The 143,143-nt window shown below is 44.4% G+C and overlaps 9 protein-coding genes and 2 long non-coding RNA genes across 15 annotated transcripts; 4 read left to right on the forward strand and 7 right to left on the reverse strand.

The window, feature by feature from the left end:
• Positions 1-13,893: 13,893 nt before the first annotated feature.
• LOC307237179 (butyrophilin subfamily 1 member A1) lies at positions 13,894-19,131 on the forward strand. The gene is made up of 10 exons (XM_080009843.1): positions 13,894-14,095; positions 15,587-15,669; positions 16,086-16,184; positions 16,581-16,682; positions 16,863-16,997; positions 17,526-17,663; positions 17,790-17,841; positions 17,955-17,981; positions 18,078-18,104; positions 18,213-19,131. Exons 2-10 carry the CDS (start codon positions 15,610-15,612, stop codon positions 18,770-18,772), a joined length of 1,200 nt encoding a protein of 399 aa, XP_079865969.1. The 5' UTR covers positions 13,894-14,095; positions 15,587-15,609; the 3' UTR covers positions 18,773-19,131.
• Positions 19,132-20,240: 1,109 nt separating this feature from the next.
• recql5 (RecQ helicase-like 5) lies at positions 20,241-38,981 on the forward strand. 2 transcript variants are annotated; one of them, XM_080009703.1, is made up of 19 exons: positions 20,241-20,367; positions 20,601-20,722; positions 21,306-21,827; positions 22,384-22,480; positions 22,563-22,674; positions 23,190-23,352; positions 23,615-23,697; positions 30,248-30,469; positions 31,161-31,263; positions 32,126-32,162; positions 32,289-32,347; positions 32,879-32,958; positions 33,360-33,453; positions 34,591-34,806; positions 34,911-35,497; positions 36,083-36,122; positions 36,218-36,448; positions 37,048-37,120; positions 37,229-38,981. In XM_080009703.1, the coding sequence occupies exons 1-19, from the start codon at positions 20,274-20,276 to the stop codon at positions 37,348-37,350; spliced, it is 3,057 nt and encodes a 1,018-aa protein (XP_079865829.1). In that variant the 5' UTR covers positions 20,241-20,273; the 3' UTR covers positions 37,351-38,981. The 2 variants fall into 2 exon arrangements, with proteins under 2 accessions (XP_079865829.1, XP_079865830.1); XM_080009704.1 differs by having other exon boundaries at positions 37,051-37,120.
• Positions 23,725-29,291, reverse strand: LOC307237084. Its single transcript, XR_013844402.1, has 4 exons — positions 29,194-29,291; positions 28,570-28,738; positions 25,038-25,156; positions 23,725-24,927 (listed from the first exon to the last, which is right to left on the reverse strand). It is a non-coding gene; the product is annotated as an uncharacterized lncRNA (long non-coding RNA).
• A 2,707-nt stretch (positions 38,982-41,688) lies between the features above and the next one.
• cdr2l (cerebellar degeneration-related protein 2-like) lies at positions 41,689-51,210 on the forward strand (the record flags this gene model as incomplete). The annotated part of the gene is made up of 5 exons (XM_080009887.1): positions 41,689-41,749; positions 46,681-46,793; positions 48,507-48,655; positions 48,905-49,069; positions 49,528-51,210. The coding sequence occupies 5 exons, from the start codon at positions 41,689-41,691 to the stop codon at positions 50,462-50,464; spliced, it is 1,425 nt and encodes a 474-aa protein (XP_079866013.1). The 3' UTR covers positions 50,465-51,210.
• Positions 51,211-51,551: 341 nt separating this feature from the next.
• arhgdia (Rho GDP dissociation inhibitor (GDI) alpha) lies at positions 51,552-64,820 on the reverse strand. Of its 2 annotated transcripts, none has more exons than XM_080008838.1 (6): positions 64,748-64,820; positions 57,150-57,345; positions 55,302-55,385; positions 54,080-54,156; positions 53,903-53,966; positions 51,552-53,086 (listed from the first exon to the last, which is right to left on the reverse strand). In XM_080008838.1, the coding sequence occupies exons 2-6, from the start codon at positions 57,337-57,339 to the stop codon at positions 52,884-52,886; spliced, it is 618 nt and encodes a 205-aa protein (XP_079864964.1). In that variant the 5' UTR covers positions 57,340-57,345; positions 64,748-64,820; the 3' UTR covers positions 51,552-52,883. The 2 variants fall into 2 exon arrangements, with proteins under 2 accessions (XP_079864964.1, XP_079864963.1); XM_080008837.1 differs by having other exon boundaries at positions 55,302-55,388.
• A 950-nt stretch (positions 64,821-65,770) lies between these two features.
• alyref (Aly/REF export factor) lies at positions 65,771-68,715 on the reverse strand. The gene is made up of 6 exons (XM_080009707.1): positions 68,369-68,715; positions 66,955-67,104; positions 66,658-66,805; positions 66,492-66,558; positions 66,219-66,399; positions 65,771-66,092 (listed from the first exon to the last, which is right to left on the reverse strand). The coding sequence occupies exons 1-6, from the start codon at positions 68,606-68,608 to the stop codon at positions 66,078-66,080; spliced, it is 801 nt and encodes a 266-aa protein (XP_079865833.1). The 5' UTR covers positions 68,609-68,715; the 3' UTR covers positions 65,771-66,077.
• A 1,529-nt stretch (positions 68,716-70,244) lies between these two features.
• LOC307237333 (alpha-tubulin N-acetyltransferase 1-like) lies at positions 70,245-70,835 on the forward strand (the record flags this gene model as incomplete). The annotated part of the gene is made up of 1 exon (XM_080010046.1): positions 70,245-70,835. The coding sequence occupies one exon, from the start codon at positions 70,245-70,247 to the stop codon at positions 70,833-70,835; it is 591 nt and encodes a 196-aa protein (XP_079866172.1).
• A 424-nt stretch (positions 70,836-71,259) lies between these two features.
• mcrip1 (MAPK regulated corepressor interacting protein 1) lies at positions 71,260-76,394 on the reverse strand. The gene is made up of 5 exons (XM_080009281.1): positions 76,333-76,394; positions 75,146-75,244; positions 72,856-72,974; positions 72,309-72,413; positions 71,260-72,189 (listed from the first exon to the last, which is right to left on the reverse strand). The coding sequence occupies exons 2-5, from the start codon at positions 75,151-75,153 to the stop codon at positions 72,125-72,127; spliced, it is 297 nt and encodes a 98-aa protein (XP_079865407.1). The 5' UTR covers positions 75,154-75,244; positions 76,333-76,394; the 3' UTR covers positions 71,260-72,124.
• A 2,961-nt stretch (positions 76,395-79,355) lies between these two features.
• ppp1r27a (protein phosphatase 1, regulatory subunit 27a) lies at positions 79,356-82,648 on the reverse strand. 3 transcript variants are annotated; one of them, XM_080008890.1, is made up of 4 exons: positions 81,763-82,648; positions 81,249-81,399; positions 80,943-81,034; positions 79,356-80,376 (listed from the first exon to the last, which is right to left on the reverse strand). In XM_080008890.1, the coding sequence occupies exons 1-4, from the start codon at positions 82,229-82,231 to the stop codon at positions 80,342-80,344; spliced, it is 747 nt and encodes a 248-aa protein (XP_079865016.1). In that variant the 5' UTR covers positions 82,232-82,648; the 3' UTR covers positions 79,356-80,341. The 3 variants fall into 3 exon arrangements, with proteins under 3 accessions (XP_079865016.1, XP_079865015.1, XP_079865017.1); XM_080008889.1 differs by having other exon boundaries at positions 80,924-81,034; XM_080008891.1 differs by lacking the exon at positions 80,943-81,034.
• A 26,574-nt stretch (positions 82,649-109,222) lies between these two features.
• On the reverse strand, positions 109,223-109,563 carry LOC307236462. The gene is made up of 3 exons (XR_013844377.1): positions 109,517-109,563; positions 109,381-109,416; positions 109,223-109,309 (listed from the first exon to the last, which is right to left on the reverse strand). It is a non-coding gene; the product is annotated as an uncharacterized lncRNA (long non-coding RNA).
• Positions 109,564-116,666: 7,103 nt separating this feature from the next.
• Positions 116,667-120,257, reverse strand: LOC307237334 (platelet endothelial cell adhesion molecule-like; the record flags this gene model as incomplete). The annotated part of the gene is made up of 7 exons (XM_080010047.1): positions 120,211-120,257; positions 119,947-120,055; positions 119,216-119,491; positions 118,538-118,834; positions 117,951-118,244; positions 117,468-117,755; positions 116,667-116,941 (listed from the first exon to the last, which is right to left on the reverse strand). The coding sequence occupies exons 2-7, from the start codon at positions 119,999-120,001 to the stop codon at positions 116,667-116,669; spliced, it is 1,485 nt and encodes a 494-aa protein (XP_079866173.1). The 5' UTR covers positions 120,002-120,055; positions 120,211-120,257.
• Between the last annotated feature and the right edge of the window lie 22,886 nt (positions 120,258-143,143).

Below are 143,143 nucleotides of genomic sequence, written 5' to 3' on the forward strand. Positions count from 1 at the left end.
AGATTTAAATGCTATAAATATTACCAATTACTACAGACAATTAAGTGTTCTACCACAGGTGCGACTACAAAATAGAAAATTCAGATGAAACCTTGAAGTAAAAAAAAAAAAGCAAGATTTTCAGAAACTCATATTCACATTAACCAGTCACAATCTGACAGTCGGGAGGCGATTACTATGACAGATAAGTGCGGTTGAATGTAATCTAATCAAAAATGTTCTCCTCCCCCTCCTCCTCCTCCTCCTCCTCCTCATCTTCTTCTTCTTCTTCTTCTTGTTCACCATCATCGGCATCATCATAATCCTAATTGTATCATTGTGTCTCCAAACCCTTTTTCTGCAACGGCACACTTTTTGACACTGAAATAATCCCATTCCGTGAGCCACTAAAAACATCAAAACACCTTACAAACATGTTGAACTGTTCTTGCGCGCCGAAATAAAGACCGAAACCTACACACACAGTGTACAACCTGAGCTTTTTATGATGGACACAAAGCTGCTGATTCATTAGTACAACATCATCATCATTATGTCAATACAACAATTTAACACTAGTCAACATCATCATCAACTCATATGTTGTTAGTGCATTATGTCAATACCACAACTTGTTGATGATGTATTGACATAATGCAACATATGAGCTAATGATGTTGACTAGTGTTAAATTATTGTATTGATATAATGCACTAACAACATGAGTTAATGAGGATGTTGACTAATATTTAGTTGTTGTATTGACATAACGCACTAACAACATATGAGTTGATGATGTTGACTAGTGTTAAGTTGTTGTATTGACATAATGCACTAACAACATATGAGTTGATGATGATGTTGACTAGTGTGAAATTGTTGTATTGACATAATGCACTAACAACATATGAGTTGATGATGTTGACTAGTGTTAAGTTGTTGTATTGACATAATGCACTAACAACATATGAGTTGATGATGATGTTGACTAGTGTGAAATTGTTGTATTGACATAATGCACTAACAACATATGAGTTGATGATTTGGACTAGTCCACAGACCACAACTTAACACTAGTCAACAGCCTCATCAACTCTTGTGTTGTTAGTGCATTATGTCAATACCACAACTTTACACTCGTCAACATCCTCATCAACTCATATGTTGTTAGTGTATTATGTCAACACAACAACTTAACACAAGAGTTCATTTCCTTTTTTTAAATGTGAATAGAAATACACGTTGCACTTGCTGAGCTCTAACGTGGTTGAAAAACATTGTCAGACTAGACATTGGTAATAGTCTGGTTTGAATGATCTTATCCAATTACATTTTTAGTAAATTGTGGAAGTTGTGAACAAATGAACACAATCTGCTGCAACTATCATTTAAATGAACACCATTTGGAGGAAATTATGTTGTTGATGCTAGAAATAGTGTTCATTTCCTCGACAAACACGAGAGAAGTTAACACAGCAGTTCTTCATATTTGAAGTCCTTTGTTTCGGGCTTCAGAGAGAGCAGCATCTCCATGGCGACGTGGCTCCAACCCAGGAATGCTGTGGTCTAACCTATGAAATCTCATTAACGTCAGACAAAAAAAAACAAAACTACAAACATTTTTTGTCTCTAGGGAAAAGTATTAACGTGTATATATTATCATATCACATATATCATATTTACTGTTTTGTGTATTTTTAATTTCAGTAATTGCTATTTGTGGTGAGTTACACTGTCTGTGTTTGAGAGCATTTCCAAATCCAATCTGGTTGCAATCTGTGTAGATTTTTCCTGAGGCAGTGTATTTATGCCAATAAACCCAAGTAACAAAGTCAGGGGGCTGACTTTTGCTTTTTTTTTTTTTGCTGCTGAAGCCACTTTATAAACAGCTTTTTTTTTTAAATAGAATAAATCATACAATCAAAAAAATCTGCGAATGGAGCTGCAAACAAATCATCTTCCATTTACAATCACAACAAATAAAGGGTTGTGATGATAACAACTTCCAAACTTTTTTAGAATAGTAATTGAATCAAACATAAACTAAATAGAAATGAAAAATAATACATATATAAACAAATAGCTAGCAATATAGATGGCGAGCTAGATAGATAGATAGATAGATAGATAGATGATAGATGACAGATAGATGAGAGGAAAGACATTATCTTAAGAGTCTTTTCCTAGTCATAGTATTTTAATAATGTTTATTCTCTGTTTAAAATCAATTTCTTTTAATTATTTGTTAGATTGATAGGTTTGAGGAGTGAATTCAAAGACTTAGCTTTTTTTTTTTTTTTTTTCCCATTGATTATTATCTTTTTATTTTATTATTATATATATATTTTTTAGTTCCTTGACACGCCGCTGTCCAGCGAGTGTGGTCCAGATACGGGTATGACGTCACCGATGAGCGCGTCTTCAGCTGCAAACGCGCACTTGGGGGGGGCAGGTGGCCCGGCCCCGGTCTCCCTGCGGTGGCGGGGCTGGCCCGCTCTCTCCTCGCAGTTTGGGATGGTCCGGACCTCAAACGAGGAGCGATGTGGTCTTCCGCTGTGAATCGACGGATAACGTGGGACAAGCCTTTTCCCGGAGACGGGTGACTTCGGAGGGCTCCGAGGGAAGAGCGATTGTTCCTAAAAGAAGAAGAAGAAAAAAAAAAAAAAAGAACATGTCCACAACCGCCAGTCCAGCACTGCATTCTGCACAGCTGACGCCGGACCAACTCACCGTGATCGCCGCGTCTTGTAAGTCAAAACTTTGAAACTCTGGGGAACGGATGACGGACAGCGCTGTTTTAATCCGAGTTTCACAACTTTAAGTCAGCGAATAACACTTTACGTGAGTGCGGACGATGTGGGGGGGTGTCTTCAGAAACAATCCATTTATAATTATTGGACTTTTTCCTTGGCTTGGACGGATGAGTTTCAGGATATTTTAAGGCTGAATCATTTGTTTGTTTGTTCAGCCTGATTATTTATTGATTTGTTATATTCACCCTTGACATTCCCTTGACTTGTTCCCATCTTCATCATCATCATCGACATCATCAGTGGCACAAACGTGGTCTATGTGTGATCTTAAAGCTTCAGTTGCTGTGGATAGAAAAGGGAAAAATAATTGCGAGCCATAGTCTTACTTTTTCTGTGATTGCAACACAAGATAGAACTCTACATGACTCCCGATTTTGCATATATTATTAACCTGTCTCCAATAGAAAAATACTTGACTAGGAGCCATATCAAACATGCCAGATGTTAACAAAATCCCTTTCTTTCTTTCTTTCAGAAGCGTGTTAAACACACCAATAAAATAGATATAAAATCAAACATGTTCTTTCACCATATTGGAATGGGATTCAGTCGGCCTGCGTTAAAGTAAATGGCGAATAACTGTCAACTGTGACTGATAAACTTTCCGTTCTATCTCCCCTCTCTGTTCACAAACAGTTTCTTCTCTCATCCTGTTTGTGGTGATCGTGGCGCTGGTGTCAGTTATCTACCGTAAGGATGCTCAGTGCTGCAAAATCCGGCCCTATCGGGAGTCACGCAGAGATCTGGTAAGAAAAGCAACCCGAGAAGCACAAGTTGGCGCCTGACAAAGTCTTTTCTGTGTTCAGGTTTGGTACACCAACTGTGTGTCTGTCGTCTTGATCCGTTTTGCATATCCATATCAGATGATCTGAACACACAGGTACAATGCAAATATAATACAGCGCCAATAGGAAGTGTCAAACTCTATTTGCACGGCTCTGTGCAATTCCTAACACAAACGTGAGCATTGTGGATTAGCCTCCATGGAATCAGCTGTTTATACGCCCTCCAGAAATACCCTACCAGCACCGACAGTAGCAAAAATAAGCCATTTGTGAACTCACAGATGTTACTTTGGAACTAATCTGTTTAAATTGCCGCAAATCAAACTTTGCGCTTAGACCTTGGCGTCCTTGACGACCTCCACGAAACTCTTGAGAACCTCCCGCCTGAACTCCTGCCGACACGGAGGCGGCGGCGGCCGTAACGACTTTACCAACACTCGGGGCTCGGCGAGCCTCTGCCGTAAATCGGTCGACGCTCGGCGCCGCAGGAAAGAGTTGAAGAGGAAGTTGCGAAGTCCCCGCGGCGGTTCCACTCCAGCGGGGCCGCCCATCGTCTGGGCTTCCTCTTCCTGCCCCCCGCGTGACACCCCCAGGGATCCCCGGGGGGTGAAGTTTGGGGTGTTATCTTTGGACTGCAGGGGACCTTTCCCCCTCCCTCGTGCACAGGATGTCTTTCTTTCACTCAAGGGGCACTCTCAACGGTCGTGTTCTCCTGGTCCGTGTCGGGAACTGGCAGACTGTTCCACTGATACACTTTGTTGACCCTTTCGCCTCGGCTGGCACAGGCTGTGCCGCAGATAAGCCGACGCCGACTCGCTGCGGGGGGACTTATCAGGTTGAGATTCTGGACGGGACGGTGGACGCAGATACGTGTGAGAGTGGGTATACGCACCCGGTGGAGGCTTGACAAATGAGAAGGAAACCAGAGGGAGGAGAGTGTTTTTGAAGGGCTAGATCGTTCCTTCCTCAAAACGACTGTTGTCGTTGACGTGGGTATGTTGCTGGGAAACTAAAGGGGGAGACTTTTGTTTGTGTCACTGAAAGGAAGGGAGAAGGCAAAGGCCTGCGCAATGTGAGGGAGGCCAGGGCCGGGCGACATTGACTAAATTAAATATCACAATATTTGTTTCGTGAATACTTCGATATCGATCATTTGACGATATTGTGGGGATGGCTATGGGTGCTCTCATAAGATGTTTACGCTCACAGAAATATTTGAGAAGCAATAATTAGCAATGTGGACTTAATTACCAAGCAGGTAGCAGTAGTCTCATATCACAATATCGGTATTTCACCGATATATCGCCCAGCCTTTAAAAAGGAGACGCACATGAAAAAAAAAAAAATGTTGTGTCCACTCGGGACATTTCTCACCTCTCCAATCATCTTCATAGTCGCATACCTCTCCCCGCTGCAGCCTGAAGCTTGAATAGCGTCCAGACACTGCTGTGGGTGTTGGGGACCCAAGTGGACAAAGGCTCTCCTTTAGGTTTGGGTGCTGAAAAAAGGCACACCGCCGATGGGGTCCTCCCCCGACTTAAACTCTGATTTTACACGGTGGCGTTTTTTTTTTTTTTTCCACACTGGGTGAATCAGTTTCACGAGACAAAAGGACAACTCTCCCCCTTTTCTCCTTCCTGAGGACTTTTTTTTTTTCTTCCCCCTACCCTTTTTAAAGTACAAACCAGTGAAGGGAAAGTGACCTTTGACCTTACTATTTTCTGCCGCTGTCTCTCTCGGTCAAACGCGGCGAGGGTTGTGCCAAAGGTCGGATAAGTGCGTCACGCTGATTTTGAGTGATGTCATTGTTTGAGCGGCCCTCTGAAAGAATAAGCCAAATATTTTCGAGGCTCTCCAACGCATGATCCACTACGTCTCCTGGAGGTGACAACGCTTTTTTTTCCATCCCGTATCCCTCATGATGGATCCGGCCCCCAGCTCTCAGCCAGGCGACAAATTGACTCTGTTTTAACTGCCGGCTCAAATGACGTAGGAGGCCATAATGTGTATTGGAGCGCGCTCGTTAGGAGGTACCTGCTGCACTTACAAGGGGGAAGAAAAGACCACACTGCACGCTTTGTTGCCTAGGGACACTGATGACACAGCGGGACACTGCATTGTTCTTCACACAAAGAAGACTCATTTAGAACCGAGGCAATCACCTAGTTTTCCGGCAGCCTTTTTTTTTACCTCCTTCTTCTTCAGGATTCCGGCACCTCATACAGTGAGACACTTGTGAGTCTTGTTTAAGGGGCGGCGCTGGGAGGAGGCACGGAAATTGGAGGGTGGTCGTCTCATTGGTCGGATAATTTATGGTATCGCTGAACCAGTCTGCGTCCTCAGTGACTTAATAAGGCGTGACAATTGTCCAAACAGGCTTAAGTGAGTGGATTTTTGACTAATTAGAGCAGTAGGCAGAGCACCAAAGGAGTCGGGGTGCGGAGGATCTCGTAAAGGCGGAGGATCGCAAGTTCTCCGAGCATGAATAGGTTCACCACTGTGATCGTCCAGCGTCTGAACTCTCCCAGAGGGATTCTTTACTGTTCCTTTTGTGTGTTGTGTTTGTTTTTCCTACCAGGATGCCCCACCTCAGTACTACAGCAGCAGACAGACCCTGGTGGGGTCCGTGTGTCTGGAGCAGAGTCAGATCATAAACGACAGCACCACTCAGGTGGCAACAGCTTTGAATGATCTTTTTTTTTTTTTTTTTTTTTTTTTTTTTTTTTTGGCAAAGGGGAGGGAGTAAGGGAGTACGTAAATGAGCGCGGTCACGTGACAGTGACAACGACCCTCGTCGTTTGCCTTGCACCGATCGCCGGTGTTCGGTAGTAGTAATGTGAAAATACATGATCATAATATCATAAATGCTCCAATAGATCAAATATAGCAGCGAAGCCTCTGTATTAGCCATAGTCAAGGGGCTTTGACCAGTGGTTCCCTACAAAGGGTGCCCGGCCCCCATAGCGGATCACTAGAGATAGCAGGGTAGGGCCGCAAGTCCTCAGACAATTTAAGGCATACGTATGATTCCTAATAGTCAAATATTGGTTCCAAAATCCGCATGAGTGTTTAAACATCAATTGTAAAAAATCTATGATTATGTTGTAATGTATTTTATGTCCTAAAAACCTTGCTCTCAGAGAGAGCATCACCAGAAAAAAACATCCGACGACTGCCAATATACACATGAAAAGAAAAAAAGTATTTTAAGAGGATGGGGGTCTCGGATTGAATGAGGTTATATTTAGGTCGGGATTCCCTGGCTTTGACAGAGGCCTTCTGTTTACCGCCGAGCCGCACCGGCGACGACGTTTTATTTGGACACGTTTCTAACGGAACAACAGATCCATTGTGCAACCGACCTTTGATGTGCCACCTCTCTCACCGCCCTGCTGTGTTTGGCCCCTGCGTGCGCTCCTCTCCAGCAGGAAGGCCAGCTGTTTTATGTTGGCGTGCCCTCCAGCTACCGCCTGCCCTCGCTGGACACCCCCCTGCCCCGGCTCCCCTCCTACGAGAGCGTACGGAAGAAGGACCGCCAGAGGCAGATCCACATGATGATCGCACACCGCTTTGGCCTCAATGAGCCCGCTTTGACCGAGGTGAGGTTGAATTAAGGCTTTTGGGAAGCCGGCTCGGCCGGTGAGGCACGTAATCTTCAGTCGTAAACGGTGGGACGCGGGGGCGGTGGGGGGGATGGGGGGGGGGGGGGGGGGTCGCGCCGCGTGGTGCCTTTTATTTTGGAAAGCAATAAGAGAGATGTTTCACTCCCCGATGTACTCCCAAAGGAGCTCATATCCTGAAATTCATATAGCCTCGGGTTATTAAGCGGCCCGACTCCTCTGCAGCCCAACAAAAGGAGTGAGATAATAAGAAGGAGGTTGTCTTCATTATGACCCGGCCGTCATGCAATATTGTAACAGGAGCTTGTTCAGAGATAAGAGAGCTGTGAGCCGCACGCTCTATCAGCTCATCTAACGCCCGGCCGTCCGCTTGTGCAGGCGGACACTTTTTATTTTTTTTTTCCCCCTAAAGTTTCACTGTGTTGATCTTCTGCTGAGCTTTTGACTTGTGCAACGCTCGAGCAAACAAGGTAATGAGAAAAAGGCACATCAAACATAATTAAAGCCCGAGTGCAAACAGAGCCCGAGAACGCAGCTTTGTGTTCTTGTCTTCTGTTGTGTGTTTTTTTTTGGGGGTTTTTTTCTCCCCTCCCCCCTCTGACCTCCCGTCCTCCTGACGCTCCTTAATTAAATAGCACAGAGCGGGGCGGGCCGCGCACACGTTCATGGCCTGGAAATACACACACATTAACAAATACACACATGCACACACAAACACACTGAAATACGAACACACACAAAATGCAAGAGCACGCTCACAAACCCATCATACACATGAGGGCATACACTCGCATAGACGAATGCATGTACACTCACACAAAATACAAGCGCACAATCACATATGCACATCAACACACACACACAAGGACATACACACACTTACACGTGCACTAACACAAACAGACTTATACATGCACACACACATTTACACACACACAAAAAAACAAAATACAAAAGGACATGACCACACACACCAAACAACACGCACAAGGACAGACAGACAGACGGACAGAAACACACAAACACACACACACACACACACACACACACACACACACACACAGAAAATATAAGAGAACACTCACATTTGCACATCCCCACACACACACACACACGCCATGGAAGTCAGACATAAACACACTTGTACATGCAGACTTGTACATGCATTCGCACATCAACACACACACACACACACACACACACACACACACACACGCACGCACACACACACTAAGGAAACCAGACAAATATACTTGTACTTGCACAGACTTGTACATGCATTCGCACATGAACACACACACACACACAGACACACACACACACACACACACACACTAAGGAAACCAGACATAAATATACTTGTACATGCACAGACTTGTATATGCATTCGCACATCAACACACACACACACACACACACACACACACACACACACACACACACACACACACACATGCACACACACTCTCATCCTGTCACTGGACTCTTAAAGGGCTCTACTACACATGGCCCTTAATTCCTCCAGTCGATGCTATGGCCTGAGGCGGGATAATGGCCGTACTCTGTTGCTGAGGAATGCGTGTGGTGTGTTTATACGGCCTGGGTCATGTTGGAGGGCTGCTCCTGATGCTCCAGGGGCCCTCAAGCAATTAAAAGATAAGGGAAGAGACTAGGGCAGCGTGGATTTGCCTGATGCGATCAGATAGATAGAGCTTTAATACGTTAGAGAACCACACGTTCCAGGGAGCCGGTGTCAAGACAGATTAATCTGTAATGTCAATAGGGACATGTTTCAATTTGGCTTTGTGTTGGATATCAGGTATTAGCCAGAACAATATCTAAGTAACCTTTCCCCAGGCAACAGAGAGTTGGTGATATAGCGGGGGACACTGCGTGTATATAAGGCTGTTTCTTTTGTTTAGTAGTAGTGATTGTCCTGAATGTGTTTGAGATTACAATTTGAAAGTTTTATTTGTTTACTTTTGAAGTGACTCAAAGTGACTCAGTGTGTCCGTTGTGGACTATAAAATTGTATCCTAGAGTCATTTAATCTTCGAGAAACTTCCTTTTGTGAAGGGACAACGATCACAAACAAGATAATGACTACCATTAAAACTCTACTCCTCCATGTAGAAAACATTTAAAGGGAATCATTTCTTCTAAGTGTCTCTTGTTTTATTTGCTTCTCTTGCAGCCACCGCCAACTTATGAAGAGAGTATGCGGCATTCACTGGACCTGCCGTACGACATCGTCTTTTCGTCCAACCTGGACCTGGGACCTCCAGCAGACTCGGCTGTAGGGCCCAACACTCCATCTGAAAGGCTCTCTCAGAGTTCCAGCATCAATAACATCCACAACGGCCCTCTCCCTGTGTGATGCTATGGGGAACGTAGACCATGACTTTTAAACAAGCTGCTACAACTATCATCACACCAAGCCTGTGTGGAAGCCATTTTAAAGGTCCCATATTGTGCTTCTTTTCAACCAGTTCATATAGGTCGCCGAGGTCCCCAAAACATGTCTTTGAAGGGTTTTGCTGAAAATACCTCTCAGGTTATGAATTTTAGCCCTTCTAGAATGCCTCTATACCCCTCCTGTTCTCCACGGGCTGTTTCTGCGTCTGCAGCTTTGAATGCAAATGAGCTGCCTCTCCCCACACCTCACTCTGGAACTGTTTGTGGCTCTGGCCGTGGCTGGTGGAAACCATGGTTACGTTGAACGTTTACCTACTGTGCCCCCCCGTGAAAACAACCGATATGGGATACGCAGGAATTCAACCGCACATGTTTGATCCAGAATCTGATCCGGAACAAGGAGAGGCGCCTGCAGAAGTTCAAACAGTGTGAATGCAGCAAGGTGTTTCTGAATGGTTAGTTGACAATTGTTTTTCACCTCTTTTTTCACATGGCCTGGGACCTCCGCAGACTTTGATTGGTTGCAGCGGCCTGGTGCCGGGGAGTAGAGTCTCCAAAGTCGGGGCCAGTGGTGGCCGGGATCCCTGCACAGTGTAGGGCTGGCCGGCCCAGCGGTTCTGGCGGCACGGCCCGGTACACAAAGTGGTTAGCACATGTAAAGGTTTTTTGCAAACTGTAGCTGGGGCGTTGATCAAAAATAAATCAGTCAGTCCTCTCAGCTCCTCTGTCCCCTGAGGCTGGGGGTCAATGTAGAGATTTGTGCTGGTCTGTGCAGTCAACAACAGAGCAGTTCCCATGCTTAGTTCTTTGCTTCGACATAATGCTAGCGGCTAGGTCAGGCGCCCGTGAGGAAAAAATGCTGCACCTTCGCAAAGGCAGTTCTCAAGCCGTGGGTGGGGATACTCAGATGGGGGGCAGTCTCATTTTAACGAGGCCCCAAACTACGTACTGTAGGAGCGGGACGCAAATCCAACAGCTTGTTGAATCACATGTTTTCTGAAATAGGTAGCCCACAAAAACCTGGGTTGTCTTATTTCAGTTTGTGTATTAGTGGGAACATCAGAGACCAAAATATATGTGCACAAGCACTGAAAAAGTGAGTTTTTCATAATAGGTCCCCTTTAAGACTAACCAAGCACTGAAGACTGAGGCAGAATAGTGCTGTGCACCTCCTTCAGTACTCGATGCATCACTGTCAACAACCGTTTGCAGCACTTGGAGATCGAAAGACCTATTGACTTCCTACTCTGTTGTACCATGCTGAGCTGGGGAGTAACTGGATGCAGATCGTTTATCACGGTTTGAAAAGGGAAACCCATGACACCTGAGTTGGCTGTTCCAAACACGGGCCTCTGTCACACTTTTTGAAAAAAAACAAACAAAAAAAACAACAGACGCTGTGATACAACATCATGGACGACACATTGCTGAAAGTAGTGAAATAACCAAAGGGGCAAAGTGCTTTTTGGTCACTTTGTGGATCATATTGTCTGTTAAATCATTGTAAATTGTGCTTTCGTTGTTTGATGTCCTCTTTCTTTGCTGAATCTGGGCTACAGTCCTGAGGGTTTCACACGGCAACTGGCTTATTGGTCCGACTGGTGATGTTTTACTGACTCACTCTGCAGATCAGTTCCGAATGGCTCCACTGAATAACAGTTGGGAAAAAATGATCAGGCCAATCAGCGTCATATGGGGAAATATGGGAGTGTTACAGGCCATCGGAGTATGAATTCAGGCAATGTTCAACATAACTATGGGACATGTGGTTGAATGAGCATGAGCTTGAAGAAGTGCCTTGAAAGTGCCAATTATTTTGACAAAGATGGTAAGAATTATGTGTTGACCGAGAATGTGCTAATGCAGATACGGTACTGCATCGCCTATCAGTCCAATACTAGGCTATAAAGGATATTGTATCACATAACTCACTTCAATTCAAAAATCTGATACCAACAACCATTGTCAAATATCTTAAGTATGTAAAGTAAATCTGTATTATCATTGGGAAAGTGGTATCAATTCTGTCCTAGCATATTTTCTGATCGCTTCTATATAAGAACGATCCAAACACCTGCTAAATAGCAAAACATTTCAAATTGACCCATTTCAGACTGTGAGTGACTTGACCGGGTTTTAGATTTTAGACTTTGTAGGGCAGGCACATTTAAGACTTTACTTTCTTCGGTACTTTACAACAATTTATCACGAGGTGTCAACAACATCTTTAACTACTTCAACTTTTCCTCAGGTGAAGGGCCTTTGTAGATTTGTCAACCCCTGCAAAATGTTTTGGTATGGTGTACTGGCCTGGGTCTGTCCTGCTAAAAAAAATAATAATAATAATGAGTGTGAGTTCCTTAAAATGTTAAAAGGCCTATCATGATTAACAAAATGCCCTTTTTTAATATTTATATTTCACAATCGGCATTTGAAAGTGTATTTCTCTGCCGTTGAAGAGCCGGACGCCCCTCTAGAGCAAGGCTGAACACTGACATCTGGGGGACTTTTGCAGAAATACAGGCACAGAAATGGTCATGGTCTGCATCACCCCTGGTGCCTCTTCTTTCACACTTGATTAAGACGGCGACGAAGTTGATTGCGTCCTATGAGGACGATGCTTGTTGAAGTTGCTCCGAATCAACGACAGAGAACGAGAAAATGGGAGACTGACAGCGCTAGAGAGCCAAAGAGATAGATATTGAAAAATAGAGACAGGAAAACAGAGCGAGAGAGAGAGACAGAGAGGGAGAGAGGGAGGGTAAGAAGTTGGAGATGCTCTCATCTGGCAGCACAGCTGGAGGTTGTGACCCTGCTAGTGCAGTACATTCACTGACTGAAAAGACACAAACAACCCTCAGTTCTCTAATCCCTGGGGCCGTGATCCTGGGATGATCCCCATGTGCCGAGTTGATTAGCACACGGGACGTCCGATCTCTTGAATTACCGACTGTGAAAATTGGGGGAAATTACGTGTTCCTGTCATGCTCTTTGACAATGCCATTGATTTAGGGTCATTTGTTTTTCACGGGCTTGGTCGACGTGACAGAAAGACTCCTTACTAGTAATGCACTATATGAAAAGGGCTCTTTGGAATCTTTGTGTAACGTGTCTTTAATTCTTCTTTGTTTTAAGCTTCATTTCCTTTGCCCGTTAAAGTCTGTATTATTTCCTTTGGATTATGCTGGTTCTGAGACAAGCGTTGAACCAAACAAGATAAAGGATCTACATCCACACACGCCTATTGCCCCCATTCGTGATTATTGTGATGGCTATTCAACAGCCAAGGAAAAGGGATAAGACATTGGGTTTAACTAGAGGTCTTGTCTAGACCAGGCATTCTCAACCCCTTTTTCACATAAAGGACCCTTCATTTGATATGCATTATGTCACGGCCCCCATTTGATTAGGTTTTGTCCCTGGAGCCCAAATATGAGAAGGTTTTAATTGTTAGATATGATTTAGACCAGACTTTCATAGCGGTCTATGCTATAGTTAGGGAGATAGCAGTGAAACTAGGACCAAAGCTTTCTTGTACATTATTGTAACAATTTAAAATTGTGCTAAGCACTGATAAATTAAATTAAATCCAATTAAATGGTGGAGTGTTAAATGGTCATGTTGCTGCACTTCCGGTTCCCTCAGCCCCAAAGTGAATGGGTTTTTCGAAAGGGTGAAAGGCCTGAAATAAGGTGTGTGACTCCCACAAAGTCTAAGAGATTTGCAGGTTCTGTCCTGCGACGTAAAACACGCCGGTAAATACCCCACTCATTTGTTTTGATGCTTCTAATGCGTCCTAAGGCGGTGAACAACAAGCGGCTGAACGACACTACAGAGGCCGTCGGGGACGTTAAACGCCACCGCGCCCAACACGGAAAGTCATCTACTCGCCGTCTTTACTGGCTCAAGTCGCGTTTCTACTCGCGCTCTTGAAAACTATTGCAGCCCAAACTCCAGGCTTTTGTAGAAGAGGTGGGCGTGTGGATCTAATCCCAAATTGGAAGCTTAGTGGCGGTGACGTCGACGTCGTGCGACAGTGGCGTAGCTTTTTACTTCTGGCCATTGCATTTACTCTTCAAAAGTTATAGAAGTGGCGTTCATTTGATATTTAATTTGATATCTAGCTCATTTCATATTCCCTTCAATTATCACATTTTCATATTTTCCGCAATAATCCACGATCCAATGGAAACGTCCCGTCGTCTTTCGGAGGCGGGAACCGGAAGTGCAGAAACGCGAACTCATTCGGTCAGCGACTGCGGGGGGCGGGGACGTTACCGCAATCACCTCACCAACATGGCGGAACGGGGCCGTCCTTTAAAACGAGCCGCGCCGAGTGGTGACGGAAACGGCCGAGCCGACGGGAGCCCGCAGCCTCGCGTGTAAACGAGGTCACTGCAGCGCGGCGATCCACTTCCCACGAACCCGGCAGGCGAGACGTCGAGACCCGCGTCCCCCCCCCCGCAAGACTCTCCCGCCCCAGGTAGGCTGTGCGTCGCGGCCCCACGCCATCAAACCCTATCGCTCGCACTCGCCGTTTTGGCGAAAGCGGCATCGCGCGGGGACGCGGGAGAACCTCGGGTGTGATTGTGTGTCGCATGCGTCACACGCGTGCACGTAACGTGTGTTTCTTTGTTTTTGTTTTTGTTTTTTGTTTTGTTTTGTTTTGTTTTTTTGTTTTTTTTTTACGGTGAGTTGCTTCGTCGTCCTTCGTCGCGCTGCCGGAGGTTTTTCCACTGCCGCAAAGTCACACGCACCCGCCCGAGTGCGCCTCGGTGTGCGCAGTAGGAACCTGCACTGTCACGCTTTCCACTGATGCGCGTCAATAAAGAAGATTTAAGGGGCAAAACAAATCTGTTTACTCAAATGAAGAGCAGTGGCAGTTGTACAACACCTTTTATCCACGCGTGTAGTACTATGAATAACAACATTATTCTAAATTATTATGATTAATGATAATAGATTTAAGATGCAAGAGGTTTATTTTTCACATACATATACATACGTTCATACAATAATAATAACAACAATAATAATTGCTGTTGTTATTATTATTAATAATATTGTATAAATAATATTTATCACGATTTAATTTATTTAATTACTATATTTGATTTAATTAACAACAGCTTAACAAAATAACACACATTCTTATTAATTCTTATTATAAACAATAAGAATACAAATATAATTATCATTATGTCTTATTTTTCATGACTGATCATTACTGATTATTTTGTCACCGTGCTGCAACTTTTTTTTTTTCCCTTCCCATTTACCACCGGGGATTTCTCTTTTTTTTAATTTTTATTTTTTACTTCTTTGTATTTATTTCTTACTTTTTTATATTTATAGCGGACAGTTATTTCTACACCGAGCTGGGAAAACCTTAATCAGTGCAGTCTGTTTTTCCGCACAAATAAATGATCTATTAAAACCGTGATAACTGAACCAACAGAGCACTGTCTGAACTCACATGTCGTATTTTCTTTGCTGTTAATTGCAGAGGACTGGACAAACACCTATAAGGAGGAAGGAGGGAAGTAGGAGGGTAGAGGTTGTACAGGGTTGGAGTGGTGGGTGGATGGAGGACATGGGCTCCTCCTCCCTGGCTCACTCTGTACTAAGTGCAAAATGATTGTTCTTTGTGAGTTAAGCAACGATTGCTGAAACTGGCGCTGGCGCGTCTTTCTCTGTTGCGACCGCACACCTTTGTTTTGATTTAACACATAGGTGCTAAGGTGGGTGAAGACATTTTGCTTTATGGTTCTGGTATAATAATTAATAAATATAGTGCAGACACCTCAGTCCAGCAGGAACTAAATAAATAAATAAAGCTTGGATAACTTGTTTGAATAAAATGTGTTATTCCACAGTTGACAATGCTGCTCTGGAGAGATTACAGTTGGGTTTTTTTAGGGTTGTCTTTGAATGCATGCATTACACACATGCATCTCTGTGTTATCACTTCTAGGATCCCAGCAAAGAGTTGCCAAAATGATGCAATGCTTCCACTTCATGGTTGAACCGGCCAAGAGCATTACCGCCAAGCTCAAGGTGACAAAGTCCTGTCATTCAGAAGAAAAAAACAAACTAGAAAACACCCTGATGTGCATTTACATATGTAACTTGTTTTTGCTCCTTTACATTCAATTGGGGGGTCATGTTGTTCTTTCTAAGTAATAATTTCCTGTTCGTTTTTTTTTTTCTTTTAATATTCATCAAATAATCTCCAATCCTGGTTTTAATGCAGAGGGTGTTGTCAGTGCAGATGACTAGGTGTTACAGGAGCCAGAGAAACCTTTAGTTTCGGCTCAGAAAGAAGCCTGATGTTCATTTTGATCCGACTAAACAAATCCCCCCCTTTACTGGCTTACACATGCATGTTATATACACTTGCTTTTATCCACTGCTATCCTACCTCATCTGAATCACAAATTCAAAAATGATGATTATAACATATTATCTCACAGGAGTCGCACAAAAGAGCCAAGGCTGAAAAACAAGAACCTCTGGATGAGAACCAGCTGTTTGTGGTGGAGCTGGCTCGAGACCTCAACCGTGTGTGTCAGGTACGCTGCGGCTTTAATACGTTTGAAGGGGTTTGTGTATTATCTTGTCCCCACCAACGGGATGAGTTTACGCTTTTATTTTAACATCACAGAAGTAAAGGGAAAAATTACATATTAGTTTAATTTCATTTGAATGCCACTGCTTGATAACTTTTTCACCCATATAACGTTTTTTTCACTCAAATGCTTAACAAAGAAGCTCCTTGCTGCTTCTCGTTTGAATGCAGCTATTACCTGAGCTTAAGATTCTTAGCGTTTTAAAAGTAACTATAAATGTTTGCCCATTTATACTCACACACCATCTCTACTTGTGAACAGAATAGAATAGTAGAATTTGTTTATGCCTCTGCTTAGAATAGAAGCCTTCTTACCTTAATCTCTGCCCCGGCGATACAGAAATCGGAGGTCCTGGAGTACATCTGGAACCTTGAAGACACATGGCCGACTCCTCTCTGCCAGGCCTTCATCCTGGAATGGGCCTGCATGCTGGAGAGCAAGGTAGTCACGCACATATGGACTCAACTTTTCCCTGAAATGTATTTATCGTCGGTCGACCCCATGAAGGAAAGGCGTGACATCAAATTCTTCGCTAAGACCACGGGGGGGCACAGTGCTTGAGTCTAATTTCCATAAAATTATAACTGAGTGTGAATTGTGAAAGTTTTTTGTTTTGTGCAGAAAAGGCCCATGCAGACAGACGGCTGGCCAGAGAGCACCGAGCGCAGCAGCCAGGACCTGGTCTCTGAGCAGGACTTACAGGAGGCCAAGACAGTGATCCTCAACTGGACCAAGGACCTGAGGGCCCAGCCTGAGGTACCGCAACGCAGGCAGACGTGATATGATTGTTGTTGTTATTTTATTTAAAACAATTGTTGTTATGTCACAGCAACAACACCAGCGTCAATCTGCAAGGAATATAACAGATATGTTGCCCTGTAAATATTCAGTTTTACAGTAGTGGTATCACTACTGTGTATCCACAAAACTGTCTTTTACCATATAAACATTATAAAAAATAAAAAAAAAAGAATGGCCCGTTGACTTTTACCAACAACACAATGGTGGTTGATTAATTAAAAATGAGGAATTAACCATTTCAACTTTCTATCACATAAACCAATTCAGAATCCTAAATCTTTGAGAGCTGACTGAATCTCAAATGTGTTTTTTTCCCAACAATGATCGTGCAAAAGACAAAATATGACGCTGAAAGTCACTGCAAAAGGACCACAATACCCTGGACGAGGCAATTCTGTTTGTTCTTGTTCAGACGGACTCCTGGACTCAGGATGTTCAAACTTGATCTTATCTTTATTTTTTTGCTGATCATCCTCTTTGCAGCAAAGTGTGTGGCCTGGGAACAATGTGGCCAAGTCCCTGGATGACCTGCAGTCCGCCTGGCGATGGGGCCGCGTGCCCAGTCTGGTCACTGCTATGGAGCTGGTTATGTGGACCCTGATATCACAGAGCCTGGACAAGGTAAGGCACCAGTTTTATACCATCACATTTCCAAAGCCAAAATTCTTAATATGTAGTGTTGCTGTTTATTACATTTCAAACTGAGGAATACTTGCCAAGGTTTGTAAATCTTGGTTCGCTTCATAGGAGACCATCCCTCAACAATGGCTTATCTGGAAACAAAAGTCCAAGAAAATTGGTGTGTAAAGGGTTTTGATTAGTTCATGTCTGAACCACGTCATTCCTGCATAACATGCCACTGTGGAAACTTGCTATGGTTAACACATTCACCCTTTTTAAATATCATTCCAGGCGCCGTTCGCTACATTCCTCAGTCTGGTAAGATCTGAGCATGAATACAGAGATACCAAAATGTGGAAACCATAGTTGCATTGATTCATCTGCGTCATTCTTCTTATATTGTTCTTTTCACAGTGTGGAAATGGATCTCAGATGCTGCAGGTAGATCGTTGTTTTTCTTTGTCATTACTTTGCAACACGCAAGCAGTAATGTAATGTCCATACCGCTCCTCTCACACAGTTCAAGCCTCTTCTCTGTTTCCCTCTCAGTGGAGGTGACCCTGGACCTGGACACAGCCAACCCGGACCTTCTGATCTCCAACGACGAGAAGAGAATGCGTTGTGGCTTTGAGAGGAAGGAGGTGCCCAACTTTCACCAGCGCTTTGATGGTTGGTGGTGTGCCGTCGGCATGGAGGGCTTCGATTCCGGACGCCACTACTGGGAGGTGGAAGTGGGCGAAAGGGACTGGAGGCTGGGCGTGGCCAAGGAGTCGGCGCTGAGGAAGGGCTTCAAGTCCCTGAATACCAACACCGGCTATCTCACCCTGCGCCTGGAGAGGGGCACCGAGCTGAAGGCCCTGACGGTCCCCTTCACCGCGCTGCCTCCGGGCCTCATTCCCAACAAGGTCGGCGTCTACCTGGACTACGACCAGGGCCAGCTGTCCTTCTACGACGTGGACAGTCGCTCCCACATCTACACCTACAACGAGAGCTTTGACGAGAAGCTGTTCCCCCTGTTCGGCACGGTGGAGATCATCAAGGATCTGGTCATCAGTTCCCCGGCAGCCAAGACCCACCGCCTCTGCCCCGTGCCCTGCCTTTGGGGCTGAATTAGCGTTTCCCTGCTTTAAACCTTCCTCCCCATTCCCCTCTTCAGCACTCCAGTAACCATAGCCATATGCAAAAGAGAGTCCATCTCACCACTCAGTGTAATCAAAAGATCGGTTTCCTTAAAACACCAATGCTGTGCTATAAAAAGCAACTCTGTGTGACCGCTATCAGTTGTGCCGCTTTCAACGTAATCGCTGCTGCTTCAGCCTCGCCACCTAGTGCAGCTCTCCATCACATGCATACTGTATTTTCATACATTGCAAAGAATACTTTAGTATTGATGTCATGTATTGTGCAATATTAATCCTGCAGTAACAATGCACTTTCTGTGAATAAGAAATAAAGAAAACTTGTGTATTCCTTTTTTGTTAAATTCTTAATACAACGGATACTATTCTCACTGCAGGTTGTGTATGATGCAATGATCGGGCTGCACTGAACATGGATAAAAGGAGGATGTTCTTCAGTCACTCAGAACACAAGCCCTGCTTTGGCCATGATATTAAGTGTTTACTTGCTAATCAAGACATTAATGAGAAATCATTAGCTACACCCATATCCTGTGATCTTAAACATAGATTATTTTGAGGACTCTCAAACTCTCCAGCGTACAGAACAGCATGGGTACAAACACATTCCATCTCTATTCTCCATAGCTCCATAAAAGTGGAAAACAAACTAAGATTGGTTTTGACACGTTGATCTGCAAATCGACAGATTAGTTGAGTGCTGCGTGTGAAGCAGATCTACAGTAGTTAGAGTACGACGTGTCATTCATGCACCTACTAGAGGTGGTGCGCATTACAGTGTATAAACTGGAGAGTGTATAAATTGGACTTTGTGAAGTTCCCTTGGGTGATAAGATGCACTTTCACAAACAGCGGTACCAAGTATCCTTTGTAAACATGATCCTGCACTGGCATGTATTGGCATGTCGTCTCATCTGTTGGAATAACACACAGGTTTACGACAATCATTTTTGAAGAACCTTAACCATTGATCTTTTTCTCAAGTCAAGGGGAATTCTACTGAGGCTTTGGAGTTTCAGCTGGATGATGTAATAATAATAATAATAATAATAATAACAACAACAACAACAACAACAGTAATAATAATAATAATAACAACAACAACAACAACAGTAATAATAATAATAATAATAACAACAACAGTAATAATAATAATAATAATAATAATAATAAAAAACCCAGACAGAGTTATCCAATCACAGTCGCTACGTCGAGGACAACATGAACACGTGGCTCCTCTTTTGTCGTCAGCATGGTTATGATAAAATATGAAAAGATAAAATAGGAGGATGAACGTAATATTGAACAAAATTTGACCCTTCTTTAATAAAACAGTGAATCAAAGTCCCCGAATGAAACGTTCCCGATGCGTTTATTTTTAATAGTGAGGTTCAGTGACGTCATCAACACGCGACCCAGTGACAGAAGTTAAGTTGTGAAGACCTTCTGCTGTGGGCTCCACTGGGTCTCAATGGCATCTTTGCAACAGTCTCTAAAGAAACACTTCGGCTTCGACACTTTCAGGTCCAAGCTGCAGGAAGATGTCGTCAAAGCAGTCGTCAAAGGTAAAAGCGACCCACTTTGAGTTTTGAGTTGAATTCTGAGAATTAGCCAAAAGCTAATCCCTTATTAGCAAATGTCCACTTGCCAGGAAACCAAAAGGAGAGCCTCAGACATCACATAGAGCTCTATTAGCTCTTGTTAATGTATTTCCTGAGCTGTTTTTAGTGTATCATCTCCATTAATGTATTTTGTGGCATTGTCCAATGTTTTATTCCCAATAACTGTGTTGTTACAGGTGACAGGGATGTGTTTGTTTGTATGCCCACTGGAGCTGGGAAGTCTCTCTGTTATCAGCTGCCAGCCATGTTGGCGAAGGGCATCACCTTGGTTATATCTCCTCTTATTGCTCTCATTCAGGTCAGTCTCTGTCTCTGGTGTTCCCGACTCATTCATTATTGCAGTACATTCAAGATTCGACGTTCTTTATTTGTCCCCCAGTAATACAAGTACGGTACAGTGAAATAAGAAAGCACCAGCTTGGAAGGCTGTGAAAAACACGAAGGAAGAGAAAGAAGAAAAATAAAATCGAAATCAGAAAAAATATACACAAGGAAAGCAATATAAGCAAAGAAACTATAATACAAAATATATGTACAGTATGTGACAGAATATGTACAGGGCGAATAATAATAATGTACATTGTGTAGCATATTGTGCAAAGGGTGCAATGATGAAAAATAAATATGTTGTGCAAAATAATACAGATAAATATATATATTGATTATTATATTGCAGGTGAATACAAATATACAGTCTATATTAAATAGGCATTTACAAATGAAGTCTGTATTGAATAAGTTTGTACAGATTCATTAATTGGAGTCTCTCTGTGTCGGCCTTGTTTGCCTGACCGCAGCAATTGGAACCGACCATGACTCAAACTGTAGCCAACGTTAAGTGTCATTCATTTTCCCACCATTTTCCCCATGCGTCTCCTAAGGACCAAGTAGAGCATCTCAGAGAGCTGAACATTCCCGCCTGCTCCATTAACTCTAAGCTCGCAGCGGGGGAGCGGCGTATGATCCTGGCTGACCTGGAGAGTGAAAATCCCAAACTGAAGCTGCTCTACATCACCCCGGAGATGGTGGCCTCTCCCTCCTTCCAGCCCTGCCTGACGGGCCTGTGCTCCCGGCACCTTCTGGCCTATCTGGCCGTGGACGAGGCTCACTGCGTCTCGCAGTGGGGGCATGACTTCAGGCCCGACTACCTCAAACTGGGCAACCTGCGTGCACGCCTGCCAGGGATTCCCTGCGTGGCCCTGACGGCCACGGCGCCAAAGAAAGTGCGAGAGGATATCGCTCTCTCCCTGAACCTGCACTCGCCGCTGTCCTTCACTACGTCTGTGTTCCGTAGTAACCTGCACTATGATGTGATCTACCGGGAGCTGTTGGAGAACCCTTACGCTCACCTTCATGCCTTCGTTAAAGAGGCCTTAACAATGAGCAGTGGGGCCAAAGCACAGGTGTGTAAACTGCACATCTACAACATCTATAAATGATATATTACCTCACGTTACCTCATCTCTGCTGTTTCAAATATATTTGAGAGAATGACAAACCTTTTCGCCCCAGTCAGTGGGGTCTATAGGGGTCAACCTTGTGATCTCACTTACTTTGTCGTACTCTTCATAAAGTGATACATTTTTATTGCACTTTTATTGACCGAAGTAACTTTCAGACGGTAACACTGTCTGACATTTCTAGACTCTTAATCCACAAAACTCCCAACATGAACTATGTTTGTTTTTTTTGTAATTTAAAGTTGATTTAAATTGTGCATAATTTGCAACGACATGTGTCCTGAATTATAATTGATTCGGTCCCAGAAACAAGCGTCATGTAATTGACCCATATCAATAATGTAAAGTTGGTAGAATAGTCACATCCCTCTGATGGGTTTGAGATGATTTAATACTACACGTTTAATATAGAACAGGCTACTCAAAAAATGTGTAAGCAGTCGCAGAAAAAACATCACATTATATGTCAATCTCTTCAAGTTTTTTGTTTTCTTTGCAGGGCTGTGGGATTGTGTATTGCCGAACAAGGGAAAACTGTGAAACCGTGGCATACCAGCTGACCAGGCTGGGGGTCTCGGCCAAGCCTTATCATGCAGGTAACCTTTCTTCTCTCTTTATTATTCAGTGGCACCGAAGATGGGATGATGTGAATCTCATGTGACTTTTTTTCGGTTGCAGGCCTGAAAGCAGGGGATCGCACGGAAGCCCAAACCGACTGGATGCAGGGCAAGGTGCTGGTTATTGTAGCCACAATAAGCTTTGGAATGGGTGTGGACAAGGCCAACGTCAGGTAAGGCCAGTGTTACATTTACATTACGTCATTTATAAGACGCTTTGGTCCAAATTGACAATAAGTACATTTGTCATTCGTAAAAACTCTGCGGCAGTCTTCAATAGGTACAATTAACACGTAACGTTGGTTGTGTCAAAGTTTTCAAATTAATTTAACATTTTTACAGCATCATTGTTTTTGTAAACTGTGATGTTTACATGATGTCAGTGTGTGTAGAAATACTAGAAACAAATGAAACAGCCCTTAAATGGCCTATGCCTTATCTTTAAACACAAACCAGATATCATATTTTGGGACCTATCCGTTTGCTGCATTGACAATTTTATGCCGTTTCCTATATATGTCATTGCAAAATGCAACATATCTAGCACATGTTTTTTGTTTTCTCCATATTTTGCAAACCTTCTCATTAATGTGGTGAAGACTAGATTAACCGGTTTCACCCTTTGGGGCTTTTTTCTTTGTAGATGTGATGCTTTGTTACTGTTAATGTGTTTTCTGAAACCCCACAGATTTGTTGCCCATTGGAACCTTGCCAAATCACTGGCCAGCTACTACCAGGAGTCTGGAAGAGCTGGCAGAGACGGTTTGCCTTCCTCTTGTCGAACCTACTACTCCCCTAGAGACAAGGAGCAGATGAATTTCCTCATCCGAAAAGAAGTCGCCAGCAAGCAGGTGAGCATCCCATCAGCAGGCGAGGGACCTCTCTACTCTCTTAGTCACAGTCAACGACCGGCTTAGGTTTGATCACCTCTCACATTATATGCTGTATAAAGTGCCTACCTATAAAAGTGACCGTCTTAGAAGACGAAGGTAAACCTGGGAGGTTCTAGGGATGTTCCCGAATTCTGGGGCTTTTAGTGTAATCCACCCAACACAGCGGATCGTATGGATTTCCACTTTAATGATTCCATGAATACTCTGCATTTGCCTGCAGAACAAGCGTGGGTCTGCTAAGGAGACGGACAAAGCAGCGATCACAGAGTTTCAGGCGATGGTGTTGTTCTGTGAACAAGAATGGTAAGCAATTGGCACATAAAACTTCAAGTCACTTTTTATTTAACCGCATACCAATGCAGGCTTAAACAAATAACTATTTACAGAAGTACAGAGCAAAAACCCACATGCAGTACAGTCAATCCTTTCATATTATGTTTGTACAGCAGAGGGCAGACTTGTTCTGTTTTTACTCAATTTTGTTGCACATCAAGAAACGTTCATGGCTTGGCAGTGGCAAGCAGTGCCCGGTCAGGAAGCTCTCAAACAATCGAACCACAACATCCTCGTCACCACCCGAGAATGCGACCCTGCGGTGGTTGAGAAAAAAAACAATTCAAAACAACCACTTTGACTTTTTCTCATATTGTTCCTGTGTTCCTAATGCGGTCGCCATGCCACACTTTGCACATTTGTTGATTAATATTATCGATAAGTCTTTATGCCTGCATTATTGAAATAAAGTGTTTACAGCAGGAGCGAGCACCACAATTAGTAACGCATACAATTAGCAATTGAGGTCGATAAGCAACAGATTGAGGCTAAATAAGAATCTTTCTTACTTTAGGTTAAAGATATTACTGGTCAAAGTGCAGATATTCCACGTTGCAAATCAGGAAACTTGAGCATCGCATCGGCTACTTTTATTTTATCATGTGAGCATGGCGGGAGCTCCAAATGGATTACATAGAAATTATGATATATTTTAAACCAATTTAACTATAATCTTCTTGAAATATCAATATATCAGCCTGTCACAGGGACCCGCGTCTGGTCAAAGGCAGGATTGTTGGCGTGCTGAGCTCAGAGACGCTCCCTGGAATGTTGATACTCCTGAAGGCGTGAGAGTTTTAGCGTCCGTGTTTGGCAGTTTGCCATAACATCCTTCTCCCTGTTTGCCAGGGACCTTGTTGTTCGAAGGCCGGGCCCCTCCATTGCCACATTACACACCCTGTAATAGGCCTGTTAGCTCCGTACGGCGCCTGTTTACAGAACACCTGCCTGTTTTGAGTAGACGATAACTGGTTTTTGCATCGCGTATTGAGATCCCGACTGTTTTATTTTATTTTTTTTGTTCAGGCATCTTAAGTATTTATCTCTGGTGTCTGGGGCTTCGTGTGTGATATCCATAGGTTGTTCGTCTTAATGTCCTTGTGCAGACTGGTGCATTTGCTCAGATTTTGGGCCCTTGAGCGCCGGTCTTGCGGCAGCAGCAAGTCACGCAGGTCAGCACCATCATCATCACAACAACCACTGCGGGAGGGCAGACAAACAAACAGCATCAATTTCATTATATTTGACAGACCAGAGATGGAATGGATCGATTATTAGTGGAACCAGCCATATGGGTTCTATCCACTCACAGATATAGATCAGGAGGATAAAGAAAGCCCCCAGCTCCACAGGGTCGGCACTGGACAGACCCTGCAGTTTGGCCCAGAACCTGTTGAGAAAATTCAGTGTCTCTTCTCTTGAATCCATCCTGAGGGGGAACACATTACGGCCATACATCAATATTTCTAATAATTTTGGAAATTTCATCAAGATGAACATGTTAAAAACACATGTTTTCAAGCTTCATAATTGTATTGCCCCAACAGAGCTGCAGAGAGTTCAGAAATAGGTGTTATGTTACCTGTACACATATGCAAAGAAATTCCCAGTAGACAAGAGTGAGACTAGAGTGTCAACAAACATTTTAGATGATAAATATTTACCCTTTTCTGCTTCTCTCTGATTGATCATCTAACATTTTTGTAAGGTCACAACACCTCTTTGTGAACCAATAATCATATCGAACAATGTAATTTGCCTACATTCATAACATTTTAAATTGACCCTCATTAGGACCAGCTCACCCGGCATTAAAACAAAGTGCCTTCCGCTGCGTCCATTACCTGTCTCATCCTGCCTTTCTAGAATTTGGATGTTACAATGGGCTTTTAAACACAAATATGACACAAACCATCTCCTACTTATAATATGCACTGATGGTGATTCAGTGTACTCCTTTATCGTAAACAGAGTTATGAAACCTTAAATAAACAATATTGTTGCATTGTTATTGGTTATTCCAGGTGTGTACTTCTACAAAACGGTTTTGTTAGAATTTTAGCTTTGTGTGGCATAGTTTATTAACTAATTAATAAAATAAATACAACTATTGTTATTGTTCGGCAGCCCCTTATTTTTATTGTTTGAGAAAAAATATCTGGAACACTAACTTCGGGATAACACACGAACACGGTTTGTTTGAGCCGCGCTGGACCAAAGAACACGTGGTTGAAGTTTTGCACAAATCGATCCAATACGGAGGAGATACTGGCCAAAAATCGACCTAATTTTGAGAGGTTTTAAAACAGTCGATCCAGTACTTCTGATACCAAAATATGTCAAAACTGGCTAGAAGACATATTCGGCATATGCTACAAACACGGTTGAGGTGTCATTTCAACCGCTATCTTTGGGTTTAAATTTAATCCAAATCGATCAGATATTAGTGAAAAACCGAACAAATTTGACCCAAAATATTCAGTTGGTCCTGGTTTGTCACACGTCTCATTCTAAAATGAACAAGATAACATTTTCAGTAAAACGCTTTATGACATCATCATATAATTTACTATAAATGTGCAAGTTCTGATTAAGAATGGGTCCAATGTGCCGTCTAGACTTGGTCACACTGTAGTCTTTCGAGGTTACCAAACTATTGATTTAAGTGTATACTTAAGCTTCTTACTTGGTAGATGTCAGTAGATCTGTTTGATTTATATTTTTAAAGCCGTGCTGCAGGGTACTTTGCCAGATTTAGAAAACAAATAATTAAAAATAGTCCTTAAAATGTTGTCAGCACGTCCCTCAAACTCTGAAATGTGCGACTGAGTGATGGGTTCAAGATCCAGCAAGGTGTTGGAAAAATCGAAGCCATGCAATGATAATAATGCACAGGAATACCACAACGTTTATCATATTTCATGGAAATGTAACTTACTGAAAATGTAATCCCAACCTAAAACAGTTGTTTCAAAGACAGGAGTGTGGCGATGTGCAGACCGCATAGTTGTTGCTCTGCAAGACGAGCAACCAGGAGACGACAGGGAGCCCATGATTTAAGTTAACTCGGAAAATGGTGCTGCGTTTCAGAGAACCCGGGAAACTGTAAAACGCACCCATCACGTCTAAACTGGACCCTATGAATTGTTGCCAGCAGCCATGTTGTTGTTGTTGTTGTTGTTGTTGTTGCTGCTGGAAGATTATAAATGAACACAGAAAGACTTCAACCCTTTTCAGATTTCATGGAATCGTAACCCAATGGAAAACTTGGACACGAAAAAAATATAATCCACAGAAATTCATCACCATGTCGAGTCCACCCCAACTGTGGGAGTCCATGATGCGTTACATGTACTCGGAGCGTATCAGAAAACTTGTACCCGGAAATGTATGAATAATCACGGAAAAATCTCAACCCCTTTCAGGTTTCATGGAATTGTAACTTGGGTCAGAATCAGGCTGAATTCGTATAATTTGATCCCGGATTACGGAAAATACGTACCTCACACAACTAAAATCGACCCTGTGTATTGCTGCCTGCAGCTAAATGTGTTGTTGTTGTTGTTGTTGTTGTTGTTGTTGTTGTTATTATAACAGTTAGGTTGACACAAGGCAATCCACTTGCTGTGTTTCAGTCGGCCGATAAATGTGTTGTGACTTTTAAAGAGGAAGAATATGAGACTGAGACGGGATTATATAGTTTGGGAGGGTTCACGTCTGTAGCATGTGGTTTTTCTTGCTGAGTGTGTTTGTGAGGGTCATTGATGCAGAGGAAGGTTCTTAAAATAACTAAAATACTTACTTTTATCACGACTATCTATCCGAGATGATTCAGCAAAAGTAAAAAAGAGGAACCACTGTTTCCGTTTGACCTCTTTATGTTTGCGGTCAGCTTGGGATTCATATCGACTTTAGTGAGATTTGCATGTTGGAATATGCTGTTTGGGCTGTTTAGTGTTCTCAGGTTTGCTAGCACAAACAGGTGTGCTCCACGGTAACTGTCAGTGCCGCTGGGTGTGGCGTTTATTTGCTGGTAGGACCAGATCCGTCTGTCATTTTTACCAATGATCCGTCATCCCTCCCAGCCTCCCCTCCCATCGATAACTCCCAATAGTTTCCTCTGGCGTTTTAGATCCAGTCGCACCAGATTGCATGTATAGACAGTGTTCCAGGCCTTTCTTTTTTGATGTTTCACAGCATACCATTGATTGCATGTTTCTTTAAAATCACCACAAACCACTTTGAAGGTTCCTGGCAATAAAAAAAAGTTCTAAGCATTTGACGAAAGAAGGGTTGTACTAGTTCACGTGTTGTGTAAACAGACTATTGGTCCAGTAAACTGTTCCATCCAGCTTTCATTCGATTCCATTTTTTGTGGAATCGAATGGGCAGATTGGTCGTCTATCTCGTTGTTCTCATATTTCCCCTCTTCCTCTCCCTCACTTTCATATGAATAATACATTGACTCATAGATGGTTTGTGACTATAAAGTGGGGGAAAAACGACCCAAATCACCATAGAGTGGGATCGTTTGAACTTCTAACAGTTGTGTATGAGGTTCCAGTCAGACTATTGAATTCATTCTTCACATTCTCCTCTGCCATACGTTGAGTTCAGCCCCCGTCACTGTGTGACTCTTTATAATTCACACTCATTTATTTCTTCCAACTGTTTGTTTCTGTGCTTGAAGAGTTTGTGAACCAAAGTCCTTCACCTGTAAAATTCTATGTCGGGTTTAATACGGGCAGCCTCCTCAAAGAGAGCTCCAACGCACCTATGTGGACCACTGTACCAAACACTGAAGAAGAGCGATTAGAGAAAAGGGAAAAAGTCCACTCTTACCTGAAGGACCGGGTGCGATCCGTCTCATGTCAGAAAGCTTCTGAGTGGGTTTTGTTGTCGGAGTCTGCAGTGCGTCAGGTGGGAGGAGCCATGCCAGACCCTGTGCCAGATTAGGGTTAACAGGACAATTCCACAGAGGCCGACGCCGCTTTAGCACCTGATTCAAGGACTAGAGGCGGAGCGGGATGAAGATGATCAAAAAAGCCATTATTGTCATCATTCCTCGTCATCTAGGACCCGCAGTAGGGGGAAAACAAAAATGTCGGTTCAGATTTGAAATGAGAAGCCTGTCGGACATTCTAGGGTTGTGGGTTCTACTTTCTACTCTAAATTTTTGAGAGCTCGGATGACCTTGGACCGGATGGACAATAACTTTCAAAATCGACTAATGAGCAATGAAATGAATGTTACAAAAAAAACAAACTTGACACTCGTCAGATCTTCTTTTTTTGTTCTATTGAGAAGAGCTTCAACAATTTAGACAATGAAACAAACCAATCGAAATAAATAAGCCTAAGTTTCAAATGTCTGGTATGCCGTTGTTGTTTATGACTTAGTGCCATGAATAATAATGCAAAATACTGATTTAAAATGTTCATGTTTAGATTCAGGCCTACCACGTACAACTATCTTGGCAATATGCGGACGCTCTGCCCTCCTTCCTTCCTTTCTCCTTCGCCTCCTCTGTGAGTCTGTTCACCTCCCTCTTGAACCGGTCGTTCTCCTCTGCCGGTGCCAGTGATACTGGTTCACTGTGGAGCCTCCGCTGTGGTTTTTATGCCGTCTGACTGATGTCAGTTTGTTTATTTCCTCTGCGACTCGGAGCTGCTCCCTCCTCCTCCTCCTCCTCCTTCTCCCTTTCCTTTCCATCCAACTGCTCCCTTTACTGCCATGATTGTGCTTCAACTTTCCCTGAATGAAATTTTTGTTTCGGTGTACTATTGACGTGGCTTGATCAATAGGCTGCTCTCCAACAGCACGGTTTCTGTGCACACTTTGAAAACGGGGCGTTGCATAATGTACACGATGTCGGCCGATTTTGGGAGGGGGGAAAAAAACAAACATCCCTGAAATATTTATGCTGTTCAAATGAAACGTTGTTATTTGGAAAGTAAACACGCTTGATGCGACAAATCATTTGAATATGTTTAAATTCCTGAGGGTTCTGTATCCCCCCTACTTTCAACCTCAATGTGGAACTATATGTTATATTATATAGGGGGAGTTGAGAATCATCTGCCTTGTTTGATAACAGAGGTATTGATCGTCCTAACGATGGATTGTTACACAACAGCTCACAGATCAATAAAGTCGTGCGTGGCGTGTCCAAATAACGTCACGTGTGCATCAAAAACACTTCAGAGTTTGATCCTTTAGCGATCAAGTCTGTCTGAGATTTTCCTTCTCTGGAATTGAAAATCGTCATTTCTTTTGGCGTATTTTCTGTTTGTGCGAGTTTCCAAACAATTATCAATTTAGCTTTGGTGTGTACACACTAACTGAACCCCTTTGCCTCAATTTTCCACATTTACCGTTGACTAGAACTATAAAACTGTACATACTGTAAACATATTTATTTTGTTATTAACTATTTAATCAACCAAATGAACCAAATTCCTAAATTATTATTGTTGAATTTATATTCCATAGCCTTTGTCTCTTGTTTTTCCCCCATCAGCTGTCGCCATGCCACCATCTCCAAGTTCTTCGGGGACAAGGAACCAAACTGCTCCGGGGCGTGCGACTACTGCCGAAACCCCAAGGCTGTGCGGGCGCAGCTGGAGAAGGCGGCGACGCTCAGCACCACGACGGCGGCGGCGCAGAGCAAAGAGCCGCGGGGGGCGTTCGGGTTCGACCCGCACCTCTACGAAGGAGGAAGGAAAGGCTACGGCTTTGAGAGGTGAAGGGGGGGCCCGGGGGTGGGAAGGGTGGGGTTTTTTTTGAATGAAGTTTATAAAAGTTAAATTTTTATAAAAAGGAAGTTTGCTTCATTGTAATCTACAGAAATGCAAAGTGCCACGGTTCACATGGACTCTTATCTAAACGCACTGAGATGTATGTGTACAGTACAAACGTAATGAGCCCAAATATCTAGGTTTAAAAGTTAAACTCCCTCACATATTCAGGCTGTAATTGGTTTTGGTTCACCTCTGCCGCGCTTCATTCATTCAGACCGTACCTGCTCGGCAATGAGAAACGAATACTTTCAAATGGTTTCCCAGCCCTAAACTGTCGCCTGGAGCTCGGGTTTTTCCGCAGTTGATTTTAGAGCGACTTGCTCCACAACCCGTTGTTTTAAACGGGAGGTTCTGCATTTTTTCAACATGGGCCTTGTTAAAATTTCATCATCATTTGTACTGCTTTGCTGCTGGGAAAATTCCCGCTCTGCTGCAGCTTCACATCGGCGCTTCAATGCAGTCCAAAGAGAGCAAACCTTTAACAATACCCTAGTCACCATATACTGTATGTCTTATAGACAGTTTTGTTTGGGGGGCGAGGGGGAGGGCATCTTGTTGCGGTGTATATTTTATTCAAAAAACAATAATGAGGGGAAACATGGTGGAGTGTGATGGTGGAGCACTTGTGTTTAGGTACGACGAGTGGGACGGTGAAGGTGGCAGCGGTGAAGATGAATCCGTCAATAGGAGGAAGGAGTTTGGCGACCTCTTCAAGAAGCAGATGACCATGCGAAAGGTGTGTGTGTGTGTGTGTGTGTGTGTGTGTGTGTGTGTGTGTGTGTGTGTGTGTGTGTGTGTGTGTGTGTGTGTGTGTGTGTGTGTCTGTGTGTGTGTGTGTGTGGGACTAACAATTTAATATCATTGTGTATCGTCTTCTAGTTGTGTCGTCAACATTGTCATATTATGATATGGTTTCGGTATCTACATGAGAGCCCTGTATTTAAGTTACAACTTCATTTTCTCATTATATGATGTCTGAAATACTGTTATTCGCCTGACAAAATGATTTAATTTACCTTCTCGTTCAGTGTAATGAACTTGAGTTGAGTGTTAACACTGGATTTAATTTCCTAAACAGATATCGCATCATACAGCCATCGATATAGTATTATATTCTCTAATTCTTTTGCATCGCCCAGCAGATAACAGCACACGAAATTCAGTCACCCACATCCTGTTTTTCAACAACCATTTTCTCCGCAAGTCTAAATATCTCCTCTTCGACCAACCCGCTTATTGTGTTTTGTGTTTTTCTCTCCACATCTGTCTGCCGGCTGTGAGGCCCCCATCGGGAAAGTTTCGGGGCAAATCGCTCCCACATGTTCAGCTAAATTGTATTGTACAGGACACAACTGTGGGTTAAAATCCCCTGTTAGCCCAAGTGGATTATGTTCAAAATGTCCATTTGAGCGGGTGCAACTCAGCAACAGAGGTCAGAGGTCAGAGGTAAAGCTGGAAAGAGAGAAAGATAATGCGTTCCAATGCATCGCTGTCCTTAAATAGCTTAAATAGCTGCACCTGGCCAACGACCACAAGGCGCTGGCCGGTTCAGGGTTGTCTCAGGTCTGTTCTTAATCATCCCAAAATGTATTTTCTAGGCGTCCAGTGACTGTAAAGAAGACTTTGTTCTGCCAGGTAGGCCTTAGGATCTTTGAACGATGGTTTAAAAATATTGTACCAAACAGTTGTTGAAGTTAAATGACTAGGTTTTAGGATCTGTGTTCGGTCTCATTTGGCTGTAACAAATCCTCTGCTGTGCAGATCCCGACTGTCCCCTGAGAGAGGCGAGCAGTCGGAAGATTCCCAGGCTCACTGTGAAGGTGCGTAACTCACTGCGCAGCAAACCCCCACGCGGGGAGCACATTCCTCATGCTGTCGGCACCAGTAACACTCCCATAGCAAGACAGAGTCAGGCCTCAGCGCAGCTAAAGGAGATTACACGGACAGTCGCTAGATTATTTGAACTGGGCAATAAATAATTATGTTGCATTTCAAATAAGTATTTCTGCGTTAATGGAATTAATCCGTTTTGCTGCCCCCGTGTGGTGTATCTGTGTAATGCAGTGCTTTTGCATTTATATTATATTTTGAAGACATGTAAATAAAACAATGTTTTGTACATTGTCAAATACACAATCAAATACAATTGTACACATTGGTCAAATAGTTGGGATCTTTCTAAACGATACATGCAACAGACGTTTCAAAATCCAGGTGCATACACCTCGTATTCATATTTCACTTTGTCTGAAATGTTAGAGTTCCATTGAACATGGTTCAGCACTTCCTTTCAAATTAACATTTTTTTTTTTTTTTTTTTTTGTCTTCAATCTGTATACATTTCATTTCAGGCGAGGGAGCACTGTCTCTCTCTCCTGCAAGAGGTGCTTAATGGCCACCAGGGGGCAGAGGACACGGAGGACGCGTTCAAGTAATGGTTTACTTCTATATGTAGAGTTTACTGTATACACTGTAGTTATTATACATATACAGTGAATTTACTGTCATGTCTATCAACTGATATCTGGGTAGATTGTTGAAATGACTACTTCTACCAGCTTGCTCTATACTGTATTTAATTTCTATTTACTTTGACACGAACAGTTCATATGAATAAGCATTACAATAAACATGGGAGAGCTAGCCAAGAAGGTTCATTTTCATCTTTAGTCCATTGTCAGACGTTACACAAACTCCCTGAAAAGAATTTAAAAAAAGTGAGACACACTTCTAGACTTGTATAGTCAACCATTCTTAGACTTAAGGTCTCATTCAGCGTGTGAGTACTTTTTCCTCACCGTATCCTTCTGCTTTTACCTTCATCCCTGGCAGCGGTGACGCTCTCTCCTCGGCGGTGGATTTAGAGTACGAGGTCTTCAAGGCCACCAAGTCGGCCAACCTTTACAAAGCAGCCGTCCTCAAGAAAGTAAGCACCAGTAGCGATGCAGAACGAAAACTGACTTTATTGTTGTAGGCGTGGGCGACATGCACGTGGCAAATTCCAATCGGCGAACGCCGCCCCCCCAGATCCACTGACGATTCTATCAGGAATGGGGGGTGGTCCGCACGCATAGAACGTAATGTAATTCGGCAAATTTGCTCTCCCCGTTAGAGAAGTGCAGGATTTATTATTTACACAAAAAAAAAATCTAGTTTTTACTGAATGAAGTACCATAGCGACGGAAACGTGCATGACGGGGCACGGGTCAGCGGGGACACACAGGGTTTTCTTGGGGACGGAACGGGACAGTCCCTTAACTCAGTTGTGTTTTAAAAAAAATAAAAATAAAGAAATTGTTTCGTACGAGTGGGACGACTCCACTCCAGTTCTCTGAGTCGGGTTCACATTTTTCATTTTCCATACGAGTAACAAACGAAGGAAAAGGAAAAAAAAAATAAAAAATCTAAATCTTTCTCTAGGAGATTATATTATGTGTTGCTATATTATAATCACAATATATTATATTTGCATATAGAGCTGGGAAGTGAGATCCGAGTGGTTACTCGAGACGAATTCTAATGCCGGCTCTAAACAGACGTACTTGTTTACAACGACTGAAGTCGCCCCGTTCCGTTTCTGTGGCGCTCGTTGATTCGGACGATCCTCTTCACAATGAGGGTGAGAAGAACACAGTCACGACAACGAGAGGGAAAACATGACATTATTTTATTATTTATTTGTTTATACACGCAATACAAGAGCGCTTTTAGATGACGAACATTACAAATAATCAATAATAAATCCAAAAGAGCTCTGAGCGGAGAGGGAGAGCGTGGAGAGCCTCTGCGCTCTCTCCCTCCTCCTCCCCTTCCCAGAACTCAGTAAACTGCACTTATGCCGTTTCAATGCCGGGCTTTTTTTCTTCCCGGTAATAAAACAAAACAAAAAAAAAATCGTCTGCCATTAATGTCAATCGGCGATCGAATTTGACCGTCAATCTGCCCAAGCCTACATTATTGCTGCATCCCTTTTTTTTTTTTTTGTTTTCGCAGCACTATTCATTTCATGTACAACAGTGTGAGGTTTTGAGTTGGCGCCCTTAACACCTCCCCCGTCCCGAAGGTCTCCGAGATGAAGAAAGCGGCGCCGACGGCGGCAAGTAGAGGACGCCTGGAAGAAGAGGGCGGCGGCGTTGGTGGAGGAGTTGACGGTGGCACCGGCAGCGATTCCGGTCGCAGCAGAGCGATGAGCTCCAGCCCCAAGCAGGAAGCGGCCTCGTCGTCCCTCCACGGCGCCGAGGAACTGCAGGGCTTCACGTCGGCTTCCCAGATCTACTCCGTGAGAATTGAGCGATGTGGAATCTGTGGGAAACTGTGTTTTTAATTGATGATGATGAACGTTAAAGCAGGCGCGTCTGCGTCTTTTTTTTTTTTCACCCCCAGATGAAGAGGAAGCGGATCGGAGCCGGGCTGAGAGGCTCCTCCAACCCCTTCCAGATGGCCGGGGAGCTCCTGAAGGCCCCCAGCGGGGACGTCGGGCCCCGCGGCGTCGCTGCAGGAGGCGGCGGCTTCCTCCCCGGAGTCGGAACTGCAGCGAGAGGCGAGGACGCCAAGACGGAGGCGTCGCTCGCCGCAATGTCGTCCATCAGAGCCAAAGCGGCCGCCGTCGCCGCCTCCCTGACCAAGGCCGGCCCCGCCCCGAGCAGGAGGCAGCAGAAGATGGCCGAAGCCGCCAAGAACACGCGCAACATTTCCTTGTACTTCGGGAAGAAGGAAACGACGGAGAAAAGCCGGGAGCCGGGGCCGGGCGCCCTGCCTGCGGCCGCCGGGGTCGTCCCCGTGGCGACCAACGGCCCGCAGGAACAGCCGCTTTGTACCGGAACAAATTTCGAGGAAACCAGCCCCGTCAAGTTTGTCACTGAGGATACAGCCGAAGCAGAGCCGAGAACAGATGTCATAGTTATCGATGACGAAGATGAAGAGAAGGCTTTTGAGGAGGGTTCTCATTGTGACGTGGAGTCCAGCGCGGTGTAAGACGTTCTTATGAAAATACTTTTAATCGTCCACATCTTCCCTTCTCAAAGGATACATTTGCTGTTTTTCGACCCGGGCCTTTGAGAAATGTTGGTTCCCATCATTGAGAACTGTTCACGGCACAACCTGGCTGAGGGCGTTACTGTTGAGAAACTTACCACTCTGCCGCAGCCTCTCCCTGTGCTTCCATGCGGTGCCACGGGGCAAACATTTAAGCCTAAAAAGCCTTTTTCCAAAAAGAGCAAACTGTCTCAGCAAATATTTTATTTATGTTTTGAACAACAGTACCACATTATATTTATAATTGCTGCTGGTTGCCAGTAGGAAGCGGCACGACTCCCTGTTTCTAGTCTTTTGTGCGGGTGTAGCCAAAGAGCTTATTTGGGGAAGTGCAATGTACAATAAACCACGATTTAATATTTTTTGAATAAAGCTTAAATTGGACTGCATTGAAGCACAGTGAGAAGCTGCATTAGGGCGGGAAGGTTCTAAGTAGTAACGGGAAAGTGAAATGAATGAAACAAACATGTTAGTGCTGATATTATCCCTTGACGTTAACATTGTCGTTGTCCCTTGCACAGACAAAACCCACCTGAAAGTGAAGCGGCTCCGGCTGAAACTGTAAGTGATTCACACCCGTAAATAAAAAAATATATATATGTTCTCGTTCCTGCACAGCTGACACGCTGACGCTCACTTGAGGTCTGCTTCCCCAGCCGCCGGCCGACAAGGAAGGCGGGAGGGGTTCGTCGCCCCCGGCGAAGCGCAGCCGGCCCTCGAAGGACCCGGCGACGTCCAGGAGGAGGGTGACCTTTAACCCCAACGTGCAGGAGAGCATACTGGACACCGCCAACGAGCCCCCGAAACCCGTGGCCTTAAAGGAGGTGGCCGATATCGTGGTGCGCTGCCTGGATCCCTTCTACTCTCAGGGCAAGTTTGCCACCAAGGTGAGGGAGGAGCGCGTCGGAGTGGAGGGGTGTGGTGGGGCGTGGCGCTGGGCGGGAGGCCTTTTTAAAGAGCCTCTGAGCCAGGAAGTTTCAGTTTCTGTTGCCTCGTCTTGTTTTTTTGATTGTAGAACGCACCCCTCTTGGATTGAACTGACATTAACTCTAAATGTATGCAAATTCCCTTTTTCTTTTTTTCCCAGTTTAAAAAAAAAAAGCCCAAAATTATTTATTATTTTTCTTTTAGTGGCTGAGCGGTGAGGGCGGGACTCAAGAAATGCTACTAATCAGGCTTTGTTGTCATTATGAATTTTATGGATCCATGCTACATCGCATTGCTCCGTTCTCAGACCTGTTGCGGTTACTACTTCTAGTTTTTGTTGTTTGGTTTGATGATATTGATCAATAATCGACAATGAGGAGCCGTAAACTGTTAGAAAAACATGATTGATGAGGACGAGGCCATTTTGAATCTTGAGCTCGAAGAGGGGACCACTGAACAGTTTGTGGTAACATCCAACATTTTAGAACAAGCTGGTTATTCTTTGACCTGACCCATTTCCGCCGGTTCTTTTTTTTTTTTCCTTGTTATTTGGTTGAAGGAGCTGTTCAAGTCTTTCGCACGCTACCTGTCTCACCTCCTGGCGGCGGGACGGAGCCGAGGCAGAGCCCAAGGTTGAGTATCGGATCAGTAATGACCCAGTGGGGTGTGTGTGTGTGTGTGTGTGTGTGTGTGTGTGTGGGGGTGACGCACTCTAACGTTGGTTCTTCCCGTCACCCCAGTGAAGGCGGAGGCCAAGGCGCTCATCAAGAAGCTGTTCGTCACGGTGAAGCGCTGCGAGAAGGAGGCCGACTGGGGCCACCTGAAAGCGCCCGCCGCCTCCAATGCCACCGTGAAGGAGTGACGGGGAAAGGGGGAAACTAGACAATTTTTTTTTTTTTTCTCTTTTTTTTTTTTAAGGGTCCAAAACGCTTGCTCCCTCGTCAGTGCCTCCCCGCGGCTCCTACTTCAGGTTTTTCTCTCCCTAGAGGACGCTTCTGGACGCCGAGCCTGGATCCAAGCTGCATGCTACGCCCAGCGCCGCCTAGTAGAGACTGGTGTTATGAACCTAGCAATAAAACATGTCTACTGTATACCGTGTGAGTGTCGAGCAGGCTGGACACTGTGCACACTCGCCGCTGGAGGCTTTACGGTTGACTTATTTACGAAGGAAGCCAAAACCCCAAGACGGGGGATGCTGCACTATCCCGTACGGCTGCCACACGTTTGGAGCCAAGCTTAACTTACCACCGCGCCCATGTTTGGGAAATAGTCTTTTGCTTTATTTTTCTATTCTGTTCATTGTGAATGTTGTTTTGTCTTGATATCAGTTCGGAGATTGTCAGTAGTAACAAAACTTTAATTTGTGTGGACTCATTTATTATAATTTTTTTTTTTTTTTTTTTTAAGATGATCAATAATCTGGAGGGGAAACGCTCCATCCTCATGTCGCGCTGCTGGCGGGCCATCGCGGTTCACTGAGTGCCTGTTTGGGGAGCGGCTGCCAGGCGTCTCCGCTGGGTCGTAACGGAATACAGAGCTTTGAAGCACTAATGGACACAAAGCAACAGTAGCACTGTCCCCCCCCCCGCTGGTTGTTTACAATAAAGTCTCGCTGCTGGAAAATGTGCAGACTCCACGACGTGGGACGTCACTTATTGTTTGCTTTGTTGTTCTGGTGTCTTAAGAACACAGACGATTCAAGTCCCAGTTTGGGGATGACAGCAGGGCTACAAAAGGAAGTGACGTCGCTGCGAAGCCCGAGGCGGGTGCGGTGGGGTGTTTGACCAAACGGCTGGATGTCGACCTACTGTATGCTGCATTCCAAGGAGCTCGGAAAACCTGCGCCGGTGGTCCCCGCCTCCGACTTGATTGCCTCTGCCCGGGAAAACGTGGGCGCCCGCAGTCAATTTGTCTGTCTGGCAATCTTGTGAATCCTACAAGCATCTGCAGAGGAGATAAAACTACAGAGTGGTTGAGATTGAAGTTAGACGTTTCTTCAAATAAAAAAAAAAACAATGCAAAATGTGTCACCATGTTGCTATGAGGTCTGTTATCTATATTATACTATTATTTATTATGCTTGGGCCGCTCAGAGTTGACTTATTCCAAACAAAGTTTTCCTGCAAGAGGGATGACCTAATGTTTATCTCATACAGTACATCTTCGTGCGATGATTCAGACCTCAATGTTAAAGGCGTCCTGTAATGAAGGACGCACATTTGCAGTGCTCGTTGAGTTGTGCACGTAAACTGGGCGATAAGACAACTCTGTCCGTTTTTTTTTGAGCCGTCTAATTCAGAAAACGTGTAGAAACAAGGCGTTCAGATTTGCAGCCCCCTTTCTACATCACTTAATACCTCAATAGAATTAGAGCCGCCCTCCATCTGAGTAACTCCGCCCACGGCTGGGGAATAACAAACAGCGCTGGGATATGCTCTGTTGGCTGCACGGACCAGCACAAATCTTTTAAAAAGAAGAGGGATTAGAACCAACTGCCCGCGAAGGAACTGCAGATGACAAATATTTAGAAATAATTCTGCTGTGTTTCTTTCAAATAGAAAAGTATGTGGTACATAAACTGTAGGCTGCGGCACGCGATCCACTGTGCGTTTCGCCAAACAAAACCAATAAAAACATGTTTTTATTGTAGATGTATTTTATTTTATTTTCCAACGTTTACATGAAACAGATGTCCACGTGCATTGTCGGCAACGAAATTTCTTATTTCTTGCCTAAAAAATTGTTCAGAAACAGATTTTGGTCGACCGTTAAGGTGAAATAAGTTAAAGTTTATGTACTTCATAAAACGGAACATGACTACACATGCTCAAACCTCATTAGCTCACAGAACTAGACGTCTCAGGAGGGTTGCGCCCCCCAGAAAAACAGTGTCCTACAGGATGGTTTAAAGGCACGTTATAATGACTAAAATGCATTTGGTATTTTCAGCAAAAAACTTTCAAAGACATATTTTAGGGACCTCAGAGACCATATATTAACTTGTTGAAAATAAGTACAACAGGTCCCCTTCAATGTCAAGACAGGTTTGTAGACTTCAGTCACACCTTAATGGTAGTAGATGTTTTCTTCTTGTGGACACCTCAACACTCAACTCTGAGGTGTCAAAGTTTCAGCCTCACGCAGCTTTCTCTCAGAAAGGCGCCTACCATTACCCTTCCCGGAGGCCGTAGGGGCACACTAGAGGGCACTTAAGACAGTTTTATTTTCCGTAGGTGCCACCAAGAGGGCACTTTACACTGTTTTCTTTACCGTAGAGGCACACTAGAGGGCACTTTAGGCTGTTTTCTTTACTATAGGGGCGCTCCGAGGGAACTAAAGACTTTTCTTTACCGTATGTGCAACCAAGAGGGCACTTACACTGTTTTCTTTACCGTAGGGGTGCTCTAGAGGGCACTAAAGACTTTTCTTTACCATAGGTGCGACCTAGAGGGCACTTTACACTGTTTTTTTTCCCATAGGGGCACGCTAGAGGGCACTTTAGGCTGTTTTCTTTACTATAGGGGCGCTCTAGAGGGCACTAAAGACTTTTCTTTACCATAGGTGCGACCTAGAGGGCACTTTACACTGTTTTCTTTGCCATAGGGGCACACTAGAGGGCACTTTAGGCTGTTTTCTTTACTATAGGGGCGCTCCGAGGGAACTAAAGACTTTTCTTTACCGTATGTGCAACCAAGAGGGCACTTACACTGTTTTCTTTACCGTAGGGGTGCTCTAGAGGGCACTAAAGACTTTTCTTTACCATAGGTGCGACCTAGAGGGCACTTTACACTGTTTTTTTTCCCATAGGGGCACGCTAGAGGGCACTTTAGGCTGTTTTCTTTACTATAGGGGCGCTCTAGAGGGCACTAAAGACTTTTCTTTACCATAGGTGCGACCTAGAGGGCACTTTACACTGTTTTCTTTGCCATAGGGGCACACTAGAGGGCACTTTAGGCTGTTTTCTTTACTATAGGGGCGCTCCGAGGGAACTAAAGACTTTTCTTTACCGTATGTGCAACCAAGAGGGCACTTACACTGTTTTCTTTACCGTAGGGGTGCTCTAGAGGGCACTAAAGACTTTTCTTTACCATAGGTGCGACCTAGAGGGCACTTTACACTGTTTTTTTTCCCATAGGGGCACGCTAGAGGGCACTTTAGGCTGTTTTCTTTACTATAGGGGCGCTCTAGAGGGCACTAAAGACTTTTCTTTACCATAGGTGCGACCTAGAGGGCACTTTACACTGTTTTCTTTACTGTAGAGGCACACTAGAGGGCACTTAAGACTGTTTTATTTTCCGTAGGTGCCACCAAGAGGGCACTTTACACTGTTTTCTTTACTGTAGAGGCACACTAGAGGGTACTTAAGGCTGTTTTCTTTACCATAGGGGCGCTCTGAGGGAACTAAAGACTTTTCTTTACCGTATGTGCGACCAAGCAGGCACTTACACTGTTTTCTTTACCGTAGGGGGCGCGCTAGAGGGCACTAAAGACTTTTCTTTACCGTAGGTGCGACCTAGAGGGCACTTTACACTGTTTTCTTTGGGTTAGGGTCGCACTTGAGAGTACTTAAGACTGTTTTCTTTACCGTAGGGGGCGCTCCAGAGGGCACTTTATACTGTTTTCTTTACCATGGGGCGACCTGTAGGGAACCCCCTGCTCACCACCGCGTGCAAGAATGGAGCGGCAAAAACAATGACAACAACGACAACGACAACAACGACAACAACAACAACAACAACAGGGGTGGGTGTAAATATATTATTTCGGAAATACTTGGAGGAATTAGGAAATATATTCAGCTGTGTTTTCAGACCTAATTCCAGCCGTGATTTCGGAAGGCCGGGGGATACAATGGGCGGTGTTTTTTCCCAGACCCACTTCCCCTTTAAGAGGCTGTCTCCGCTCTCCACCTCCATCCGAACCGTGTGGGAGCAGGTGCAGCCTCACGCCAAACCGGGGCGGATTTTCGACCGAACCCCGGGAGGGTTAAACACCGTTTCCGTTTTCCTTTTTTATTTGCATTTTATTTTTATTTTTTTTAATTTCACATTTTTTAAATTATTTTTATTTTTATTATTATTATTGTTATTATTATTATTATTTATTTTTTGTTAAGGTCGCGCAGAGGCGTGAGTCCGCTTCCGGGGGAGCGCGAGCCCACAAGCAGCGGCGGCGCGCACCGGTGCCGCCTCCGCCCAGGATGGAGGAGTTCGAGACGGAGGAAGAGGAGCCGTGGTACGACCAGCGGGACCTGGAGCAAGGTGCGGAGGCTGACGCGACATCGCTTTCGGGTTTCGCCGGTGCGGGGCGCGGGGCGCGGGGCGCGGGTCGCGGGGCTGGCGGGGTGCGTCGGTGCCCCGGAGCCAAGCGTTACGTTGACGGGCGCTTCTGCGAGGAGCGTCCGGTTCTTATTAAAGTGGGAATCCATGAGATTTATTTGTAAAGGGGGGGGGAGGAAAGAAGAAAAAAAATCCCGTATTTGATACTTGATTTAGTATAGTATTTATACTTGACTCGAAACGACCCCTCTGTGTATTTGCGTTGTGTATGTGCCCCCCCCCCCCCACACAGTGTGTGCTGTTGGGTGGCGGGGTCCGCCTTTCTCCGGGAATGATGCACAGATCAGGCGGCACGGAGCGACAAGCGACGGTGAATTTTTGATGAAGCGGCGTAGCCGGTCGCGGTCACTGGTCAGTCGGTATGGATAAACAACAACAACAACAACAACAACAACAAAAGAAAAGGACAACAAAAGAACGCCACGCCGGGATGGTTCGAAAACATCCACGCGACAAAAACGACAACAAATCAATTGAACGGAAGAAGGCAAACTGAAATACTCTGCGTGGAATTCTGGACCTTGCGGTGTAGTCCACCTGACGCGGACAACGTTATGGATTTCCACTTGAAGTCTGAATTTGCGTTTTAGGTTTCCGGTAAATGGGTTGATTCAGTCAGCGCGGCCCCGGACCCCGGAGGGCGTGCAGGGCGTCAGAGGGAGAAACCAACGTGCACCATGACACGGTCTCTCTCTCTCTCTCTCTCGCTCTCTCTCGCTATCTCCCCCTTCCACACTAGACCTATTCATCGCCGCTTCTTTGCCCTCGATCTGCTCTCTCCCTCTGCCAATTATTGCGGTTTTCCCAAAATAGTCTCTCTGTCTGTCTGTCTGTATGAGTGAGTGAGGGAGGGATGGATGGATGGAGGGGGGGAGGGATATTCTAATGGTGGACGCAGGGTCACATCCCAGTCTTTTGCCTTTTCAGGATTTATACACTTTCAGATGCCCCCCCCCCCTCTGCCTGCCAGTTTGGAAGACTTTTCCCAGAGAGAGCGAGACACACAGGGAGACAGAGAGACAGGCAGACAGGCAGACATTGTTGGGATTCTCTAGATGAGGGAGTTTTTCCTGAAACAAAGAGCCACAGATTCCAAGCCCAGTTGCATCACTGGGTTGGATTGGCAAAAAAAAAAGATCTGTTATTGTCCTCATACTTGTGGGGGGAGATGGATGGATGGATGGATGGATGAATGATGGATGGATGAGTGGATGAGTGGATAGGTGGATGGATGGATGGATGGATGGATGGCTAGATGGATGGATAGATAGATGGGTGGATGAATGGATAGATGGATGGATGGATGGATGGATGGATAGATTAATGATAGATGGATGAATTAATTGATGAATGGATAGATGGATGGATGCATGGACAGATGGACCTATTACACGCAGGCTTCAGGAGTGAACCGATCGGATTCCCCGCCGAACATCAGGCTTTCATCCGCGTCGTGATAATTGTGTTTGTGTTGCTCTGCTCCCACGGCCCGAGACGCTCGTTCGGGTTCGTGGCAAACGCGGATCCAAGACGGGCGTTAACCCGACACGAAGCCGAACGTCTCCCGACACCCTCACCACGAGGGGCAGGGCCCCGGTCGCCGCGGCGACCTTCCGACCCCCCCCCGTCACAGCGAAGCGGCCCCGGGCCCCTCGTTGGCGTGCGGGACGCGGCCTTGGCTCGCAGGGAGGGGCGGGTGCCGGCGGCCGCCTCCCGTCCCGCCGTTCTCATTCAATACGGGGTCTGGAGGTTTCTACGCTCGCGGCTGATCCGATTACGGAGCCCGGGGGCCGGACCCGCTCCTTTGGCCCCAAAGCATAAACAAATCCCATTCAGATGACCTCGTACCACACGGTGCTCGTGTTCAGGGATATGCTCTCCCTGGAAATAATACTATTGGAAATAATACTGTGGAGTTTGCTGCTTTGTGACCCGAGAAGCCTGTGGGGGACGTTTGGCTTATTCTGAATTTGAGGAGCAGGTCGTAAGACGCCTGTTACCAGGAAAAGATGAATGACAGCCCCAGCTGAGCTTTAATTCCCTGTTTGACACGTTTGTTGTGTGTGTATGATTAAAGGACGGATGGAGCTTCTTTTTCAAATGGAATTAACGAATAGAAAATACGTCAATATGAAGAATATGTCAGTGTGGTTGTCAGCGGGACCAGGACATCGGTGTAAGGTCCGTTATCGCCGATTGGCATTTCGTTTCCGGTTTTCCAAAACTCCAAAAAATTAGAGGATGAGTTTATTTCGGGCAATGGGTACATTTGACACGTACAAGAAATTTGTTTTGGTGCCGACCAGGAGCGGTAATAAAAAAATAAAAAATAAAATAAAAGCTTTAAACAGTATGAAAAAATGGAGAATACAAATAGTATAAAATATAAAAGTGAGGTAAAAAAATCAAATGAAATTGTCATATATAGACAAATTAAAAATACAGAAGAGAAATATTCAGATATATAAAGAAATGTGATACTATGTACAGTATAAATTATTGTTATGGGTTTATAGGGTATATATTATAAATATGAATTGTGACTTATATGCTAACTAACATATTAATAGATACAATATTAAAAATATAAACATTTTAAAAATGTGATCCATCATGAGGAACATGCTCAGGGGTGATGTGTAGAGTGTCCTTCTGTATTCTCACACGTTGGATTTTGGAACCCGCCCGAACCGTCTCCTTTTGAAGAACGGGGGAAAGAATTGCTGTGACGGATGAGAGGGAAAAAAAAAATAGAAAATAGAAAGCATCCAGGCACAGAATTACGTAACCAATGTTCATCTTTATGTCAGAGCGTTTAAAAAAAATAATAAATCTGCACGTGTGGTTTAGTCACACACACACACACACACAATACAAGAGAACACTCACATTTGCACATCAACACACACACACACACACACACACACACGCCATGGAAGCCAGACATAAATATACTTGGACATGCACAGACTTGTACATGCATTCACACATCAACACACACACACACACACACACACACACACACACACTTGTACAGGCACAGACTTGTTTATCTACACACACACACACACACACACACACACACACACACACACGGTCGGCTCGTCATCGCCCAGCGCCCCAGACCTGTGTTCTCTTATCAGCTCTGCATGGAGGAGGAGGAGGAGGAGGAGGAGGAGGAGCATCCACAGTGGAGGAAGAACATGAGGCAGGAAGTCTAATCCGGGTCTCTTTTAAAAATTTAGCACATCCCATCATTTAGTGTCCACTGCCTCTCCCATTGCTATTTTTGGCTGAAATTATACTGTGTGTATACGATGCTACTGAGACTTTAAATGATGATATCAAATCACCGTCATGGGTCTCATGACCTTCGCTCGGGCCAGGTTCACCAAATCCATCCTGGATTCTTAATAATTCATCTTTAATTATTCATCAGAATTCACTTGTTTTCAATTCATGAATCAATTTGAAAATGGTAATATTGATACTAGTGTGTTTGTGTGTGTGTGTGTGTGTGTGTGTGTGTGTATGTATATATTTATATATATATATTTATTACTATTTCTTAAATGCTCAAATATGGTATATATGGTATGATCTGGTATGAATCTGTACATTTTCACGTACGGCAACGTTGGCAAAAGAGCTGGTGCAAAAATAATAAAAGCAGTCTGAAAAAATAGAACAAGAATAGCAAAATGTACAAAAAAGTCACATTTCCAAAGATAATAGTCCCCAAAAAAAAACCCAAATATACAAAAATATACTGAATGAATATACAAAAAGGGATTCTAGGCACAGGAAACCCCATCAATATCTGGGGAGGAGATGGCAGTATGGCTGCTCGTATGGTTATGAATATAAATACAAATAAATGTAAATATAGCTGGACGTACGGTACAGGATGATAAATATTAATGTCAACATCGTATCATATTGTGTGATCCAGCTCATCAAGAAAGGGTCCTGAGCGGTGGTCATGGGTAATCACAGAACAGGATACAGTTTATGATTCACTGGGGTTCTGTGATTTAAAACCTATGACCAACACTCGCCATCCAGCTGTGTGTGTGTGTGTGTGTGTGTGTGTGTGTGTGTTCCTATGCCGTCCTGATAGAGTGCTGCATTTATTGCGATGGGGCTGCGTCTCTACTCGTGTTGCAGACTCTAAATCCCTTTGGAGGAGAAGAAATCTCTTTCCACCAGAGCAGATGAATAATAGATACAAGTGGGGGGAGGGGCCCGGGGCCAAATCAGGCTGAATCCTACCCCGGTGTTCGGCAGTAGTTGATATCTAATTAAACCTTGACGCCCAAAATAAAATCCCCATTTTGTGTTGAACAAAGCGACGGAAAGAAACTTTATCAGACGATTTAACATCAACGCCCGACAAATAGTGATCACTTAAAAAAATCTCTCTGAGCATTTCTAATTGCTAACTGTATGTTCTCTCTCTCTCTCCTCCCCCCCTACAGCAGCTCCACTTGATTAGTAGAGACTTCGTCGTTTCAAATTTTCAAAACAAAAAAAAAAAACCCGATCAGCGCGTTGAGACTTTTCTTTTACCCTGGACAGATTGTTATTTAAAAAAAAAAAAAAAAAATTAACTTTTTTTTTTTCCTTCCAAACTGTCGGGGCCCAATTATAAAGATAAACTTTTTTCGACTTTGAAATGCAAAAAAAACCCCGACCGGGAACGACCAATTATAGGTACCCAGGTGGAAACTACGGAGGAAACTGCTGAGTGTGAACCCAGCGTCGGTATCTAAGTAAATAAAAGGGGAGGAAGGTGAAGACGGCACGTTTATTAAAACTGATGGCCTCGTCTCCTGCTTTTGTGGCGTCCGCAGACCTGCACCTGGCGGCGGAGCTGGGCAAGACTCTCCTGGAACGCAACAAGGAGCTGGAGGACTCGCTGCAGCAGATGTACGTCAACAATGAGGAGCAAGTGCAGGAGATCGAGGTACGTGCTGCGCGTTCGCACGTTCGAGGCGTCCGCGGGATGCGCTTTGCGACGTGCGCGGGAAAAAGAACGGCGGCTTCTCTGAGCGCCCGAACAGGAAACTCATTCCGCGCCGCAGGCCTGGTTCTACGGACGACTGTGGTAGTCGCACTAAAGCAATGAATGTTGGGTATTTCGATGACGCTGCAATTGCTGACAAACTCCAATCGTCTCCAATCTCCAAACACTTTATTTATAAAGCGCATTTCATACCAGGGCAACACAATGCGCTTCACAAAGAAATACAAAAAAGGAAGAGAGAACATAGTTGTCAACTGGTCATTACAAAAGAATGCCCCTGAAACAACAGCAACAACAAAAGCAGCAGCAGCAGCAGCAACAACAAAAACAGCATGGTCTGTGGTCTAGGTAATTGGGCACGGGATCAGGGTGGCTGTACACCTGTTGCTTGTCAGAGCAATCAAGCAGCAACAGGTAAATCACCCATCCCCCCACACACACACACACACACGGGGAGAGCCTCCGTCATGACGTGACCCTCTGCTCCCCGCTTGTTACATCCAGCCCTCTCTGCTCTCTCTACAATAAACTGGTGTGTTTGCAACATCTCCGCCTCTGTCTCCGTGTGGGAGGGCCCTGAAAACGCCCAATCGGGTGGCATGTTGCAAGCGGAACTGCCACAGAGTGGACCGGTGCTAATGCCCGGTAAACCATTTTAGACAAGCTGCGCCCTCAAACCACTTGAGGATGGAACTCCGCTATCGATCGGCAACTGACTGCTTCTCAGGCACATTTTCTCTCCGGGCTGTTGCATCAAGACCATTAGTGAGATGTTTAGTGCATTAGGGACAGTCTCGCTCCACTAAACAGCCCAACCTCCCACCTCGTAAGAGCCCAGACTCTGTATCGACCCAGCGTCCGCCTGGCGTCTCCCCACCCGCTGTGAGGAGGGAATCTAAATTAATGAAATGGCTCCGATTGCTTTAATCCAGCGGTTCCCAACCTCTTCGGACTCACTGCCCGCTCGAAGATGTGCGGAATGTCTGCAGCCCCCGATGTGACCGCGAGCAACACCGGAGACAGAAGCCGTCTTGGGGAACGGGCAGAGTCCGAGGCGATGAATGTGATGTTCCGTCAGCTGTGATCCATTTTCAAAGTTTTAAAGCAAAATACCATGCTGTCGCTTTTTATTTTCCGTTTTGATAATTATATGTATCGTAGCCTCCCGGCCTAAGAATTTCGCATGGGCGCACCGGTACAACCCGAGTGACCAACATCGTGAATGCATTCTTAATAAATAAATATCTTAAATAGATATATACAGTATACACACATTAAAATCTTTGTTTTGCCGGTGATGAGGTGGCCAACCTGCAGTACCCTTGCAGGCCGCTAGGGGGTTAGCCCAGAAGTTGCCGCTTTTATTTCCTCTTTTCTCTTCACTTTGTTGCTGCACAAACCTTCCCACTCCAACCAGGGAGACGAATTCCCGCCAAATTTCTCTGACCCGGCCATCGTCGTGCATTGTTTGTGCCATTATTGTCTGAAAGCTTTTCAGACGACGACGGCGGAATACGTCCTGGTCCGCCGCCGCCGCCGCCGCCGACGGACCGGTTGAGATTCGGCTTCGGGGTAAAAGGGTCTGCAAATGACGCTTTGGATGCAAATGACGTTTGAATGCAATTCCCGGCCCCGTTCGTCTTTTCCTCGCAGTACCTGTCCAAGCAGCTGGAGATGCTGCGGGAGATGAACGAGCAGCACGCCAAGGTGTACGAGCAGCTGGACGTGACGGCCCGGGAGCTGGAGATCACCAACGAGAAGCTGGTCCTGGAGAGCAAGGCCTCGCAGCAGAAGATAGACAGGTGGATAGCCGGGGGCGGTCATTTCACAATCAATCGAGTAAGGATTTCGAAGTGTTTGAGGTCCCGGGCGGTGACTCAGCGCGATTACCTCCTTGAGCGGGTCCCTCTGTTTCGATCTGAACGTGGTCCTGGTTGTTCACAGGATCACCGTGTTAAGTGGATTGATTTGCTGTTGCTCCATCACTAAGCCGATTCAATAATATAAGGAGTGGTGTGTGTGTGTGCGTGCGTGCGTGTGTGTGTGTGCAGGCTGACGGGCACCATGGAGATGCTGCACGCCCAGGTGGACGGTCTGACGGCCCGGGTGGAGGAGCTCCGCACCCTGGAGGAGCTGAGGGTCCGCAGGGAGAAAAAGGAGCGGCGCAAAACCGTCCACTCGTTCCCCTGCCTCAAGGAGCTGTGCACGGCGCCCAGGTCAGCGCCGCCGGGAGCGGCTTGGCCGACCGGGAGGGGGGCCGCGGGGGGGGCCCAAGTCACTCCCCTGGTCTTTCGTAAATCATGCTCGGATTTGGGTTTTCCTGGTTAGATGAGACGGTGTGAGTGGTAGTTCCTGTTCAAAACCGCAGTGGTCGCCGTTCAGTGAGTTGCCTCGGCTGTCAAAGCAGGCCGTCGTCTCCTGGAAGCGAAGGTGGAGACAACGCCTTTGAATGTCCATGTTGGTGCAGTGTTAAGAAATGTTGTTTTTAAACTGAATATAATTTGGCTGGAGGGGACGATGTGGAAAATTAGTGGCACCTTCCAGAAGGCTGTTCTCAGTATCCTCCTCCGAGGAAAGGCCGCTGAAACTCACCACGGCTTTGGTTGCGAGGGGACCGCATCGAGTTCGCTGTTGGTGTGAATATGTGAAAACGATTCTGCAATTCTCTTTTCAGGTATGAAGACGGTTTCCTGTTGGCGAACCCGGGCAGCGTGGACCTGGCCGAGCGACGCCCGGCGGACGAGGAGAACGAGCGGCTGCGGGACATCGTCGGCTCTCTGCGCACGGCGATGGCGTCGGAGCGCGGCCGGAGGGAGGGCGCCGAGCGGGAGTGCGCCGCCGTGCTGCAGGAGTTCGAGTGCCTGGAACAGCGCCTCCTGGGGGCGGAGGGCTGCCAGCTGCGCGTCCAGGAGCTGGAGGCGGAGCTGCACGAGATGCAGCAGCTCCGGAAGTCCAGGGCGTGTCTGCTCGGCGGGATGGAGGACGGCCTGGAGCAAACGCTGCTCAGCAACGCCCCGGAGACGGACACGCCCGAGGACGCCGGGGGGCCGCAGGAGGGCGGCGGGGCGGCGGGCGGGGAGCCGGGCGCGGCGGGGCAGCAGAGCGTCCCCGTCAGGAAGAGCTGCAGCGACACGGCGCTCAACGCCATCTCGGCCCGCGACGTTTCGGGCCGGCGGCAGGGCAGCTACGCGCTGCACGCCAACGGCGTGCGCAAGCGCGGCATGTCCATCCTGCGCGAGGTGGACGAGCAGTACCACGCCCTGCTGGAGAAATACGAAGAGCTGCTGGGGAAGTGCCGGCGCCACGAGGAGAGCCTGTGCCACGCTGAGGTGCAGACCTCCCGGCCCGTCTCCAGGGACCCCTCCATGAAGGAGTATAGCTTGGTGTCTCCTGGGCCCTCGGCGCTGGGGGCCGCCCGCCCCCCAACGCCTCCCCAGACCCCCTCGACGCCGGAGGCCATCGAGGGCCTCAGCCGGCAGGTGGAGCAGGTGGACAAACGCCTGGGCCAGAACACGCCCGAGTACAAGGCCCTGTTCAAGGAGATCTTCTCCCGGCTGCAGAAGACCAAGACGGACATGAACTCCACCAAGGGAAGGAAGATGAAAAAATAAGCGGCACGGCTTGTGATGGCGACTAACACTTTCCGATTCTACTTGATTAATCTCACTGGTTTGGTGGCTGCTTAATAAAAGCTAGGTCGACTCGAGGTAGTTTAATGAAACCCCTCTCTGCACTAGTTCCGATTCATTTGAGATCAAGGGGTTCCCATTTCACTGCCTGGATAAGAGTTTGAAATAGTAACTTACCACTGTGGAGGATGAACTACTGTAATACACTAATCAGCAAAACAAAGTCTTGATTTGGGATGTAGCTTGTGCAACTGACTTGAGTGACATTTACAATTTTTGTGTAGTAATTTATTTCAGTGGATAATGTTTGTTTTAAAGGCATTAGGGGGCACGGGTGCATGTCTGTGTTTGGAAAAAAACGACCTCAAATTTGGTAAAATAAAAGCTTGAAACTAAGTGAAGAGCCGCTTTTAGGAAAGAAATTTTGAAAAAAAAAAAAAAATTGTGTTGCGGAATGTGTGCGTTCAGTTTTGTGAAAGCAGCCTCCCGCGACTGTCCCTTTAAAGCTAAAATAAACGAGGAGTTTTACCGCTGTGTTTTGTTTGATTTATCTAACAGCTCTTCCTTCCTTGGCTGTTAAGGAACAACTCACAGGAGAGGTGACCCGTTAGATAAATCAAACAGTAAATACCTCCATGACCAGTTCTGCATAGTGTAGAGAAAAAAATTAAAAAATGCAGAAGTATTATTGCAATGTATTTTTTTTGGGCGACTGCATCGTTGCATAAGGGAGGCTTTCACTTCAACCTCTGTTGAATTATTCCCTTCACCATAACTGTAATTTACATTTTAACAGGTGGCAGTTCTATTTGTAACGGGGGCATTTCAATTTATTGTTTAATTAAAAATCGATCAATGTACAGGTGGTCTTAACTTTTTGCTTTTCCAAAGGCACTCGTTTCAACACAAGCTCTGCAAACAAGCCCACTGACTTTATTCATAATGATCCAAACCGGCATTACTGTCGTTGTTGAAATCTCATCCTGTACAGTCGATACAATATCCTGACATACATGATATATCGCTCAGCTCTGATGAGGGAGGGAAAATGAGGGAGTCCACCAAGGTATGCAAGCACAGTCTGAACACTTTATTGTGGACGTGGGTGAGCAGTCATCTCCAGGTAGCACAGAGAAACCATACACACCAAGTTAAACCCAACCAAGAGGAAAACAAAGAAGACAGGAAGTCCATGATATAGGATGAAGAGGACAAAAGGCGTCCCCACCTCATGATTACACGTTCGAGATTATGTTCGACGAAGAAAGGTCACAAAATTGTGTTAGGCGTTTCCTCATTTCATGATCTGCGTTTGCTTCTATTGGGACACATATTTTTAAAATGTGCATATTTCTTTCATGACCTATTCTGAGTTGCCTCCCCTTCCTGAAAACAGCATTGGATGCTTGAGGTGAGCGGCTTAAAAGTCCCGAGAGAGAGAGAGAGAGAGAGAGAGAGAGAGAGAGAGAGAGAGAGAGAGAGAGAGAGAGAGCAACAGCAGAGAGAGAGAGAGAGAGAGAGAGAGAGAGAGAGAGAGAGAGAGAGAGAGAGAGAGAGAGAGAGAGAGAGAGAGAGAGAGAGAGAGAGAGAGAGAGAGAGAGAGAGAGAGAGAGAGAGAGAGAGAGAGAGAGAGAGAGAGAGAGAGAGAGAGAGAGAGAGAGAGAGATTAAAAGGTGGTGGCCACGATATTAAAAACCACCTGGCTTCTTCCACTTCTCACCCGGCGTGGGAGGGCACAGAAGGCGTGACCAGTAGCACCTGCACCGCGACCCGGATCCCACCGTGCTTGACACGATACACTCTGAAGGCAAACGGCTCGACTACATCGACTCTACTTCTTTAACATTTTACACTTTAAGGCCACGTGGCTGCTGGGGAGGCTGGTCGGGCGGCGCTAAACCGTTTAAACGCGGAGCTGGTGTCAACTCCACGCAGAATAACCAGCCTGAAGGCCTCAGGGGCGCGGAGCGTCCCCAAAACAGTCAAACAGCAGCAGACAGCAAAGTGTCCCAACTCGACTACGATGCTTTTCAAGGCAGATTGAAGCGTTGAAGGGAAAGACAAACTGAATACATTGGGAAATATAACTCGAAAAGATGTTTTAAGAACTCATTTAGCTGATCACTGATTACACAAATATATCAAGTTAACATTACCTTTTTTTTTTTCCCCCCTTCCGAGGTTCGTTTTCTGTTTTACATACAAACAACGAATTGTCGACAGTGCACATCGCGTTCTCACCGCTTGCACGGTCGAGGAAAGGAAAGGAAGGTATGCATGGAATGATGGAGTGATTGAAATGACGGTGGAAGATTGACTGGATATAAGGACCCAAAACAAAGAATAGAAATAGAACAGGAGGAGCGAGGGGAAAGGAGGGGGTGGGGGCTAAGGGAGTGAATCAGTCCTTCCACTCCTTCTTGATGTTGAGGTTCCACTCCCAGGAGAGGTGGTTGTGCTTGTCGTCGTCGGTGAACTTGGACTTGATGGTGTAGGTGCCGCGGGCCAGCATGCCCTTGGGCGCCTCCTCGGGCGTGGTGAGGAACTCGTACTCCTGCTGCGGCCGGGGCCCGTAGCTGCCCACCATGTAGTCCGACTTGTCGACTGAGACGAGGAGAAAGGGCGGTTATTAGGGAGGCCGCGTAAAGACCCTATTCTGGGAGAAATAACTGAAAATTAACGCCGGGGGAAAGAGGATCAACTCCATTTGACCCTACCTGCCAAAAGCCAAGCACCATCGATAAATTATACATATTTCTTAACGTGAATTTTAATGTAAAAAAAAACTTTCCTTAAAAATGACAATGACCTCCCTTTTGAGAACACAATCTGTTCAAAGTGGAAATTCTTAACTTTCTTTTGTTAAAAGTCCCATATTTCATACTTCGCTTCTTTGGAACTTTATAAGACACAGCGAGTCAGTGCATTTGTGTTACGCATGGGCTGCTCTATAACGTCCCACTGTTGGCGGCAGGATCTGCCTTTCCTGTGGAAACAAGGTGGAACAGCATAGCTAGATGTGGTCGCTGATTAAAAGTGGGCCGTCACCTCAAACGATGAAGAACAAAACAAAACAAAAACACAAACCAATTCATCAGAAGGACTTTCGAGAAAAGGAAGCAACCGTCTTAGAACGAGGTTAGAAGGTTTGAATGGAACGCAATCCACCCAAAGCAGACTTTGTACTTGCATTGTACGTGTTGAGCTCAGAGTTAGGTCATGGTCGTCATTAGGGAGGCGCTGGAATGCGAGGCCAATCTCTACGGGGGAATAAAAACTCCCGTGTTGAGGAAACCAGGCCATCAGAGTCGGAGGCATGATAAATATTTGAGCCGGGGGGAGAAGCACGGAGTGGATGTTCACCGGGCGCAGATAAACAGCTTTAAAAACAACAGGAAAAAAAAAAAAAGTCATACTTACTCCTCACTCCTTTCCTGAAGGTCTGCTGGATGTACTTCAGGCCCGACACGATCTCAGAGTTGACCTGCAAGAGACGGCAGACGTCAGGTGCGGCTCCGAACAGCCTCGCGGATAAGGAGAGACTGATGGTGCGGGCGGGGGCGACGCTGGAACCACAGGGGGTGTTGCGGGCCTCACCTTGAAGCTGATCTTGATCTTGTACTCCACTCCTTCCTTCAGCACAAACGACTGCTTCTTAAAGGACTCCAGATCCCCTGGAAGGTTAAAAAAAAAAAAAAATAAAAAAAGAGACTGGATGTATACAGGCAAAATGATGCCGACTGAAACAGGAGTTGTCAGTATTTTGACAAAACACATTAAAATGAAAGGGTGTAGGATCGTGTAAAACACATCTTTATAACACTACAAGTGTCAGCTCAACAACATCTTTTCAAATTACTTATAAAAAAACATTATATATAAATATAATAATTAAAAAAAAAAGATAATATTTAGCACATGTCGAGGATCCTCATGGTTTCCCATTTCACACATTTTAAGCCAATAAAAAAGAAAAAAAGAATAATACCATAGCCTGAGATTTTTTTCTCTTCTTGAAATGTGTTATTTTAAATGTGATCGTTTCATACATTAGTGGTGATTAGGAGAACGTCGGCCCCCATGCGGTGCACTGCTCTGAGGGAGCGCTGGCCTGTAGGTCCCCATGATGACCATGTGAGGGCAGCAGCAGCGCGTCAGGAGGAAAGCCCTCATTAAACCCACTTACAAAGGAATCCTGTCATTCCTAATTAGCCATAAAATGACCCAGTGGCCCTGGCTGGTCTGCATTCACGACCATAGATGGGAGTATTTACTGGTCATAATGAATCTTTCTATGATGTAGGCCCGTTACTATGTCTTTCTACAGAACCCCCACCCCCCGCCTTCGCATACCCAACCGTACCATCCACAGAACACCGGCTTTCACTCCCGTGCATTCAAGTGGAAAATATTACAGGTGCAAGAATTCAAAGGTCTCTTTTCAGACTAAAATAGGCCCTGGTGTTCCAGTTGTGTCATGTTCAGGACCCCACAGATCCCGAAGCTGGCAGCTGGAAAACTGCCTGCGACGCACCGTGAACAAGCGGGACAGTTAAACTCGGGCACTAATGCCCGCTAAGATTGGACTGGGATCCTGAAAGCAATAATAACGTATTTGGTGACATCACAAAAGCTGTTATACAAGATGATTAATACAGTGGCCTCCGATAAGCGTGTGGACATGGAAGGAGCATTGCGCATAAATGAATAATCCTGTTATGGTACAATTTGGACAAAAACGTAGAAAAAAAAAAAGAATTACAATTAGTCTCGCTTACAATAACAGGTTCATGGTGGATCCTTATGAGCAGCTACTCACCCAGGAGGTCGAGGGTCAGAGGGCTCGGAGCAGAGTCGCACATCAGGGTCAGCCGCGTCACCACGATGTTGGGAAGTGTCGGATCTGCTGAGACGCAGGGGAAAAAACCAGAAAGGGGCAATTTGTAAAATTCATTTCCAAAAACAAGCAGTACGCATTCCATTATGTGGGAAAATAGCTTGAAAGGTTCAGTTTCGTTGGTTTTTTTTGTTCGCTTTCCCAGACATGGATAAAGTCGTATGGAAGCTGCTACACCGGGTTATCGTGATCATTACCTTCATTATCTTTATAAATGTGTTTGTTGTTTGTAATTGCGGTGCGCTCACCCTGCTGAGTCAATGTGCAAATGTACGTCGCAAACTAAATCAGGTTCTGGTGATTGTGAGGAAGTTTGAAGTGAGGTGCTGACTGTGGGTGTGCCGGGTTAATGTGCGTAGAGGGAAATCAGAAAACACTCCCTTGATTCTAAAGCTTCTCATACCAGTGAGAGAGTTGATGAGGAAGGGGGGGGCCCCCCCCCCCCAAAAAAAACGACATGTCTCCTCTAAAACCACAAGATTATTTCCGTTATCAGTGAAATGTGGTAGCGGATGCAGACAGGAAGAACAAGTTTGGCATTCTGAAGAGTGGCGGGATGAACATTACACACACACACACACACACACACACACACACACACACACACACACACACACACACACACACACACACACACACACACACACACACACACACACACACACACACACACACACACAGTTTGTATATAGTATACTAGTATATACTCTCTCTCTATAGTGCACGGCTGAGCAATAGGTCCAAAATCATAGTACAGTACTAGGATTTTCAAACAAAATGACACTTTAATAACATGTCTTTTCGAGGTTTTCCCCTCTGGAAAACATCTATTCCCGTTCCGTTTTCGTAGTCAGTCCTTTGTGGTATTGGATTACTTAAGATGTGTTTATAAAATAAAGAGAAAACAATAATGGTATCGGTTTCACAGAAACAATATTATATATTAGAATATTTTAATAACTTTTAAAAACATGATACATTGCCCAGCCCTGATATAATTACATTATGAGCATCAAGACCTGTTTCAAATTCAGCGCATACTGAAGGGTTTAAAGCCCACGGATCTGTTCTTAGAACGCTGTTTTCACCGAAGCCATGCCTGGGTGGTGGGGGTGGGTGGTGACCTGGCCTTAACTCAAAATAAAAAACAGATCTCACTTATTTTAACTGCAGCTACTTCCAGTATCTTGGGCGCAAAATCATTCATTCATTTGTGATGATCAGATGTCAAGCCGCCCGAGTTTCGTCACGCTGAATTATGGGGTGGTTTTTAAGTATAAAATCAGACACCAGATATCATTAGTCTGCCGGTGCAACAGCCGGTTCGTCCATTGGTGGAACAGCCGCTCTATCCTCTGGTGCAACAGACAGTAGATCTTGTGCTAATCGGCTCAGTGGTGCAGGTAGACTACACCTTCAGGCAGAAGGCCCTTGTGGTAATAGGCCCTGTGGTGCAGGTAGACTAAGACTTCAGGCAGAAGGCCCTAGTGGTAATAGGCCCAGTGGTGGAGGTAGACTACGCATTCAGGAAGAATGCCCTTGTGGTAGCCTCCATCCCAAGAAGGTAAGTTTCATTTAGAATGAGTTCAGTGTATATTTAACACAACACAGACAATTAATACTATTATATAATTACAGAACCCAGAATTGCGGTTGCAATGACATTTCACTGCATATATATATGAACGTATGTATATGTAGGTGACAAATAAACCTTTACACGTTTCCATGTGGTTTCAGTTCAGTTCCAAGAAGCCGCAGTTCACCAACCTGTGACCCCGCCACTGTTTCCCAGCAAGGCCTCCTTGTACTTGCGCAGGCTCTCGTCATCCTTGTCCAGTTCCTGGATCTCCTGTAAGGTCTTCTGGGCCGGAGGTTTGTAGTTGATCTTGGCATCACCCTCGTCGTTGGCCACAGCGAGCTCTGCCAGCTGCTCTTGGGTCAATTCCTGCTCTGCCATGGTTCACTGCCCGCACGGGGGAGAAAGAGAAACCATCACCTATATCAGTCACATTTAAGTGGGCAACATACTACAAATGAAGAGAGAACCATGGCACAAAGCATTCTCGTTTGAATGGAAACAAATGACTAGGAGTCCATCAGTGGGGGTGGTCTCAGTGAAGATCATTATCGCCGAGCGAGATACCCCTCCCCAGTCACCACCCACCCAGCCAGCCTCCCGTCCAACATGTCTTCCTATTCCCCTACCGAAGGACTGCATCGCTGCTTTAGCAGAGAAGTAACAGACTTTCAGGTATACACCGGAACTAGTGGGTGTATATCTGCTACCAACCGTACCATGTCACCAGTCACCTGTGATTAGGGGAGCTCGGGGGCTGACTCTGTGCAGCCGTGTTGTAGAGAACTACAACAAAAAATGCAGCACTCATAAAATAAAAGAAAACACCCTGTGAAAAATAAGCATTTATAAATTACATCTGGTACACATGTGTGAAAGGGAAATGCCTGAGATAATGCTGACAAATACCTGCAAAAAACAAAAAAAACAAAAAAATGAAGCGCAGTGCTCTGTCTTTCAGCCATGCTAACGCTTCGAGAGATTGTTTTCTGCTTTCTGCTTGAGTCAACGTGATTATACGATTATAAAATAGAGAACTAGCAAACACCCAGTGTCTCCAGAACGTATCTAACCCATAGTCACACTCAACCGGATACAGTATACTTTTTTGTGCCAGCTTGTTTACTTTAAGTATTGAATTGTACTAATACTACAAAGCATTACTCCAAACAATTCCTCCGCATTTGCATTAAGACGCAAATCCTGAGCGTATGTGGTGGAAACGCCTGAAAAATGGAACTTAAAAAAAACCAGACCTTGAGAGCTGGGCAGGACAATGCCTCAATGTGGATGACGTGACCGAATCCGTGCACAGGAAACAGTTTACCCGCCAATGAGGCAGGAAGCTGACGGAGAAAGGGCCGACACGGCCGGGCACGGGCTGCCTCACACACACTATGTATAGCTCTGAACACAGGAAGAGGCTACACTTATATTATATGCAGTGGCAGATATGATGCTCGCCAAATGTGCTATTTGGTGGTAGTATAACATATTATGGCAAGACTTGGCAAAGAAACCACAACTGGAGGAAAGATAAGAGACTTGCTTGGGCCAATAAACATGAGCAATGGACATTAGGAAATCTGTCCTTTGTTCTGCGTCAAATGACAAGCTGTAAGCAGGACGCACAGCACCATAATACCCGTCCTCCGCCCGGTTGTGAATCTCCAGCTGCACTTAATCTGCAGGTGCTCTGCCTCAGGTTTTAATGAGCTCTGGGTCCTCACTCCTCACTGTTTGTACTTTGTGTCTGGTACACACAGCTGACTATTAGCAAATAGAAATTAAGAACAGGCATTTTTCGCCCGCATTTGGGCCTCAGCGTAAAAATCGGAATGATGTATTTACGCAGGTCGGCTGCATTTGACTGTCATTAAGGATAAGCCAGAATGAGTGAAAAGCTCCCAGTTAAGGTTTGTGTGTGGGGGGTAGTTAACCCAACAATACCAGTTGATCTGCATATTTCAGTCCTCTGGGTGCAAGCCCTTCCAAAATACCAATGAGAAGCTGATTGCTACTAGGCTTACAGGTACTAAAAACCAGTAAACGGTATGATACCAGCAATTTGCAAAAGTTGATACTTTGTTTTTAAAAAGGGGCTTACGTTGCTTTCTATTGCAGCACAACAATGGTTTGCATCATTGAGATATAATTAATCTCATGCAGCCACGCCTCCGTGCCAAACTGTCGTTAGCGCAGCCTAACCAAAAAAGGAAAGTCTTTTCTACCTGAACAGAAAATCAAACCAGAGGTGCCATTTCCGGAGCGAGTGCTTTCAAACTTAGAGGCAATCGAGCGCTGCCTCTGGCTCATTATGCAGCTCTAGGAGACAGAGGGAAATAAATACTGTGGTGTTGACAAAGTGGCTGTGCTTAGTGGCTTTTGAGCCTGTGTTTCTGTTTACGACTAGATGAGGGGAAGCTGGCTGCGTAGCTCAACATAATGGCAGTCTGTCACACTGACAAACTTGTGGAAAAGGAGGGCGCTTGATGTAAAATATGGAAGTACTGGGCTTACAGGCCAATGAAAAGGGCAAAACTGAAAACACTGCAGCGCCGCTTTGCAAAAAGGTGCTTGAAAGTTTGTCTCGCCAAGGGAGGAAACTGTCAAACTTCAAATCACCTCAGCTGTGAGAAAGATAAACCACCAAGTGTCTAACTTATTTCAGCGGTCGATTTGGTATCAATATCGAGGTACCGAACCTGGTATCAGAATCAAGGTCCAAATTTTGGTGTCGGAACAACTCCAATTACCACACCACTCTCACTGCGTCACTGGCAAGGGGAACTGCAGGAGTGGTCTTGTGATACACACGGCGCACACACACACACACACACACACACACACACACACACACACACACACACACACACACACACACACACACACACACACACACACACACACACACACACACACACACACACACACACACACACACACACACACACAACCATTGCTTACATACAAAACATCCTCATAGAGCCTCTTCAGACTATTACACCAGCCGACCCTGCTCTGGTTGCTGGGCTTTCTAGATGACTAAGTACCACATCTGGCCCATCTCAAGGGCAAAGACAGGATGCTTCAATGCGGAAAGGGCTAAAACCATAAACACTAAGAAATTAGATCACGAGTGACGTTGCTTGATGAGAACAGATGCAACAAGTGGTCTCGGCAGAAGAGATAGTGACGTAACTAATGCTGATTTCATAAAACGTATCTTTAATGGAGCCAAATTTATTTATTTTGGACTAGAGAGAGAGATCTCGGTATAAACCAGAGGTGCATGAGTAGTCAAAGTAAGTAGGTTCTTTACCCAATGAGAGGCAGGTGCATAGGAGTTGAAATGGAGAATCAAAAAAAATGCATAGAGACTCCTTGCAATTCAAACGCTTACGACAGAACAAAGCAACATTTCAGAGACATGGCTTTGTTCTCAAACTAAAGAGTTTAATTGCAAAATTAAGTCGGTGTATGGGGTTCAGTACATCACACTTCAGCATTCCTGGTCAGCATAACGTATGGCAATCAACATTCCCATCGTTGCAACTGCCTGACTTAACCTGAGCAGCTGTTTTTAACCTGAAACTATTTTGACGCAGAACTGGTCTAGAGAATGAGGAACTGAATGAATTAGACACACAGGTCTATTCTTGTCCTGTCACGCAGAAATGCCAACTTAACAAAATTTTAAAAAAAGGCCCACAGGCTCCATAAAAGCTATTAGTTTTAACATTATCAACATTTCTAAGGTCATTATAGCAAACTATTCTTAATTTAGAGAGTTAGACAAACAGACAGTGACTCAGTCTCGGCAAACTAAGACAACTGAAACGGGCCACACAATTGTCAAGCCACCCAATCACTGGCAGGAGAACCACAATTAGGAAAGCACAGTCAACATCTGTTGACTCCCTCCACTGTGTTTCCCCCTCACCGTTGCCTGCTTAGCGCTGCATCCGACTACCAGCTCCTCTGGGAAGGATAATCTGCTCATTTGATCAGGATCAAGAGTCCAGCCTACCAAACACACCAGGCTATAGATCCGCCAAGACCTGAATCCAGGAACGTTCCTTAGCAACAGCAACGGCGCACCGAGATTATGGGAGGTGGGATTACGGCTAATGAGGCTTTTGGGGACAGCAAAGGGGAGAGTCTGGAGGTGTCGATGGTCACATATCGGGAGCATTACTCTTACAAAACTTGGTAGTGTCTACAGGGAGATTAAAAAACAAAAGATCATGGCCTGTCATATCCGTGGCAAGGGAAGCCTCCCGAGGATAATCATAATTCTGTGGGAAAGTTAGCTGACAGCGTGAAGCTCTATCCTTTCAAAACAGGGCATCTGCATAGCTTGATAAAACGGCATCAACCAAAATATATAAAGGATGCAAAGCCGTACACCTACATTCTCTCATCTGACCTCCTCTTTTCCTTTGGGATAAGCAAACAAAAAAAGTCACGCTCCGCACAGGGAGGAGCCAATTGGAAAGGCAAACAGCAAAGTATTATTAAAGCAACAAGTGGTCTCGCTAATGCATTGTGTTCTGGCTACTAGTCATATACTCAAACTTAATGTTTTATGTTTCCTTGAAACTTAATTGGTGTAAATAAAAACAAATCACTAAGGACTGTGGCATTCTGCAGTAGCTGCTGTTATAAATGTTTTCCATAACATGGGGGTGCTAATATGGTGACTAGGAATATTAAAAATAAAATGGTAAATTACAGAAACCATGTCAAGCACTTGCACTAGATGCATAGTTAAGATAGTGATATTTTAGCCATGCGACTAGCGATTAACAACACTGATACTTGCAACGCGCCAGTTATCTCTTGGCCTCATGAATCCTGCTGTAGATGTCAATCACAGATCTATGGGGCCTTTGAAGCTCTCATCTCTCTGGCTCTCTCACTCAGACCCTGCTCCGAGGGGCCCCTGAACCTTTGCTTTTGCTCTTTTCCGCTTTCAAGCGTTCTTGTGATGTTGTCTGAGCTCAGCTTAAGCGCCTGTCTTTCTATTCGAACGCCGCAAGCCGCGTTGAGCACAGTGCTCAGCGCAAGCGGGCGGCCATTAGGCCTCCATTACCATCAAGACATGTTTGTAAGCTTCCGTCCTCTACTGAGAACCTGATGACTCATACTAGTCAGATTGCTTAAAAACACAAGCTGTGAAGCGGAAACTCACACCTTCACGGGTCAAAGTCTTCTTGACTTATCCTGCAGGCATATTTCTTAACATGGTTCCATATTTCTGTTGTGGATGCTGTAGTTGTATAATAGGACAGGGAAAATGCTGGCCCGGCACAACGGGAAGCGATTCAATGCTGTGCAGAGATGCAGCATTAACACAAAACAATACTCTGAGGAAGTGCTGCACCAGAAAACCATTTTGGAGAGTTGATGCAATGCAGTGGGATGAACTCTACCCAAAAGTTTATATAAAACAAAAGAAGTAGAAGTAAAGAGTAAGCGAGTAAAGCAGCTAGAATCAGAGAGGGGAAGAAAAAAAACAAAAAAAAAAAACATAATTCAATCCCAGGAAAGACCAGAACAAATAGGAAGCATTAAAATAGGGAGGGAGAAACCCCTGTGTTAAATAGCAGGAAGCTGGGAGTGCATGGGGTACCCAATAGGACAGGTTCCAAGTTCAGCTCCGAGGTCAGCGATTCTTCCTTGTTTTGTACCAGTCTCAGAAAATCGGCAAGATTCCAGAAGTCTGTTCACATAGTGGGCACAGTTCAATATGGTTCAACAGGATTACAGGTGTCTGCCAAATTGTCCCTGTCAATTCCCCCAGCCAATTCCCAATTTTTCGCATATATTTTGTGTTTATTTGACCAAATGTACCCCTTCTCTTATTTTAATCTTTAAATTTTCCTTTCCAAAAATGTGCGAAACCATTGCTTTTAACCATGGTCCTTGTCTGGAGGCAGGACTTTGTTTACAAAAAGAAAACAAAAACGAAAACTCGAAATGCGGAGCCCTAAGTCATGCGCCATATCTTACAAAGCAACAGGAACTACGAGAGTCTCCAGCACCGGAGTAGTACATTCCTATACAACGAGGTCCCTTCACCAGCGCTGCTGTTCTCATGAGGCCGTTGAAGACTTTACAAACACAAGGAGCAGCCAAGAACGGCTAATCTCCCCGAGCCAACACGGTTCGGTCAGTGTATCACTCCGAGCGGCCCCTTGGGAGTCCGAGCCGAAAAACAGAGGGAGGCCCGCTCACATTCTGCTTTGCGGCATCCGAGCGAGAGGGACTGAAAGAGGAAGAGCCGCTCGGTGATAAGGCGGCGGCGTCCATAGGCCTGTTTATCGTCTCTGGCAACGGATCGAGCGGCGTCGTTGGAATTCCTCAGACATCCATCGTAGACGGGAGCCGCACTGAGATGGCGGTCGAAACATTTTTTCGAAGGCCCATATTTCAACCGCAGATTCACTTCCATGACATTTACCATCAGTCAAACGTGTTCTGTTTTCTGGGACCGCTGGTGGCTGTGCAGGTCGCACCAATGTGGATTCTTGCTCCTTGCGTCACTGCTCGTTCTGGGTATTTCCTGCTTGTGCGAAACAAGCAAATTGACGAAGCATGTGTATTGCCAAAGAATAAACTACTAAAAACGAATCAACTAAACTCACAGGGAGCTGTCAGCTTTCCGCTTTTGCAAGGAGAAATGAAATAACGATTCTTACGAAACAGGAAGGAGAGGAGGCCTTGCACACAGAGCAAAGCTGCAGGCGCTCTTAAGACCTTCCTCGCCAGCAAACTGGGGTCAGGAGAACCGTCTTCTTTAAAGTCACGAAATTAGTTCAATCGGTTCTGTCTGTTGCGTGTCTTGACTGCTCCGAAAATGTAGATTTTCAACCCACGGCCAAGGAGTTACACATTTACCCAAACATCCCGAACAGCATATGAAGAAAGTCATTTTTTGTGTTCAAGTGTTTATCTGTTATTAATTCGTGGGAGTTTTTTGGTTTTTTTAACAACAATGTGGAAAGAGTGACAGTGCTCGACAACAGTGATGAAAGATTCGACTTTTACAATTTTTTTTTTTTTTTGCGGTTCCTGACGAGTCACTCATTCACAGGCGCCTTCCAAGGTTCCGACTCCTCGTTCACTGGATTCCGCTGCTGTGATAAACCAGCTTTTTCGCAAAGAATCATTCATTCATGTATAAACCACTCGTTTCGGCGGAAACACAGCGCAACCCCCCCCCCCCCCCACTCACCCCCCAAATTATTCATTTTGGCGGAGGTGTGCAGAGTGTGAATCACAACAAGAGCACCTGGAATGCAAAGAGCAAATAAGTCACATTCGACATGAACGACGGGGGGATCCCTTTCGCCCTCGTTACCGCCGATTCTTTTCAGATTGTGAGTCGAGCGCTCACTCTTTCGCCGGGTCGACCCCGAACGCCCGAGTCTTTCCGGGGACGCGTTCGCCGGCGAACGGGTCGCTGGCGAGTCTTGCGTCACTATTCACGGGCTCGGCGACGGCCGCGCAGTCCTGGGAAGGGCTTTTCTCCGACGGACGCGCGTTTAAAAAGTCGCGCCGGATCGCGAGGACCGAGGGGCGGACGCGCTGAACGGCGGCGCCGTCGCGCCAGAAAAGTTCCCCCTTTGGCTTCCCGAGAAGTTCGCGTCGCCTGCTACTTCACCATGGCGCCGCGACTCGCGGGGCGAATAATGACACCGGCGCCGAGACCCGCCGCGGACGTTCCCGACGCGCCGTCCGGGTGATACCCGCGCCCGCTCGGGGAGGGCTTGTCAGCGCTTACCGTGGTAGCGGCCGGTCCGTCGGAAAACGCGCCTCCTGAATGGCGACGGGGGGGAGCGAGACGAGCAGGAGCCCCAACAGCCACACGTGACTTCCGCGCCACTGCTTTCAAAATAAAAGCCCAAAATGTCTTGCCGTCAACCATTTATTTAGTACCGCTCCGGTCTTAAATAAATGGTTGACACCAGTTAAGTTGCAAAAATTAATACCGCACATAAGTAAATCCCCCAAAAATATTAGTAGTGTCATACTACTTGTCATTACTAAATTACAATGTCTACAATCACAGTATTACCCGTGCACGGACTATTACCATTACACGTGCATATTAATTCCAATATACGTATGGTGTATTATACATTACACGTCTATTTTTTTTGCACAACGTCAAACCTATAATTTGGGGATTCCATACAGTAGATAAAGCAACGCGTGGTCCTCCGGTATTCCTCGGAAACTAAACCGGAGCGGTTGCAACTTTCCTAATTCGACGCGCGCACCACAGTTCCGGCACGCAATGACGCGCAGCGGTACGCGGCCAGGCGTACGCCCCGCGTTCGGGTGGATTAACATTACCCAAGGTGGGACCACGTCGCGCTCAAATCCCGTTGAATTTGGCGCATGAATCAACGGCGAAGATCCTCGAGATAAGAATTATTCTCCCGCAGTTCCCCAAGAACCATGAACGACCCATGAGACCAGGGCGGCATCTAGTGGCTGCACTGTGTTGCAGCACACCAGTGCCGTCAATGCACGCAACTTCTCAGGTACAAAAGACATTTAACAACGTCCCCGGTCCGGCAAATTTGCCCATGGTGAGGGAACTAGTCTTACAGCTATGTTAAGACGTTCAAAATACCAAACAGCTTCAGCGCCAATGTGCAACCCCAAGACAGCCCTCCCCTCCAAGTCAAGCTGCCACCCTTCTAATGTTGCACATTTAATATTAAATTTACATTTAATATATAAAGAGTGCATTTTATGGATCAACATTTAGTGTACCACCAAAATTTAAATGACAAGGTTTAATATGTACTGCAGGTTTTATTGATCTACAGGGAGAAGGAATAGGCAACAGGAAAAAAAAAAAAAAAAAAAACTCCAAAAAACAACCCGAACCTACAGTCACAACATTTTTTTCTCAAAAAAAAAAAGAAAAAAACTGATATTGGTAAAAAACATTTCGGAGCATTTAAAAGAAATATTGGTACACGACTTTAAATCACATTAGACAACAAGTGTAAAACATCCTCCACAATGCAATCCTGTAACAAATGTAATTCTGTGAAAAGCGGGAGGAACGAACAGGACCGGGAAGGATTAAATGCTTCTTAGCTGGTGTCCATCTGAGGAAACAAACCAAAGAAAAATAAATTAGTCTGCATATCAACAATTCACAATCAACTTAAAAAAAGTCAAGATGTCAACATCCAAGCTGACTACAACGTTTACAAATCAAAACAGATTTTTACCCTGGCGTTGTAGGCATCTAACTGGGCGTCAAGCTCCTCTGCAGAGAGCTGCTGTTTGGCGTTTCCTCCACGGCCGCCCCGGCCCCTGGCCCCGCCGATGCCGCGGCCCCCACGGCCTCTCTGCATCGCCCCGAAATTGCCGACCCGGTTTCTGTTCATGCCGCCCCCTCCTCTGTTTAGACTGAATCGTACAATAAACGTCACCTTCTGTTCATGCCTGTGAGGGCATTTTTTATTATTATGATTAATATTATACACATCTCTTCATCTTACCCCTGCATTGGAGGCCGTCTTTGTGTGTCAATCTGCGAGGTGACAAGCTGTATGTTCATGGGTCGCCCTACACAAAGAAATGTGTAAAGTCATTTGTGAATCGGGTCAATAAAGGAGGCTCAAAAGGAGGACGGATTGAGTATTGTTTCTCAAGCCTGTAACATACCATCAAGTGGGACACCATTATACTGTTTCATGGCCTTCAGTGCATCTGCTCTCCTTTCAAAGTGGACATCAGCAGTGCCCAGACTTCTTCCAGACCGGTCATAATGTACTGCAGCCTTCTTCAGAGTACCAAACTCGGCAAAAAGCTCCTGTGAAACATGACAAAACCCATTACCTCTCACCCTTAGTTTTAGAGGATCTATTGGCAATTTTAGCCAAACAAACGGGGGATCTTTCATTCAACTAGCCAGTTTGACTGTTGTAATTGTATTAGTATACATTCTATAAACCTAGGCACCTGGATGTCAGCGTCTGAGACTCCAAAATCGAGATTTGAGACGAGCAGCTTCCCTCCCGTCTCCACACCTGCGCCGCTGCCGCCTCCAGCGCCGGCATTGAAGCCATTGTCGAACATGTCGTGCTGCCACTTGTCCGGAAGCTGCTTGGGCTGCAACAGATGAAAAGAGAACGCACCTGCTGACTCGAGGACCCCCTGTCTCTGTCAGTCACAGACTCCACACGGCTGCTGGCTGTTGGGGCAAGCAGGGACTCCACTTCCAACCGGGCCGAGGAATTCGACTCTTTCCTCATGCGGGTCCCCCAATGTCCCCTGCCCACCCCGCCACTTCCAGTACGCTAATTCTCAAATAGAGGGATTCATGTAGACTACCCCCCCCCCTAAAGAAATACATTAAGGCTGGGATCCACTTCAGCCCTCATAGCTAGCATTAACGTAAAGCTTGGTGACACTGAAATTCAATCCACTGCACACAGCTGATTCGTATATATATCGATGTGCATCCCAGCCAAACTATGATACCCAGCCAACTGATCCCACCCGAGCTAGCAACCAAAATAGCCCACTGTTGTCTTGCCATCTGCGCCTCCAAAGGCCCTCCTGACGGCCATCTCGAGGGAAATGATCCTCAGGCAACGTGTGGTTCTCTGGAGCCGCGTTGCCTCCGGGGGTGGACCGAGGTTCCTTTCCCGAACAACAGTTCTTCACAAGCCATGTAAGACATGCTTGAACGTGGGGGGGGGGGGGAGAAGTGTCCGTGGGTGTCGGGATCACAAATCGACTAGACCCGCGGCGGGTCATCTATCCGTTATATGCAATGGCGGGTTTCTGGGCGTCCATTTTGAAACACGCCATTTTGATTTAAGGACTGCGTGACTGAGCTACACAATCACACTAAAGATTCGAAGATATGGCTCAAATGGACACTACCGGGGGGGGGGGCGTCCATTCCTCTGCTCCATCCACAAGTGGCCCAAAAGGGGATGGACGCCACTGAAATGGCAGGCCGCCAGCCACTCCCAAACAAAGGCCGCCAGGCCGCAGAATCGGGGCCGAAAGTGATGCGGGGGTGGAAAGACGAAAAAAAAAATTTTTCTTCCGTAGATGGAGGTGGCGTCCCTGGTCATCGTTTCAACACTCGATAGGAAAACGCTGCTACGGCGCGTGGATGGAAACTACTTAAGATTGAAGGTTTGAGGACGCTGGGTTCAAAATGGCGCCGCCAGGGCCTCGGAGATTAGCGGTAGCTTTAGCCAACCCGCCAGCACGGCCAGGCATCCAGGCCGCTCCAAGAGGCTCCTCCGGGGAAAAAAAAGGTGTAACACATACGGGTGTGGGGGGAAGGGACACACTATGCATACAACTTTTTTTTTTTTTTTCTCTCTCCTGCTCATTCCGCTCGGCTTTCTCATACCCTGCTGTAAGGCGTCGGTCTGCCTCTACCTCGGTTGAGGCTCTGTCGGTTCCTCATGGAGCCGGCTCCGGCACCCCGGCCTCCTCCAAACCCGCCCCCGCCGCCCACCAGGCGGCCCATGCCGCCGCCGCGGCCGCCCGAGCCTCCGCGGCCGCGGCCTCTTCCGCCGCGGCCGCCGCCTCTTTGCTGCCTGTTCTGCTTGATAATGTCGTCTAGAGACATATCCATCTTGTCGGTCATTATGCCGGTTCAAGTAAGACTAAACTTCTTCCACGCAATTGTTGAGGCGAAAAAAAAAAAGCTCTGTCCTGGCCCTGTCTGGTCCCTCTCCCTGTCTAGAGCACCGCCTGCTTCGACGGAAATAGCCGAAGTGCCTGGAAGCGGCGCTATATACATGCGGGTCCTTTAATTATGACGTCACAGAGGAGCGCTTAGGCGGTTCCGCCCCAAAGCGGAGGCGCTGCAAATTCTTTGTCCTGCATTTATCCCCCATTTTTGTCATTATTCTACAATGTTTTTTGTTTGTTTGAATAAAACCAACATATTTTAAAACTTTTAAAATGTAAAAAAAAAAAAATAAAAAAAGAAGAAAAGATGTATTCATAATCTATAAATAAACAGGCGCCTTTTTCCTGCTTCATAATGTCGTCTGCAGCCACATCCATTCTGTCTATCGTTGTGAGGGTTCAAATACATTTAAAGACATTTATTACAAGTCATATAAAAAACCCCACTTCCATTTCTGTATATTCTAACTGTACTTTCCATGTAACCGTATAGGGTCATGTTTGCCCATTCTGCATGAAAAAGTACTGCTGATAGAAAATACAATAATTGATACTCGTTATTAGGAAATTAGGAAATACTTATATTATTAGGAAATACTTATATATGCTTGATATCCCATCGTGCCAGCCTGTGCGAATTCACAAAAAGGATATTCTGGGTTTACCAGCACGTTGTTCCCTGTAATTCCGTGAACATAACGACCTCACGACCTCCTAGTTTTTTGAACATCAAACTTGCGTGACCAGGCAATGTTCGGCTTTTACACTATCATACAATGACTGCACCCAAAAAAAACGACCGCACCCGTTGTGACATCTGCCAGTAACTGTCACACACAGATACTACATAACCTGCCGGAGATCGGGGCCCTCTCCATGAACAGCCAGGAGCCTGTAAAAAAAACTTTCAAACTTTTTAAAAACTTTCTACCAGTACTTAACTCTTTTTTTATGCCTAACTCTTCGTCTTATTTCACTCCAGCACCTGGTTCTTTTTGGGGGTTTCATGTCGCCTTGCATCTAGTCCTGCACCACTCCATCACCAGCCTCATCTTAACTGATGATATAATAAATACCCTGACCCACTGGAAGCTGCTGGAAAAGGCCACGGGCCGGGCGTGTAATTGTGACATCATAAAGCAGAACCGCATGGCCCCGCCCCAAAAGCGGAGAAGCGTCCCTCTCTCCTGCAGAAGGACAGGCGGACACCCGGGCAAATGTTCTTTTTCTCTCTCTTTTTTTTTTTAAACCCATGGAACTGCATATTTCAAAACACAAGCATGAAAAAAATAGTTCCATCATATAAAACAAATTCTTTATTATGAAAAAGATAAATTGATGATTAAGTTACTTTACCATTACTTTTATCTATCTTTATGTCCCTCTACTTTGTCGATATTATTTGTACATGTAAACGAGACAAAAAAAACAAGGGATCAATTGAGTTTTATTCTAATTGGATTATTGTCAATTTTTATGTAATAACTTGTGGCTTCCATGTCTTGTAGCTTGTTAGAACCCTGTCAGCGATTGAAGTATTCCAATGAGCTGTCAAGCCAGTGTCGCTAGTCGGCTGCTGACCAAGGCATATGGAATTTCCTTTTGACATTAACAACCTCTTCCCAGAGAGGATTTCCACTTTGGACAGGAACCTCGGTTCAGGTTGTGAGGCGTCCCGCAGGCCAGAGCCACAAGACCAAATAGCCACGGTAATAAATGAGCTTGGGAGAGCCTCGGCTCAGGCTCAACAGTTAGCGGCGCCAATCACAAGCGCTTCAAAACTACGGTACAGCAACCACCACCTCTTCCTGCTCAAGGAAGGAGAGGGCAACGGAGGGCGTGGGGTGGTCGTTGGATTCCTGAAGGTTGGCTGCAAGAAGTTGTGTCTGCTTGACCGACGAGACGCGCACGTAGAGGCGGAGCCGCTCTGCGTTCTGGATTTCTACGTCACAGACGCCATGCAGCGACACGGCTACGGCCTGGAACTCTTTGATTTTATGCTGCGGCACAGGCAGGCGGAGCCGGCGCTCATGGCTTACGACCGACCCTCAGCCAAATTCCTGTCTTTCCTGGCAAAGCATTATTCCCAGACGGAACGTGTTCCCCAGGTCAACAACTTTGTGGTCTTCTGCGGCTTCTTCCTCAACGGACAAGGAAAAGTAAACCTGTGCACCAAGTGACCCTTGCTTTTGGGACGGGGGAGACGTTTGGGTGGGGAGCTATTAGTGAGTTCAAATGTGATCCATCTGTGTTTTTGTTATTTATTCATTGTTAATTTGGTTGTTTGGCATCGATTTTTCCTTTTAAAAATTGATGGATGTTTAAGGAAATAATTACTTTAAAAAGCAACCAACCATTCATTAATACAATTTTCTATTTATATATTAATTTCATTAAATTTAGTTATAAATCAAAATGTATTTTATTTAAATATATATATATATATATATATATATATATATATATATATATATATATATATATATACATTATAGTAAATGGGAAGTGGAGTCACACACTTCATTCAATAACTTGGTTTTTAGACCCACTACTTTGCGTCAACACTGGCATATGCAATGTCTATTTAAGATCATAACACGGAGGTATATTGTAAACGTCTTTTATTGAACTTTTTTTTTTCCCAATGCTGGGAAGTTAATTGAGGGCAGCATACTGGAGAAGATCTCTACGTAAAAGTCAATTTTTAGAGAGAAAGGGAATTTATATTAAAAAAAGAAAGTTGGCATTCTACATAGCATTTGGCTTCCAAAACATGCCCATATGTTCTGATTTCAGTAAGACCATTTCAATACTTCTACAATTCCTCTATTAAACTATTTTTTCATAAACAAATAAACCAAAAAAAAAATAGAAGTCAGCCCTTCAGCATTCACCTCCCACATCCTACTGGATTTGTACAGAAACCGGTTTGGAATTTAGGACTGCAGTCTTCTTTCTGTCCTGTTGAGTGTTTGTGAACAGTTTGTACCCCAGCGTCTGGCGTCAGCATATGTCGATGGTTTACATCAGTCCCGTATAGGAAGAATGTATAGGAAGTATTTATAAAGTGGAAGAAAAAACAAACAAAAACAAAAAAACATGAACGGAGCACAGAGAATTTCGGTTGAAAATCCGACCCTCTTCTATTTCTTCTCATTCAAAGAGAGAAAGAGAGACAGAGAGAAGGGGCGAGAGAGAGAGAGAGGGGAGGGGGAGAGAGAGAGAGAGAGAGAGAGAGAGAGAGAGAGAGAGAGAGAGAGAGACAGGGTGGACAGGAGGGCAGGTTGTTATTGTCCAGAGTTTACAAAGAGGTTGGTATTTGGAACCAGAGTGGCCAACTTGGCCGAGGGCTGACTTGCTGGCTGACAGATGGCTGATGGAGGAAAATGTCCCAACATTATGGGTGAAGAGAAAAAATAAAAATAAAAAACAAAAACAAAAAAAACCTTCTGAACCATCTACAGAAGGACTAGGACTTTTTTGAGTCTTGTGTGTTGCGTTTCTTGAGGTCACTCAGGTCGACTGGTGTGAAAGCTAAAAAAAAAAAAAAAAAACAGAGGGAAGGGGGGGGGGGGGGGGGGGGAGTTACTCAAGCCTGTTAGTGGATATTGGCTGAAGAGTAAGAATCCACCTCCATCAGCTCCATCACTTACAATGTAGGTTAGGATTTGGGTTCTTTTCCACGTATTCCTGTGGTCCACGGTCATTGCGTTCACTGTTTTGTGTTGATCTGATGTCTCTGAGTACGCACTGCCAAGCTAGGAGAAAGAAAAGACCATATTGTTTTTCGATCACGCACGCACGCACACGCGCACGCGCACACACACACACACACACACACACACACACACACACACACACACACACACACACACACACACACACACACACACACACACACACACACACACACACACACACAATGGAATCACCCTGCAATGGATACCGGAGGCCGTCACGCTTGTTCATCAAAATACCGTCCGACGGACTGAAGTGCAATCAGGGATAAACGTAAATGTTCAAGTATAAATTTGAGGATTTTGTATTGAACAGCATAATATTTGCCTCCTTGCCAAACAACTTGCCTTTAAATCGTTGAGTGACAAGGCACTGTGATAAAAGCGGAATAAAATGACAGGTAGCCGAAGATGAAAAAAGTACTGTCTGTTATACATTGAAGGTACTGGAGTGTGTACATACTGTCATGGATAAAGCGCACATTCTCCTCATGCGCCGGAGTGAAAAGCTCCCCACTGTTGGTGGGGGATCGGGGGCTCGACGTCCTCTTGTAGCTGTTCACCATCCTGGGAGCAGATGAGCTTCGCAGGGAGCAGAAAAGCAAAGATTATCCCCTGAGCGCACACATCAATCACATAAAACGACTGGAGCTCGGACTCAGATATTTTGACTGAATGTGCAGGTCTTTGAAATGTCTTCTTTCGGCCTCGCTAACGACTGAGACTCAGGTTCACGTTTTAACCGTAGCTCGGAGACAAACACACAGGTCTTGATTGCCACGAGGGATATGTGTCCATCCTCACAACAGTAACAACATGGTTTACATGCATCCCATAACAAACGGCTCAGGTGATTGTAGGATGTAAATGTGATTGTTTGTATTCATAGCATTCCGGGTGTGATTGGATAACCTTACACCGCAGGACCCCGCCTCACAAAGCCAGTTTCCACATAGTCTGAGTTCCTGATTGCGTTTCAGCTTCACACAACTTGACAAATGGTAATGCCTTAGCTGCATGCACACAAAACAGGGGATAGCTGTGTAAACAAGATTATAATGTGAAAAGGCAAATAATATTCGGCACATCAATGGTAATGTAGCCAGCAATACTGGTGCTGCCGCCAAGACTAAAGGGCGCTGGCAAAGAACTGTCCACTATGCAAACATTAACTTTTATTATCACATTAAAACATTAACTTTAATTATCACTATATATAATATATATTTCGATATATAGTGCCTGGGGCGCTGTTGGCACTGTGCACCGGGCGGGTTATCTCCCAAATAGGAGCCTTTCTGTGTGGAGTTTGCATGTTCTCACCGTGCTCACATGGGGTTTCCTCCACCTAACGTTAGTAAGGACCCCCACCAAAAACATGCACACATCATCGTCTGACCAGCGATGGACACTCGTCACCAGGTCCCCGGGCGCGTCCACGCATGCTGCCCACTGCTCCTGGCTGCCCCCCCGGAGGAAGGACAAGCCAGGATGGGTTAAATGCAGAGGCCTGATTTCACCGGCCACCATCCAAAGCATGTGCATGTGTGTGTGTGTGTGCATGTGTTGTAGTGTGGTGTGTTGCGTGATAATTAAAGATTCTTCTTCTTCTATTTATTGTAAAATATATGGTCATACCTTTACAGTAAAGAATCAATTGACATTTTGCAATATACTGTAAATATATCATTAAATGAGTCTAAATTACATTGCGATTATATTGATGGCCAGTTAGATTTTCTTGACTATGATATTAACTTCATAGTCACAAATAATGAAAAACCTGGAATAACAGTCAATATTACATTTCCGCAGACATGGAGAATATAATTCGGCTGCCTCAGACGGGGAAGCCAAATTTGCTGTGTCAGGGACTAAAAGACACTCTTCTGAGAGCTGAGTGGTCCAAAGCCTGTTTCAAAAACTACGCGCGCGCACACACACACACACACACACACACACACACACACACAGACAGTATATATATGAACTAAATAAATTTTCCCTTCATTTCTTTCAATATACTTTTCATATGTTACATGTTAATAAATAACTGACAGTTTGTATGAACTGGACGTTGTCGGTAGTGAAAACTTTCACGACCCACCTCTTTTATCTGATGGGCTAAGCGATCATAATGTGACATTGACGAGCGCCCGCCGGGGTTTGGCTCGAGTTGCACGAGAAAGGAAAGCGGCAGCGCATCATACAGAGGAATTCAAGCGGCGGCGCGCTCCAAACCACAATGTCTAGTGAAGGTGCGTGTTTTGGAGCACCAGAGGGCAGATCTTTCAGTCGTGCAGCTCGGGCAGGGCACCGAAATCTGCGCTGCGATTCAGTCTGGTAGATACCGATCGTAAAATAACCTGTGTTGTCGTGGTACCGGGTTTCGGTACCCAACCCAAAACATCCCGGGCATGATCATGTTTTGATTCCGAGTATGCACAGAGAGGAGGGGCTATGCACAAATGGGTTCGTTGTCAATGTGTGTGAGAGTGAGAAAGAGAGAAAGTAAGAGAGAGAGCGGGCCAAGGAGGGGGCCTAGCTCTCTCTCTCTCTCTCTCTCTCTCTCTCTCTCTCTCTCACATGATATAAGAGGATGATTTAAAAACATATTTGTATATTTGCATGTCCTGCTGGTGCTCCTAGTTATAAAATTGAATAGCATCGTCTCAAAATATGGTTGCAAAACCTGACTAAATGGTTGCAGTCTGGAGCCCTGACATACAGTACACACACCACTATTTACAGACCTGGTCATTCTGTTTGTAGTCTGCACTCGCTCTTTGCTCCTTTATGGTGAATGAGTTGGGTTTGGAGAACACGGAGGCTCCAATGTCTTCTTTTAAAATCTATGGCGAAGAGCAGACAAGCGACAGGTTGAGCACAGTGGGAATTGAAAAAAATCCCCCAAAAATGACACCATGAAAACAGCCAAACATCGCATGTTACAAGGCGAGCTACATCTATGGTCTACCAACATTCAGAGCGAAAAACCGGTTTCTTTTTCTTGCTATTGTACAAACAACTACCACGACTATTTTTGACTATGGAGATATGTTGTATTAGCATGCTGGGAAAGTAGGGAAGTATGGGAAAGAAGTAGAGACCTCTGACAAAAACAAAGGAAATTACATGTTTTCTTTTAATCAATATGGTTGTTCTCCACAAACGTCCTTAATACATCATCTCTCCTCAATTCTTAAACATTTTATCCCACTAGGTACCTTTCAATTCTTAATGGCTGTCGCATTTAATGACGCCTGGAATTGTTTTTTTCATGTCCTTGTATGTTCACTGACTGCCGACTCTGGAACTGCCTGAGCGGACTATGTTTGTACATGTTTTTTTTTACATGTACCGTATATATGTCTGTTTTGTTCTCAGGTAAAATACATTTAAATTTCAACGAGACTACCTGGTAAAATCAAGGTTCCAATCAATGAACCTGCACAAGTGTTCATTAAAATAAATAACAGCATCCGATTCTAACCAGGGGGCTGCGAAGCGTGGAATAGGAACCAAATGAAGGTCATCTGCAGTGGCCATCATTCTAGGAGAAGTCAAATTACGATCACAACAACTTGTGCGGGCAACACGAGAGAGGCTTTTGTTTACGTTTGGGCTAACATTAGCAGTGTTAGCCACACGCTCTGGGTGCGAGACAACATTCAAGCAGGCTTGACCGGTGATCGTTACTCAAATCCACCGTCATGTACGGCGCCGCGCCACTTTGGGGTTGTTGATTTTAACGCTTTTTGACCAGGCGAGCGTCTCAACTTTAACACAGGCTAACCGGCTAGGAATTGATGGAGCTAGCTCGGGAACAAGGTTAAGTCTTTTAGCCGGCTCTTCCGCTTCTGTGCGGTCTACGTGGTCTTCGACAACACTGGGACGCGGCCAATTCAATGATCGATTGGGAAAGAGCCGATTTACGAACCTGTGCGGCGTTTCCTTTCGCTTTCTGTTTGCACACACTCCGCTGTGAGGCCTGGCTGGACGTTGCCAATGCCAACCGATCACTTCCGGATCACCGAGGCGGCACTAGAAACACGGAAGTGACGATTCCTTACAAATAATAATAAACACAAATTCAAATGTCTGGTTCAAAATGTGATTTTTAGGTAATATTAATATGTATGTATGTATGTATGTATGTGTGTGTGTGTGTGTGTGTGTGTGTGTGTGTGTATGTATGTATGTGTGAATGTCCTTTGACTAGCTCGACAACCATCCATCCGATCAACTTTGCACTTGGCGGGTGTAACGCTGGGGACCCACAGACACGCAAAACGTGTAATATCAATAAACTTTGAATAAACAAGCGAACAGCGAGCCACTCTATGCAGCTGGGGCACTTTGTGACATCATCCAATTCCACAAAGCGGGGCAAATTGTGACATCATCCAATTCCACAAAGCGGGGCAAATTGTGACATCATCCAATTCCACAAAGCGGGGCAAATTGTGACATCATCCACTTCCACAAAGCGGGGTGATTTGTGACATCATCATCCAATATGTGAAGCACGAGACGCACGAGAGGAAGGAAGTGCTGGAGTTGCGAGGCCGAGCGCCGGGCACGACCCCCAACGTCGCTCACGCGGCGAGCGGGGCGCCGGGAAGTCCACGTAAACAGCGCCACATCAAATCGTGGAAGAAACCTGGATTCAACTGATCCTCCTGACGTTCCAATAGGCCTATATCTGACATTTGGGACTTGTTTTTTATTGCAAAGTTGTCCTTACATTTTGTTCATCTGCAACATTTTGAACTGCCATGCATCTTTTTGTTAAACTGTGCCATTAAATTGTCTGAGAAAGTTTTAAACGGGCATGCACTAGTAATAACAATAATAATAATAATAATAATAATAATAATAATAATAATAATAATAAATATAGCTGCAGGCATCAATACACCGTCCAGTCCAGTTTATTCATTTTAGACACGTGTTACATTTATTTGGTTTTTGTGAAATGCAGCAAAATCTACTGAAGTGCAAACATATAGTTACGTTAATGTAATTCCATAAATCAAACTGTCATGACATTACGTATGGAGCATTCCCATTTCAACCGGATGTCAGCTATTGATTTTAAGTTCTAATGTGACATAATTTGTGTCATATGAGATAGGTCAGCTCTAAATGACAGTTCTAAATAGTTGAGCTAACAGTCACAATTTTGTTAATTCTGTTAATAATCTACAATCGGAAAATTCAGTTCAATAGATTACGTTTCTAAAACATTTATGGAACTTTAACATTTTTCATACGAATTTTTATGAAGAACTTGTCAATACTACAAACACCTTCTGCCTTTTCATTAAAGTTTGTTAAGTTAAGATGTAGGAAAATGATTATACATCACGTTTATTAAAATAAAGTGTTTTTTACTTTAAACCAAATATTTTCATCGTTTTAACTTACCTTGCTGTATGTAAATACATCTGGAGTCTCAGTGATGGTAGGTGAGGTGTCTCGTATACGTCAATTATAATATGTATATATGTAGGTTTATGTGTGAAAGGACATTTACAATGGCAGTCAAATTTACGCAATTTAATTTTTCTTGGATTACATTGTCAATAACTTGTGTTTACATGATATACAAAAAAGGTTGTGGTATTTCTGTGAGTAATTACCATTTCACGGCTTCTATTTTTCCAACACCCCACTGAATTTTGAACATATCACTCAGTCGCACATTTCAGTGGATTTGACTCGACGTGGTGACAAGTTTTTGTGGACTACTTTTTTGTGTATTTTTCATTAATCCAGCAAAGTAATGGGGACCACGGAGATCAAATATCAATCAAACAGATCCACAGATATCTACCAGGTAAGAAGGTACATAAAAATATACACGTAAACTGATAGTTTGTAATCTCTAGCCACTACAGAGCGACAGAGTCTACAGCGCACACTGGACACGGTGCGAATGGACATTCTGAATCACTGTACTACTGTAAATCTCATCTCGTCCCATTTTTTTTTTACAAATAGTGACTTGTCAGTCAAGCAGGACCAGTGGAATATTTGGAATTAAAGTTGTTTGGTCTTTCAATAATATCTGCTCCGTATGTGGATTGATTTGTATGAAATTTGTACCACAAGATACTTGTGACATACCTGTTCAGACACTTTAATGTGTTTCTAGCTTATGTCAATATTGTGTTCCAGATACTTTTAGCCAAGCTGGACAGATTTCGGCGTGAAATGCATCGGACCGCTTCTGTGATATAGATCAAATTTGGCTGTTTTTTTCATTCATTTCTGCTTCGCATGTGGATCGATTTGGATGAAACTTCAACCACAAGGTGTTTATGTAAATACGTAAAATATGACATATTTACGCAGGTTTATGTATTTACGGAGGTTTACGAAAGAAGTCGAACTTCGGTAATTTAAGTGGTGACTTCTTTCCTTGGATTAAATTTTTGGTGGTATTTCTGTGAGTAATTACCATATCACGGCATACCATATAATTTTTCCGACACCTTGATGGATCTTGAATGCATCACTTACTTGCAAAGTTAAGTGGACTCGACTTGACGTGAACACAGGATGTGTTTTTTCATATTCTTTCATGAATCTGCCAAGTAATAAGGACCAAAGAGTTAAAATATCAATTGAACAGATCCACGGACATCTACCAGCTAAGAACGTACACACACACACACACACACACACACACACACACACACACACACACACACACACAAAAGGAAAAATTGATTTTATTAGAAAGGTAAATACGATCCTCAATTTCGTTCAGTATAGACCAAGACACTGAAGGATCACATTTATGAGTGAATAATCTTTAATTATTATTTATTATATTTATTATTTATTTCTCTTGAAATATTGACCTTGAATTATTAGTCTTGATTATTGTTATTATTTGTCTGCAATTCAAAGTATCCGTTTTGTCACTTCAAATAGCCACTTCAAATAGTCCTGCACCTTTGTAAAATGTGTCTTTATTTAAGAAAACATGTACAAAAATAATTATTGAAGAGGAAATTATAAGACTTTCTTTGCTGACATCAATTATTCAGCATAGCTCTAATACAGAACATAACAACAGCAGTACTTGAATATGTGGGTGAAGAATAGTAAAGCAAGTGCCTTGTTGCTTTGACTGGATATATGGCCGGCCAATGTAGTACCTCATTCTGGCCAGCAGTGAGGAGACGTAATACCTTAGACATAAACAATTCAAAGATTTAAAATCTGACATTGTTTTTTTTGTTCTTTTGCATCCAGCAACCAGCACTTAAACACGCGTCATTCCTTCACACAAAAGCTGACATGTTGTGTTTGGACTGAGAAGAAGAAAAAGGTGAAAACCTCTGTTTTTGGCAGAGAGTTTGTATTGAAATCTGCATCATAAATTGGTTCCATTCAAATAATTATATTTAAAATTGTTACAATTTCACATCGTAACCCTATAAATCATTGGAGCAAACATATTTATTGCTTTATGCCTGTAATAAACATTGATAGGCTCCAGCACCTTCACATGCAAAGAGAATGGATGGATGGATAGTGTTGTGGCATATGAAAGCTTTGCGAAGATAAGCTTATAGTAATTAAAAACCAAAGCACCAACTGAAGAAAACAATACAACCCAAGCATAAAAAAAAAAATCTGTCAACCGTGTGACAACAACACTGAAGAACCACGTTCTTTTGCGGGAACAGGCGTGGTCCTAGTCTCAGCTACCCTCTTCCACACAGGCATATGTTTATGTTTGTATAGTAGTTTATGCTGCTCACATTGTATATAGTTTTGCACTTGCAAATGGCTGCTAAGTCTCGTCCTTCACACCAAGCCTCCTCTGGTCCACTTGGTGCCAAATTAGGCACAGCCAGTTTCAAACAACTTGGCCAGTTCCTTGCAGTCTGCGTCAATGAGGTCGGCTGGTTTCTCTCCACTCTCGTTCTCTATCTCCGTACTGGCTCCCATAGAAAGCAGGTAACTGATTGGGGAGGAAGTAGGAGGTCGTTAATAAAGTACAATGTTGATTTTATTATCATTTGTAATTTGACCCTGCACAGTGGCAGCGCGGTCTGAGGCCCAGCTCTCAATGCGAAATACGGTGGAAATGCATTCAGAGAGGTGCATTTTGATTTCTATATCCACTCAAAAAACGTTGCGGTTCATGCCTCTCACCATGCATTACCTACACACTCAGACTTCACCTGCGGGAGGCAGGGAGGGATCAAACCATTTGCTCCACTCTAATTCTGAAACTACTACCACGCCCATTAATCATTTATGTTATGTTATTTTTATCCGTCAACCTCATGTCCTAATGAGATTTGGTGAAGTTATCCGTGTAGTTTAATTCTATAAACTGGTCTACAGATTTGAGAAAGAATATTTAAAATGTTGAATTTTACAAGTACATCAAATGGTATTTCGAGTAGTTCATTGTGTTGAGGTTACACTTTGCCCTCCCTGAAATGGATTATTTCTCAAAAAGATGATCAGCTTTAAACTCCCATTATATGCCCTGCACCCACCGAACAGATACTGAAGTACCTGCCCACTCATCTTCTATTTCCTGGAAGGGGATCCCCTCCTTCCTGTCTCCCCTCAAGGTTTGCGCTTTTGGGAGGTGTTCCCCCGCCCATCTGAGTGATTAGAGTTAGGTATTGAAGTTAAACTGTCCTTTAACTGTGAGTCGATAAAACCCCTTGACCTTGTAAATGTGATAAAAGTCCTATATTTCCCCCACCAGTGATGATTAAAGTTTCATCTTTTATTTGAAAAAGTCTGCTCTTAGGAGCTCAAAAACTGTGTGGCCAATTGCAAACTATCTTTAAATGAAAGATAATGACAGGCAACCTGGCAATATCCGGGAAGCCGTCGCTGCAGGCCATGTGAAGCGGCGTCCAGCCGTCCTCGTCCCTCTGGTGAACGTCGGCGCCGTATTTAACCAGCAGCTTCACCACTTCCAGGTTCCCGGTGAGGACAGCCTCATGGAGGGCGGCCATACCTGCAGACACAGCACCAGATATGGACCCGGTCAGGTGTTACGACCGCTGCACTGCAGACCATCGTTACATGGTCAGTAGAGCAATCTCCATCGTAAAATTATTTGAAGGTCAGAGGTGTGGTTACATCTTTATATCTCACTATGTACGGACCTCGCCGACCTCGGACAGCTTACTTACCGCTGCCTTTTTATTGCACACAAAGTAAACCAACCTGCATCGCAAACCGTTTGAAGATTATGGGATGTATTCATATTGTATGTAAGCTGTCGTCGATGATGCAAACATTTTTATGACTGACATCTTAAAGTAAAGTAAGATGCTTTGGCCGTGATGAAAGAGCAACTAGAGAGAGCCCGACTCACCTGAGTGGAAAACGGTATCGACGCGAACCTTCCTCGCTCTCATAAAACGCCCGATTTGCTCCAGATCTCCGCGTCTGACTATGTCCTGGAAGACGATGTCATTCGGGAAGTGCACCACTCGCTTGGCCGGCGCCACAGGTATTGCGGGGGCCGGGGCGGGGGCGGGGGCAGGGGCAGGGGCGGGGGCTCCCTGCGCCCGGGTCCGACGCGCGGAACTGTACCGCGTCCCTTTGCTGTACGAGGGGACGTACGTGGACGTGGACTCGTATGCGGGCTTGTAATACGACGACGGGGTGTAATGCGACGTGGAGTAGTTGGTCGGGGTGTACTTCGGGGAGGAGCTGGGCGTGGATATGTGGTGAGTTGCCGCGTAGTGCGTCGAGGTGTAATGCGTGAGCGCGTATTGCGTCGGCGTGTATTGCGAGCTGCGGGCGTACGACGACACCGGCACGTGGTAGTTGTACTTCATCCCTGCGTTTCGAGGACGGCTCTGCCTTCCCACCCTTCTGCGCTGTCAGCCCAGGAGGCGGCGGGGCGGGGGGACGGGGGAGGGGGTGGAGAGGGCGGGGTGGGGGCTCCGGAGAAATCCCAGAGAATAGATCAATCCAATCAGAGAAGAGAAAACAAAAAACCCTCCTCGACACGGCGTCCTCTTTTTTGTTTGTTTTTTTTCCAATTACAAAGTTCTCCCCCTGCCGTTCTCACTCCCCTCTTCTCCCTTTTTTTTCGGGAGGCGAGTTTCGGCTGGAACAGCTCCTCAGAACAAAAAAACGCTTCACCGCCGTCGCTCTTAATCCCCCTCGCTTCTGGTACTCTGCCCCCAGCAACGCTTATCTCCCGAGCATTTCTCCCAGCTGTGTTGTCTTGCCCCGTTGCAACGGCTAGTCTGCCGGGGCCGGCGGGAAAGGGTCCATATATACCCTCTGCCGGGCTATTTTAGAGCCCTGTATCGGCTGACCGCTTGGAAGACCCCCCCTCGCCTTCGCTCCTCCCACCGTCCCGTCACATGCGCACCACGGGTCCGGCTCCCACCCCCTCGGACCGTAAAAACATATTGAGAACTTCCACCATGCCTCTCGTCCTCGCTTAAAGGTGTCCAATGCCGCGTAGGCGCACTGCGTAAACACCATGGATCAGCAGCTCTGTTTTGAAATGGGTCGAGTGACGCTGATCGCGAGTCCCGTATCCCTAAACCTGTTTACAAGGACTATTTGTTTTGACTGGGTAGACAGCCGTACGACCGCAGCCTCACATGTTTACATTTTGTTTATTTAACGGATCGTATCGTTCTATGCAATATTTCATATTCACATATTCGTGGAGACAAGATCAACTTCAATAACGAGGAAACTTCTCATTTTGTCAAAAAACAAACAAACATATTTTGTGGTTGATTTAGTATCTGGCTGCGACGGACGGTATTTTCTCGCAAAATAATTTCTTCATAATTCCTCTTGCTTTCGTAGGTTTAGCCGTTTTCAAAATCTCGACAGAAAACGCAGGCTCATCCCAAAGTCCTGGTCATATGGTTTAGTAACATTGCAGTGGTGTCGCCAGCTGTCCCTCCGCAGACTTCTAAGACTGGCAGAGCCGGTCCCAACTGGATCTCTAAAAAAAACGCATTTCAAAGATGCTGCCGTGCGGCGGAATGAGAGAATAACACGGCGCGTACGAGTGCTCTGCTTTTTAGTCACATAAACAAGTCACCCTGTAAAAGTGTGTTCATCCAATTTCAAAATGTCAAGGCTTATTTTATCACAGCACGATGCCATTTAGTGATGCAGGGTCATATGCACCCAGGGACTCATTTAGAGTTCTTTATAAATAACATATAAACGGGAATTATATTTATTTAATTTTGATTAACATACTACGGTACTCTGTGACATTTTAACTCAAGTGGTGACCTATTCTTTTTTTCTCCTGCTGTTGATGACGTCAGCTCTGATTGTCATCGGTGATCGGGGGCTCCTGGTTATTATCGGAGTGAAAAGAGGCTCTGAACCCCGTGTCTAGACACAGCTATGTGAGAATAATTGAATGTTTTTCGGCTGGAGCAGGAGGAGCCTTTTAAAAGCAGCTATCGAGTTCCACAGTGTCTTATATGGAAATTTGGGGGGGGGGGGGGGGGGGGGGGGGGGGGGGGGGGGGGGGCGCGGCCCGCCTGATCAGGGGCGCCACTTCTTTCTGAGTGTCGCTCTCTACTATCACCGCATCCTCCTTGCCACGGGAAAACGGAGGGCCGCAGTTGGTGGAAAACGTTTTGTTTGTTGCACCCCGCTGTTACACCTGGATACGAGCCAGTCGATGCGCTCATGCCTGGCGGCTTGAACCCCAGTCACGGCCTGCTATAGATAGACGCCGCGCCTTCAAACCAAAACCCCTCGAGGTGCATGTTACGCTGTCAAATTCCTAAGAAGCCACGCTGAGTCCTCGCTGCAAAACATTCAGGTGTCAGGACTCACACTGTAAATAATGTTCTCACCTCAAATGTGGGGCATCAACTTGGCTATATGTTGTGATTCAGTTTTCAGTTCCATTTGTTCTAATGCTCTCTTAAGAAGAAGAAGAATCTTTATCCGGCACACAACACGCCACATGCACACACACACACACACACACACACACACATGCTCTTGGAATGCCTCCTCTGCATTTGACCCATCCTGGCTTGTCCTTCCTCCGGGGGGAGGCAGCCAGGAGCAGTGGGCAGCATTCAATGACGCGCCCGGGGACCTGGTTCCATATGTCCATCGCTGGTCAGATGATGATGTGTGCATGTTTATGGTGGGGGTCCTTACTGATGTTACATGGAGGAAACCCCATGTGAGAACATGCAGACTCCACACAGAAAGGCCCCTAATTGAGAGATAACCCACCGGAGCACGGAGCGCCCCAGGCGGGAATCAAATCCAGGACCTTCTTGCTGTGAGGCAGCAGTGCAATGCACTGTGCCACATTTACTTCCATAACAAATCAAGGTACCTATCTAATGAAATATTCTTAAATATGTCTCGATTTCTTGTATAGTTTTCTTTTTCTTTGTTGTTCCTTTTTTTTTATAACCTGTGCTGCCAGCATGATGGGCATACAACACAGAGTATTTGTGCCATTGCATCTAGGACAGAGTTAGTCTGCAAGTGGAGTTCAACTTCTCAACCTGCAATGCAACTCTTTATTCATTCTTTCATCATCAAGAACTGCTGCAACAACTCTATCCTGTGGACGACCTGGAGGACGACAAGAGCACAGTTCTTTTGTTGCACAGAACCGCCACCAAGCCCCCTCTTTGTTGAAGTCTTTTACCATGTTTTGGTCCATAAACAACTAATTACTACTCACTGTACACCACGGGTGAGAGGGATAAACATAGAACCAAACAAAATGTACTTGGAAAAACAGAAATAGAAACGTCACCTGACCACAACGTCCCTTTCTCGCTTAGATGAAATGTTTTCACTTTGCGATTGAAAATGGGCTGGGTGATATATCGATATCCATATCGTGAAGTGAGACTAGATACCGTCTGGGATTTTGGTTACCTTAAAGGCGTGATATAGTTAAACGTTGCCTCTCTTTAAGAATGCATTGCAATAAAGTAATTGAGCTTAATTACTAGTGGCAAATCCCATATAGATTACTCTATTCTCTTCTATTTTATACCCCCAATTTGTATTATCTTTTTCATTCTTATTTTATTTCTATTTGATTTAATTTATATTTTTCTATTCACCAACTGCATTACGTTTTAGGAATCAGTTTGTTTCAGTTAGTTGCTAGGTAGGAATTAGGTTAGTTATTATGTTCGGTTTAGAACTTTTTGTGCATAATCTCCGGGTGTGTTGCAAAGACATTTCACTGCATATATGTATGAACGTGTGTATATGTATGTGACAATTAAACCTCTTGAATCTTGGGCTATTTTCGGAACTTCATAGGCTACGTTCTGACCAGGGCTTTTACCTGCTTGGTCATAATATCCACGTCACGAAAGATTGTTTCTCAAATCAAAATCGAGGTTTCGCTCCAAATATCGTAATCGAATATTTGACTGAAGGCTCCTCTTAGGCCAGTCTTGCAGCTTGGGGGACCCGGTTTCCTTCTTTGTAACTCAATAACATGGCTGTGGTTAGACGTTCACCTCACGGTATTCATTCTCTGGAAGAAGCCTATTCTGCAAAAAGGCAAAGGTCCGTGGTAATAGTGACCCATCAGAAAGGTTTATCAGTCAGCTGCACACGTTTACAAACCAGCCAGCGCTGCATTCCTGAAACTCTGCGGATTGACTCGCGTGACACAGGTAGGGGAGCAGTTGATGACTCCAGGCCTTAAAAATAGACGCCCCGTGGTGCAAGTCTCTCATAAAGCGTCCAGAAGGGTCGGTGTTGGGTTGAGGGACTTCATGACAGAAATTTCAGTTTCAGATCGAGACGAGACGAGACCAAGTCTGCGTTGTGAGGGCGAGTCACGACTGGCACCGAGTCACCGGACAAGGGGTCCAACTCAAGACCAAGGGGGTTGACACGTGAAGGCCATAACTGACCAAACTTTTATGTTCAAAATTCAATTAAAGAACAAGTTTTGACTTGACTGGTGTGGTCTTGAAATCGTCATGTCCTTTACAAACGCAGACTCAAGACCGAGTTCCAGAATCAAGCCCTACGACGCTGTTCCAGACGAATCTTTTTCATGCCTGTTTTTAGCCTTCGAATGCAAACATTTTGCCAAGTTGGCAGAAGGCTGTGCCTTCTCAAACCAGGACACAGGAAATGCTGCCAGTCCTCATCAAATTCTTATGAATGGCTGCATGACGTCCCTTCTCAGAAACCATACCTTCTGGCAGCTCCCTCGGGTGACAGCGGGGTCACTGGTCTGCTCGCAGCGGCGTTGGGCGGGGCTGCGGATGAGTTCACCTGGATTACCAGCATTGTCCGGGTCTGGATCCTCCTGAGCCCAATGGGAGATACACGCTCGGGCCAAGTTGCCCAGGATCCGGTTACGGCACGCGTACCAGCCGCCCCAAAATAAAAGCCCAAATCTAAATCAGGATCCTGTAATCTACGGTTCTTTGGCGAGAGAGAGAGAGAGAGGGAGAGAGAGAAAGAGAGAGAAAGAGAGAATGTGATGCAACCTGCAATCACCGCTGTGAAGAGTGTTGGATTGCATTGACTCGGAGGAGCAGGAGGGTCAGGGCTCATGGGAGATGGTCCATTTTGGGGGAAACCAAAAGTTGGACATGCTGTACCTCAGCATCTACAAGGACAGGTTCAGATTTAGATTTTTAGTAATGCAAAGGGATACATAGAGCTGGATTTAAATTCATCCTATTATTAAAGGACTGCCAGGAGGGATGTAATAATACAAAGGATGGTTTGAGATATCAGCCCAGTAATATGGGCTAAAATAGGATATTAATATAGGTGAATATCCCCTATAGATAAATATGGCAACATGATTTTCTACTTTTCTTGATGAATAGAATCACATCAGATAGCTCTAATGGAGAAAACATGTTTATCATAATGATTAAAATGTTTACATGTTACGCTAAATTGTTCAGTAAAAGTTATTGGATTGGATTTGACCAGAACTCTGTATTGGTCAATCTTTGCCACGGGACTGGGTGCCAGCGCTGACAGCTGTCTGAAGGTAATAGTAGAATTGCTTGCCCCTGGACCATCGAGATTTAAGAACATGATTGGATGCATTGGAAAACCTCTGTCTCTGGCGTGTAGATCGTCAAGCGGCGCGCGTCTCAGAGAATCCCCGCTACCTTCAAGCATCTGCCGCAAGTTACATAATGCTGAAGTAGGGTCAGGTTAGACGGGATACACCCTTACTGAAGTTGTCCAGCGAGGGAAACTGAGGTGATTCAGCAGAAACATAGACATAGACTCTTTGACCGTAAAAAAAAGGTATGGGAGACATCGCAAGACATGAGAATCAGCAATAAACAACACAATATCAACCAAATTGTACATGTGCTCACCTCCACCAGCCAACCAGCCAACCAGGTATTGATCAGCTATGCATCAGTTAATGCTGTGTGTAGACAGAGCTGTAAATAGAACATATGCACAATGCCTTCATGAAGCAAAGATGGAAATATTTAATTTCATCCTGGGTCTGGTCACCTACTGTGGAGGGAATGAATGAATGGAGCAGCTGGACAATGCTTGACAGCCAAAGGGCTAAGCCACCAGAGCCCAAGCAGTTTATGTGGCTGCACTCTTTTTTCATATATATGATTCAGTATATTCTGATAAAAATCACCCTATGTGTTAAAAAAGAAGCTTGAATTGATGTACATCTGTTCCCCAACAACACATGGAACTCCATATTCGCTTGGGCTTAAGAATATTCGATCACCTCGAAACTAGCTGGTTATAGCAACTACAATGACACATCATTTTTTAAATGCAAAAGGTGACGTAACTGAAATTTTCTTTAACTTTTCTGATCAAATGGAAATTAAAAGTTTTACCCATTTCATCCCGCCTCTGTGGTGCGCAAATTCTGAGAATGTTACAAAAGGCAAATTGACTTTGTTCTGTCTCTGATGCCGCATCCGTCGTGCAGTGAATGCGCAGCACATTATCCACAGAGCAATGGGTTGCAGCTCGTCAGAGCTCACACGCTAAGTCAACACGCCTGGAAGCCTGAAAGACAAGCCAACCCAAACTAAATCCAGCGAGAAGCATCTGGCCCCACATACACCGCGTGTCCCTCATGGTTCCCGTGCCTGTGGAATCTCAGGTTGCTGGACCCCTTGTGTCACGAGCACATAGTTTCCACGGAATTGGCTCATATTAATTACCATTACTTAGTGCAATACAATAATAGGGACATTAATAAACATTATAGTCATTTTAATCAATGCATTTGCTTCATATGCATGTGGACCCACCAGGGACACACAGCGGCTATTTCAATTGTTACTCAAATGTTTGACATTGACATTGTTTATAAAACTCAATGGCCAGACGAGACAACCATTATGTTTATTGCACATTTGAAAGACATCAAAGAGTGTAAAGTGTGCTTTACATTAAATATACATGAACATACCTTTAAAATAAATAAGGGAAAATGATAACAGAAAAATAAACACATATAATGAACACATGAAATAAAGAAATCGGTAAATAAAAGTGGAGAAATAAAATTAACACATACATATATACAAATAAAATATATGAACCCAAAGCCTAAAAATATGAACATATAGCCTGATTTGGTCTCGTAAGCAAAACAGTGTTGATCTAATTGAATATAGTCAATCCATCAGTTTCCAGCCATCATTTAACATTTAAGTATTTATGACCGAACCCACACATAGTGTAGCACAGAGCACTAGTGGAGCTCAGTGAAGAACTGTGGGACATTTGGCATTGGCATAAGTTTATTCCTTTTCCTTCCTATAGTTTCTTTCATTGAATACATTCCGTATAGTCTTTGTTGAATAGTTCCAACCACAGCATTTTATCAGAAGATACTTTTCCCAGATATAATATAATATAATAGAATATAGAATTTACTTAATTGTTAATTGTCTCCTAGTTGGTTACACTTCCATGTTGCCAACTTGGCAGGACTGACTCTAATATTAATAGATTAATGAATGTGGCAAAGCTTATAGTTTTACAATTTTGTGCATTGGCGAATTTGGTCACAGACTGTGGATGTACACACAGCACCTAAAATGCCAGAGATGATGAAACTATAGCCTCCACGAGAATAACTTGTACATCCGAATCAAACTTGTATTCATTTGTTTCTGTCTTTGGTTGAATTCAATGCTCTTTAATCTGCCATAATAATTTGGATAATAATTAGTGGCCAAACAGGAATGTGCTGGAAGGACCGCTGTGACTGTAATTTAGACACATTACAACAGCCAAATATGTATGTACAGTAAGTATAAATATATACTGAATATATATATGCATCACACCTGCATAAGAACAGGAGCAAATTGCTGCCCTCTCTGAGTGCTATTGTGTTATTTGTTCCAAGATTAAATATACACGAAAAAGGGCAGGCCACGTCGAAATATTGGCAAAAAGAGCAGAAGGTTCAAAATCCAGGCACCTATTGAGGGGGCACGTCTCTGCGTAATCACCCTGCCTCCCACCTCAGGACTAAGACTTAAAATCGTTCCACTCCCCAGCGCCCATTACCTGCACCCCTGGGAAGGATACCAGGCCTTTAGGGGCCATTCAGAACAGCGCTTTGGGTGCCGTCCAACACTCCCGAAATGGAAGCAGCACTCCCGCTGACATTGGCCAGGTATGAGGAAGGCCACCCCGCAAAGAGAGCCCGGTCGAGAGCGGGCACGGCAGCTGTCCAGCCGCGGTGCCACAGCCAAGCTGCTCCACTGTTGCACAGGGGGATTGGGTTACTGCAGCCGGGGGCCCACTTCCGTGGAAAAGGGAGGGTGAAGGTTAAAAGCTGCCTAATTTGTTGATGCTCTATTGCACAACGAGTGGAAGTGGAAGTGTGTGGAAGCGGGGTAGTAGTCAGTAGAGAATGAAAATGGAGGAGCGAGTGTGTCCGGTGAAAGCCCCGCCTTTCCAAGGTTAACATGTGCTAGGTTCGGATGAAGTAGTCGCTTGGCTCTGGTGGAGCTTAAACAATTAAAGATGGGGCGGTAAGGAGCGGTACGGGCTCCCCTACACTACACAGCAAGGACAATACAGATGTAGGGGTGGAGCTTCGTGGCACGAAGGATTATGAATGGTAACCACAGCGGCGGTTTCTCCCTCTCATGAACCGACGTGCTCTTCCACCCGGAGTGACCTGGCGTACGATCTGACAGACAGATCTTCATTCACCTGCATCCACGCGTGGCTGAGCCAGCCACGCGTGGTTTTAAAAGAAGATCTCACGTCGCAATTCTTCCCCTCACCTGTTTTACCCCTCTCTCCCGCTGTCCTCCCGTTTAAATATCTTCCGATAAATCTCCCTCTCTAAAAAAAAAAATAATAAATAAAAATTCAGAAGCGATCTCCGCTACGCTGCACGATCAGAGCGATCTTCCGTTCCAAACAAAATCGATAAAAACAGTGTGTTTTCTACCGCAATGTATTTTTTTTCCTCTGTTCCCTAATTTAATGAAACAAAAAAAAGCCCCGTGCCAGCATTGCACTGAACCGAAAAAGACCTCCACGTTGATTGTCCTGAATGCGGCCAAAACCATCAAGCCCCGCCCGTACGACCTTCAATGACCTCATCGAACATTTAAATAAAATTTGTCATATTGTTAGAATTTATGAAAAGAGCCAGCGCTTTCAGACCAGCCTCGCTCGGGCGGACTCGATCCCTGTCGGCGCTGAAATGTACCTCCACACATCCTTCCCTAATCCTTGACACAATATCTGCGGTAGCCCCGTCCTTTGCGGCCGGCGGGCCCCCGTGGCTGAATCGGAGATATTATCAGAATGAAGCCGAATGCCGTGACCCCGCCTTGTTAGGCCTGGGAAATTGATGACAGTTATTACTTCCAACAGCGCGACGATTGCATAACTGGGATCAAATCAGCAGATGACGCTTGACCTATTACCGCGCGGCGGGGTTTTTTTTTTGTTTTTTTTTTCCCCGGAATCATCAGGGTGTGGGGGCACACTCAGGGAGCCGCAGTCATGCCTCCGGTTGAGTGATGTCACGGAGGCCGACTCTTCGAACACCTCCTCTCTACTCATTCTCCTGATTATTCTAAGGAGTTCTATCGGATTCTCGTGCTTGCGTTTCGAGACGCCTCCTGAAGTGGGGTGCACGCTGTTGGCCCCTGCTTCCGACAGTTGTGAGGGCGTGTGCCATGCCGTGCGGGGCCCGATCGTTGCTCTCCACACACGCGATAGGAGAAAAACTGTTCAATTTATCGTGATGTGTGTGGTGTGGTGTCTCTCACATTATTAACATCATATAAAGAGGCTGCCCATGTACTTAACACCAAAAGTGAGGAAAGTAGCATGCGATTCAGGAAAAAAAACAGTTTTGGTGGGATTTTTCCACTGATGTCACTGGACTCCCACCCTGAAAGAGAGGATTGAAACATTTCCTGTTCCAAAATTTGGACACGCATAGAAGTGTGAATTGACGAACGCAAGTGCGTTGCCATTTGAACGGAACCTAAAACCGGGGGCGCACTCGCTTCGGTCGAAGACGCCGTCTTGGCCCGGGTTCAAGGATGAGATTAAGTGTGGATTAGCGAGGCCGGAGCAGTTTGGGTGCCCTGTTTCAGCACTCGGCGTCAATCATTTCCCCGGGGGAGCAGCGGGAGGGGTGGCGGTAATTTAAGGAATTAAGGCATAGCACGGCCAAGAACATACATACTGTAACGGGAGCACGCAGGAGTATTAGGTAGCTGTCACCTCAACGGGTGGTGACAGCTACATCGAAACGCCACCTCCTCCCCCTCCGCATTTCGATTGTCATCAGAGCACCCTGCTCCTTTTTCGTTTGCGGTACCTTAAATAATAACCTTCCTTCTAAGGTTTCGGCAAAAAAGGATTTTTGCTCCTATTGTGAGGCAATTTGCATCCGTTTTCCATTTTGTTGTTCATTGTGGTGCAATATACCTTATATCTCAGAATTGTATTTGACCTTGTCTTTTCCATATCTCCGCTAAATGCAAATTAAATAATTCGGTCAAAGGTTTCCAGCGTTATGCAAGCCATTGAAGGGGGCGGGAGCTGTGCGTGTGTCCCTCTGTCTTTCAGTGTGTGTGTGTGTGTGTGGGGGGGGGGGGGGGTGTCGCGGCAGGTGATGAAGGACAACTGCAGGAAGCGGTGTTTGAGTTCATGTCATGCAACAGCTTATGTAACTGCGGTCCAAATTCCATCCATACCCTCCTCACATCATGCGCGGAGGTATTTGCGTTTTTTTTCACATTTCTTTTCAGCACCAGCTGGGAGTCTCTGCGGCCTCAGTCGAGAGCTTCAGCACGTCTTTGGTGGTGGGATTTCAACCCACATTTTGTTATCGCTGTGTCTTTGGCCCGCATTGTATATACTGTAAAAAATACCTTTGTGGTGTGTGGATGGGGTGGCTGGTTGGTCCGGCTAACGACCGGCAGGTTTAAAAACCCCATCCACACACACTCAGGAAAGGAGCCCCGTCAGGACGTGTTCCATCTGCTCCTGGCTAAGTCCACCTGGCCACCTCTCTACAATAAACTGGTGTCTACAACCGATCGTCGTCTGTGTCTCTGTGCCGGGGTGCCCCGGAACCGCCACAGTGGCGCCCAAGGTGGGGCTCCGGCACGGGGAAGGGACACAGAGGGGCCGTCCGAATGCGCCCTGGAGCCATCAGCGGGGTCAACGGGCGGCCCCAGCACCAACCCTCTCCCGACTGGCAGCAGCAGCACCCAGGGGTCCGGGGGAGGACCGGGGGGCGTGGCAGCCGTAGCAATCACCATGGGTAACCGTCTGCAGCTAGCTCCTCCACCCAGCAGCCACCGCCGGGACCATCCAGCAGCCCAGCAGCCAGGCCACCCCTCCAAGCAGCCCCCACAGCAGCCAAGTCCGGCCACGGCGTCACCGGTCAGCGCAGCAGCCCGAGGCCCCACGCTCCGGAGGGGGCAGTCTGTCGGTGCCCTGGTGGAAGGAGGCCAGTCGACGGTGCTGCTCCGGGGAACCCAGGTCCTCTGGAAGGGGACCTGTTAATTCTGTTTTGGACTTTTGTTTGTATAAGTAGGCTTCGGCCCGGAATTCTTACTGGTTTGGTGTTGGGGGAATGTGGTGTGTGGAGGGGAGGGTTTGAGCAGCCACACTTGACGCTCGTTGGTCGGGCTGACGAGCGGCAGGTTTAAAAACCCCATCCACACAGACACTCAGGAAAGGAGCCCCGTCATGACATGTTCCATCTGCTCCTGGCTAATTCCACCTCGCCGCCTCTCTTCAATAAACTGGTGTCTACAACCGATCGTCGCGTGGGGGTGAAACTGGCGCCTGAACAGGGACTCTCCGGCACGGGGAAGGGACACAGAAGGGCCGCCCGGAGACTCCCCTGTGGCAGTTCCGTCCGCCACACGCCAACCAAGTGACGTTTCCAGGGCACCCCGGCACAGAGACACAGACGACGATCGGTTGCAGACACCAGTTTATTGCAGATTGGGGGCTAGGCAGAATTAGCCAGGAACAGATGGAACACGTCATGACGGGGCTCCTCTACGGAGTGTGTGTGTCTGGATTGGGTTGTTAAACCTGCCTTAGCTCAACCAACGAGTGTCGGGTGTGGCTGCTCAAACCCTCCTATCCGCACACCACAACCTTCAACCTCTTTCCTGTTTTCATTGTGTCACTGTAGTCATGAAAATGTTTTACTTGAATGGATATTTGCTGTGAAAGCAAAGTTAGAAAGCAAACAAAATGTTGTCAATGTTCCTCCCTTGGTCGTTTTGCACATGAAAGCTGCAATAAAGCGTGGCGTTGTATTAAATTCACAAGCGTTATATAATCATTTAGTCTAATCATCTCCAAACACACTTCTTTGTGGGGTCTAAAGGAGGCATCCCTAAACAAAATGACCTCATTGCTCCGTCTGAACACCACAAACAGCACTGGCCCCATAAGGCTAAGCTAAAGACAGGATATTCCCAGAATGCATTTCAAAGGGGTCAATGTGCCAATTTTAGCAGAGCAGCCAATGGCAGTTGAGGACTGGTGCTGCAGATATAGGTGGGGCTGGATCAGGTTTCGTGCCCGAGACATGGACACGCATACAGGCAGTAAAAGATGGGGAACGGAGCGTTCTACCTCTTAAGAATTGGCACCTTGTGAAATGAAAGGTTCGATAGACCCATTTTCCTCCTTTGTTGCTATACATAGAGCTCAGTTATGTGTATATATCTCTATACAGTGTATATATGGTTTAATTTGCACTGTACACCTCGTAGAATGTGACTAGTAGAATGGCTTTAGGAGGAGGTGTAGCTCGGTACCACGGGTCACCTCGTAACAGGAGCCCACATGACCTCATACCGTGGATTTAGAGACGTAGTAAATCCAATGTCTCGCCCGAGGCGGCCTCCCATTACCAAGTGGCTTTTGGGAAGGAAGGACGTGACACCATCCTTGGGCAAATTGGATCGTGTCCAGGACGACACTGGTGGGAATTCAGTCGACGGGTGAGGGAAGCACCTGCACGGCCCGGTGGCCTGGTTCAGGTTCGGAGGCCAGGATGTGAAGCAGCGCGCGACATTTATTCGTGAATTAGAATTAATAATCAATCTGCAGTCACTCACAGGACATAAAAAACAAAGCTGGAATTATTACTGAAAACTGGGAAGACATATGGCACCATCCATCCCTAGCCGTCTCAGTTTAACTTTATTTATTAAACTAAAACGCAGGTTGTAAAAAAAGAAAACAAATTATTATTCGTTTTGATATATATATATTTTTTTCTTAAGTTAAAACGTTTAATCGTGACACAACCGAAATATTCGACTTACTTACATTTTAAGCGAACTACCGTACAGAGGTTTTAGAAAGAGGCCGTAAAGTTATTCAATTACAAGGCAGAAAGTACACATTTCCAAGGCAGAAATCATATTTTACTGCGTGAAAAAGAATTAAAGGGGACCTATAATGCAAAAGTCACTTTTTCAGTGCTTGTGCACATACATTTGGGTCTCTGATGGGCCTACTAACACACAAACTGTGAAATAAGACGACCCAGTTAGTTTGTTGTGAGCATTTTCACTCAGGAGACACGAAACGAGCCCTTCAGCTCTGTGTCTCAGTACTACGTCACACTGAGACAAATTAGAATTTGAGCCCCCCCCCCATCTAAGTAACTCCACAAGAAAATAATTTAAAAGAAGGAAATGAACACCAACTGTCCGTGAACAAACTGCAGACGATGGAATGGATGGAAATGGTGTAGGCTGCGGCGTAGCGCAATCCACTGTGTTTTTCTCCGAACCAAACCAATAAAAAAATATATATATATATTGTACACCCTATATTTAATTTATTTTATTTTATTTTCCGAGGTTTACATGAAACAAAAAATTCCTGCGTGCAGTGTCCCGGCACAATGTTTGTGTCTCCCACAAGCTTGGAGCACGGCGATGATGAGGCCTAATATGATGATGATGATGATGATGATGATGATGAGATCTAATATGAGTCAAGATTTGGCAACTGGATGATTTGGACAGATTTTGGTGGACTGATAAGGTGAAATCGGTGGAAGTTACGACGCAAATACAGCAAAACCCGGAAGCCATGCTCAAACGCCATAGGCTCACACAATCCGGAACTCGTGCTCAAAGCCCCGTTGGCTCACAGAACTCGGAGCCTGGGGAAGGTGGCTCCTCCCACAAAAATACAGCCTGTTTTGGAACAGGATGGTATAGAGGTATGTTAAAATGGCGAGTATGCATAATCTGAGTGGTATTTTCAGCAAAAAAAAACCCAAAACATGGTTTAGGGACATCAGAGACCTACTGTATATTAACTTATGTAAATAGGAGCATAATAGGTTTCCTTCAATGAACTAGAGAGAGATAGTAGTTTATTTTATTTTTTTAATAATAAAGCAATGTCTGATAAAGCAAAAATATAGTTAATACTAGCATCAATGACCAAACAAGACTTAATCCACCTGAGAAATATAATTGAAACTCAGATGGTGATGTTCCAGTTTGAAAAAAGTAAAAACCCTCTCAGTATTTTGATTATAACGATAAATATTTTATTGTTTTCCCAGTACACTTTTAAGAGAAAAAAAAGCTTCCTCTGTGCTTTGGGTTAAAAGGAAAAACCACAGCAGGAGTGTCTTTTATTCTCTGGAACTGTAACTGGGACCGCTTTCATCCTTGCGATTCTGTGAAACCAAACCTTGGAGACGGACCAACATACTCACATGACTCGTTGAACCTGCCAGTTTCCAAAGATGGAGGCATCACTCAGTGCAGAGGGCAAGTGGGCGAAAGTGAGTAGCACAAGCTGGAAACACGGCACCTCACACCGGGGTCACTCAGGGCTCCACTGGGAGAAGGGAAACACCTCTGTAAATACACACGTACAGCATTATGAAAACTGGACCGACCATATAAAGACTACACATAAAGACCATACAGACAACATTAAGACTACACATAAAGACTATACAGACAACATCAAGACTACACATAAAGACTATACAGACAACATCAAGACTACACATAAAGACTATACAGACAACATCAAGACTACACATAAAGACTATACAGACAACATCAAGACTACACATACAGACTATACAGACAACATCAGGACTACACATAAAGACTACACAGACAACATGAAGACTACACATAAAGACTATACAGACGACATGAAGACTACACATAAAGACTACACAGACGACATGAAGACTACACATAAAGACTACACAGACAACATGAAGACTACACATAAAGACTATACAGACAACATGAAGACTACACATAAAGACTATACAGACAACAACAAGACTACACATAAAGACTTTACAGACAACATGAAGACTACACATAAAGACTATACAGACAACATGAAGACTACACATAAAGACTATACAGACAACATAAAGACTACACATAAAGACTATACAGACAACATAAAGACTACAAATAAAGACTATACATACAACATAAAGACTGCCTAGGTCTTCATAAAGACTACACAGACCATGGTAAGTCAACTTTATCCTGTTGGGGGTCAAACAGATAAAGCTAGCAATTTAATTTTTCAACCATGACGTAAGACAATTTAGAACAGGAAATGCACTCCTTATCCTCCATCTTCCATCAGCTTCCAAAAATCTGAAAGCTTCAAATGATAACAGATAAGATTACATTAAAATAAACAGTAAACGTTTTATATTCCCTCTTATATACACTTATACCATGTACAGATACAGCTTCTGCATAGTAATGTTTGCTCTGTTTTATTACTTGTGTATTTCTCACATGCATATTCTAATAGTTTGTTTTGTAGGATCTTGTAGTATATACACACACACACACGCACACACACACACACACACACAGACGTGAGGAAAAACATTTAGGTGAATGGCTGTCATAAAGACGGACAGTGAGCCGGCGCTATGGCTTGGCCTGCGCTTGCGAGGGGGATGAAAAGGGTCTAATTTGGCAGCAGGCTGCTGGTGTTAGCTCCCAGTGTCAGGTTGTATGGACTCACAGGGGGGGGCTTGCTCTGCCTTTCAGCGTCACTAAGAACTTCCTGTCAAATGGCAGAGCCCCATAAACTGGATTGTCGAGGGCAGATGTTGCATGTTGTGTTGTGACGTTGCTGCTTGAACCCATTGTATGTGCTGTAATTTAAATGACAAAAAGGGTGACTTGCACCTCAGCTTGTCGTAAGGGCATTATGAAACCCGTCCTATTGTAGAGAGGCTGCTCTTTCAGAAAGTTCCTCAAACAAAAAAGGAAATCTGTACCATATACTTGATCAATACTGTTGCTTGTCTTGCTTTTACACACTAAAAAAATGCCTTGAAATTGAACTAAACGGAATCGACAAATCTGTGCTTGGAACTGATGGCATGATAATACTGTTGGCAAAGTGTGGTGAGGCCGATTCCAATACAAAATATAGCTGCAGGCAGCAATACACGGGTTCCAGTTTGGTCGTGTTGGGTATGTTTCCCGGATTCCCTGATTTTCCATGTTTACTTGAACGCAGCATGGGTTCTCCCCATTCTGTCGTCTCCTGGTTGCTCGTCTCGTTTCTTCAGAACTTTGTTTTTTTTTTCAATATTGTGACTGACCTTGACGACTGGACTTTTGCACAATGGCTTGGGTATTGTTTAAAAAATTCAGTTGAATAGATTACTTGCCTGTATTGTAATACAGATAGCATTTATGTAACTTTAACTTTAATTTGCAATTAGAATCAGTATGGAATAATTACTCAAGATCAAACATTTTCTGCCTTTTCATTACAGTTTAAGTGCAGTTATAGGACAATGTTTATACGTGATGTTTACTACCAAAAATATTTATTTTATTTGAAGCTATCTGTTGTCATTGTTATAAATTACCTTGCTGCATTGAAGTACATTGGGAGTTTCTGTGACGGTCAATGTTATGTGTTGTATGTGTCAATTATGACGTATTTACGTCGAATTACGATTGCGGCGTAATTTAAGAATTTCTTAAGTGAGGTCAGTTTTTTAGTTGGATTACATTTTCAGAAAGTTCAGTTTCCATGAAATACGACAAAGGTTGTGGTATATCTGTGGGTTATTACCTAACACGGCTTCTATTTTTCCGACGCCACCTTGGATTTTGAACTCATCCCTGAGTCGCGCATTACAGTGTTTTGGAGGGACGTTCAGTCGACTTTTCAAGGATTATTTTCTATTTGCTTTTTCATTAATAAAAAAGTAAAAAGTAATATGGACCAAATATATGTGGCAGTTTCACAAGTCATCACATGTACCTTTGCAATATACACATCACAAAATGTCACAGACCCATAGAACTGTGCTTGTTAGTATGGTCTGCTAATTGTTGAGTGAATCTTTAACTTTATCCCTCGCTCACGGGAGTCATCAATTAACGTCTCACCATTACTCATTGTTCTCACTTTCAATGTGAAACTTTTGCCGAATAGAGCTGCTATTCTGCCTGGTACTGATGAATTTCATATATGATAACATCCTTGCAATTTTGAACTTGCAACACAATGGTTTCTGTTATTTATGCATTTTAAGTGGAATTTTAAACATTTCCATGACGTTACAGCGGTGAAACAGCCGGAATCCTTGTGACTTTCAGGATAAACTGTATATGTGACTCTGCTATTGTGGCAGATGAGGGGGCGTGGTTCAGCCACGGTCCGCGGATTTCCCCCCTGTGGCGGCGCAGCTGTACCGGGTCTGTCCGATCAGCCTCTTTAGCGCTCATCGGTCGGACCTGGCTGGGAGAGTTTTCTTATGCGTTGTCCTGTCTTTCAATGGGGATCGCGTGGTGCCAGTCGATGCAACGCCTGCGGACCAGACCGCGACCAAAGAACATGGACACTAGTTATGATCATTATTTAATGTTCCCGGTTTTTGGCAGTTTGGTTTGCCACAATAAACTCACATCATGTCGGCACCCCACTGCTAGAACGTGGACAGAGACTCCCATAACTATATATACAGCATATATATATATATATATATATTTTAAGTGTTGGTGTGGATGTGTGAATGTTGTTATGTTATTCAGATGTAGGAGCATGGACAGTGAAAGGGATACGGGTGGATGCTGTAACCACTCTGAATGCCATGGTCACATTAAGAAAGGTCTCAACCAGATGGCACCAAGTTTCCATAGAGCTGCATCCAAACGCTGCCTTCTAGTGGCCACAGGGGACCGAACACACGTCTCCATGGCATTCAGGAGGACGAGGCCCAGGCATGAAACCAAACCATACAGTAGGTCATTACTCTCAGGGCTTAAGTGGATCTGCACACAGTGCACAAACCAAACACATCACAAAATCAAAAGATCTCTCAACTTTGACTGCCTTCTTTCTGTGCTTTTATTGCGTGTGATTTTAATATAAAGAATCTTTGAGCAATGGGAAAAAGGCTACACAAATAACATTATTTATTATGATTATTAACATTATTTATAATAATAAATATAGCTGCAGGCAGCAATACACAGAGTACAGTTTATTCGTTGTAGGTACATTTTACAATTTTTTTTTTTTTTGTGAAATGCATTAAAATCTACTGAACTTACAAACATCATTTAGTTACGTTCACAAATCAAACTTTCATGACATTACGTATGAAGCATTCCCATTTCAACCAGACGTCAGCTATCGATTTAACATTTCTAAAGGGACATCATTTGTGTCGTATGAGATCAATTCTAAATAACACTTCTAAATAGCTGAGCGAACAGTCGTACTTTTGTTTGTAAGTGGTAAAGTAGAGTCATTTGGACAGGAAATGACAAGACAAGCCACCTGGAACAATAAAAAAAACGGCAATGTAAATACTTTTCACAATAATAAAAAAAATATAGCCGCAGGCAACAATACACAGGGTCCAGTTTATTCGTTTGAGGTAAGTGTTACACTTTTGGGTTTTTGTGTAATGCAGCAAAATATACTGGACATATAAACATAATGTATATAAACACATTAACATTGGACATATGGACATACAGTATAAACATTATTTCCTTTAATTAAAACATTGTCACGGTCATTATGTGTCCATGTGCAGACATTCTGAATCTTGTTTTCTAAGATTTGCTGTTTAACTCATAGTCGTACAAATTGTGAATCATCGTGGTGAAATGAGCCTCTTAACCCTGACAAGTATTGCGAATTTACATTTATATTTAAAGTGTTGTCATTCACATTAATGTCATCGATTTAACTTATTCTTTTTTATTATTTTTGCTCCTCTACATCTCAAAGTTCTGTCAGTTATTCTTTTTTTTCCCCTTTATTTTATTTCTTTCGGAGATCGAGGAGCGGATATCAAATCATGGTCTTTTTTAAAGTTTTTTTTATTATTAGTAGATTGATTGCACATATGAGCATCGTCTTCTGTGTTGTGACGTTTACCACATGCAACAACTTCATAATGACATTTATTGGTATGTTTCAAGTAAATTCCTGTTTCCATTTTAAACTGTGTCTTTGATGTGCAATATTTCAACCATTTGTCATGACTAAAAGTACATTTGCTGCTGCTTGTAGTACTTCAGTAGTCCAACTTCCAACATATTTTCATCTCTGACAAACGTAAATAGTTTTCAACAGCTAACCAGTCATGTCGTACATAATTACTGTACAAATTCAGGTGTTTCATTATCACAAGTCAAATTTTCCTGTGATTTCCTTTGTTTCTACTTTAATGTTGATGATGTAATTGAAAATAATAATGCTCCAAAGGAGACAATGGATTTTGTTTCACAAGGGTCAGTCATTGCTATAGCTTTCCGTATTTGAAAATTGTTATTTGAATGTGAAATGTTAAATTTCGATCAAAGTTTCTTTTGTTGATATATTGTCAAAGGTAGGAACTGAAAGTTAGTATTGTCAGATTCATTGACTATGATTACATCCTTTGAATACATTTTATCCATCCTTAGTGGTCTCCGTAATATATGAAGTATTCATACATTGTTTGTTTTGTTCTGGTTCTTAATGACATTATGATTGTATTTATTTTCAGTACATTTACTATTTATGGATTAATTTTATGTCTTGATTTCATGAAACATTTTCGGTTCGGTCAGTAGTGGTAGTAAGTCAGTGAGTTTTTTTTTTTATTCACAAACATTTTAGTTACGGTGTGTTTGGGATGGTATTTACGCCTTTCATCTATCTTTTTTTGGTACTGGCTGTTTCGCAATTTTCACTTACTTTTAATTCACTTAATTTTCACTACGTATTTTATGTGTCAATAATATCTGTTTGTAGTGATCTCAAATATTGGTTGAGTGGCGAGAATGATTTATTACTTTTTCAGACACGACGACAGACGGATTCAATGTTGTTGTAGTTAGCTGCAGAACTACTCGCTGGGTCATACTCATTCAGCCCGATTAGGATCCTTGCGTGTGAATCGAACGACTGCATGCCACGATCCCTTCTTGATAGCTGCACATGTACTGGACATGCACACGTCTGTCCTCTGCACCTCCATCACTGTCCGGTGTGGTTCCGCCACCAATCAGGATCGGGAACAGACCACAACGGACCGTCAGGACTGCAGAGAAAATCCCCGGCGCCGACCGGCCCTCCTCCAACTCGGGACATGCACGTGTCCAGAGTCAGGAAACGTGCAGGAAACATCACTGCAGAGCCATCACACCCTGGGATACAACCTGTTCCAACTCATCCCCTCTGGGAGGCGCTACAGAACACGGTGCGCCGAGACAAGCAGACACAAGAACAGCTCCTTCCCACAGGCTGTCACAGTGATGAACACTTAAACCAGGCGCACGGTGTCAGAGACAACCCCTGCGCACTAAACACTGGACACTTGCTGTACATACAAATTCTATATAATATATTTGGGAGGCTAAACAGTTTTGAACATTTTGCGATATAAACAAAAACACAGTGTATATACTGCACATTGTATACATGCATATAATGTCAAATCCACCTACATAATGTTTATTAAGTAACCTATTAATTATTCCATATTCACTCCAGCGTCTTTGCACTCTGCACTATTGCACTATTGCACTACTATGTTTTTATGTGTATATATATATACCGGATATACCTATATGTATAATTGTATATACATCTACATCTGTATATAGTAGTTAAATGTTTATGTTTTAGGTCGTTGTCTTTGTTTCTGCTGTATGTCTAAGTCCAGCGGTTCGCAACCTTTTCGGACTCGCGGCCCACTTGAAAATCTGAAAAATGTTGGCGGCCCACACCCCACCAGAAGTAACACATGGAGCCAAACAGTGTGTTCTCAGAGGATGTTTATTTTAACAATCATATGCATTCTCATACATACGGTGCAGTAGTGGTAAAACCAAAAAAGAGGTGGGTTAAAAATAACCTTATATCTATGGATCTTTTGCGTAACGTTTGTAATGTAAAACTAACAATAACAGGAGCACATTAATATGAACTCACCTCATGAGAAGGCTGATGTTGCCTGGAAGACACCAGATGCTTGATGTCTGGCTTAAGGGACGACAGTCTCAGGTGGAGATCTGGCTCAACATTCAGTTTATTCCTGTATTTCGTCTTCAAGGCCACGAGCGCCCTAAAGCCAGTCTCACAGAGAAACGTCGTCGGGAAAGGCATCAGAAATCGCACAGCTCTGTTGGACGGATCCGGACACTCAGAAGCCAAAAGTGTGTCAGGTACTTCTGTGAGAAAGCCAGTTTCAATGCGCTGTCGCAGGAGAGATCCACAAGATCCTCCTCTTTGTTTGTTAGATTCTTCTCTTTTGCGCTCAGGCCTGCGAGGGTATCGTCTCTGTGGCTGGCTTTTCGATCCAGCTGCACTGCCCGTCTGGGATGGGGAAGTATTCGTGCAGCTTGGTCCTCAAACCGTGCAGGTGCTCTTTGACATGATTGATATCGGTGACGGGAAGCTGCATTTCTTCCTTTGTCAAAAAATGTCAAAGGCATCAGAAATCGCACAGCTCTGTTGGACCGATCGGGATACTCAGAAGCCAAAAGTGTGTTTATTTATCTTTTCAATAAATTCTATGTGTTTTGCCCATGATTTGGTGGCCCACTTGCAATACCCTTGCGGCCCACCGGTGGGCCCATAGGTTGGGAATCGCTGGTCAAGTCCATGTTTGTACACTGAGAGAAAGTGTGAGAGAAAATGTGAGCATACTTGGGGAATAAAGCTGATTCTGATTCTGATTCTGAGTACCCAAAATAGTTAATAAACATGCATCATCATAATTTAACAGTGATTTCTTAAGTGCTCTATCAATTGGCATAGCTATATTATACAAAGCAGTCATACTGATCTACACCAATACAGCCAGTAAAGGGATCTGCATACGTTATTTGGAATGCTGTATAAAACATAATTTGTCTTGTTGGAAATTTTGTTATTGGAATATAATCTATTCTTGGATTCATTTATTCTAGCACCTTTACCACTCGATGTTCATATCCTGATAAAGATTATTTATTTTAATCAAAACATCATTTAGGTCATTTTGTGTCCATTTGCAAACATACACATCTTGTTTTTAAGAACTGCCGTTAAACTCATAGCTGCACACTGTTTATTTCTGGAGTCTCTAAATGTTTTAATCGTGCTGGTAAAATGAGCCTCTTAACATCGAGACGTACGGGGAATCAACACTTACATTGAGAGATTTACCATTAGTGTTTTTTTAACAGTATTTTTCTTCAGTACTTTTTTTGTGAATATTGTGACTGAACTTGACGACTGGATATTTGTACAATGGCTTCTTTATTGTCTTAGATTTTCTGCTATTTGCATCTGCATTGCTTTTCATAACAATAACAATAAATACATTTCATTTTAGAAATATATAAGTAAATGTTTGTTGTAATTATTGTATTTTTTCTGTTAATAATGTGAAATTGAAAAATTCAGTTTAATAGATTACTTGTCTATATTGTAATGCAGACAACATTTACAGTATGGATCTTTAACATTAATTTGTCATTGGAATTATTGTGGAATATTTGTCAATATTACAACATTTGCCTGCCTTTTAATTGAAGTTTGTTCAGTTTAGGTGTAAGAAAATGTTTATTCATGCATATATTAAAAAAGTATATATTTTTTTACTTTAAACTACATCTTGTCATTGTTATAACTCACCTTGTTGCATTGAAGTACATCCGGTGTCTCAATGATGAAGGTGACTTTGTGTCTCATATACGTCTTATGATGTATTCATGTTAATTTACGATAAGTGGAATTAACGTAATTCATTTGTTGACTCTCTTTCCTTGGATATAATTTTCAGTAAGTTACGTTTCCATGAAATACGAAAAACATTGTAGTATTTCTGTGAATAATTACAATTGCATGGCTTCTGTTTTTTTCCGACGACTTGCTGGAGCTTGGACGCGTCACTCACTCCCATATTTCAGTGGATTGTACACGACGTGGCGATGAACTTTTGTGGACCACTTTTTATTGTATTTTTCATGAATCTGGGCAAAGCCAGTGGGTATACCAGCAACTCCTAGTCTGTTTCGGCGCCGCCCCCTCTCTGCTCTAAATCTGTGAGATAACCATGCCCCATGCATTTGCATTTAAGGATTGGAAATGTGGCATTATGAAATAAAAGTCCCCTTAAATAAATAAATGTGGCATTACGAAATAAAAGCTTCCTGAGTTTATTTCAGGATTCATTTCATACGTGTATTTATTTATTTATGTATTTACTTATTTATTTAATATTGACTCATATGGCGTTCCACACAGTGGTACCCATATGGTTATAATACTACATTAACAAAAAAATATAGCAATATTTCTGAAATGTCCCTTTGCTCCATCAAACCATTATGCATTTTAAAATAAGTCTACTAATAATATCCAATTAAGGAATGAAAAGCATGATGTATACAATAATTGTAACTTATTGTTATTACCATTACCATATTATTATTACCGTGAGATTACCGTACCATAAGATCGTTTTCCCGCTGTAATAGGATTTCCTCGCACACTGTAAACAGAGCACTAGAATAGGTGGCGTTTAAATGGATTACAGTAGATGGCAAACCGGAAGTGACGTGGGGAACCAGACAAGTCAAATCTATTGTGCCGCCGCATCTGCTGCGGCTGCCAGGTTTTTGCACTGCAGATGCCGTGTTCTCTGGAATATCACACTTAGATGAAGGCTTCAATAGAGAAACGTGGATTGATATAAAAGTTTTTTTTCTTCTATTTATTAATTGCATGGAGGCTGTTGTGGTTCTTGTAGCGTGGAAGCAGATGGAAGATTTGGACGTGGCGTGGCACGTTTGGTCCGGGTGATAAGTTGCGACTCCAGGTTATTACTTAAATATGGTGACAAAATAAATAGGAATTAATAATAAAATCACCACGGAAAAGAGGTGATCAGCCATTGATCACTGTTAACAGATCATTGATCACTACCAGGAAACTCTATAAATGCGCTCTCTCTCGAAGACGTCATAGGTTGATATGTCTTATGGAAGTTTCAGTTTTGGATACCGCAGACAATGTCCCAGACAAAATTGATTGAAATACACTTCTAGAATTGTTGTATTTAATTCAAAATAACACTTTAAAGAGCCGCGGGTTGAGTGTCACTGGTTTTGGCCTGGCCAATGCTGTGCGGTCCACAGGACGCAGGCCGCTGGATGCGAATGACTTCCGAGGGACGGAGCTTGGACTTCTATGTATAACTTCAGATGATGGCGCGGTTCCTCAAAGTAATCATGTCGCGCCAACATTCTTCTGCTTCCAATAAAATTTGCAATAGTTTTTCACTCATTTCTGCTCCAAATGTACATTGATATTGATCAAGACATCTGAAACGTCCATCTGAGACCTCAAACATGTCTATGCGTACTAAGGTTACTGTGTTTCGGACACTTTTAGAAAAAGCCTGAGAAACGCCAAGATGAAAAATAAATAAAATCAGAGCAAAAGAAATAGGGTTCCAGCCCGAGGTAATAACAGATATGTTGAGTTATGAGGTCAGAGATGGTCAGCAATTTAATTAATTTAAGTTATGGATTTGGTATGGTGAAATTCTGGGTGAGGACAGTTGGGAAGAAGTACTCAGACCTTTTACTTTATTAAAAGTATAAATGCCCTGACACACAATTACTGCAGTGAAAGTGAGTTTCTGAAATTAACATTTATACTGAAGTGAAATAAAAGTACTTGCTCTTAAATGTACGGTACTCAAAATAATTGTAAGGCATGTTGACTAAAGTAATGTGTCTGTCAGAAATGTAGTAGAGTAAAAGTATAGATACACAATAGCACAAATCCTTTTGAGAAATCCCGTCTGAGCAAAAGAGCAAAATGTATTTTTTTACATTCTTCAGAGGCATAAAGGGTGAGATGAGAGTAAGGACCCATTTTCATACATTACACAAAAAATATATACTGTGTATAAAAAAACCTAAGCGGATTTCAATTCAAGTAGAAAAAGGTTTCCAGCGAGACAATAACCTCAATTATTGCAGAATATTTTTTTTTCTGGTTGCAGAGTTTCAGCAGTCCAGAGTCCGGTCTTGGCTGCACTCCCCACGCGCCGCGTTTGCATTGGTGTCATCAACTACTACAATGGCATCAATGCTGATTCGCTTGAGGCTGTGGTCACTGTGATTACTCTGCTCTCTCACGTTGGGATTCTGCTCAGCACATCCACCTGACTCCTGCTTAGAGAGACAGGTTAAGGGGGGCATTAATTCCAGGTAAAGTTACTCTCTCAGTGCACATGCCTATAGCAGCCCAGAGAATTTCCAGGCGTCTAGGTTCCATACTGAACCTTTCTATCGATAGCAGCATGTCTAGGAACTGCCGTGAGCGGCCAGCGTTTTTTGGGGGGCGGGGAGCACTTTGTGGAACATAGAAGAGCAGGCTGCTGTTGGAATATCAATAAAGGAATTACCTGAAATATATGATAATGCGAAACCTACGTATTGAAGCAGGGAGTTACACAGAAAAATATCAGATGGCTATAAGTGCAAAACATGGTGGAGAGGGCCTTTTAGATGATCTGTCTGTAAACAACAAAACAATAAAAACGGATTCCGGGAGAAGTTTCTGGAAGCAAAGACTCAATAGTCATCAGCATTTGTTTGTACGTGCATGTGTGTGTTTATGTGTGCATATACTGTATGTGCTGGTGTATGAGGGTGTGTTGATTTGCCTGTTTACGTGTGTGCCATGAGTGCATGAATGTGTATGTGTTTGAGCATGCATGGTGGTCTACTTACACTCTCAATTCGTTCAGCCCCACCTGGAAAAACAAAGCCAGAGGTCAGGTCCAGGAAACAATTGTGAATCAAAAGAGTTGATTTTGCGTAGTCAGCGGCTCCTTCCCTCAACACTACCCAACCATACTATTAGAAATGTGGAAGAATGGCCTTCTTTCTAGTATGCCATTTGTTTCCCATTACGGGGGCAAAACCCAGCTTATTGTTTTCCTTCTCTCCTTTCCGTGTTCTGCATCATTGTGTGATATCAACTCCTGTGACATTTCAAGTTCGGACATTTAGAGGGACAACAATGGACAAAAAGGGCCTCGGGGACCTTTCCGGCACAATCCCTCGTTAACAATGCAAATGTTTCCTGGCACATTTTTGGCCGGTGAATGTGTGTCTCTGTGACGTAAAGCCTTCATCATCTTCAGCGAGGAAGAGGGTGTTAATTGTACCTTGCTCGGACGTCACAGGACTACTTTAAGTATCTAGGAACCAAGGAGGTAGGCAAGTAAAAACCTTTTGCTCCACATTGCACTTTACAGTGCTTTACACATCTTCAACATCATCATCATCATAGTTGGAGCCGTCAGAGATGATCTCGATATATCCGCCAGCCACTGTTAGCTGGGAGTGTCCTTGTAGTATACCGAAACGTTATGAACACCAATCTGCATTGCGATGTATGACACTTTTGCAGTATACCTGTTTTTTTCTTAAATTCTGGGTCTTCAGGACATACAGAACCTTTTGTTGTCATGGGTTTTAAAAGCAAATTCATGCTGGGGAAAAACCCGCCATGGAAAACACCACAACTTCTCACCCTGTTGCCCTTGAATTTGGTGCAGGCTGTTTTTCTGAGGGGGTGGAGGCAGACACTACAATCAGTACTTTTAGACAGCGAAATAAACTCCCCCTGATATTTATTAACATACAATCTTGTAAACCCATTACGCAGCACATTACCTCAACCCCGCCATTTTCAAAGACATTTGGTTGTAAATATTGACGTGCACACTCACGCTGCAGTTCCATTCTGTTTCCTTCTGAATAAGTGGCCTTTTTTGAAGGTGACTACAAGGATTGCAGTGATTGTCACAGTACCGACACCTACAGTAAGCCCTGTTATCCAGACCGCCGTTTCTGTAGAAACATAGACAAGTTAAAATAGAAAAATGACAAGAAATTGATGCTCCTTTTGAATATTTTCTTACCGTGACACTGATTCAGGAAGCACAGGACCCCAGGAACTAGGGACATGAGATGAGATAGTGGAAGATAAGATGCTCCAAGATAAGATGAGACAAGTTGAGATGGCATTAAATTAATAAGCACATGGCAGATAGATACCTTTTTCATTCCCAGGGGGGCGAGGCGAGGTGGGAATCATTTCTATGAGATATATCAAATGACAACAGAGGATGATGTGATAAGTTCCATTTAGATTTGATAGGAAATGGTATGGATAAGATAAGATGAGATAACATAAGGTAAGGTGAGATCGGGGAAGGTAAGAAGGTAAGGTAAGATAAGGTACAGTGTGGACATGGTAATGATGATGACAGGTAATGAGGTGAAATAGGGCAAAGTAAGGGGAGGATATCAAATAAGTAAAGGTAAGGAAATATGGTAATGTAAGGTCAGAAGATGAGACAATGTAAGGTAAGGAAAGAGGATGAGATAGAATATGGTAAAAAGATATGGTACGTGTATGTGGTCTAGGTCAAGGTCTACAAAAACCTGCGTAGCCTGAAGATCCACGAGGCCAAGGTGAGATTTTTGAGGGGGGAGCAAGTGGTACATGGCACAGATACAGCACCTGGCGAGACGCAGGAGGAGCCATGCAAGGAGTCACCCCACAGTGCCCGGAACCCCCATGTGCCACGGGCTGCGCCCCAAAGCAGAGAATCAGAACAGCGGCGCGGGAAGTGGCCTGCAGCCAACAAGGGGATCCCGGAGTGGAAATGTCTGACTTTTTTTTCATGCTACACAGAATAAAATTTAAACCAATTCATGTGAATGGGGAGATTTTATTTGGCTTAAGAAGGGGGGCACGGGGAAGGAGGGGGGTGCAGATACAGATACACTAAAACTAAAACTAACCTGACAAAAGTAAGCAACCGCGGGGAAGGTTGGGGCATGGATGTATTACAATTTTGTTCTGACAAGCATGAATTAGAAGTGCGATACTGGTTTTGCTATTTCTCTATCGAATGGTCTATTAAATTCAAGGTTGGGCGTGAATAGGGATATAAAGGAATTTCATTCATTCTGTAGATACAATTGAACTGGATATAATGGTGCATTCCATTTACCTCGGAAGTCTGAAGCCGGAGCTGGGAATGACGTCCAACCCGAGTTGCTGCATTTCAGTACAAGTTGGAAAACCGAGAAGCCTCTGCTGTGCTTGCGCTTTCTGAATACAGACAACTACAGAACAAATATAGGACCGGGGAGGTGCTCCTCTGGGGGTCCACGAACACATACATGTTCACGTCCAAATAGACTTAATGAAAAATAGAAAAACATTGTAATATCACAGCTGTCAGCCATCTCGGATTTCAAGGTCAGGGTTGGTGAGGGTCTGACCTGAGGGGTGTGTTCAGTTGAAATTTCTGACTGGGACAAAGTTCCAAGTTCCCAGTTCAAATGGAACGCGCCATTAGTGTCAGTGTTTGAGCGCCTGTGTGAGCCAGGTGGCACCCCTATTAACACTACTTCCCCTCTAAAGGTACATGTCCAGAGCTGTCCAAAACGGTTGAACGTATTTCAGTAGCTCTTTTTATTACTGCGCTATAGGGCTTTAAAGGTGACATCTGGTCTGGGTTCAAAGGATCTCAGTTGAGGGTTCACTGAAATCTATCAAACTTACATATTAACCTATAAGATGAGACCTTTCCAAAAAATGTGTTTGGTTTTGTTCCAAGACAAAGTAAAAAAAAAAATCCAACCTTGTCACCGCAGTGGGGTGTGTATTCAAAGACTATTCACATTCTAATTGAAAGTAAATCAGATATTTTTTATATCCCATGCCCAGGTAGAACAAACCAAACACATTTTTGGAAAGGCCTCAGCTGGTAGATTAACATACATACGTTTAAGAGATTTCAGTGGACCGTAATTACACATGCATGTCGGTTTTCACTCAAAAATGTGTTTCATTTTCAGGTTTTTTAATAATACAATTGCTTTACCCATAAGGAAATTTCATGAAGATGCATAACAAAATAGCGCAGATTGTAGTTTTTTTCAGTTTCTAGGATTAGGGTTACCTTTAGGGTTTGAAATGTTTATAAATAATTGCAAACATATAACGCAGTGTATATAATAGATTGTTTTTGCTTCTGCAGAAGCCAAAAGTCTGGATGATATCAACCTTTTGTTTCAGAAAAAAATGTTTAAATAACAATTTAATGGAGACTACAATACCCATAACAGTGACGTCTCTGATGGAGCTTGCTGTTACCATGGAATTTTTTACTGGATGATAGGTACACATGCAGTTAAATTGTATCTATCAATTAAATTCATACTGAGGGTATGACCCTATATCCCTATTCTCAGCCAACCTTGAATTTAATCAGCCATGCAGAGAGAATGCAAAACCAGCATCCCGCTTTTATTTTCGTGATAGTCAAAGCAAAATGTAAACCCATGCATTTCCCATTTTAATACATCCATGTTTCCACCCCCCACCTCCCCGCGGAGACGTACTTTCATGAGGTTAGTTTTAGTGTGTGAATCCGTGCCCCCTCCTTCTCAATGCCGCTTTTAAAACCTGTGAAAATCTTCCTGCTCAAATTAATTGGTTTAAATTTCATTATGTTTGGCACAAAAAAAAAATCGGACAATCCTACTCAAGAACATCATTCAATGGATAATTTTTGTGACTTTGAGCACAAAACGTGAGACCGGTTTGCACCCTCCACAGGGCAAAGTGGCACAGGATGAGGGGATGAGGGGGTCAAGAAGAACATAGCCTTTACCAGGAACCCTTTCAGATTCACCAAGCAGCTGCTTTGGCAGAAACACTATGGCAGCCCAGCATGCCCCGAAATGGATGTTGACTAGCACCTCAACAACCCTTGAGCTGACAGAGCAAGGGAGCAAGAGCCAGAAACCTGCAGGGCCTTGATATCCCCACCAGAACCCACCTCAAGTTCAACAACAAGTTGCCCACCTTGAAGGAGGTCCAGGAGGTTGTCAGAGCTGCTAAATAAAAGCTCAGTCCCGGGCCCCAGCGGAGTGCCATACAAGGTCTACAAGAGGTGTCCCAGGCTCTTGCACTGACTATGGAGGGTCCTCCAGCCCAGAAGTGGAGATTCAAAGAGGGCGTCTGGATTCCAAAGGAGAACTCAAGTAACATTGAGCAGCTTAGGACCATCTCGCTCCTCAGTGTTGAAAGCAAGGTATTCTTAACTATTGTTGCCCGACGCCTGATAGAGTACTTCCTGAAGAACTCCCACATTGACACCTTGGTGCAGAATGGGGGAATCCCGACGTGCCAGGTAGCAATAGAGCACACAGGGTTGTCACCCAGTTGATCAGAGGGCAGGAAGGTAGAGGAGACGTAGTTGTTCTGTGGCTGGACCTCGCCAATGCCTACAGTCTATATCAGACAATGTGATGGAAACAGCGCCGGACTGGGATTCTGTTCCAGTCAAGACCAGGAACCTCATTCTGGACTACTACAACAACATCAACATTTCATTGACTGGAGCAGGCTTTTATCACAGATGTACCAAGGTTTCACTGCTCCCTGAGGACACAGCATCACTCCAGGCAACCAGCAGGGAGTTCGAGTCATGGCTGTCGACACTAGACAAATGCCAGGGAAGTTCAAGGCCTGAATATGCCAGCACCCTTCCATGATTCCTATGGCCCTTGACCACTGTCAAGCACTTTGAAAGGAGGATCAGCCACTTTCTGTGCAGGTAGCTGGGCCTACCATGAACAACCAGGTATGACTCCCCTTCAGAGGTCAGACCAAGGAGTTCATGGTTACCTGTGCTGCAATAAAGACTCAAATGACACCAAACTATCCATGGCTGTCAGCAGACCACAGAGAACCCAGAGAGGGCCTGTGGATGACGGCTGTGGATCAAAGGGGGCAATCCGTGGGCCACGCAGGCTACTTAGACACTGTCACCCACATATAGATCACTGGGCGAATGTGCCTAATTGTTGATTGACCCGAAACACCAGATGACCCCAGGTTACATCACTGATGATGTGTGCAACTGCATCGCAAGATGTGTGAAACATCTGTCAAGGTGAGGTAAGATATGCTAAGGTAAGGTAAGAAGGTAAGGTACAGTTAGAAGATTATATAAGATGTGGTAACATAAGTTAAGGTAAGTGAAGTAAGAAAATTAGATGGTGGACTTCATTGAAAGGAACAGTAATGAGAAATATATGTAAACGTAAAGATTCATTTTCACATATTATTTTCCACAATGACTTACCTTTGACTGCAACAACTTCTGTTGCGCTCTCTTTCACGAATATGCTTCCATTCCAATTTGCTTGGGCTTTACAAGAGTAGCTTCCGTTTTGGGAAGGATGTGCAACAGTGCTGTATGTTTCAGTTTTGGCCAGTTGGACGTTGTCTCTGTAGATGGAAAACTCTATGTCTTTATGGAGGATCCTCTCAGAGTATTTTGAGATGGAGCACTTCAGTGTGAAAAGTTCTCCTTCAAATATGTCTATGGGCTCCATAATCAGCTGTGGCTTTGAAAATAGCTCTGTTAAGTTGAGACAGAAAATCACATTTTGTTTAATGAATACACATTTCTTGAAATGTAATGTTTGTAATGTTGTCAATGTGTTTTCACTTTGATTCCTTACAATAATGCAGATGACAATGCAGATAATCTTTAGGTAACATAAAACAACCACATTTGTATTCTCTGCATGTGAAATCAGATTTGAGTCACAAATTAAGAAAATTAACAAATTCACAAAAGGATTGCGCGGCCTTTGCGCCCACTAAACCTGCGCATATAATACAAAAAGCAATGGTCTAACAAAGCACCCACAAACAGTGAAATGCACCGCAAACTTGGCTGCCATGCAAATAGCATTTTGGCGCTACATTGCTATTTGTACGTATTTAAATTAGGTATTATTCATACATTTGATGCAAAATTGGCCCCATTCTATGCAAATGATTCTTGTTGCAAAAATGCAATTCACAAACACCGGCGCGAATTGCCACACACAGCACACATTGCATGTGTGGGACATTATTACCGTCTTCAGAGAGCTGGTGGTTTCGTGGACCAAAAAATAAAATTTCCACAACTGTCTCTCTCAGTGCGCAATGGAGGAAGACAGCGGTCGAAGTACCAACAGTGCAAGTATCAACGGTTACAGGTACAACTACCAACGGGCACAGGGACGCTGGGACAAAAAAAACCCAGTATGTTTTTATTTTAGATGTAGGTTATTTTATTGTACTCTATTTCCTAATGGAACGAAACAAGCTCCGTGAGTGATGGGGACAATGGGGAATACACAATTTATTGATGTAATAAATCAACTGCGTGGCAAGAGTATGTTTTATTATGGATTTAATCATACTATTTAAATGTTTTATAGTCACTGCACATAAACTTACTAATACTAAAAATTACAACATTTTAATCTAAAAGTATAGTGTTTGAGTCTGCGCATATCCGCGGATCCGCAATCAGATGCAAAACAAGGGCAAATAGCACTCTAATGGAACAGTAATGAGAAATATATGTAAACGTAAAGATTCATTTTCACATATTATTTTCCACAATGACTTACCTTTGACTGCAACAACTTCTGTTGCGCTCTCTTTCACGAATATGCTTCCATTCCAATTTGCTTGGGCTTTACAAGAGTAGCTTCCGTTTTGGGAAGGATGTGCAACAGTGCTGTATGTTTCAGTTTTGGCCAGTTGGACGTTGTCTCTGTAGATGGAAAACTCTATGTCTTTATGGAGGATCCTCTCAGAGTATTTTGAGATGGAGCACTTCAGTGTGAAAAGTTCTCCTTCAAATATGTCTATGGGCTCCATAATCAGCTGTGGCTTTGAAAATAGCTCTGTTAAGTTGAGACAGAAAATCACATTTTGTTTAATGAATACACATTTCTTGAAATGTAATGTTTGTAATGTTGTCAATGTGTTTTCACTTTGATTCCTTACAATAATGCAGATGACAATGCAGATAATCTTTAGGTAACATAAAACAACCACATTTGTATTCTCTGCATGTGAAATCAGATTTGAGTCACAAATTAAGAAAATTAACAAATTCACAAAAGGATTGCGCGGCCTTTGCGCCCACTAAACCTGCGCATATAATACAAAAAGCAATGGTCTAACAAAGCACCCACAAACAGTGAAATGCACCGCAAACTTGGCTGCCATGCAAATAGCATTTTGGCGCTACATTGCTATTTGTACGTATTTAAATTAGGTATTATTCATACATTTGATGCAAAATTGGCCCCATTCTATGCAAATGATTCTTGTTGCAAAAATGCAATTCACAAACACCGGCGCGAATTGCCACACACAGCACACATTGCATGTGTGGGACATTATTACCGTCTTCAGAGAGCTGGTGGTTTCGTGGACCAAAAAATAAAATTTCCACAACTGTCTCTCTCAGTGCGCAATGGAGGAAGACAGCGGTCGAAGTACCAACAGTGCAAGTATCAACGGTTACAGGTACAACTACCAACGGGCACAAGGACGCTGGGACAAAAAAAACCCAGTATGTTTTTATTTTAGATGTAGGTTATTTTATTGTACTCTATTTCCTAATGGAACGAAACAAGCTCCGTGAGTGATGGGGACAATGGGGAATACACAATTTATTGATGTAATAAATCAACTGCGTGGCAAGAGTATGTTTTATTATGGATTTAATCATACTATTTAAATGTTTTATAGTCACTGCACATAAACTTACTAATACTAAAAATTACAACATTTTAATCTAAAAGTATAGTGTTTGAGTCTGCGCATATCCGCGGATCCGCAATCAGATGCAAAACAAGGGCAAATAGCACTCTGCAGCAAAACTTTATGGGTGTGTTTGCGCTGTGATATCATTCGTGCAATGTTTTGCGCACAATGTGTCATTTGCCAGTGATTGGGAAAAATGTTTTATTTTAAAATTTTTCCAGGGTCACGGTTTTGTCCCTAGCCTTGGACTGTTTGAAAATGTGAAGGATGTAGAACAGAGGAAAAATATGTGTAGAAGGCTCAATCTACAATAAAAGTAAACTTTCTCGTTCTACAGACTACTCGCAGAAGGTGAGGGAAAGTGAGGTGGCGCCGGTTTGGTTTTAAGGGGGTTCATTTTGAAAAATAAAAAAAATGATTAAATAAATAAATAAAATAAAATACCAAACGATGCTCTCCATCGTTTTTTTTCCACACTTTCACACAGTATTCCTTTACAATACAGCATTTCTTGCATAAATTATGCCTTGTCCAGACTTCTCAAAATCAGGATATCTAGTACTTGCCTTTGACTGTTATGTTTTGGGACGTTACTTTCTCTGCCATGCCCCACTCAGCTGCACACACATACTCCCCAGAGTCGGCCTCTTGCACTGTGAAGCTATGACGTAAATGGAGAACTGCCTCCTTGAGGATATGTATGTCGTCTTTGGTGAGATAAAGGGTGACGTTTTTGCTCGAATTCTTGACTTTACAGTCCACCTCTATGATGTCACCTTCAAAGACAGTGGTGTTGGGAGACACGTCCATGATGGGGGAGCTGAAGAGTTCTGTTGAGGGAGACAGAGATAATACAAAATGCACTGAACTGATTATGAACACCTGAAAAAGCAACATCAAAATCATATTTCACCACATTTCCAGGTGGTGACGCCTTCTCCCAAGGGCTAGCAAACATATTCACGGCGAGGCTGCCTTGGGAGACTAATTTCCCCCATCCCCCAAAAAGCATTAAACATTTCATCTGCCGATAATAAACAATGGTTTGTTTGAATGACAAACTTGCACGTTACTGACAAAAAGTCAAAATTTAACACCAAAAATTGAATCTCATTATTTAAGTTGAGTTAAAATATTTTGAGGGGGAAATTTTAAAATAAATAAATAAAACATAAAAAAAACATTCTGAAAAAAATAACTGCTGAAAAATAACATGACTTGCAAGGCCTCCATTGACTTACATGGGAATTTAGAAGGTTCATTGTTTTGAAACAAAGCTACTTGAGGGCCATCAGACCTTTGGCTTTACTCTTCAATCTGACTTCTAAGCTTGGTCCTAACTGTTCATCAAATTACCTTTGACTGTGACTTGAATCACGTTGCTATGATTGGACCTGCAAAACTGTGGATATGCCATATAGTCACAGAATATGGTGAAGACCCCGGCTTGTTTCAGGACCAGTGTGGTCTCAGTAAAGTTCCCAAAATTTGACCAATGCCCCTTCAGCGCTCCATTGTTTTGGGGTAGCAGATGAAAGTCGAAGATAAGGGGGCCCTTTTCCTGCGGAGCGCTGCAGGTGGCCACCAGATCCTCAGTTTCGTAGAGTGTGGTCACACTGAGCTCCAGCGTTGGGGTCTCCAGACCTACAGGGTGCAAGAGACAATCCACATGGAAAGGCAAAGAGGAAGAGCCGTCAACACCAAGCCTCAACCTCACTATTGTGGAGGTTGCAATGTTCATATTTCCCACATTATAGGAGACTACAGAGATAAGTCTTTGCTTATGCAGAGGAGTAACAACGGTTTATAGAAACTAGATTATCTGTTATACTGGATTACCTAAAATGTTGAGTATTTTGGCCATGCTGGTTACTCTGTTGTCCTTCACGGAGACCTGACACCTGTAGTCTCCAGAGTCGGCCACCCTGGCAAAGTCAATGCGATACAGGAACTCGGTGTCCGTGGTGTTGACCATGTGGACGATGTGGGTATTGTCCCGGATGAGCTGGAAAGTGTGTATGAGGGGGAGCGAAGGCTCGCCGGTGACGTTGATCTGACAGTGAAAATCCACCGTCATGACCCTCTTCACCCTCCTCGGCAGAATCGTGAGGTTAACAGAGTCAATGGTGTATTCTGTAGGTTAAAAAACGTCTCATATAAGAGGACAATTCGACACTGTTCATTTATGTACGTAACATTCAGAAGCCAATATATGTAGATGTGGGCGCTGTCAAGTCGGTTGTTCTTGCACATTAGACGGAAAACGAAACCAAATTTTAAAAATGAAATAATCGGAAAAAAAAGATCATTGGAAGAGAAGACGAATGGAAACAAAGTTGTGACAACTTTGGCCTCTATCGGGGCAACAGACCTCAGTTGGCTTTATTGTTCAATCTGACTTCGGTCCTAACACTTCATCTAATTACCTATGACTTGGACTTTAACCACGTTGCTATGATTGGAGTACCCAGCCTGTGGAACTCTGGAGACGGTGTAGTCACAGTACAGGAAATAGTCACCGGCTTGTCTCAGGAACAGTTTGGTCTCCGAAAGGTTACCATTAGAAACCTGTTCTGTTATCAGCGGGGAATATTTGGTTCTACGGTCCTGGTAAAATCGGAATTTGAGGGGACCCTTTTCTTCAGGGGCGCTGCAGGTGGCCGTCACGATGTCACCTTTGTAGAGCGTGGTCATGCTGAGCTGCAGCTTTGGGGTCTGCAGACCTGCAGGGTGCAATGGACAATCCACATGAAAGGGCAAAGAGGAGAAGACGAGCCGTCAACACAAAGCCTTTAACCTCACAGTTTTGGATATTGCAATGTACATATTGTCCACATCATGGGAGACTGAAAAGATAACCCGGGACGCTTGACTTCCACTGAGCTCTGAATCTCATAGGGAAAGCCCTTCTTCTGTTCCCTAAATCTCAATTTGTTAACTGTTAACTAACCCCTCCCCACTTTCTAACCGTTCACCTGTCTGTGTTAAAAAAAATAACAAAATACATTTCTTTGCTGTTGTCATTTGTTGAATACATACTAGTCTTTGCTCATGACGAAAGGTAACAGTTCATAGAAACTGGATTATCTGGTTTACTGGATTACCTGAAACTGTGAGTTTTTCGGCCAAGCTGGCTTTTAGGTCCCCCTTCATGGAGACCATACACTTGTAGATCCCAGAGTCGCCTGCTCTGGCAGGGTTGAGGCGATACACCAGCTCGGTGTCCGTGCTGTTGACCGCGAGGATGAGGATGTTGTCCCGGAAGAACTGGAAACTGTGCACGAGGCTGTTCCTGACCTTGCAGCGCAGGGTCACCACTGTGCCGCTCTTCACGTTCGTCCTTGGCAGGACTCTGAGGTTAACGCCGTCAACGGTGTATGCTACAGCTTAAGAGACACACACACACACACACACACACACACACACACACACACACACACACACACACATTGAAAAAGTATAAAGGATTTTCCTGAGCCTCAATAATCCTTTTTTCAGGACAGGAATAACATGCAAAGAGGCCCTGATGATAACTTCAGGAAAATGCTGTTGCTTTGCAATGACAACGTGGACCTGTGACCCACAAATTGTTTCACATCTCATACAAAAACGAAGAAGACTCATAGCATCATAGTTCCACCAGCAAAACTTCGGTCTATACAAAAGCCGCCGTTTGACACAGTTCACAGCGGAGACCCGACGGAGGGGAGATGATGTAACTGCATACTTACACGAAGGAGCTCCCGCAACTTGTGTTAGACCACGTGTAAGAATGCAAAAACGCAACGAAGGGGCCAATATAAAACAACAAAACAACAACGAAAAAACAACTCACAGAAGAGGAGGAGGCCAGTGAGCAGCCAGGAGAGTGTATCGGGGAGGGGAGCCATTCCAGAGACGAACGTGGAAGTGGACGGCTGAGGGCCAGCGAGTAGAGGCAGAGGCTGAAAAGTGGGGTGAGAATACAGGGTAAGAATTGTAGGATTGTAGAACAAGGGTTGCACGTCGCATAAACGTGAGTGTGTGTGTGTGTGTGTGTGTGTGTGTGTGTGTGTGTGTGTGTGTGTGTGTGTGTGTGTATTTTTTTTTTTTTTTTTACTTATCGAACATCCTCCTTAATTTGGCCAGGAAATCCTGCTGTCGTTGGAATCAGGATGTTGAAGGTAAGACAGAAAGTCATTTTGCTACCATCAGCAGCCTGAGTGTTGCGGTGAAATGAAAGCTTTTGGGTGAGAAGAGCTGGGTAAGTTGCGTTATGGGTTAGGCTGCGGCACGGACACAGAGGGAACGGTTCTTTATGCAAGTGTTGTTTTCCCTGATTGTAACACTTCTGGGTTGAGGGAAAGGGGGACCCGGAAGACTACTCATGAGGATATGACTTGGAGGTGGTCTTGCTCCACCCTCTGGCTCCAACTGGAACGGAATCCCCTCTTATAGGAGCGCCTCGGGCCCCGCTCACTGTGACGTCACAGCATCCGTCGCGTGTGATATGCTGGAGATGCACTTGTGGGCTTTTCCGGTTAGGGTGCCACAGGTCGTCAAAGAATCCTAAGCTACATCCCATGGTGTTTACTTTGGGACGTTGACAGACAACTCAAAAACAACACCAATGATGTCATTTGTTCTCTATTCCCTTTTGACTTTTCAGACCCTTTTTTTTTTTTTTTATAGTAGCCCAAGCAGCAGATCTTGCAGCGCCCGAAACCGTAGTAACCCTCAATATTTCCTGCACGTGTACTATCCAGTAAACTGACGCTGAAACAGAATCGGCCAATACAAACTGTGTTATTTATGTCACATCGGTTGATTTGCTTGGGCTTGGTAAGGCTGATTGCAATCAGGCAATGAATTTATCAACTGCAACTCACATGTACCAAACATGAGTCAGAAAGCAGTGTACCATCCTGAAGGTCACGGGTGTACCTCCATTTCTGTATTACATCTAATTGTTCAAGAACTCACAAAACTGCATAGGATGAAATGAATAAAAAGCTTCAAACCCTTTTATGCTCAAACGGCAAGGCCTCGTAGAAAACATAACAACTTAACAGATAAAGAATCTTCTTCTTTTTCTAAACACTGGTACATAGACGACACCCCAACCGTGTCCAACTTGATATCTAAACGTAACCATCTGTCACCCGACATTTTTCGGACTATTGGGGTTTCCGAATAGAAATACGCCTTGCTGGGTCTCAAAGGTTTGGTTTCTTGAAGCGATTCATCCTGTGTCTTGACGGGTAACAAAGACAAACAAGATCTTCGTTTTTCTGACTACTTCCACATCCAGAACTATTTTTGACTTTTCACCCGCCGGGCACAGTAATTATCAGCTGTGAAGCGCTGTTTCTAGTCAGTTGGGGGTTGCCAGGTATACATGCCAAAATCTGGGTAAATTGCCATTTAACTGCAGTAAACTGCAGTAAACTTTACAGGGAACTTTTCGATGGTGTTTTGGTCGGTGCTTCATTCTCAGGAAATCTCAGTATTGCATTTAACTCTCTTGTGGGGTTCTTTAATAGCAGGGGCAGCTGAGCGTAAGTTAATTATTGTTTGAGAATTAACCCTATCTGCTCCCCGCTTCACTTAATTGTTCCTCACCAACATTAACAGACATTTAACAATATATTTCTGTCCACCGTCGTTCCTGTCCCGAAGATCGCCTCTCCAACCTGCCTGAATGACTACCGTCCGGTGGCCCTCACCTCGGTGGTCATGAAGTGTTTCGAGAGGCTGATTAAGGATTACATCTGCGCCTCCCTCCCCCGCACCTTGGACCCGTTGCAGTTCGCGTACCGGCAGAACAGATCCACGGATGACGCGGTCTCTCAGGTACTGCACACCACGCTCACGCACCTGGATGGCCAGAAGGGGGCCTATGTGAGAATGCTGTTCATTGATTATAGTTCAGCTTTCAACACCATAGTCCCCACCAGACTGGCTGTCAAGTTGTTGGAGCTAGGATTGAATGCTCCGCTGTGCACCTGGATCCTGGACTTCCTCACAGGCCGCCCCCAGGTGGTCAAGGTGGGGAAGTACATGTCAAGCTCCCTCACCCTGAATACAGGATCCCCCCAGGGCTGCGTCCTCAGCCCCCTACTGTACTCCCTGTACACACATGACTGTATGGCCAGGTCCAGCTCCAACACCATCATCAAGTTTGCTGACGACACCGTGGTCGTGGGCCTGATCACCGACTGCGATGAGAAGGCCTACCGCGAGGAGGTGGCTGACCTGTCACTCTGGTGCCAGGACAACAGCCTCCACCTGAACGTCAGCAAAACCAAGGAGCTGATTGTGGACTTTAGGCGTGGATCACAATCGAGGACGCACGCGCCGTTGTGGATTAATGGGACTTCTGTCGATAGGGTGAGCAGCTTCAGATATCTGGGAGTCCACATCACAGAGGACTTAACATGGACTGTTCATACAGACACTCTGGTGAGAAAGGCGAGGCAGCGTCTCTACCACCTCAGGCAGCTGAGGAAATTCCGGGTCTCGGTGAGGATCCTCAAGTCCTTCTACTCTGGAGCAGTGGAGAGCATCCTGACAGGCAACATCACTGCCTGGTTTGGGAACTGTACTGCCCAGGACAGGCGGGCCCTGCAGAGGGTGGTGCGTTCAGCTGAACGTACCACTGGAACTACCCTCCCCCCCTTGCAGGAGTTATACACCAGGAGGTGTAGTAGCAGAGCCCGTAGGATCATGAAGGATCCTCATCACCCCAACAACGGACTGTTTCAGCTGCTGCGGTCAGGCAAGCGCCTCCGCAGTCACGCAGCGAGAACAGAGAGACTGAGACGGAGTTTCTTCCCTCAAGCCATCAGAACTGTCAATGCTGACCTCACCAGGGGTCCTAACTGAGCCATGCACTAGGCTCCACTACCTACTGTACTGTATGTAGCATACTGTACCGCATACTGTATCACTGTTCAGGGTTGTTCGTGATGCCGTATTGCTGCGCCGTACTGTTGTATACTGTGCTGTATTATCCCAAACACTACCTCACACTATTCACATTCACATGCCACTTTAATTCACATGCCACTTTTAATGCACATATCTGTATATACATAGCCATATTCCTTCAACCTATTCCATTTTATTTCAATTTATTTTTTATTGTATTTTATTCTATATATTTTTTATCTTATTCTATAAGTATTCCACTTACTGTATTACGTTTTAGGAGTCAGTTAGTCGGTCTATTAGAAAGTAATTTTCTACTTTTTATTTTATTTTATTTTAGTACTTTTTCCTAGGACTTCTTGTGTGCTATCACCGGGTGCGTTGCATTACATTTCACTGCATATATGTATGGAAGTATGTATATGTATGTGACAAATAAAAATCTTGAATCTTGAATCTTGAATATTTTTTATTTTTTCTTCCCACATTGACCACAGCAGGCAGGGCAAACTTATACGAGTTCTCTTGATCATTTCTTGCCTTTCCCCATTTTATTTTAATTACCATTTATTTTGTTTGTGTTCATTCGATGTTATGTTCACTATAATTTCAACGGTTCAAGTGGATAAAGTGTGATAAAATAAATACATTTATTGGAAAGAGGTTGCCTGTTGGTTTTCCTCAACCGTTGAACTCCGGAGTCAACGTGAACGGTGAAGAACGCCTTAACCCTTCTGAGGCTGACGAGTTACGCCTGGTGATGGACCTACCTCAATGAACCCATTCCCTTTTTTCCCCCCAACAAAATCAAAACGGGGGGGTGGTGCCCTAAACGAGACAAATACAAATGATTAGTCATTGATTATTAAATATCAAACATCGAATTGTAGTGGTAACAGTACAACGATATAACTTTTTTTTTGTTTGTTTTTTTTGTTCCAACATTAAAATCACAGCTTCAAATTCATTATGATGCTACAATGACTTGTAACATGGAGAAGGCGTCTATTCCATTCGTGCATTTGCACTCAGAAACTGTGGGGGCGCCCCATTCCAAATACCAAAAGGTACATAGTGCTGCTTTAATACGGCTACAATTTGGCACCAAGTAAAGATAAAATCTGAAAATTGGAGGGTTAGTACTTTTTTAATTCAAGCTGTAAATTAGAAAACACACACACACACACACACACACACACACACACACACACACACACACACACACACACACACACACACACACACGTCGATGCATATCAACTGGTGATAATACATCTGCCGTTACCGGTAGAGGTCAGATAAAAAATAAATTACTCTCTCGGGGGAAAGTATTTCCTCAGAGAATAGTATCAATCATGTTCAAACGGAGGTTTCTCAACCGAAATTGGAGGAATTCGCACGTTTTGAGGCCGTTCATGTTGTGGCGTCGCCACAGGCTCCGTGAGCAATAGTGTTTCAGTACTCCAATGTAACCACTGGGGGGCGCTAATGTCCAGAGGATAAAAGGTCCTCGAAAACATCCAGCCCAGCCTGCACCCCCCTGCATGTTTTCCCCACCGGCTTCATCTGCATGGAGCCGCCACTAAGCTCTCGCAGACGCACGCACGCACATACACACACACACACACACACACACACACACGCACGCACGCACGCACGCACGCACGCACGCACGCACACACACGCGCGTTCTCAAGTAGTACATTCTATCTTTTGCTGACCTTAAGTTGATTCTGGTGCCGTTGGTGGCGCCGGACTGCAGACCGTAAATTGTGTCATTGCTCAGCGGTAATATTTGGGGGTTTGGAAAAGCAAGAAATGTGTTGAAAGGTGTGTAGTTGTGTGTGTTTGCCGCCTAATCTAACCCCATTCATATCGACAAAGCACTCACGCACGTGGGCGCACACAGACGTCAAACACCTTTTGTCATATAGTCATATAAAAAGCCATAAAAAAATATTTTTCAATCCGAATGTTGTGCATGGAAAACAGTTGTGAAACAGTTGCATGTGCACACGGTGAGCAGCTGAACTGTGCTTACGGCCAAGTCAAAAGGGATCAATGGCAGATCGGGACCGTCTTCAGACAGCAAGAAGAAATGATGAAAATTTTGAATAGAACGGTGACTAAATAGGAATCACTGCCTGTGGTGTGGCGTAGTCTTTTCTATTTCATATCCTATGGCAATCCAAATAAACAAACAGACCTGATTTTGCTGTAGGTGCAAAGCTCTCCCACCCCCGTGTAAAACCCAAACACAAGACTCAAAGTGAACGCCGACCCGCGCTCAGGCCGAGCTCCCGTGACGCGACCGCATCGGCGACCCGCCAAACTCCCGGCTCAGACGTCGGGGCTTCATGTTTATGATCCGGTCAGATCAAGCCGAGTCGAGGTCGTTGGGAGAGCCTGTTATCACAGTCGCCGTCTCACCGGGGCTTCACGGTTCCAGGTTCCTCCTGACGACAAGAAGGTTTTCCCAGGAAGGGAGCGGGGGCGACCAGCCGAACCCGGGGAAGCGACGGAGGCCGAGTGGAGGTGGACAATTCCAGGTTCAGAAAGTAAAAATCCTGCCCCCGGTGTTCACGCTCCAGCCGCCCACTGATCCGGCTCACCAGCTGGACCCCCCTGGGTTGACGCTATTTAGCAAATCCACGCGGTTGACTCGAAAATCCCGGAGTGGTGTTCCACTTTCTGGCCGCGGAGACATCCAAATACGATTTTGGGTCGGCCGCCTAGCGTTGGACTGACAGTTGGTATCCGCTCCTGTCTGAAAGCCCTCTCCCCTGTTTGCGCCCAGATTCTTTGAAAGACTTTGCAACTCGCCAGTACCCACTCAGTATTTGATGTTTGACGTTCGATTTTTTATTTGGGGATTTTTTTTTACTTGGCGGACATGCTGTTGTCAAAGTTGTCTCCGAAATGAGAGCTGTGACGGCCGTGCCGGCGTAAACATCAACTTAGATGTATTATTGTCGATGGGATGGAGGATAGACCGGAACAACACCCCTTTAAGTCGTGTCGTCGCCGAGCTACGTGCATCGCAACTCAGCCTTGGCGCGCCTGAATTAGAAAACTCAATAAAAGCTGAGTTTCCGTCGTTACATAATGAGACTCCTGAGTCAAAACGATGGCGAGCGGAGACGCGTCCGCCGAGAGGCAAACAAACGCTGCTTTTGATTATACAAGCAGTAAACCCCTGTAGAGTAACACAGAAAATCCAAAACCACCGTTTGCGGGGCGGGTGGTGTTATTGGAATAAATACTGTACTGTATGGAAACGTTCTGTCCATCTATGGAGCCCCACTATTTCTTCACCCTTTGGAGTCTTGGGTCTTTACTCTTGTCCCGATGCCCAATTTGTGGACCCGTCAATTCGAGAAAAAAATCTCACCCGTCCGTCTTCGGAGGATCTCTTTCCCTTTGGTGCTGTGACAAAATGTGCTGATTATAAGTTGTTTTGGACGATGCAATGACACATAGTCCAAAAAAAAAAAAGGATAAAAAAAAACAGATCCAGTAAAAAGCTACAATTCTGACCACCACACGACACAGTTATGGCTGATGATCACTGCCTGCTCCGGCTGCAGGCTCCAGCTGATGACAAACAGTTATTTATGAATTTCTTTAATGTACATTTATTTATTCATTTACTTATATGTCTTTTATTTTATTTATTTCATGTCTTTGATGCAGTTGTTTTCAGAAGTTTCCGGATTGAAGTGTCCCCAATAGTCTTTTGTCAGTATTATGTTTCTAATTATGTGAAGCACTTTGTAACCTTGGTAATCCATTATTATAAAGGTATTACTGGATAATTATAATTTTTAAGATAATATTTGACAAATGTTTGATAAAGACCTTATTTTGTTAGGACAGTTTTGCGGTTTTAATCACTGTCGGTTCTGAGTAAGTTGGAGTATTTTTGACACAAAGATACCTGGAAGGGTTTAATTCTAAGGTAACACATATACAGAAAAAACTAAAGTCATAGCTCTCTTTATCTCTCTCTCTCTCTTCCCCGCTGTCTCACCTGCATAAAGTCGTCATCCCATCTTTCCCCGCATAAATCTAAGCAACAGATTCTTGCAGGCGCTCTCTCATCCCTACTTTCCCTTTTTCCCTTGATTCCTTAGAGTACATCCTCCCCCTCTCCGTCTCTCTCTCCTTCTGTCTGTTTCTTTTTTTTCCCCCACTAATTCAATCGGGTGACTGTGAATTTCACCTGCCCGACCAGCCGCCCCCTCTCTCTCTCTCTCTCTCTCTCTCTCTCTCGCTCTCTCTCTCTCTCTCTCTCTCTCTCTCTCTCGCTCTCTCTCTCGCTCAATTCCTGCCGCTCTCCCTCCACCTCTAACCCACTTCTAGTGCTAAATCAATAATAAATGATGGGAGAGGGTTGCGCGGTGATGTGGTGTTTCCATGTTCCCAGTCTCCGCTCTGCAGCGGGATAACACACCGACCGGGAGATGACAGCACAGATGCCGCCCGCAAGTTCAGGAATCAAATTAGAGGACTTGAGAATAAAAAAAAAAGGGGTGTTATAAACACCTAAGAACAGGGGTTCTCAACCCTTTTTGGCCCGTGATCCCGTTTTCCAGGTCTCAGCAGTTAGAGAGTGACCGATGTTCTTATTTATTTTACCCTGTTTATTCGGATTTTCCCTTTCGTCCTGTGAAAAAAAGGGCCTCTCACTGTACTTGTACACTGTACTGCCATCTGTTAAAATAACAAAAGTTTTTAGTTAAAAATGAATTTGATTGCAGTGTCGCAAAATATTCCAATCCTAAAATATTACAAACATCACATCACCACAAATTTTAGTTTACGAGTTGCACATTAAAAATACCAAATGTGTCCAGTTGAGTTATTCATGGAAGTGGAATTTCTACTAATTCTATTAAACTCTGAAATCAACAAACTACTTAATTACTGACATCTATAGCACCATCACAAATAAATCGCAGTAATCCAATCCGTTATTTTGTTACTGTCTGGAATCTCTAGCCGTGTGGCGTAATGAAGCGTTGGAGATCAAGTGAATGCAGCCAAACAGACTGGTTGTCCTCACGGGAGAGGGAGTGGCGGCCGAACGACGGCAGAATGCCTTCTCCCCAAAAACGGAAGTCTCTGTACCGACCTTCCGGTGGCTTTCCCATCTGCAACGCTTGCTTTCTTCTCAGCTCTCTCACCCCTCTCCTTCCGCCTGTTTCACAAACACCGGATGTTGATCAGGGTTGGCGTGCGGCTGCGTCACCTCCAGGTTTGCGTCGGTTGCCCGTTATAAGTACTGACTGCTCAGCACCGGGCCCGATTCCTGAAGGGACGCTGTCCGTGGTGCTGAATCATTTGTCGCGATCATTTGTTTGTTGTGTCATGAATGGAGGTGAGTGTGATGTATATATATATATATATATATATATATATATATATATATATATATATATATATATATAAAAATGCAGCCAATTTCTTTGTCCTCGCTGCGGTACATCCTTTGTTACTTTGTTCCTCTGAGCTCCGCCGTCACCCGGGCACACGGCTCGTGCATCCGCCTGGACAGCTCCAGCAGGACCCCGCGGGGAGCCATTGTTCTGCCATGCCCGCCGTGCTTCCTCGCACGTACAGACAGGTCTGAACGTTCAATGCCTCCTTTGAGGACGCGCTATTTTTCCACAAAAGGCCGCTGTTTTCTTCTCCGTTTTGCTCGATAAAAGTTTTTCCTCTCTTTCTTCTCCCTCCTGCGGCATCGCCCTGTTACGTTTCAAGGCTTTTCAGAGGGGACGCCATGGAGACCGCAACTGCTCAGCGAACAGCTTATTAAAAAGAATCCTTCGTTATGCCAACTGTGAACTGTCGGAATAGATTCACAAGGTAGAGAGGTAAAGAGGTAAAGAGAGATAAAGGTGTAGAGCGGGACAGACAGCGAGAGAGAGAGAGAGAGAGAGAGAGAGAGAGAGAGAGAGAGAGAGAGAGAGAGAGATTTCACTTGAAAGCCACTTTGTTATACTCTCTGCAGATGGCATTGAGGCCATTGAACGGCAACAAAATAGACCCTCTCTCTGTCTCTTAGTACTAGAGGTCCAGCCCGCAGGAGTTTTTATTTTTAAATCTTCTTGCCGTTTTTTTTTTGGACAAAAGTATCTGGTGCACGACAACCGCAGTACACACAGACATGGTTTGTTGTTTCTTGTTGTTGGAGTTTGATCAACGTCGTAGTAGAACAACGTTGGCACGATTTGATTGGTTTCAGGAGCAGCCCGCTTTGTGACATCATCAAATGAGTCCAAGCTTCGTCTCTCGGAAGTCATTCCCATCCAGTGACCTGCGCCCTGTGGACTGCATAGCGTTTTCCACGCGTAGACAGGCAACTTGAGCCGACGGCGCGTTTTAAAGGAAACTCAGAATAATTTTTCTAAAAACCCCAAAAGACCATGATCGGTCAGAGAAGGCGCTTTCGCACAGCAGGAAGTTCTAAGAATCTTTAGAGGGACCTTTATTTTGTGTTTGCACTGCATGATCCAGGAACGATTGTAATTAGAAAAACGTTCTTGAGGGACATTTAGACTAAACGACACAAGAGGAACATTCAGTGACGTAAGTGCCCAAAGATTGGAAAAACACATTAAAAATGAGATACTTCATTTAAAGTAAACATGTCTTTATTTATACAGTGGAAACCTCTTTAAGTGATCACGGTTACAGTGATCAACCGCTCATATGGGTCAGAAAGTTTGGGACGGAATGATTCCTACAGATATGCTGTTTAAATAATTCCCTTATAGTAATCAAGTAGTCCGCTTAGAGGGTTCACTTTTGGTCTTTTCATATATGACAACATATGGAAGAAAATAAATGGGGATAAATGCTCCGCTGCGCATTTATCCCCAAAAAACTAAAACAAATAAAAACAGTGCGGCCTATTCACAAAGCGATCACTATTAGAGCTTTCCACTGTTCACAATTTATTTCCAAAACATTAAATCTGGGCCAATCGATCACGACAGGTTTCCCTCAGTGCGACCCGACCAAGTGGCATCGCCAGTCAGTCAAGAAGGAGTGGACAGAGCGTCCATCCTTAGAGGTGAGTCACACTTGTGTTAAAGAAAAGACCAAACAAATCTCAGAAAACCTTGAGTGAAAAAAACTACGAGGCGTTCAACGTATACTCGGAAAATTGTAACTCGTACTGCGTTTAACAGAACCCGGAAAAATGTAATACGTACCTAACACAACTAAACTGGACCCTGCCTTCAGCTATATAAATATATATATATATATATATATATAAATATATATATATATATATATATATATATATATATATATATATATATATATATATATATATATAAATTATATAATAGTAATAATATTATTATTATGAGTAGTAGTAGTACACTATTATATTTTTTGAACATATTTGGTAGCTATGAATAACCATTCACACTTCACAGGTAAAGACAATGAGACCTACAGCCGTCACCACTTGTGTTTCCAAACAGTGTATGAGCCACACAGCCCATGCAGGAGTCTCCTGCATGTTGTTCCTTCTGCTCCTTCTGTGTTGAGATTTTGGGTACTGTGTACAAACCATTAGTCAGAGAGACGGTGAAAGCAACCGTGAGTAACTCAGGTTTAACCTAAGATATCAGAGTTTTCATTAGTCACCCTCTCCCACTCTCTTCTCCCACGGTATCAATAGACAGTTTAAGGGCGACTCGGCGCCGTGATCTCTCATTCGAACCACCTACCCACGAGACGGAGCTATGGATTTCAAAAGCCGCCCATCTCGGAGAAATGTGTTTGACCCCAACATTTTTCGGCGAAGGCACCAGCGGCTCGGAGGAGCAGCCGGGTGGGAGCCGGGGTGGCGTGAGAGTGGGTGGAGTTAGAGGAGACACCGTAAATAACCCTCCGCAGAATAGAGCCTCTCCAGAGAGTTATGTCTTCCTTCGGTCCTCATGCATCATGAAGTGGGCGCAGGTTTATTCTATTTATTATTTTATTTTTTTGAGAGGACAGTGCTGACACACCAAGTGCTTCCAAACCCAGAACTCGCACAAAGAAAGGGACAGGGAGAGTTGGGGAGGGAGAGAGAGCGAGAGAGAGAGAGAGAGAGAGAGAGAGAGAGAGAGAGAGAGAGAGAGAGTGCCATGATCATTTGATCAGGCCTGTTGTTGTTGGTCCTTGGAGCCGAACTTATGAAGGGCTTCAAACCAAGGCCGGTTCATACGGTGTATTCTCACTGCCAAATTGCATTTATTTGAAACCCCAGTGTTTCCGCGTCCAACCTTCTGTTTACTCAATGAAGGCCTTGTGATATCAGAAAGGGTATGAGAAAGAAAATGTATTTATAAATGGGAAAGGGGATCGTGGCGTAACCTACTTACACAGAAATCAATATGCTTCAGCACGCGCAGACGCACACACACACACACACACACACACACACACACACACACACACACACACACACACACACTCTCTTTTGAATTCCCCCTCCCCCGGGAAAATCAGATCTGATCTCATTTTTATCTCATCTCATCCCGACCACATTTTGAGTTCCCCCGTCGTGACAGACTCTGTCCAAACGTTGACACGGAGATGGGACGTGATCGTCGATGTGTCATCCAGATGGAGCCGCTTCGCCGTCCGCCGCGTGAAAGACGGGCGCGGGCGACTGAAGCCAGCGGACAGCTCGGGGGAAGGAGGAGAAATATTTGCTCGAACTCAAACGAGAGACCCGTCAGGGAGGGTGACCACGCCCCAAGATGCACGTAACAGCCTTCCTGTCTTCTTTACGGAACAATACGTTTCAGGATCACAATCCACACACCCATTGGAATAATTACACATAGATGTCATATAGGTATATTATTACGTCCCGCAGGAACAAAATAGATTGAGCTTGTATTTGCCGTGAGAGGTTTCCTTCTTTTTTCCGTTGCAGTTTAGAGCACCTTTGCGTTGTCGTAGTGAGTCGTAATGGCAGCAGCTCGGGTTTCGCACTAAAACTGGAGACGAACCTCCGGCCGTCGGCTAGTGGCGCTGACGCTACAGTAGCTAAGGGGACCGATCGATGGAAACCCTAACTAGCAGCTTTATGTTAATGCTACCAGCCGAGGACGCCGCAGAGTCACACAACGAGATTACATCGGCACCCCGAGGGAGCAGGGGCGCCCCCCCCCCCCACCCCCGTTAATCATCGTCGGAGCTGATTAAAGCCTCTGCATTTAGCCTCGCTCCCTAACTTTATTAAAAAAAATTTAAAAAAAAACCCTCCCGTCGCGGGGGAGAACCCACTCACAAATCAATGCAAACACGAGCGTGTTTGATGGCAAAGAAGCACGGGAGGGGACCCGTTTCTCCCCGCCCAAAAGCAACTCTTTTCTTTCCCCGGTTTTCGTCCCGGAGTTGAAAAAGGAGGAAGGTGCCGGAAATTAAAAGGAGGATAGAGGCGGAGGCATAGAGAGAGAGAGAGAGAGAGAGAGAGAGAGAGAGAGAGAAAGAGAGGGGGAGAGAGAGAGAGACGCCCCCCCCCCCCCACTTGACATCCACCAGAAACAAAATGTCTCAGGATGACAGCGAGCCTTGCAAAGTGTTCCTGTCGGCTGCCGCCGCCGCCGCCGCCGCCGGCAGCGCTGACATGTGACGGGGCTGCAGTGCGGGGAGTCAAAGAAATACTCAGGGAAAGTTACAAACTTTTATTTATTTTTTATTTTTTCTCCCCCCCACCCCCAATATTTCTTGTGCTGTGAAATTTTTCTGGAATGCCGGGCTAGGAAATGCATTTTGAATTTTATTTCTTTTGAGTTATGGGATTTGGCAGTTGCGCTCATATTCTTTCAAAAAAACTCAATATCATTGCATTTTAGATGAAAACCAAAAAAAAACAAAAAACAACAAAAAAAACGCTGTTGAAGCAAAAGTGCAAGACAGAACTAAGGAACTTTGGAGGCAGGAAAGTTGCAGAAGTTATGGTAATGCCCATCGCCTGGTGTTGGCTGACAAATAATGGTTATTATTTGAAAGGAGTAAAATGAGCGATCTCCAATTGAAATGAGAGAATTACAGAAAAAGAAGAGCAAAATAAAACCCATAACAACAGAACAAAGGCTGATATTTCTCCATTAGCTCTTTGCTGTCAAGTGGAGGCGTACGTGACAAGTTGCACCACCGCAGGCTCCTTGAGACGATTGCCGCAGCGCTAATCCCACAACCCCGGTGTCTCTTCTGGTTTAGGGAGTTATTTATTTGATATTTTATTTACTTTTCATTTTTCTTCCATTTGCCACCTGAGAGGCTCCTGTCACCGACCGTGCACGGCGGCTCTTGCCGGCACTTTGTTCCAAGAGTTTCCAGAACAGTCTCAGATAAAGATAAAGAGCCTCCTCGACCCCTTCCCCTCCGTCGACAATAATTTATTCGCGGGGCGGCTCATTCCATCGCGGATGCAAAACGGAAATTCTCGGTATCGATATCGCTCTCTGAGACCGAAAAAAAAGAAATCCGTTAAGCCGCTTGAAATGCGACTCTCAAACAAATGCTTTATAACTGTGAGTATTTATCCAGCACTTAACCCTGAATTAACAAAGACGCTACGGGTGGATGGGAGGGCGGGGGCAGGACGGATGAGGGATCATCCCCCCGCCGTCCCTTCCAGCCACCGGGCCTGATTTGAGTGTCAGGAGCGGGTGAATGTCAGAGGGGACGGGGATGAAGGATGGGGTGAGAAACGGGGGTCCTTGGCAGTAAAACTAAAAAAAAGAAGTTAAAAAAAAAAACGACAGAATACGGACTTCTCTCGGGATCCATCGCATGAACGTTTTTATTTTTTTTTACCCGCCTTGCAGCACCAGAAACCTACCTGGGTTTGAGTCCCGTTTTTGGGTTCGATCTGTGTTGGGTTTGCATGCTTTTTCCCTGTGATTTGAGTGTCTGGTGGTGTGGGGCCTTCGGGTTGCCTGTCTGTCTGTCTGTCTGTCCGTCTATCTATCTATCTATCTATCTATCTATCTATCTATCTATCTATCTATCTATCTATCTATCTATCTATCTATCTATCTATCTATCTATCTGTCTATCTGTCTGTCTGTCTGTCTGTCTGTCTATCTATCTATCTATCTATCTATCTATCTGTCTATCTGTCTGTCTGTCTATCTATCTATCTAAAGTGACGGTGCTAAATCCCCCTTTAGAGTTAGGTCATAAACCATGAACTTTACCAGAATGGGGAACAGAGTAATAATTAAACCCTAAATCCTGAAATGTGTTTGCCAGTGACCTTGGCGCAGCAGCCAAACATCGAAACGACGGTGGATTTTTAAGAGTCTGCGAGATATATATTTTCTTTGGTGCCAGAATATAATAATAATGGCGTGTAAGTGTTACCATGGTAACGGCTCCTCCGGTAATGAGCGGCCTGTCAAAGGCTCCGTCTACCTGCGTCTCCACAGTGCAGCCAGATGAAAGCACAGGAACACATTCCTAACAATCCACGGATTTAATAGCACCGACTGATAGAGAGGGGAGGAGTGTGTTATTTTGCGGTGAAGAATGAAGATGAAAGGTGCTGAGAAGTGGGGGAAGGGCATGACAGAACGGACTAGAAATAGATGACGGGAGATGGAGAGACGGAGAGACAGAGAGAGACACACAAAGGACGCCTGATGACGGCATTCAGCCCAGTTAAACAAAAGGTTTCTATTATAATTTCATACCAACTTCTCACGTCTCTGTTATCAAACAGAGAAGTGATCAAAAAAAAGAACAAGGCTTTAATTGGGGGTGGAAGCGGGCCGACACTCTCCACACACCTTTGGTGAATAAATTAACAAATAAGAGAGATATTTAAGCGGTTCCTTTGGCGACGTTGCCATTTATTTCTGCGAGGCATTGAACCGACCGACAACTTAAAGGACTCCCGTGAAATTCCACTAAAATTCTACCAGTCACTGTTTAATTCTTGTTGCGCAGCTATTAGTGTAATTACAGCACTGTCTGTATCACTCATTCTCAGTTTTCGTAGGTCCTGTCCGTAAATATAGATAGATAGATAGATAGATAGATAGATAGATAGATAGATAGACAGACAGACAGACAGACAGACAGACAGACAGACAGAGATATTTATGACTCTATAATACATAACACTATATAATACCGTATGTATGCGTGGAGCTGCAGCGTACGCACAAAGCACTGTGACAATCAAAGGAGTGATGGAGGAGTCGAGGGAGATGGAAAGGCATTGTAGTCAGAGCGTAAAGGATGGAGAGATAGAGTGTGTGGGAGGATCGGGAGGTGGAGGTGTGCACACTGGAGCCGAGGAACAGGCTGATCAATCAATCAATCAATCAATCAATCAATCCATCATTCAATCAGTCAGTCAGTCGCACATTTAGAACTTTTTAAACACAAATGCAAAATGCTTTCCAATAAAACTAAGAAATGCACTTTGGAGAAATCCAGTTTATTATTCAGCACACGGTACCTAGTCAAGTCTTTCCATCTATCTTGTTCCTTTAATCTATCTATCTATCTATCTATCTATCTATCTATCTATCTATCTATCTGTCTATCTGTCTATCTATCTATCTGTCTATCTATCTATCTATCTATCTATCTATCTATCTATCTATCTATCTATCTATCTATCTATCTATCTATCTATCTGTCTATCTGTCTATCTGTCTGTCTGTCTGTCTATGGTAAACCAACAGGAAAAGAGAAAGAGAGGGAGACGGGGATAAAGGAGACACTGGGTGTTTTGGAGATAAAGAAAACAGTCTGTCTGTCTGTCTGTCTGTCTGTCTGTCTATCTATCTATCTATCTATCTATCTATCTATCTATCTATCTATCTATCTATCTATCTATCTATCTATCTGTCTGTCTGTCTGTCTGTCTGTCTGTCTGTCTGTCTGTCTGTCTGTCTGTCTGTCTGTCTGTCTGTCTGTCTGTCTGTCGATGGTAAACCAAACAAAAAAGATGAGGAAAAGAGAAAGAGAGGGAGACGGGGATAAAGGAGACACTGGGTGTTTTGGAGATAAAGAAAACAGATGAAAGCTCTGAAACTGGCGGCGCGGCGGTGGGAATATGAGGTGAGAGCCGCTTCCCGGGCCTCTGTGCCGGGGAACAGGCAGCGGTGAGGGTCAGAGGTCAGGGGACGACGTGGCGTTCACCCACATGGATGGAGGCTGAATGTGGTGACTCATATGCGCCCTGACATTAAGCTCCGCTTAGCACGCCGCGGCATCACAATCACACTTGAGCTACTGCAGCGGTCATGAGCACAGACGGCACGAAAACACACTCCCTCAGGGGTTCATTATGGAATTTAATTAGGATAACAGATTTATGTAGGCTCTTTTTGTTGTATGCAGCCAACTGCAAGCGAATAGTGAGAGTCTACGGGAATGGAAATCAACTACTTCCTCAATATTATTAATTATAATTACTATTATTATTATTATTATTATTATTATTATTATTATTCGGGGTCCAGCCTGCAGGGCTGAGTTTTGAATTTTGAAATCTAAAACTATCTGGAACACAACAACGGCAGAAGCTACAAACACGTTGACATCTTGTTTTAATCGATATCTCACAAAAACCTCATGGTTGAAGTTTCACTCAAATCAATCCCCATACGGAGCAGATGGTCGGTGAAACACCGACCAACTTTGATCGATATCACAGACAAGCAAATGCATGCAAATGTCCAATGCATTTCACGCCAAAATCTGTCCAACCCAGCTAAAAGTATCTGTGACACAACAATGACAGATGCTACGAACACGGTTGAGGTGTCGTTTAAACCAGTATGGTTTGTAAAGTAATCATCATATTATTTACTATGAATGTGCAGGTTCTGATTCGGAATGTACATAGGCACCGTAGTCCACCAATGGTAATACGTGTTTCGTATTTCATGGAAACGTAACTTATTGAAAATGTCATCCAAGGAAAAAAGTCAATAAATAAATTACATGAGTACGACTGCTGTCTCTAATCTCCCTATATACGTAAACCTACGTAAAAATGTCAGCATTGATGAGACCCAACGTCACCTGCCGTCACTGAGACTGCACGTGTACTTACACAAAACAAGGTAAGTTATAACAATGACAAGATATTGTGACTGACTCAAGGTCAGTCACAATATTCCGAAAGTACTGTGGATGTAACTCCACAACATAACTCCACAATGTTTGATGTTTGTGTAGAAAATTGTGATGCATTTCACAGAAACCAAAAAACTGTAACAAGTACCTTAAAAAAAAAAACTGGACCATGTGTATTGCTGCCTGCAGCCATATTTATTAATATAATAATAATAATAATAATAATAACAATAATCATTATAATAATAATAATAATCATTATAATAATTATAATGATAATGATAATAATAATAATAATAATAATAATAATAATAATAATAATAATAATCATTATAATAACAATAATAATAATAATAATTATTATTATTATAATAATTATTATTATTAGGGGTCCAGTTAGTAGGGCTGGAATCCGATTTTTTTTTTGCTTGAATTGTATTATTTTTAATCTTCTTGGTGTTTTTTGGGCTAAAAGTGTCTTGAATAGGGCAACCACAGTACACACGGACATGATTGAGGTCTCGTTAGAACCGGGACGTTTCAGACGGCTTGTTGTCAGAGTTTGATCAATGTTGTCCCATATTTGGAACAGAAATAGTGATTAACCGTTGTGTTTTGATTAGTTTCAGGAGCGGGGTGCTTTGTGACATCATAATCGAAGTTTTTAAGTCCAAGCTTCATCTCTCGGAAGCCATTCGCATCCAGCGACTTGCTCCCTGAGGACTGCATAGTGTTTGCTACGCATTGGAAGACAACTCGAGCGGATGCTGCGTTTTATGGAAACTTGGAAAACTGTAACTCGTGTTGCGTTTTACAAAACCCAGAAAACTATGATCGGGCACAGAAGGCGTTTCCGCACAGCAGGAAGTTCAAAAAACCTTTGGAGGAACCGTCCCTTTGTTTTGTGTCCGCACTGCATGCTCCAGGAATGATCATTACTGTTAAAACACCGTTCTTGAGGGACATTTTTTGCACCTACTGCATGCCAGCGACTCAACGACACGAGAGGAACATTCAGTGACTCAAGTGCACGGTAATTGGTGGAACACATCAGCCAATGAAGCACTATTGTATGTTGGTATAAAATGATGTGTTTTACGTAACCACGGAAACCTGTAATACGTACCTACGTCTCCATACGTTTCCATACGTCTCCATACGCCTCCATACGTCTCCATTCTCAATTTAATGTGTGTGTGTGTGTGTGTGTGTGTGTGTGTGTGTGTGTGTGTGTGTGTGTGTGTGTGTGTGTGTGTGTGTGTGTGTGTGTGTGTGTGTGTGTGTGTGTGTGTGTGTGTGTGAGTGCGTGCGTGTGTGTGTGTGTGTGTGTTCGGTGTTCGGTGTGTGTGTGTGTGTGTGTGTGTGTGTGTGTGTGTGTGTGTTAGAAAAAGAGAGAGGGTAATATAACTGCTGTGAGTGTTGATGCCGAACAAAGCTTAGGGTACCAGGAAGGGCTTCTCTCTGACCATATTATCTGATAATAGGAGGGTTCCCTGTATGATTAATTATTAATAATGAGTCTCTCACAGGCCCATTACCAGTGATCCTCTGCCAACAGGGCGGAGGTGGCGGTGGAGGTGGTGGTGGAGGTGGAGGTGGAAGTGGAGGGCGGGGGGATGGGGTCGTGTTTCCTCTGCCAGGACCTTTCAGAGACATCCCCAAATTATTCACATCTAACTGTGAACTGTGAGTCACGGCTGGAATGACCACTTTCTGTGGAGCCCTTAGAGACTGGAAAAAAGAATCCTTGGTATTATTTATGATTGTATGGTATTAAGTCTTTCTACTTTGTATTTGCCAGTTATTCGTTCTAAAGTTTCTCGTTCATACCAGATATTGATCTGTAAACTAATCAGATGAGGTTCCACCATGAGCCCTATAGGGGTTCTTAACCTGTCCTGCTCTTCAGTTTTTTTATGTTTTTTACGCCTTTACTTTCATAAATAATCATATCAGTGATTTTTTCACTGATTTCACATGATAATTCTGAATTTTATAATTGTCATTTCATAAAAAAATTATGTATATGATCGTAAAATTGGCTGCTATTGACATTTATGATTTCTAAAAAATCGGAAAAGATTGTTCAGGAAAAAAACATTTCCGCCTTGATTCTGCAAAAAAGTGTTTGTTTCTGACCGGTTAAAGCACGACAAAGATTCCATCTCACCGATGGAAATGAGAAAAACATTGTGCTGCACTTTTAACCTCTTATAATAAAACCACTGCATTCAATCAGAAGCCATCAAATTCGGTACACCTAAAAAATGATTATATCTTGTAAAGAAAACAAAAACAGGGCTTGACTTTATTGATTTTCATAAAGCACGAGGGCCCCCTTTGTGTTCTCCAAAGAGATATTTTCATTTAACCTTTCATTCAACTTTTCTATAGCTTCACCTCAAGTCCAGTTTTAGAAAAGCTTTTTTTTCTCTCAACCCCCTCGGAAGTCTCCCGTTACTCCCCTAACCTTTCAAGGCAGCCAACACTTGAAATACTTGCATTGGCAAATTCCAATTAGTTTTATTTTCATTTTATTAGGTTTTGTATTCCCACTCATCCCACGGTTAAAATGCACGTGGAGATTGTGGAAATAATCATTTTTTTTGACTAAGCCCTATAAATTAGGCCTTTTTAATGAAAAAAAAATCCACTTTGAGAGGTTGTCTGCCCATCGCATTCACTCACTTTGGTACTTTGCACTTGAGGGATTCATTTCTCTCTCTGTAAGTGTTGAGTGTATATGATTTGAGAGAGGGATTTAGTAGAACCGCTTCCTTCACCCGTGCATTGCAAATTCACAGAATCTGTCCACTGCTTTTCACCAGACATGAACTCATCCTTTAGTCCCACGTCTAGTAGCAAACTCCAGTGCCTTGTTCAAGAGCAACGGCCGGAGGGTTAGTCATTTTTCCACCCGAGCATTACTATTATAACGTTGGTTGCCATAATTTAAAACCACTCAGAATTGATATTTGATTTATTTTGGCGACAGGTTATTCCTTTCACGGTTACAGGGCTTACAGGACTTTTAACTAATGAGTCCTCAACTCAACTGCTGGGCAGGTGATGTGGCGGGGTTCCACCACACTGACACACACCATTCACACTTATGAGGCTCCGGGTGGATCTGTCTTTTTAAGGTGGGGCGGAACACCACGCAGATTCAACTGGGGGGAATTGAACCGACTGTATCAGCGTTTAATTCAGGACTCTTGTGCTGCGAGGTGAGATTCATCCAAGTGTGTGTGGATTTGATCGTCGTTTCATGAGGTCACCCACAAGGCGTTTGGGCGGTTAGGGGTAAGCTTTTCAATCAGGCACGTGCCAAAACTCCAGCTCCGCCTCACCGCGATCCCGAGGGTGTCTTTCCGTCGCACCTTAACCCCCGTCCGCTCACCGAGCAGATCTTTAGAGAGATCCGCCCTCTGAAAAGATTGCATCTGTTTACCGTGCTTTGCAGTCATCGGATCTCAGCTCCCATCTTGCCAGAGAATCCCCGCAGACAAACCACACTCTCTCTCTCTCTCTCTCTCTCTCTCTCTCTCTCTCATGGGCGTCTCCCATCATTGCTATCCATTATGGTCTCTGTGCAGATTCTCTTGAGTGCAGTCCCTAGGGAATCCTCCTCCTCCTCCTCCCCCTCTTTCTCCTCCTCCATTCCTCCCATAATTCCCTGTCTTCCCCTCGCCTCCTCCCCTCAAACTGCAGTCATGTCAGGGAAGAAGCCGCAGTCAAATCGGAGGTGGCTTGGAGTCACAGAGGAAGTGAAACGGGATAAGATGGGGCTCAGAAATCCGGGCGTTGAGGGGTTAAATGGTATCATCAGTAAGATTCGGACTGTTTCCAAACCCCAGAAATACTACAATGATAAAGATATATATTCTGCAGAATAAAGAGAAAGGTGCAGAGCTGCTCTCAAAGCGGTGGTCTTGACCAGTCTGCCTCTACTTTACTTGAAGAGGCCTTTACAGACGTGAGAGGTTGTGTCCCATTCTGAGACGAGCCGTGTGATTGGCTGTTGCCTTCAGTGACCGCTGAGAACATGTTTTAACGAAGAAAAACATCAAACACCACCGGTGCCGGGGAAGCATGCGTTCAGTGCTTCCACAAATGGTCCTTTTTACGCGCTAGAAAAACAGATATTACGACTAAAACTGTTGTGAACCATTGGTCAGCTTTACAGGACTATGCCCCCTCGATCATATCCCCGGGTTTTTTTTCTCATCCAATGGTTTAACAGTCAAGCTCAGGTCACAGGTACAGTCTTACTGTGCCATAAGACAAATCACAATGCTCTGTCGAGCCCCCCTGGGGGTTATCCCTATCTCCACACCAGGTTGAGTGAAGATGGAATGTCATCTGGTAAACCCTGACTAACCTGTATAGCACGGTAGGCACGGTTGGAAAAGAACAGTCTCTTCATATAAACTCTGAGAGACTCATCAAAACCCCAAGGCAATGTGTTTTAAAAAGCTACGTAACACGCAAAAAAGGCCATTGTCCCATAAAAAAAAACATGACAAACGTGCATTTTTTTCTCTCACACAACCAAGCTGGTGAAATTTGTCACTAAGAACGGCAAACCTCAGCGATACAGGCTCTACGTGTGGAGCGTGTTTGCATGTTGATGTGCTTGGTGCAGGCTGCCGGGGATACAGCCGGTAAGCGTGTCTGAGGTGGCTTAAAAGGGGACACTCTAGATTTGCACTGTATTTACTGACAAAAAAGAGGATACGGTTCAGTGTGACGTTATCCCGCCATGCGACCGTACGTGACGGTGGAGACGGCGGCGGCTCGGGAGGCGGAGCGGGTCGTCCAGGCATCGGAAGATTGCCGGTTCGATCCCCGGCTCTTCCCGGTAGCGTGCTGATGTGTCCTTGAGCAAGATACTTATTCCCCTTTAATCCCTTAACTGCTCCCCGGGCGCCACTATATGGCAGCCCAGCTCCTAGATATGTCAGTTACTGGGACGGGTGGAATGCATTTCATACTTGTGCAACGACAATTGATTGAGTCTCATCATCAGGCCGTTCCCCATCCAGACTTCGAGAGAGAACATTGCTTTCTTCCATCTATTTATGTTGCCGGATATCCATCCTTCCCAAACACCCGCGGCAGGCCGTCGTTTTGCCGCTTGGCTCAGGCTGCGCTGCTTGCCGCTGCCCCGCGTTGCCCGACATGCGCAGGCAGGATCAGGGCCCGCCCCGGGTCTGACCGCGCTACGAGCTGGTGGGCGTGCGCAGTTTTGGCATCCCTCAAGAGACGCCAACATTATGTAATCACGGAGGCTATTCCGGCTCGGTTGATCCCCCCCGCCCCCACACACACACACACACACGCTGAATCAATACCGCGGGATTCCCTCCACCTTCTTCTACTCTCTCCCTGGGCGGGGGGGAGCCCGGAGCCTGTGAACGTTGCCTTTTCCCCGGGCGCTACCTCTGCGTTGGCACGCCGCCGATCCGAGGGCGGCGTATCGCTCCGGGGACGCGGCGTGAAGGAAGCCGACGCAAACCGGCGGAAGCGGTCGGGGGGTGAGGGGAGTGGGGGTAGGAGGCATGAGCCTGTGGGAGCATAACCCCGGGTCTGAAGGCATGCGTGTCCTTGGGAAAGCGGATGGCATTGACTTTGTCAGGACTCCCCAGGCCCGATAGTGCTGCGGCAGCAGTAACCGCCTCCACCCGTTACTCCCATCAAAATAAAATGCAGGCAAGTCTCCTTGGGCTAAATTAGTTGCACATATTCAAGGATGCTGGAGTTATGTCTTTGGGTTAAAATGGAAGTTGGATATTCAATCAAAAAAGCATTAGAATTACAAATTAAATTCCGGATAACAGCTTAATCATTTATTTCTACTCGGGATTCTACCGTACGAGAGACTTGGGACGGATATTTTTGCATTTAGAAAGCATCGCTCAAACTCTCGCAGAAACAGAGTTAAAGTTATTTTACGGAACAGATGACCTTGACAAGGAGGTCGCGGAATGGCGGCGCACAGA

This window comes from Zeus faber (assembly GCF_960531495.2).
Source record: "Zeus faber genome assembly, chromosome: 11".
Lineage (NCBI taxonomy): Eukaryota > Metazoa > Chordata > Actinopteri > Zeiformes > Zeidae > Zeus > Zeus faber.

Excerpts from the sequence above, each read along its gene's own strand:
- alyref (XM_080009707.1), bottom strand. The coding sequence starts at position 68,608 with ATGACCGACAAGATGGATATGTCTCTAGACGACATTATCAAGCAGAAC. Across the intron at positions 67,105-68,368 it reads GACCGACGCCTTACAGCAGG|CCCAAGCAGCTTCCGGACAA; the intron begins GTATGAGAAAGC and ends CATCTGTTGCAG. Across the intron at positions 66,400-66,491 it reads AGACGGCCTCCAATGCAGGG|TCTAAACAGAGGAGGGGGCG; the intron begins GTAAGATGAAGA and ends TGTACGATTCAG.
- mcrip1 (XM_080009281.1), bottom strand. Across the intron at positions 72,414-72,855 it reads TGTGCGCTTTATCCATGACA|CTTGGCAGTGCGTACTCAGA; the intron begins GTATGTACACAC and ends TCTTTCTCCTAG. Across the intron at positions 72,190-72,308 it reads CCCAAATCCTAACCTACATT|CTTTCACACCAGTCGACCTG; the intron begins GTAAGTGATGGA and ends TTTTTTTTTTAG.
- recql5 (XM_080009703.1), top strand. The coding sequence starts at position 20,274 with ATGGCATCTTTGCAACAGTCTCTAAAGAAACACTTCGGCTTCGACACT. Across the intron at positions 22,481-22,562 it reads GGCCAAGCCTTATCATGCAG|GCCTGAAAGCAGGGGATCGC; the intron begins GTAACCTTTCTT and ends TTTCGGTTGCAG. Across the intron at positions 32,348-32,878 it reads TTCCCAGGCTCACTGTGAAG|GCGAGGGAGCACTGTCTCTC; the intron begins GTGCGTAACTCA and ends ATTTCATTTCAG.
- LOC307237179 (XM_080009843.1), top strand. The coding sequence starts at position 15,610 with ATGATGCAATGCTTCCACTTCATGGTTGAACCGGCCAAGAGCATTACC. Across the intron at positions 16,998-17,525 it reads ACCTGAGGGCCCAGCCTGAG|CAAAGTGTGTGGCCTGGGAA; the intron begins GTACCGCAACGC and ends TCCTCTTTGCAG. Across the intron at positions 17,982-18,077 it reads TCGCTACATTCCTCAGTCTG|TGTGGAAATGGATCTCAGAT; the intron begins GTAAGATCTGAG and ends TTCTTTTCACAG.
- ppp1r27a (XM_080008889.1), bottom strand. The coding sequence starts at position 82,231 with ATGAAGTACAACTACCACGTGCCGGTGTCGTCGTACGCCCGCAGCTCG. Across the intron at positions 81,400-81,762 it reads CGATACCGTTTTCCACTCAG|GTATGGCCGCCCTCCATGAG; the intron begins GTGAGTCGGGCT and ends CTGTGTCTGCAG. Across the intron at positions 81,035-81,248 it reads GGCTTCCCGGATATTGCCAG|ATGGGCGGGGGAACACCTCC; the intron begins GTTGCCTGTCAT and ends CTAATCACTCAG.
- arhgdia (XM_080008837.1), bottom strand. The coding sequence starts at position 57,339 with ATGGCAGAGCAGGAATTGACCCAAGAGCAGCTGGCAGAGCTCGCTGTG. Across the intron at positions 54,157-55,301 it reads TCTGACCCTCGACCTCCTGG|GGGATCTGGAGTCCTTTAAG; the intron begins GTGAGTAGCTGC and ends TTAACCTTCCAG. Across the intron at positions 53,087-53,902 it reads CTTCAGGAAAGGAGTGAGGA|TCGACAAGTCGGACTACATG; the intron begins GTAAGTATGACT and ends TCCTCGTCTCAG.